The 101,572-nt window shown below is 47.6% G+C and overlaps 2 protein-coding genes across 2 annotated transcripts; one reads left to right on the plus strand and one right to left on the minus strand.

Annotated features, from left to right (window-relative positions):
* The first annotated feature begins 9,922 nt into the window (after positions 1-9,922).
* RPL36 (ribosomal protein L36) lies at positions 9,923-13,153 on the plus strand. Its single transcript, XM_006262130.4, has 4 exons — positions 9,923-10,028; positions 10,146-10,240; positions 12,299-12,433; positions 13,017-13,153. Exons 2-4 carry the CDS (start codon positions 10,148-10,150, stop codon positions 13,104-13,106), a joined length of 318 nt encoding a protein of 105 aa, XP_006262192.1. The 5' UTR covers positions 9,923-10,028; positions 10,146-10,147; the 3' UTR covers positions 13,107-13,153.
* A 5,383-nt stretch (positions 13,154-18,536) lies between these two features.
* Positions 18,537-86,163, minus strand: LONP1 (lon peptidase 1, mitochondrial). The gene is made up of 18 exons (XM_006262131.4): positions 85,754-86,163; positions 64,060-64,148; positions 63,640-63,759; positions 61,750-61,981; positions 60,778-60,839; positions 60,114-60,243; positions 58,931-59,014; positions 50,067-50,287; positions 43,863-44,001; positions 39,770-39,948; positions 37,475-37,562; positions 34,592-34,714; positions 33,590-33,706; positions 33,136-33,276; positions 32,882-33,047; positions 31,355-31,563; positions 24,969-25,133; positions 18,537-18,900 (listed from the first exon to the last, which is right to left on the minus strand). The coding sequence occupies exons 1-18, from the start codon at positions 86,141-86,143 to the stop codon at positions 18,736-18,738; spliced, it is 2,820 nt and encodes a 939-aa protein (XP_006262193.4). The 5' UTR covers positions 86,144-86,163; the 3' UTR covers positions 18,537-18,735.
* Positions 86,164-101,572: the final 15,409 nt, after the last annotated feature.

The following is a 101,572-nucleotide window of genomic DNA, read 5'->3' on the forward strand; positions in this document are numbered from 1 at the left end:
TAGTGGGGCAATCATAAAGGTGATTTGCGGGAAGTTGATCTGCCCCCTTCTCATTGAACACATTAACCAGATCATGGTATTCTACAGAAGAGATGTATTATACAGCAGACTGGCACTCTTCAGGAGTACGGGCTGCATCTACACGAGAAGCTAACTGTGCAGTAGCTCATTATGACTGCACAGTAGCATTGCATGGCATGAAGCATGATGCGATGCTATTGCTCAGTTGTAATGAGCTACTGCACAGTTAGCATTACCAAAAAGCTGTTTGGGGACGCTACTGTTTAGTAGCGCTGGTTACTGTGCAGTCATTTAGTAGTTGTGTATACAAGTACTAAATGACTGTATAGTAACAACTGCACAGTCAGCATCTCACGTAGATGTGGCCACTGAGAATGGCATGGGGGCCAGGACTGCTGAGCACCTGCCTGACCTGAACTGGGCCATACCCTGGAAACATGTCTGCCCACAGTAAGAAGAAGCAAAGCAAAGTTTCCTTTGCCCCCGCAGAATATCAGGGTGGTGGCAGGACAGCCAGAAGGTTCCAAGTGTGATCAAGAAGCTGGGGGAATGGATCAGATCAAAGCAAAGAAACTTCCAATGTCCATTTATCCATACTTTCAACAGAGCCATTTCCGCAGTGACAGGGCCCAAGGACAGGGTGGCTCCATCCATCAACTCCACTATGTCCAAGGTATGTTTTGACCTGACTGAAATCTGGCATTGTGCAGTCTGGCTCCAGGGATGGCTGTGATCATTAGCGATGCGTGGGGGGTGCACATGGTGCACCCCCTGAGATTGGCGGTGCACCCCCTGAGACCAGACGCCGCCGACGGCACTGGCAACGCCTGCAGGTGGTCACTGCTCACCACCCCCTCCCTTGCTGCTGACACGACTGGTGGTGACTGCGGGTGGTCGCCAATTGCCACTAGCTGCTGCCAACGTTGCCAGCAGCATCTGCAGGTGGTCGCTGACCACCGGTCAGTGCTCACCACCCTCCTCCCTCCCCCACTGCCAACATTGCTGTGGCTGGTCCCCGTTCTGGACACCCTCGGCACCAACATCAGTGCAGCCTCCTGCAGGAGCTCCCCACTCCCCGCTGCCATGCCGCCACCGTCACCAGCCTCCGGAGGCACGAGGCATTCGTGACTGCGATGCCCCCTGGTGGCCTTATAACCTGTGCCCTGCTCTGCCTCTAGGGTACCCTCCCCTCCTTCTCACCCACCACACCTGGTTGTAGTTACTGGATTCAAAGGGAGGCTGCCTAAGGGTCCTAGAGAGAGTCTCAGTCTGTCTAATAGCTAACAGGTCCCTCCTGGATACCACTGGTCTCAACCCTGCCCTTGAGCTGAGTGGGCACTCTTAGCCCGTCAGTGCCCCAAGCCTTAAGTGCTAATTACGTGTCTCTGACTTCCCCTTTACACCACACCCATGCCTCATAGATGTTGCCTGTCCAACCAGTCCAATCTGTCCCTTTGTAGGTGTCTTGTCCCAGTTGGCTTCTGCCCCCTTTCTCTTGCTGGGCTGCTTACCTCAGGATCTAATGTATTGGACCTGGCTTCTCTGAGATGCGCCCTATCGGGCTCTGGCTTAGCCCCTCTCTAGCTCTGTGCCCCTGGCCCCATCCCTGCCTTGCTCTGGGTGCTGGGCTTTTGGCCTTTCTTCACCCCTGTCTCCCCGCATCCCCCCCCTTGGGTGCTGCTGCTCCTTTTTGGACTTCAGGCCCTCTGGTCCCAAGCTTTGTCCTTCTGGGCTCTGGGCCATCTGGCCCCAGTCTGTACCTTGGGCCTGACCCCTGGTAGGGCTCAAAGTGGTCATGCGCTCCTCAGGCACTAATGGGACCTGTGAAACACCCCCAGTCCCTTCCACAAACCACCAGTTTAAACTATAATCAAGGAATACGACCCTCTGGCCACCTGTCTGTACAACCAGGCTTCACCTTATCCTGGGTTAAATTCTTCTGCAAGGCAGCAGCATTCTGGTTGCCTTCCCCAAGGTAGTGCCAGTGCCAGTGCCAGCTAGGAGCTCTCTCTCCTGGGCCCTCCTGCTCTGGCACTCCTTCATAGGTGGAGGGATAAAAAAAAAATTTTGAGGGGGGCTGAGCACACGTGCACGGACCTCCCCCACCTCTGGTGGAAAAAGTCTGTGAGGGGAGGGGCGAGGGAAGAGAGGGAATGGGGCTGGGACCGGGCAGGGATTGGGAGGGAGCGGAGCGGAGCTGGGCCCAGAATTGGGGCTGGGGCCTGCTGCGCCGGTGCGGCCGCCCTTTCCCCCGGGCCCAGTATCATTGCCCAGCACCAGTGCCAACAAACCTGACACCCCCTAGCCCATCCCTGGCTACCTCCCCGCCCCACCCCAACACCGTCTAGGGGGGCCTGGAGCAGAGAGCCAGAGTGGGGCCAGCCTCAGCTGCACTGCCGGGCCAGAGGGGATGGAGCCCCCTGGACCCCTGCACCTGCCACACCAGGCCCTGCACAGCCAGGACTGGGTGGGGCAGGGCAGGACGTGGGACAGAGCTGAAGCTCGTCAGGGAGCCATTGGGAGGGGGCGGCAGCTCCTGCCACTGCACTCATCCTGGGAGGCATGCGGGGTGCATGCCCCTGATCTGTGCAGGGCAGGGCAGGCAGCCGCTGTTGGCTGGGGCCAGGGCAGTGCCAGGCTCTTCCTGGCAGGAGCGGCCATGCTACACTGGGGCAGGTGTTGGGGGCACTGGGAGGGCCACAGCAAATCTTGCGATGACTGCAGCTGGCCCCCCACCTGTAGCCTTCCTCCCAGTGCTGCCGCTGCCTGGCCCCAGCATAGCACAGCCCCCCTGTGCCAGGAAGAGCCCAATGCAGCCCTGGCCTGCAGCGGCAGCCCGCCCTGCCCAGCACAGATTGGGGGCACGCACCCCCCATGCTTCCCAGGGTGCGTGTAGCAGCAGGAGCAGCACCTCCCGCGTGAGCTGCTCGCAGCTTGGTCCTGTGTCGCCAGCTGGGCAGTGCTTGCCCCTCCCCTGCCCCACCTCTGCTGCAGATGCTGGAAGCCCTTGGCCAGGCTTTGTCGCAGCCCTACCGCTGCTCCACATTTGGGGGGTGGGGGGAGCTAAGCCCCATTAGCCCCTCCTCCTTTCTCTGCCTATGCCTCTTTCCACTGTAGCCTCCAGAGCCAGACTGCCTGCTCTGGCTCAGGCCCTGAGTTTATATGGCTGGAAGCCATGCTCCATTTGGTCACGTGGCTCCCTGAACTGCCACAGGTGTTTCCTGTGTAGGTTTGCTGACTAGCCTCCAGTGCAGCTTGCTGTTGCTGGTCTCACTGCTGCAGCAGAGCCTGTGCTTTCCAAGCATGGTTCTGCCCTGCTGGATTATTGCAGAGTAACCATCTCTGTGATAGACACTCCTAGCATCTGCCACTTCCCCAGCACGCTATCATCCTTGTAGCCAGCTCCGTCTACTACTCTTTTCTCCTCAAGTAACAGGAGCCTTCTGGCTCTTAGTTACATGCCGCAAATGTTGAGTCCATACAGTTCCAAGGCCCCATATCCAGGAGAGCTGACTGGGAGATGCCAACCATGGCTGGATGACAGATGGAGGGGGACTAACAAGGGTGAATCTGGTTTCCTTGCAGTGATGGAGAGTCTAGCACAAGTCAGAGGGGCTGGGTGAGGAGTAGGCAACTGGTCCAACCTGCCTCCCTCCACCAAGGATGGGCTGGTCAAGTTCCCTGATGACAAGCTTGGAGTACCTTTTTCAGGACAGATCCAGGCAAAGCAGCCTGCCTCTGCAGTAGAGGTAGAGACCTCCTGAATGCCAGCACACGTTTACGTTAGTGTAGAGCCTTGTCCTCGTTGTCTCCATCCACATGAGCTTCACTGACAATAACACAGATTCTTCTGGGTGCTTAGCTGGTCCTAAGGCGCAAGGCGAGGCCCACTTCTCCTGCCAGCATTCAATCAAGCAGACTTGAATCCTAATCCAGAGATTGATGAGCCCAACCAGAGATGCTGGAGGCTCAACCTAGGCCAGCTCATCAGTGATATTTCCCTGGAGACCCAGGCAGAAATTAAAGTGCTGAACAGCCTCATTCCACCCTGTAGCGCTGGCTAGGCACCTAAATTCAGCAGGGTAGCAGGACACAGAGCAGTGGCTCTGTTTCAAGGTCTGAAAGGCCCATTGCACCATGTGCGTGCAATTTGGGTCCCCAAAGATTATGACCATTACCTTGATAAAAGTTTTGAGCTGATCAAGGAGGGGAACTGAAGGCCTCCAAGAGTGGGGAGACCCAGGCCAGGGCATCTTCAGTTAGGAAATAGATTATTAGCCCCATTCTGGCAGCATCCAATGCATACATTTGGGGAGACAGTCAGAAGACCAGATGGCATTGATTTATAAATCCCCCAAATTTATGGGGGTACCCATCAAATTTATTTGGTAGGGGAATCTTGGGCTTGAGGTTTGCCAATGGGCCTAGTTGAGCAGCTGGCCCCAGAAGGGGACCATTTGGGCTTGCAAATCTTGCAGCGTGATCAGCAATTCAACTCCAGAAATCTGACCCAGCAACTGGTTCATCCTACCATGACCCAGTGGGGTTATTAAAGGGTGGCTGTGCAAGCTGTCATAGTCCACAGGGGCAGCAGGCCTAGTGGGCAGAGTTGGGGCTGAACCAGGGGTTGCCAAGGTAAGCCACGGTTTGGAGCAACAGAGGGCAGATCCAAATTACAAGCCAAGGAGGTTCAGAAGCCAAGCACCAACCCAAGAGACTAACCAGGATCATGGTCTAAGAAGCAAGCTAAAGTCAAGCCAGAGTTCAAACACTGAACCAATGCGTTTGAACTAGAGTCTGAACTCCGTAGGGATGGTACATGGTTAGGAGTACCAAGCCAGGAGCCAGGGAAGTCACAGAGGCAGGAGTTACTCAAGGATTGAAGCCAGTACATTGTGCATCAGGGCCTAGGCTGCTGCAGGAATTCCTTAAAAGCAGCACCAGAACCAGTCAAGGGATTCCTAAAAGCAGCTTCCTAAAAGCAGCTGTGCCAGCCCTGCAACTGTAGAAACTGGCACAAAAAGCAAGGGGGAGTTCCCACTTTTATATAAAACATCACATAGGGGTTAGGGCCACAAGCCAACAGGCCAAAGGGAAGGACAGGTAAAAGGTAAAGAAACATCAACACTGTGGTAACATACACTAAGCGCCTTAATTTCCTCTCCACACCTCCGGAAGTGTCCCCAAACAAGCCTTTAGTCCCTAGAGCACTCAAACAGCAGCCTGCAGCTGCCCCCAAGACCAAGTCCAGCTTTTTCAGTCCACAGACCCAGCTCACCAAGCCAGTAAGATCTCCAGCTCCACTGTGAACTCTGTGTAGGGCTGACCAGGTTCCATGTGCATGCTGCTCTCTCTTCTCCCTACTCCAGCCTCAAGCTTCATCTTCCTTTTTCCCTTGCCTCCCAGCCCCTGGGGTTTCTGAAAGCTGCAGTCCAAATGAACAGATCAAAAGCCTAGCTCAGGGGTTTCCAACCATTTTTTAATACGTGTACCCCTGGCAGTCCCCTTTTTAATGTGTATCCTGGGGGGGGGTGGCGGCAAGCGGCTGGACACTAGGTGGGGGGGCAAGCGGGGTTGACAAGCCCTGGCCTAGCTAAAATCAAGGTATACCACATCCACTGGTCTCCCCACATCCACAGAGCTGGTCATCTCATCCTAGAAGGCAGTCACATTGGTCAGGCATGGCTTACCCTTGGTGAATCCATGCTGATTGTTCCTAATCACCTTCTTCTCTTCCAAGTGCTTAGAATTGGATTCCTTAATGATCTGCTCCATGATTTTTCCAGGGACCGAGGTGAAGCTGACTGTAGTTCCCTGGATCCTCTTTTTTCTTAAGTATGGGCACTATGTTTGCAAGTGCTGTGGATGCAGGGAAAGCAGTGGATATGATATAACTTGACTTTAGCAAGGCTTTTGATACAGTCCCCAACAACATTCTTGCAAGCAGTTAAGGAAATATGGGTGGGATGAATGGATTGTAAGGTAGACAGAAAGCTGGCTGGATCACTGGTTTCAACAAGTAGTGTTCAATAACTCGAGGTCTAGCTGGCAGCCAGGATCAAGTGTAGTGGCCCAGGAGTTGGTCCTGGGGCCAGTTTTGTTCAGTATTTTCATTAATAATCTGGAAGATGGGATGGAGCGCACCCTCAGCAGGTTTGTGGGTGACGACACCAGGATGGGGGGGTGGAATAGTAGATACACTGCAGGATAGAGCTAGGATTCAGAGTGGCCTCAACAAATTGGAGGATTCGGTCAAAAGAAATCTCAAGAGGTTTAACAAGGACAAGTGCAAAGTTCTGTACTTAAGGCAGCAGCTCTGGAGAAAAGGACCTGTGGGTTACAGAGGACAATAAGATGGATATGAGTCAGCAGTGTGCCCTTGTTGCCGAGAAGGTTAACAGCATACTGGACTACATTAGTAGGAGCATTGCCAGCAGATCAAGGGAAGTAATTATTCTGCTCTAGTCTGCACTGGTGAGACCACATCTGGAGTACTATGTCCAGGTTTGCCCACCCCAATAAAGAAAGGATGTAGACAAGTTGGAGAGAGTTCAGCTGAGAGCAACAAAAATGGTTTGGGGACTGGGACACATGACTTCTAAGGAGAGTCTGAGGGAACTGGGCCTATTTAGCCTGCAGAAGAGAAGACTGAAGGGGGATTTAATAGCAGCCTTCAACTACCTGAAGGGGGCTTCCCAAGAGGATGGAGCTGGACTGTTCTTAGTGGTGGCAGATGACAGAATGGAATGGTCTCAAGTTGAAGCAAAGGAAAATTAGGTTGGATATTAGGAAAAACTCTCTCACGAGGAATGTGGTAAAGCACTGGAACCCAGAGAGGTGGTGGAATCTCCATCCTTGGAAGTTTTTAAGACCTGACTAGACAAAGCCTTGGCTGGGATGATCTATTTGGGGATGGTCCTGCTTTGAGCAGGGGTTGGACTAGATGTGACTTCCTAAGGTCCCTTCCATAGATTCGTAGATTGTAGTGTCGGAAGGGACCCCAAAGGATCATCGTGTCTGACCCCCTACCCCAGGCAGGAAAAGGACCGAGGTCAGACGACCCCAGCCAGGTGCGTGTCTAGCCTCCTCTTGGAGACCAAGTTAGGTGATAGCACCACCTCTCTTGGCAGTCCGTTCCAGATTCTGGCCACCCTTACTGTGAAAAATTTCTTCCTAATGTCTAACCTGAATCTACTCTCCACTAGTTTGTACCTATTATTCCTAGTTACTCCTAGGGGTGCCCTGGTAAATAGCTCATCTCCAACTCTCTGTTGTCCTCCCTTGATAAAGTTATAGGCTGCTACAAGGTCTACCCTCAGATCTGGAGGAGGACCTGGATTTTCTCCTGGAAAAATTTCTAAGGAGAAATTTCCTAATTTCCTAAACTGAACACAGGATTCCAGGTGAGCCCTCACCAGTGCTGAACAGAGTGGAAGAATCACTTTCCTTGATTTACAAGTGACACTCCTGTTAATAGAACCCAGACTGCTGTTAGCCCTTTTTTTTTTTTTTGCAAGAAAAAGACACAGTAGACTCACATTCAGTTTATGGTCCGCTGTAACTGCCAGGTCCTTTTTCTGCAGTACTGTAGCCTAGCCAGTCACTCCCCAGTCTGTGTTCATGAGTAGTTATTCTATTCTAAGTGCATGATTTTGCAGTTTGCCTTACTGAATTTCAATTAGGACATAAAGAATTGAAAAGATTTCAATTTAAATAAGTATATTTATTTATTTCTTGTTTATTTTAATACATATTTATATGTTTATTTATTCTTGGACCATTTCTCCAGTTAATCCAGGCCATTCTGGATCCTAGTGTGTTGTATTCGTCTAAGTATAGCCAGAAATAAAATGACTCAAGTCACTGGCGGGAACAAGAGTGGTGCCATACTGGCCAACACTGAATATATTTTGAACATAAAGCAAAACTAGGAATTAGTTGCCATCAGCAGATTCAACAAACAAATATTTAAACTTAGATTCTCATATGCACATTCAATTACCACATTAAAATCTCATATTTCCCTGCCCTCTAGCGCAGGGGTTCTCAATCCCTGGGCCGTGGCCTGGTGCCGGGCTGCAGCGGGTCAGCTGCTGGTCAGCTGTACGGTCGGCTGCCAGACTGGAAGTGGCCGTGGACCGGCAAACTACAGCCCCCCCGAGCCGGGCAGAGAGGCTGCGGCTCCTTCCACGGGGCCTGCAGCAGCGCAGGGTTTGGCCCACCACCCCTCTGCCTGGGGGGTGGGGGTATCCTTACCTGTCTTCCAACTGGAAATTCCGGCTGCGGTCAGCTGTGACTGCTGTGCCGCAACATAAAAACTTTGGGAACCCCTGCTCTAGGGTACCTGCAACTCTACCCAACTTGGTGCCATCTGCAAGCTTGCTAACAGTGCATCCCAGTCTCCAAATCAGGGTTGAGAAACTCACCTTGTGACCTGGACTGAATCTGGACCACAGGGCTCCTTATGTGCCTGATCCAGCCCAGGGCAGGAGAGGCAGTGGCAGCGGCTGGTCTGGCTCTGATTTTGAGCATGTGGTGGCAGCAGTTCTGGCTTTGGCTCTGACCCAGGACTCACAACCGTGACTCTAGCCCCTGCCATACGCCTTGTGCTGGAGCCAGAGATACTGCTGCTGTGTGCCCTCTGCAGCGGCAGCAGCTCCAGATCCAGCAAGGGTAGGGTAGGGTAGGGAGGTAGGGTTGCATAAGTGGTGACAGGCAAAGCGGCTGCAGGGTGACCAGAGCTGTGTCAGCCCTCACTTGCCCTCCTGCTGCTGAATGCCAAGCTGGTTCTGGGTTCTGTGGCAGGCCATGCCCCCGGCCTCGTCCAACTTCCAGTGGCCCAATGAGATCCTGGCAGGCCAGATAGAGACTCCTGGGCCAGATCCAGCCCACGGGCCACATACTTGACACTTTCCAAATTATGAATGAAGGTGCTGAAATGACACCCGACCCAGGAGACTCCTGAGGAACCCCACCCAGTACCTTCCCGCAACTAGATGTTGAGCCATTGATGACTACTCAGGGATCATGGCGACTCAACCTACGCATCCACCGTACAGTACTCTCATCTAGTCTTTGTTTCCTTTGCTTATTGAGAATGTCACCAGAGACTGTCAAAAGCCTTGCTACAACTAAATTACATTGCATTCACTGCTCTTCCTCCCATCCAGAGCCCGTCGTCTTATACGCGGGGATCAACCCATTCTGGCTGTTCCCGACCGATCGCCTGGCTCTTCTTCAGAGAAAGCCGGGAGTGACAAAAATGACAAGGGAGGAGAAAAGGCTGTAGGAACCAGGTGTCCGTCTGGTTTGACAGAAGAGAAGATGGTGGCAGGGGGAACACACAGAATAAGCCTCCCAAAGCCTAAAACTTTTTGCCGGGTGGGCTGGCTTGGCCGTGCCTGGTCCATCTGCAGGCCGGATCCAGGCAGTGCTGGGCTGGCCCAGCCAACACCACCCCGCCACGCAGGGGGCCGCGCCAGAGGCCGGGAGCTTGACCCAGGCGTGGCTCGGCTGGGGGCAGGGCCAGGCCCCAAGGTGGCGGGCAGTGGCCTGGCCCCAACCCAGAAGTGGCTCAGCCCCCCGGGAAGGGGGTGTAGCAGGGGCTGGGGTATTTGGCGGAGGAGGGGCGGCCGTATTCATGGCCGCGGCTCCCGCTGCCAAATTTCCGGACCGGCACTTGGCCCGCGGGCTGGAGGCTGAGCTCTAGGGCGGAGGAAGCGGAGCGACCCGGGCCCAGACCCCGCCTCAGCAAAAGCCTCGAGAGTCGGGCCGGGCCGCTCGGGACAAGCGGACCAGGCCCGTGCGGCTGCAGCGTCCCTCGCAGAGCGCGCCTGCGCGGCGGGGCCCGGCTCTCTGACCCTGCGGGAGCTAGAGAGGCTGCCGATTGGCGGTCGCTCTTGGCACGTGACGCGCTTGTCGTCGGCGCTGGCGAACCGGCGGAAGTGCTATCCCAGAGTTCCGCGCGGGTTCCCCCTTTCCGCCGGGGCTGCAATCGGAGGACGCTGGTGAGGCGGGAGCGGCCGCGCGGATCCGTGTCCATCGGGCGCGGGGCGGGGGCCGGCGGGCGGCGGCGGGGCGGGCCGGGGCTCGGGGCGGGCTGACGCACGGCGCTGTCTCCGCAGAGATGGCTATCCGCTACCCCATGGCCGTGGGCCTGCACAAAGGCCACAAGGTGACGAGGAACGTGTCGAAGCCGCGGCAGTGCCGCCGCAGAGGGGTGAGTCTCGCCGGGGGCCGGGCCGGGTCGGGCCGGGCGGCGGGAGTGCGGGGCCGGGTCCCGGCACAACTCTGGCCGAGCCGAGCGCGCGGAGGGGGTGGGAGGCGGCGGCGGCGGCGGCGGCCGGGCACTGCTCAGCGCATCAGCCTGGATAAGTCGCTCCCCTTTCTTGCAAAGACCGGGGATTGGGGCAGGTGGGGGGGACTTGGGTTCGTGTCTGGGTTTTCCCCGCTGTTCTCCAAGGGGGGCACATTAGACGGGCGGTTGCTGACCCTGTCATCAATTAGCAAAATAACTGAAATAGCAGTATAGTGATGAGGGAGAGCAAAAGCCTGGTGTGAAGGGTGAGACCATTGGCAGCGCATGTTGAAGCTGCTGCAGAAGTGAGGAGTCCTCCCTCGCAGAAGAGGCCCAGGGTGCTGGTACAATTGCTGCCTGCTATTAAAATCCCCGGAGTGTGAAGGAGAAAGGTGTAGGTGTTCGTACTGGCATAAGGAACCCGAGCATGCAGAATTTGAGCCTTGGAGCTAGAACGCAGAACAGGTTGTTGTTCCTGATCCACTTGGTTAACAGGATCCCTACAACCACCACGTTACCAGTAACTTCACTGAACCTGCTATGAGGTATTGCATATTGGCATGCTCAGAATATTTGCTGATTAATTTTAAGGGGCTGGATTGCAAACTGACCCACTTGAAGTAAGGCCGGACCCTTGGGTTAGCTGCACCCTTGCGCATCTACCTGTAATAGTCTCTCAGTGCTGCATGCTGAATGGTAGAAGTAAGGGACATCCTAGTAGGTGGTGAAAGCAACTGATCTTTGGGACAGTTGGAAAACCAGAGAAGCCTAACTTCTATGTTGCCCGTTTGTTACTGCTAAGTAGCATTGTGACATCAGCAGTTACTTAGCTAGTTGAAAAAAGTGCAAAACAAACTGCAGGTAACAGTGGAAGTTTACCAAGTGTTGTGGGGGAAAGGGAAGCTCAGAACTGGAAGAACAAATGTTGTTTGAAATCAGGGTTTAATTAGGTTCTCCTTCTACATTATACCTGGCTCAGGCACTCTTGAACTGTGTCCACTTGAATGCAGCAAGCAGATTCTTGCACCTGCAACATGAAACAGTGAATTGTAACTGGCTGAGTTGCTCTGAGCTCAGCTCTTCCCACACTTGCTCCTCATCGCTCGTTTACACACAGCATGCATGAGGCCCAAACCAGTGCCACAGTTGAAGGTTACTGAAAAACCTGTTTTCTTTCCCTTCTTCTCAAAAGCTCCTGACAGTTCTGAGGTTTACCCTCCAAAAGTTGCCATGCAGACATGTGCCATAGTGAATGAAGTTGGCTTTAGGTTTGGGTGCAGCATAGTGTCTCGTATATGGCATCCTTAATGAACTGATGCTTCACTTCGTGGGAATCCGTCTTCTCGTGGGACAGACGAATGCCACAGTATCAGTGGCATCTTTCTCAAACCTTGCTTCTGTTTCTGCCTCTGGATTCTGTCTCTCTAGAGTGTCAGAGGTATCTGGAACATCATCTTGCTGCTGCATAACAAATCTAATATGAGAGGAGGTCTGTTTAAAAACTAGGGTATTATTTTTGGAATTCACAGGTTAATACAATGTAACACGTGGAGAGAGGACTAACCAGCATAGCTGTGCTCGTGGAGACAGTTGCAGATACAAGATGTGGTCACCGACAGTTGTTGGCTAGATAGTGTTTGTGTATTTGTCTCATTTGGCAACAGAGCAGTGTGTCAGTAATAGAAATAATAGTAAATCTGTTGTGCTATACCATGTCTGGCTAAAGAGCTTGATAACAGTCAAATTTTAAATCCTCATTTCAAAACAAGTACTTAGGGTGTGGAGTTAGCAGCTAGTCTTAAATTATTCCTACTATTGTCACTCTTATTTTATAATTGAATTATAGTTGTCTGTAATACAAAGTCTAAATCCTAGGTCTCATTAAATGACTTGTTTCAGTAGCCTATTACATTTTGGTTATTCCAAACCATTTATATACGTGTGTATGTTCTTTTCCTCCTTTCTCCCCCGTACCTTCAGCGCTTGACCAAACACACTAAGTTTGTACGAGACATGATCAGGGAAGTCTGTGGCTTTGCTCCCTATGAGAGGCGTGCTATGGAATTGCTGAAAGTTTCCAAAGACAAACGTGCTCTGAAATTCATAAAGAAAAGGGTAAGTGACTAACATATTACTCCAGGGTATGAAAGAACCTTTGTTGATTCCTCTTGCCCCATTACTCCAGGCAGAGGATGTCACACTGCAAGAGATGTGGTCCTGCCCTTGCTCACCACTTTAAGCAGTCACTAGCCTAGCTTGGGGGGAAGAGAGAGGCAGCTATGGTATATAGCAGCTGCTGTAGTTTTGGAAGTGATGGTCTAAAATCTGTTCCTCCATATTGCAAAACTAGTGCAGGGAAGAGGAAAGTGGACCTGGTGTGGCTTGATCCAGTTATCCAGGGCATGTGGAACAGTGTGAAACCTAAAACTATCCTGAAAAGCTGAAATTAAGAGACTTCTGCCTCTTCCTAAAGGTCCTACATTCAGGGGCAGTGGAGATTTAATTGAAGGGAAGAGTACCTAGGCTGGGCTTATTAGCGAACTGAGACGTAGTCCTTATTCAGGCCTAAGTGTGTTGTGTACACTGCAGCCCAGGCTTTCTGTTGCTGACAGAATAAGACAAGGAAAAGGTGTGGACCTACTTGTGCTTCCTCTGTCATGGGATAATTGCTTACTGTATTGCTTTCTTCTTTACGTAGGTTGGTACTCACATTCGGGCCAAGCGAAAGAGGGAAGAGCTTAGCAACGTCCTGGCAGCCATGAGGAAGGCCGCTGCCAAGAAGGATTAAGCTGTACAAATTTGTGTAATTCAGTAAAGTTTGTTCAAAAAACTCCAGCAGCATGGTGGCTTACTAGCAACTCCCAACTAGAGAGAGCATTTTCTTTAGTGACTGGGGATATTTTTCAAGCTGTACAAGATATTGAAAGACCTTCCAGAGTAACAAGGCATGTTTTTGGTGCTTTGATAGAACATGGAATTGAGGTGTGGGGTACTAAAAACATTGCATTTGTGAACAGGGACACAGCTCATTTTGCTGAACCTAAACTTAAAATGAAAGGAAAGCTAATTTCTTCTAAGATGTCATGCCCTTCCCATCAAAGAGACTTTACTATCCATGGTGTGGGCTAAATTCAGTTTCCCCTTGAATAGTAAAGTTCATGGGCAAAAGGCAAACTTGTATCACCCCAGGAGCAGTTTCTTAGTTGACAGTGTAGTTAACTTCCCCCTCATTAGATCACCTGTTCAGTGTCCCTTTCCCTGCTTTGTTAAAAACTCCTCTATACCTGTTCACAAAAGCAGCCATCTCTTCAAATTTGAGTTTGAACAGTGGCTACTGCAATGTCTTAAATTGGGTGAGTAGGGACAGGTAAGCAGTTGAGCAAAAAAGCTTTTATTTGTGAGGGGAGGGAAAGAGGAGTAGCCTCTGTTCTTGGGGGGAGACCTACTGAATCCTAACTGAGCCAAATGCCTTTAAAAGCAGAAGTACCTTATGAGCCTTGCTGGAGTATGGATTAATACAACTGCTGAGCAATGTACATAATGATTAATAGAAGCTTGTTAACAGCATGAGCAGTAGACCTCAGTAAGCAGACTGTACATGACCTGAGCAGACATGTTGGAAAAGTTAGAACTATTAGTTTTTGGGCACCTCTGAAGGCCAATGGTGAGTAATGGGTACAAAACACCAAAACAAATTAGAGTGACTTGATAACCACCTTCCCCCATCTCAGAAATGTCACATCTGCTGAGAACTGGATGTAAATGTCACAAAGTTTAGTGACTGGTGAGACCTAAGAGACCCCTGATTTTCAGAGGCATAATTGGATCTGATGTGTGATCTATCTACATGATCACACTTTCTGCCCTGCCAGGTGTGTATGGCAGGAGGTGCAATTATGGGATCCAGCATCAGATTGAATTGCACCTTATTGCAGGTGCTGGAAGAACCTGGGATGCATGGGTAAGTAGTAAGTCCTTACAGCTGGGGGCTTGCAGCCTTGTATACAGCTAACAGGCTTCTATCTGAGGGTATGCCCGTTGTCCCCATGGGTGGGGGACTACAGCTTTTATGGGCTCCCAGCTGAAAGGATGCACCCTGTGGCTGGAAGCCTGCCTCAACTGTGGTGTCCGAGTCAGTGGTGAGATCCCAGGCTCTGGGGTGCACATGCTCCCCTGGCTGGAAGCCCCAATCAGCTGATGGTGCCCTTGTCCACAAGTTCAATTAATGTGACTCTAGCACAGCAAAGTTATGTTTTATGGAATAACTTCCATATTTAATCAGTTCATTAATTGATTGGATGCGTGACAACATGAGATGTTGATTAACTGGTCAGATGGGGACTGCAGAGCCAGTAGAGACAAAGCTGACACAAAGCTATGGGGAGAAGTGGACATGCTGGAGGGAGGGAACAGCTGCAAGCAGACCTGGACAGGTTGGACAAGAGGGCAGAAAACAACAGAATGCAGTTCAACAAGGAGAAATGCAAAGTGCTGCACCTAGGGAGGAAAAATGTCCAGCACACCTATAGCCTAGGGAATGACCTGCTGGGTGGCACGGAAGTGGAAAGGGATCTTGGAGTCCTAGTGGACTCCAAGATGAACATGAGTCGGCAGTGTGACGAAGCCATCAGAAAAGCCAATGGCACTTTGTCATGCATCAGCAGATGCATGACGAATAGGTCCAGGGAGGTGATACTTCCCCTCTATCGGGCACTGGTCAGACCGCAGTTGGAGGACTGTGTGCAATTCTGGGCGCCACAATTCAAGAGGGATGCGGATAACCTGGTGAGGGTCCAGAGAAGGGCCACTTGTATGGTTAAGGGCCTGCAGACCAAGCCCTATGAGGAGAGACTAGAGAACCTGGACCTTTTCAGCCTCCGCAAGAGAAGGTTGAGAGGCGACCTTGTGGCTGCCTATAAGTTCATCACGGGGGCACAGAAGGGAATTGGTGAGGATTTATTCACCAAGGCGCCCCCAGGGGTTACAAGAAACAATGACCACAAGCTAGCAGAGCAGATTTAGATTGGACATTAGGAAGAACTTCTTCACAGTTCGAGTGGCCAGGGTCTGGAACGGGCTCCCAAGGGAGGTGGTGCTCTCCCCTACCCTGAGGATCTTCAAGAGGAGGTTAGATGAGTATCTAGCTGGGGTCATCTAGACCCAGCACTCTTTCCTGCCTATGCAGGGGGTCGGACTCGATGACCCCCCCCCCCCGGGAAGCCTGATTACTGACAGCCTGTCCTCTCCCCTGCTGGAGAAGGGGGGTCACCAGGCAAGCTGTCAAGTGATTGTTGGGAAAACCTGCTGCTGCCCCATGGTTCAGAGCAGCAGCAGGCTTTCTGACACCTAGAGAGCCCTTACTGCTGCATGGCTCCCCAAGGCAGCAGTAGGTTCTTCTCACTGCCCATTACAGTGGCAGCAGGCATAGGCAGGACTAGGAATTTGAGAAAGGGGGTACAGGAGATGCCACTGGTGCTGTAGGTGAGGTTGCAGCTTCCTTCCCCCACCCCTGCAAGGTGGACTATGCCATGGCAGCTGCTCCTAGGGATTTAAGTCACAAAAGCAGGTAAGACTCTTCCCCCCAGTCAGTAGCCCCTTCTCCAGTGCAGTCACCTCTCTTTGCCTCCCATCCCCCCCTCACCCACTCCACCAGGGGTTGCCTCTGAGCACCCACTGCCGCTGTCCTCAGGTGACCCAGAGTGGGGGAGCCCCAGGGCTGCTCTCGCCTTGCTCCACCTGGGGGCTTCAATAAGAGGCAGCATGGGGTGCCAGGTTGGCCAGGGATAGTGGCAGCAGAGGTGGGCAGATCCCCTGCTCCTATACTTGCTCCTAGACCACAGCAGACACCTGGGGAGCAGGCAGGAAGCTAGAGCACCTGGAAGTCCACTGCTGCCCCAGCTGACTAAGGAACAGGAGGCTCATGTCCCACTCCAGCCAGAGGCTGCAGGAAGGCTTCTCCCAAACTGGCAGAGGAAACATGGTAGAGGGAGTACAGCTGCTCCCTGTAGCCCTTGGCTGGAGCAGGGCATGAGTGGTCCTGGGGCTTTCCCTGCTTCCAGGTCAACTGGGGACAGCAGCAGTAGAAGGGTCCCCCCTTCCTCACCTGCTCCCCACTTGGTCTCCCATGTGTCCCACTGCAGTCCAGGGCTCTAGCTGTGCCTCAACACCATGGGGGACCCAAGCATCTGGGGCCAGAAGGAAATGGAGCTGCTGGCACATGATCTTCAATGTGGAAGAGGGGTTATGACCAGGCTACTGCACCCCTCCTGGATCTTCTCCTGGCAGGAGATGGCCCCACTGTGACAGCAACAGCAACAGAAACAACCCCTTCCTCCCACCACCCAAAGCCCAGGCAGCACTCAGGGACTTTCAACTCTACTCTCCCTCCCGCCATCTTTGAAGTGGGATGCTGGGGGACGCTTTGATGATACATGCAGGGTGCATCTACATGTGGCCGTATGGCACCTTTGTTACTGTGCCATCATTTAGTACTTCCTTTCGGAAGCACTAAAAGATGGCGCAGTAAAAGCCTGTACTTGCCTTGTCAGCCAAGCAGTTATTTTTGGTTGCTACGTTGCCATAGCAATGCACTATAATGAGGAAGCTTGTTGCTACACTGCTGCAGCATCACCGTTTCTGCCAACAGATGCCATGGGGCTGCCACAGCATCTTGTACAGATGTGCCCACAGTGCTACAAAACATAGCTCTACAGGGAAATTCCTGTTTCAAACAACATTCCTGTAATGTCTCCACTATTTCAGTCCTGCTATGTGGCAGCAGAGCTGGGAGCAGGGCTACGTAGGGCGCTAATTCACTGTAGCCCCTCTCCCAGCAACGCTGTCTCCTGCCCCAAGCGCAGCCCAGCCCAGCCCAACCCCTGCCAGGAAGAGCCCAGTGCTGCCCGCACAGATCCAGGAGCACCCGACCCCCAATGCCCTCCTGGAGTGCATGCAGCAGCAGGAGCCACCAAGCCCTGGACAAGCCACTCGCAGCTCCAAACTGTGTCCTGCCCGGGCTGGGCAGCATCTACCCCTGTCCCAACCCCACTCTCTGCTTCTCTGTGGGGGACTCAATCTGCCCCCACCAGGCCCCTTCCCTCCCCCCACAACAGACTTACTTGTCGGGCTGTGCTCCTGGCTGGCTGCATGCGTGCACAGGGGCATTTATTGGTGACATTATTGGCCACATCAGCCAAAAAAAAAACAATTGCCAATACTGTCAGTTTTCTTTATATTGGTGCCGAACTGATATGGGACAGATGTATCGGTGCACCTCTACTTTTAACCTTGTATTTGGCTTAGGCTGCATCTGCGTCTTTCCCAGAAAACTTGCCTGACGTTTCTCTCAACTATGTAGTTGGTCTAATAAAATATATTACTAAACAAAGCTTGCTTCTCACTTAAATTTCAACAGGATTAATCCCTTCTTCCTCAGTAAATCTAATCTATTTTTTTAGCAATCAACATTTTGGTCAAGTTCATTTTGTATACCTACTTTTCCCATTTCAGAATATTTGCTTTGTGTGTCCTAAACACATTTTCAAACTCTGGCCTGAGTTTGAATGATTTCCATAGGTCTTACCTGAGACTCTGTACTTAGTCTCAAACCATGTTTAACTGTATAGTGATGTACAGTGGCAGGGCCATATTAATGCCTTTTACTCCACCTATAACTCACTAGGACAACAGAAACATGAACATTTCCTAGCGAAATGCAAGCATATGCATAAACCCTTTGCAGTCATTTACGTAGCAACTTTTTCTCTTAGGTCTCATTTCAATGTGCAGTGTTTTCCAATTGATTTCCTCAGTGGACACATTCTGGAACAACAGTGACTTCTTTAGATGAATTAAGATGATCTAAATGATGACACACTTCCCTCTGGGAGCAGTTTTTTGACAAGCCCTAAGCAACCCCACCTCCACCTTTACTCCAGTGTATTTTCTTGCTATATTATAAAGAATTAGTAAATAAAGAATATAGAAAGAGTTCTCTTGAGCAAATCAGAAAAAAACTGTCAGTACTTTCAGAACATTTTACCCATTTGAAGCATGGAAGACATCCTGCTAACTCAACCTAAACACCCCATTACAAGCAGGCTAACAACAGCATTCTCCACTAGGAACAGGAATTATACTACTTGAGGTGGGACTGAGTAGGTTCACTAGTGGTGAACAGCACTGTGCAAATACCTAAGGAATCATTTCAAAGCTCAAGCATAGTGGAAATATTTTACTTAAATCATAATTCACTTTGTATTTATACATGAGAAATACTTCATTCTAACCAAGGTGGTGGTAAATTAAACCGTCATCCATTTGAGTGGCTGCGCAGCAGCAATATTTATGCTCCCTCTTGTTTCTGGACTGGGGTAAAGCAGTCAGGAACAGACCAACTTTCAATACAAATATTTTAGTCAACCTCCAGAAGAATCAGGTTTTGAAAATACTATGTCAAATATTTCTTTATAGTGTTCAACAAAATGAACTTCTAGTCCCTCTGTAATGAAGTCAGCAAGGTCATAGTAGTCCTTCTTGTTCTCTGATGGAAGAATGATGCAGGTAACACCAGCTCTCTTGGCCTAGGGAGGAAAAAAATGTTATCTGGACTGTGGTAGAAAGCGTGTTTAGCAGTCAAATTCTCACTTATGTTTTGATGCTCATCTCAAAAAATTGCATGTCCTCTTGACTGTGGCACAATTTTGGTTTGTAATGAGAAAAGTTAGGATGTGTGAGGACCCCTGCTACAGTGAGAGGCACAGATGGTATTAAGAGGCTGCTGTTGTCAGTGGCTGGGTAGACTATCAATTTTAACCCACTACTAAATGGAAATCAATATTGCCTTCAGGGAAAAAAACTGGCTAATCTCCTTGTAAAACCATAATACCCACACAATCATCTAGATGTCACTCAATGCAGACACTTTTGCCACTAATTCTTGGTTAAAACATTACAGAAAGTAAGGCAGAAGGCGGGATAGGGTGGCACCTTAGAGACCAACTCATTCAGAAAGGCATGAGCTTCTGTAGGCAACAACCCACTACTTTGGATGTTATGAAACTTACACCTTTCTGAACAAATTAGTCTTTAAGGTGCCATGTTATCCTAACTTTTGCCTGACTTCAGACCAACATGGCTTAACTACTACTCTCTCAAACAGAAAGTAACAATTAGTGACATATACTGGAACAGATGATATAGTATAATATAAAACTAGAGATTATAAAAGAGTTCAGAGATGTTGGAAGAGTGGAAAAAAGACTAAATTAGTAATCTACCCAGATACTTTCAGTCTATAAGGAAGATGATGCAAAAAATATTGCAAGTGAACCACTGACTGGTTGTGTGACTGATGTGAAGTTAAAGATCTGGTTTTGCTGAGCACTGGGTCACAGTGGAAAAGGAGACTGTCCTAACAGGATAGCTGTCTTCTCACAGCTAGGGGAGCTAATCTCCTCTGGTGACACAGTGAAGAGAATGATAAGCAGCGATAAAAGATGTGTCAAATATGAAGTTGGAACAAATTCAGTATGTCAGGAACAAAGTGAAGAGTGATAACAAAGAGAAAAAATGAAAATGCAGGAGAAAAAATGATACAACTGGTATAATTAAAATCTGATGTAGGCTTCACAATGGAGTTAACCTGTTCAGGAATGGCAGCATGGGAAAGAAAGGAGTGTGTGGGGTGGCACTTGACATTAGCAGCCCAGTTTAGTTACCCCTTTTTAATAAACAATAACTCATTCAGTTATGTGATAAGAGACTTCTTCAAAACAATCACTTCAAATCTAAAACAACCTTGATTCAAGTGACCATAAGTTTAAAACGTAAAATCCTAAATAAGGTTTTGTGTTTCAAAAGAACAAACTTTATAAACGAAAGGAAGCAAATGGTGATATTGACTGGACTGTGGACCACAGACACTTATAGTTTCATAGTTGGTATGGTCGGAAGGGGCCTAAGCAGATCATCAAGTCTGACCCTCTGCCATGGGCAGGAAAGGATGCTGGGGTCAAACAACCCCAGCTAGGTGGCTGTCTAGCCTCCTTTTGAAGACCTCCAGGGTAGGGGTGAGCACCACTTCCCTTGGAAGTTGGTTCCAGTTCCTAGCTGCCCTGACTGTGAAGTACTGCCTCCTGATATCTAGCCTGAACCTACTCTCAGTCAACTTATGGCCGTTGTTCCTTGTTAGTCCCAGTAGTGCTCAGGGGAACAGGGATTCTTCCCAATGCCTGCTGGTCCCCCTTGGCAAGTTTATAGGTGGCCACCAGATCCCCTCAGCCTCCTTTTGTGGAGGCTGAACAGGTTCAGGTCCTGTAGCCTCTCCTCGTAGGGCCTACCCTGCTGCCCCCTGATCATGTGGGTGGCCCTCCTCTGGACCCTCTCGATGCTGTCCACATCCCTCCTGAACTGCGGCGCCCAGAACTGGATGCAGTACTCTAACTGTGGCCTGACCATTGTCATATAGAGGGGGAGGATCACCTCCTTGGACCTGCTCGTGATGCATCTATGGATGTATGACAAGGTAGTTAGCCTTCCTTACCACATCCCCACATTGGCGGCCCATGTTCATCTTGGAATCAATAATGACACCAAGATCCTTTTCTGCCTCTGTGCTGCTAAGAAGGGAGCTCCCCAGCCTGTAGGTATGCTGCTGGTTCTTCCTCCCCAGGTGCAGCACCTTGCACTTGTTCATATTGAAACCCATCCGATTCTCATCTGCCCACCTCCATAACCTGTCCAGATCTAGTTGTATCCTGTCCCTCTCTTTTAGCATGCTCACTTCTCCTCACATCTTAGTGTCACCTGCGAACTTGAACAAGGTGCTTTTCACCCCTGTGTCCAAGTTGTCGATAAAGACGTTGAACAGTGGGGGCCTGAAGACTGAACCCTGGGGAACCCCACTGCCCACGTCCCTCCAGGTCGAAAATGACCCATCCACCACCACTCTCTGGTTGTGGCCCTCCAGCCAATTTGCGACCCACCTGTCTGTGTAGGCATTGACACCATAGTCACCTAATTTTTTAATGAGAATGGGGTGAGAGACAGTGTCGAAAGTCTTCCTAAAGTCCAGAAGGACTACGTCCACCGCAACACCTGTGTCCAAGGCTTTTGTGACCTGGTTGTAGAAGGCAACCAGGTTGGTCTGACAGGACCTGCCTCTAATGAACCCATGTTGATTGCCACTAAGCATAATGTCCCCTGCTGGTCCCTTGCACTTGAATGGATTTAAGTCCTTGAATTCTTGCCTACAAAAGGAGAAGAAATAGAAACCTAATTGAAGAAAAGGCTTTCAGAGGTGAAGAATTATTGGGATAGAATTGAGAGTTACCAAAAGTCAATCAGTGTTATACTCTATAAAGTGCAGTAAAAACAAGCAACAGTGCTTTTTCAGCTTCGCAGGAAAGAACAAAAAAATAAGTGGGACTGCTGTGTAGCAAGGCTGAGGCTAAGAGTTGGTAGAGATGGCCAAAGAACTTTCCTCTCAGTTTTCAAAAAGGCTGATGATGTTGACTATGGGGTACAGAGGCAAGATGGATGATGAGAATAACGATATAGGTGGGAAAATTACTACAACTGAGCTGGAAGGAAACCCCAAAAGATCTTCATACAATAAAGTCAGGTTGTACAGGATAGTTTTCAACTCAAGATTCAGAAATAGCTGGCACATGAAGTCAGAGGTTTGACAACAAGAATTATTAATTTCTGAAGCAGGGAGTAATACTACATGATTGAGAACATCAAGTGTAGTAGTTATATTTAAGGAATGGGGACATAATTCAGGCAATGACACATCTGACCTCACTGGTCACTGACCAAAGGACTTGAAACAAATTTTAAAGAAAACAAAGACATGGAGGTAAATGAAACATGGGATGAATTGGAATCTAATGAAGTTAGATACCAGGAAAGTCTGGCCTAACTTCTCTCTGAAAAACAATTTCCTAGACAAAGGGAACAAAACAGACTTAAGCAAAACATTTGATATTGACCCCTGGCAGATGTTAGCACATTCACAGGACAAGCTATCCAGAGGGAAAAAAACTGCCCTGGGAATTTGCTCTGCCAGCACTTGCCAGCAAGGGGAGCCAGACAGCTGCTGGCAGGGGCTGTTATTTCCTCTCTTACACCTTCAGTTGGGCTGCTAATGAGAAGTGAGCTCTGCGCTTCCCTTGGAGAAGCGAGCTGCTCCCCAAATCCTTGCGCAGAACGAGGGAGATCTGTGTGAAGGGTGGGAGAAGGAGGTGCAGTGGGGCAGAGGGGGCCCCCCCGCAGGGCAGGAGTGGTGGAATTCAAATTCTCCTGAACCACCTTATGAGTGGTGCTTCTGCACGTGTTTTTCCTTTCTCTCCATCTTGTCCCTGCCAGCAGCTTTCCAAACAAATTCCCTCCCCCTCTCTCAGATGCCCATTGTGTGTAGGTAAAGCATGTCACCTTGACATGTTAAGTGTGTGTTTACACTTTACTTCTCACAGGTAATGCTGCATACAGAGATAATCCCAGGTACTAACAGGCTCTGGAAGCTGAAACTAAATTCAAGAAAGAAATAAGGCACATGCTTTTAACATTGATAGCGATTAACCAGTGGAACAAAACTGTGAAGCAGCAATGGATTTTCCATCTTTTGATATCTTCACATGGTTCTCTGGAAGAGATATTTTAGCTAGACACAATTTATTCACTGATTACAGAGGTAACTGTGAATTTTAAAGAGGACGTAATATACGACGATCTTCCCCCAAGGGTACTAAAGGAATCGGCCGATGACATAGCAGAACCACTGGCATGATTGTCTGAGCACTCATGGCACTTAGGATAGGTCCCAGAGGACTGGAAAGGGGCCAACGTGGTCCCTATCTTCAAGAAGGGGAGGAAGGAGGACCCAGGTAATTATAGGCCAGTTAGCCTCACCTCTATTCTCAGCAAGACCCTAGAAAAAATCATAAGGGATCACCATTTGCAGAGGGCCAGCGGGTAACACAATGTTAAGGGGCAACCAGCATGGGTTTATAGCAGGCAGATCCTGCCTTGACTAACTGGGTCTCTTTTTATGACCAGGTCACAAAGTGCTTAGACGCAGGAGTGGAAGTAGATACTATTTACCTGGATTTTAAAAAAGCTTTGACAGTGTCACACCCAATTCCTAGAGCAAACTGAGTAGCTGCGATGTGGATTTTTTCAAAGTAAGGTGGGTAAAAAACTGGCTTATGGGATGCACCCAGAGAGTGGTGGTGGATAGCTCGGTTTCCCTCTGGAAAGATGTGGGCAGTGGTGTCCCCCAAGGCTCTGTCCTTGGACCAGTATTGTTTAATATCTTCATCAGCGATTTGGATGAAGGTGTTGAAAGCACCTTGTCCAAATTCGCAGATGACACTAAACTATGCAGTATAGTAAACACACTGGAGGGCAGGGAGCAAATCCACGCAGATCTGGACAGCCTAGGGAAGTGGGCAGAACAGAATGCAATTTAACAAGGATAAATGCAAGGTGCTGCACCTGGGGAGAAAGAATCTCCAACACACCTATAGGATGGGGGGTACCATTCTGAGTACCACAACAGTGGAAAAAGATCTCCGAGTCCTGGTTGACGCAAAAATGAACGAGTCGCCAGTGTGACAAGGTAATAAGCAAGGCTAGCCGCACTCTTTCTTGCAACAGCAGGTGCATCATGAGCAGGTCTAGGGAAGTAATAATTCCCCTCTTTGCAGTATTGGTGAGGCTGCAGATGGAGTACTGCGTCCAGTACTGGGCGCTGCACTTCAAAAGGGATGTGGACAACCTTGAGAGGGTTCAGAGGAGGGCTACTCGTATGGTTGAGGGCCTGCAGGTAAGACCCTATGAAGACAGACTGAGGGACCTGAATCTCTTCAGCCTCCACAAGAGGAGGCTGAGAGGTAATCTTGTGGCTGCCTACAAACTCACCAGGGAGGGTCAGCAGGGAATAGGGAACACTTTGTTTACCAGGGCGCCCCCCTCAGGGTTACCAGAAATAATGGCCACAGACTGAAGGAGAACAGATTTAGATTGGACATCAGGAAGAAATTCTTTATGGTGAGGGTTGCCAAAATATGGAATGGGCTTCCAAGGGAGGTGGTGCTTTCCCTTACCTTGGAGGTGTTCAAGAGGAGATTAGACAGGCATCTGGCTGGGGTTACTTAACTCCACAGCTCTTTCCTGCCTGGAACAGGGGATCAGACCTGATGATCTACCAGGTTCCTTCCAACTCTACAAATCTATGAATCTATAAAGGAGATCCCATTGGATAATCCAAGGGTCCTTCTGACCTTAATGTCTGTCTAATAACTGCCAAATTCCAACAGCATGCTGCCCAATATACCTTAAAATTAGGCTTCATTTCATGGCAAAATACAGGGAAAGCCCTTGATATTTATTGAGGTAAACTTTTTATGGTCAGCGACACAGAAAATATCTCCATATTCACAGTGTTGAATCTCTCAGTACCCTTTGACACAGCAGACTGTAGCATACTGCAACCTGCTCCAATGCCCTACAACATACCAGCTAAAGATTTGCCAAGCACTATAGAGTTATTATTACAATAACTTCTAGGGCCCTTACCTTTGCCCTTGTTAACATATTGGCAGAGTGCACAGACTTGCAGACAATTACAACCAGAAACAGCACTTACCGCTATAGTTTTCTCCTTGATTCCACCAACAGGAAGAATTTTTCCAGTTAATGACACCTCTCCAGTCATGGCCACATTTTGCCTCACTGGACGATTCATGGCCAGTGACAGTAAGGCTGTTATTATTGTACACCCTGCACTTGGTCCATCCTTTGGAGTCGCTCCCTGGAGTGAAAGATATTTTGACAGAAATGTTCAAACTAAATGAGAAGGTGGGTATGAAATATTCATTGCCAAGAACACTGTACACAGATCTCCAGCTAAACTCACTCCAACATAATTGTCATTGCTGGGTGATACAGGAGCTGAAGAGAGGGATGCAAGGTCCAGACTAACATATCTGGCTTTGCTTTTTGATACTGCAACATTTGATTTACTATGTCAATGATTAGTTGAGGTGCCACTGGTGAAGTCCAAGGTAACCCTATTAAAAAGGCAGAACTATATATGCAGTTGTAACATTACATTTCAATTTTCTACATATGGGTCATGGGATTAATAGATTTGGGAATGCCAGATTTTGGATTACTTAAAAGATACAGATTAAGCTAGAGCCTCGAAAAGACGTGCACCCACTTTGTGAAAGATCATGTACTGTATATAATCATGGAGAACCATGATCTTTCATCCTTCATGTCATTTAAAGATCCTTTTGTTCTTCATTAACCATGCTCAGGACGGTATGGACAGAGTCAGAGACTTTATGTCCCTCTGACAGTAACAGAGAAGGAATAGGAAAACGTTTAGAAATGAAACAGCAGCACTCAGACAAGAAGTTATTATCAAGCAATTAATAATGACAATTGTTTTACAAAGTGGTGATAGCACTTGTAATGAACATGTGATGGGCCTGGAGTTTATGCTTTGAAACCTGATGTTCCAAAGCCAAAATAGAAATAGAAAGGACCACACCATACTGTATTTACTTGAATATAAGATGACCCTGATTATAAGACAACACCCCCATAATTAGATTCTATATATGGAAAATGTATAAGTTTGATACAATTTTTCAGGTATAGAATCTAATTATTGGAAGTCTGTCTTGAATTTGTCCCTCTCCCACTGCTACAGCAGGGAAAATAAATCTGGGGAAGGGTCAGGCAGCCCCTTTGCCCCGCAACTTCTTACCCCTGCAGCCCCTTCCCCTTCTCCTTACTGTCAGACCCTGCTCTCTCTGAGCACATGTAAGTGAGGGACAAATTATAAAAACCTAACCTTGAAATAAACACAGTTGTAGTAATTTGCACATAGTTCCCATAGATTTAGTTCACCCAGAATTAATGCATTTTACATTTTCTGAATCTGCTGCAAGTTTTAACACAGATACTCCAAAAACACTTTTTAACTAGTGCTTTGGCACCTACTTACAAATAGCACAAACTATTTTTTTTAATTTTATCTTTTTCAAGGCCAAATCAGTTTCAGTTTCAACTGAGCAAATCCCAGTAGTCAAATTCCAAAATTTGACTAAGCAGAACTCCATTGTAAAGTCTGTGTGGCTCTACCACTGGGCAAGTATCCTCCTGCCCAGACTCACTGGTCTGGAGCTTCAGATACTCCCCAAATCCAGGCAGACATCCACTGTGAAAAAACTCCAGGCCTGGAAACCTTGAGGTTCAGATGCCCCCTGTCTCCCTTCATCTTAACCAAAAAGCCGCACAGGATATTAGTCCAAAGCCCAAAGGCTCATGTTTTACTATATAGGTCATTGATCTAGATCCCAGGAAAGTCAACAGTTTTTTAAGCTATGGTAACCTCACAACTCAGCATTGCCCACTATGTGTGTACTCCAGATACCTCTAACAAGCCCCCATTCATGACTGGAACCATGTGTTCTTGTCATAAGTCATGGGATCCTCCAAGAATGTATATGCATATGAAGCAGAGGGCAACCTGGTCTGGCTTCACCTCATGGAGAGCAGGGCCACACTAATTATATGCAACAGGCTGAGACAGAGGTCAACATAGGGATTTGGGATAAACTGTTTGGGGCGTTTGGTGATGTTGCTGGGCATTCAAGGCTGGTGAAGAAACAGAAATCATTAAAAATGGGAAAAAAGGTGCAGCTTAGCTGAAGGGATGAAGAGGAAGTTGAAATGTATGCAATATGGTCACTCACCATGACTTTTAAAAGATTAGGTGCTAAGGGGGACTGAACACTTCCATACATATTTTAATTCAGATGGGCTGCACTGACCTGTCTTTGTAGTGTCAGAGTGTAAGGAGGAAGACCCGAAGCTCAAAACAATGGCAGAGCTAGCATGAGGTGGAAAAAGAATTAAAGAGCAAGAACTGAAGAGCAGAAATGAAGATCTGGAGACAGAAGAAGAGTGGACAGCAGCAATAATGAGTGATGACACCAGAAGGAAAATGGGGCAGAGGAAAACAGGAGACAGGTATGTCAGGTGAGAAGCAGAGGGCAGTGGGAGCACAATGGCAGGCCAGCCCGCTGTCAGTGGCATGGCAGGAAAACATGGAAGAGGTACTGCAAGAAGCTAGAGAGGAGCAGAGGCTGCAGATAAAGGCAACTAGATATGATTTCCTGGAGAAGGTACTGTTTGATATTTTTGGAGGTGCGGGTGGAGAACCTCATCAGCCTGATTACTTTCTCAAACCAAAGGACTTGGTAATGGATTTACTGGGATAGAGAAGGGAATGAGAACTTTTGGAAGAAATATGCAGAGAAATGTGGGAGGGAGAAATTAAGAGGGATAAAGTTCATAACAGGAGAAAAGTCAAGAGGAGGATTTACTTGAGGCAGAAAACAGAAAGAGACGGTTGGAAAAGTACATCCAAGGGGTAATGTTGATAGAGAAAGTAAGGGACGAGTATAGTATCTGGACAGGATCTTGGAGGGCATGAGTAGTGTTACAAGCAGTCAAGTGGAGCCCAGGTAGGGTGCTGCATACCTCCCATCAGTGATTCAAATCAGGGCACACTGGGTTTTATAGTATACCGCAGGCACCCAAAATGGTGCAGCAAAGGCAGAAAGGTGGTGCACCTGTGTGCACACTGTCCATTCACGGTACACTACAGATGTGAAGGGATGGGTGATAGAGCAGCAGTGTGTCAGGAGTCCCTAAAATGCACTGTTTGTAAGGGAGAGGGACGCTTGTATCATAGGTGCCTCAAAGCCTTTGCAAGTGCAGTCAGAGCCCCTGAGGAACAGCAAAACCCAAAAGAGGAGAGCAGAGGAGAGGAAGGGTTGGACACTGAGGTAAAAATGGCAGAAAAATACCCATAGGAGGGTGAAACAGGAGGAAAGTGAAATTTCTGTGACTAAGGCAGTGCAGGAGGACACAGGAGATGGAATGGAAAGGAAAACGGGAACCGCAAACAGCTCAGACATGGAGGTAGGGGTGGGGAAGAAAGAAGACACCCTACAGACAACAGGAATGGAAATGGATCAAGCAAAAGAACCAGAGACAGGCTGGAAAAAGAGAAAAAGCAGGGGCTGAAAGCCAGGAAGAAGAAACCTGATAAAAAAGGAAGTGAGTCAGAGAAAGAGCCAGAAAGCAGATTCCTGCCACTAACACCTCTAGGCTCCAGCCCAGAGTAGAGACCATAAGGCAGGAAGCAGTGAAGAGGCAGGAATATGCAAGCCTTCCTAAATGCAAAAGCAATCTGTAAGCTTGCAAAGCCTACAGGAATGCAAGTGAGAGAGTGGGGGAAGTCAACCACCCCAAGCAGTAGCACAGATAAGCCTTAACAAGACAGACACACTCATTTTAAAACAAGCATAAATGGCATTGACAATAGTTTCACAAAAAAGAAAGGTTGCCTAAAGCTGAACTATACAAAGCAAGAGAGATGAGGGTTTGGGGGCTGCTGGATTTGGGAATGTTTGTCTATGCAAAATATGTAAGAGCAATACGCAAGGCAGTAATGGAAGAAGAGGGGAAAGCAGCGCATATCACCCGATTTCACGCAGCTGCAATTTTGAGAACATGGGGAATATATCAGACCTCTTTGAAGAGTCCATGGGCATGGCAACCACCGATTTATTACATCAGGATGGAAGGATTCATGCAAAGGTATAAAATAGGGAAGGTAAGGATGGAGGTCCTGAAGGATCATAAGAAATTGATGAAAGTGTTAAGGCAGACAGGATGGTGGTTGTGGAAAACTTCGCAGAAGAACAAGTGAAGAAGGTGTGGAGATTGGTGGCAGGTAAACAATTAAAAGGGGACCATGCTGACCTAGCATGGATGATTGCAAATAATATCTTGCCATTGAGAGACGTGCAACACAGATGGGGCTTGATGAGCTCATCTAGGTGCCCAAAGGAGAGGTGTGGGGAAGAAGAAACAGTGGAAAGTGTTTTGGGAGTCTACGCATGCAATGGGGGTGTGGAAAGAAGCCTGCCACTTCCTGTGTGTCACCAAAATAAACCTGTTGTTAAATGCTGGAGATGATGCTATATGGACTCATACCAAAGGGACTGGAGGAAATGTTACAGACTTTATTAGCATATGTTAAAACTAGTTTATAGAAAGTAATTCTGGGTGTATAAGGGATTAGCTTTCACTGAAAGAGAGTGCCTGAAGCTTGGGCTCCATGAACTGAAATACTACATCAACTGGGACAAGGACAAGATTGGAGAGAAAGAGGCAGAGAAGTGGAGGAGAAAAGACTGGACACACTTGTTTCACTAAATCAACAAAAAAGACTGATGGGAGGGGTAGACAGTTTCAGGTAGTTAGCAAGGTAAGTTTTTCGTGGGATTCTATATGAAGAAAAAGATTTCTGTAAGGGTTTATTTTTTGTGGGAAGTTGATGTCTGTTGTTTAAGGGTTTAATATATGTAGCTGTGTGTTTTTTATATGTATTTGTTTCTGTGATATGAAGTTTTGGTAAAACAAGAACACACAATATGTGTAGCTTTGTAAGTGCAGGATAAGTGTATTTTTAATAAAATTTGTAAAAAAAGGCTCCCACTAGCACTGTTGTCCAATATAGGCCACGTGTTTTATAGTCCTGCTCAATGTTGGGCTGCATTAAAACAACATCATAGTCATTTTACATTACTGAGCACATGCTGTTTTAGCAGCAGTTCAAAGATAGTATTTTATGTGGTTTCCTTTTATGCGATTTTAAGACAAGGCACTAAACCCATCTTCTTTTTGAGTAAATATGGTATACAGAACACAAACCACAGAGCTGGGGAGAGGGGGGAAAGAAGACAGACTGGATATAATTTAAGGAGAATAAAAAAAAATGGAGACCCATAAGAAAACCAGTCCTGAGCTAATGTAATGGCAGCTTAGTTTTAAATGTAAGAAATATCACTGGAAAGCAATCAAGGAAGTGAAATACATACTGAAAGGGAAAATAACAGAAAAATCTCAAGTGATGGATGCAGTCTTTCAGGGAATTAGCACTGAGAAATAACAACTAGTATTCAAAGGATAAGTTATAAAATTATGGTGTCAAACTCTAATACAGGAGAAAATACAGGAGGAAAAAGACCTGTTCAACCCTAGATGATTTCTCTAACCAGAAGGCTATTAAGTAAAATGTGAGCAGCATCTCCGTCTCCCATGTTAATGTGAAAGTGACTGTGGCTGCTGCATCTTGTACTGAACTCAATGGTGTAAATGAGTTAAATGTGCCCTGGGCACATCTACTGATCTGGGTTCTCCAGGGACTCAGACACAGTTTAGGTATTGCTCTGCCTCTGATCTAGATTCACAGTGGAGCTTAGGCAGGAGCTAGCACCTCGATGTTCAGAGTGGGATGCTTCTATGTATGTACAGAAGCCTAAAATTTAGACACCTAGATACTTTTGCAGTCCAAAACATAGATGCCTAATGAATTTTGTAGCAGCTGGAGCTGAAGGATTCTGAATTACTTTTTACAACTTCAGTGGAGTTTCTGCAATAGTTTAGTAATCAGATCAGCCTGAATAAGTGACTTGGAAACCTACATTACTTAGTTAGAGGGACTTGTCCAGGTTCAAACTGAGCTAGTGAGGCAGAAAGTTGAACCAAGGTCTCCTAAATCTCAGGCTATAACTTATCCAAAGAACAAGGGAATTCATCTCTGTGCTGGAGCTTCCCCATCTACCCAACAGGGGAAATATAATAAAATGCCTAGAATCTTGGCTGAAGTGCCAAGTGCACAGTATTATCCTCACCATATGGCTCCTGAGGAAAGGAGATGGAAGCAAATCTTATCTGAACATCTTCCCAGGATACCAAGGAATAATGTCATATTTTACATTTGTCTAGGTCTCCTGCTGAAGGCAAACTATCTGCACGATAAGGATGACTGGACTAAGCCCTCTCTAACCCAACAAACCTGGCATGTCTGTTTCTCTCTCAAGCTGTTTGTCTAGGCTCTTATATAACTCCTAAGGAATTGGGACTCTTGGCTCACTTTACCTCTGGCACGTGCAAATGGATATGGGAGGTGACAAGAAAATCATTGCCAGGCTCCTTCTGCATCAGGAAAAATCGTGCAAATGTGTAAGCTATTTTGGCACTCTCTTTCATCACGTCTCCCAGCTGGCCTGTTAGTTCGAGAGATCCATCCTTATTTTCCGTGTCTTTGGGTCGCCGTAAGGATGTTTCAATAAACAGAGTGGAACCTCCTATGAAACATGATCAGAAGCAAAAGAGGATTAAGCGTGCTAGCAATTTAAAGCGGTTTACAGTGAACCAGGGCCCATTCAAACCCCAAGCTCTAGTTAATAGGTCTTTGGCAAGACATCAGTAACACTGGCACAAAGATTATTTAAAGTCTGAGCTCTAAATTCTCTTGGGTAGGTTAGTTTGAAATCACACTGGCAAATTACTGACATTCTCCAGTTAGTAGCTCATTTAGACCAATAAACTACCACCACTTGCAACTCCTACCCAATGCAAATATCTATAGCTGTGCCATCAAAGCATTTGAAACCAACAAGAATAAGATTAGATGACTACACACAGTTACTCTTACAGTCTCCAAATGCTTTGAACTAACACTAGCCCTAGTTGAGCCTATCTGAAAGTTGTTACTGCATCTTCCTAAAGTTTTTGGGCAACTTTTGCAACCCTGTTTTGTAATGTAATTGAAACGAGCACACTTTCTTATTTTAATAGTTCTGTTTTTAAGGTTTTTTTGTCTTTTTATTGCAAGTTGCCCTGAGCCTTTTCTGGGAAAGACAGTGTATAATAAAATAAATACATTTAGCCACCATCCTGAAGACATTACTACTTGTATTCTGCAAAGCCACCTGGGCCCTTCGAGGAAATTTAACTAATGGACAAATGTAGGTCAGCTACTAAAAATACCCCAGTTTACATCTGTAGCTCTGTGTCCACCAAATATCTAAACCAATTTATGTTGAAGTCACAACTGACGTGGCACTAAAAATCTGCATCACACCCTTTATAGAACACCTGAGCTCAGAGGGTCAGTAAAAATATATTTTCATTCTAAACGGAAAGCCAAGTCTCTGGTGAAAGACCCGCTGCACTGCTTACCACATCAGTACTGTACACCAAGGCAGAAGACAAGCTAGAGGCTGCTACAGGTTTATGCTTACAAATGCCTTTATGCTCACAATAACACACAGTTCACACACAATACAGAGCCTCAGAGAGAATGCACCCTAATCTGAATCCTTACCAGAGGAAAGGAGTGACCATCAATTTTTGATCAAAAGCAAGTCAGAATACAGGAGCAAAGTTTTACTAATGTTAAATAAGTTCCCACCTTGGACTTGGTGGAGGTGTTCCATTTCCTCACCTACGTGGCTATGTCCCAAATTCAGAGAACTATTCCAGCTCCACAGTTACTACTCAACTTTCAGATCTAGTAACTTTGCCTTACCAGGACAAAATGCAGTCAGCTTCTCCTGGATGCACAACAATCCATTATACATGAGAACCTTGTTAGTAACTACTGTATTTGCTACATCTTACCCATAGCTGTCCAGGCCAAACCCATCACTACTCCAGGAGGAGTGGTATCATACATTCGATCCACGGTGAAGACAGGCTTTCCAACAAAGTCCTGCAAGTTTTCAGGTGTTACTTCAACTGTGTCTGCTTCTCCACTGACAATTTTATAAGCAGATTTCCTTAATACCTGTGCAAGACAAGAGTTAGCTACTCTAGCAAGAGATGCCAAAGCTGACAGCACAAAACAGTGGTCTTTATACACAATCTCCCCTCACCTTTTCCACCTGCTTCTGCAGATTTCTCACTCCACTTTCTCTACAGTACTGCTTGATAAGAACTGTCAACACATCTGATGTTATCTTGGCCTTGCTTTCATCTAAACCACATAGGACACGTGCTTGAGGGACCAAGTATCTCTGGAAAAAAAAAAGCCATTACATATTCCTATTGTTGTTCACAGCTTAAAACTTGATCGATTCAATTAATTAAGCTTCATTCTGCCATTAGCCCCATACTCATTTTCTAAAGCCAAAATATATCCAGGACCTGCCCATAATGGAGTTGGGAAAGCAGATAATATATGGGGTCTGTTTTGCATGGTAGCGTTTCTTTGAGCATGCTTGCTGAGCGTAAGCATACAGCTTTACTCTCCAAAATATTTTCCTTCATCTGATGCAGTTCAAGGACAGGGAGCTGCAAAAGGCTCATTTGCAACGTAGCTTCTCTCACCTCTGCAATGGCAATTTTCTCTTCTGCAACATATCCCGATACGTTGATTATTTCCATTCTGTCCCTCAGTGGCTCTGGAATGGTTTCAGTTACATTGGCGGTACAAATAAAAAGCACCTGAAGATTACAAACCAAGTTAGGTGTTTCTCACTAACATGCCACTTCACTTCATTCTATGAGTGTTTATTATGTCAGTTCTGTGGTTCTCCGATTATAATGTGACTTCTCCCTCTGTGTTCTAGCTTCTAACTATAGAGAAAAGGCTTTAGATTCCAGAGCTGTAGAATAAGGTTACCTTTTCTCCTTAAATTAATGTTTTGCCAGGTACACAGCACACACTAGGAATTCAGAATAGTTGAACAGGTGTACGGGGAAAACTGTCTGCTTCTAGAACTTGAGAATAGGAACCCCCTGTAACAGGGCATGGAAAACTTCCTGATATCTCCTTCTAGATACCCCCAGATGCCAAGACCTGAGAGCAGCAGTCAGATAATTCAAATATGGATCCTTTGAGCAAGTATACTGGCCCCACATGCAGTAATACTTAAGCCGGGGGTAGGATACAGCATCATAGAGCTATCCAAGGCCAGAAGTCTGAAAGGTACTTGCAATGCCCTGCATTAGGTCACTTTACTTGCATTAGATAACATAAGCATGAGAATACTGCTTTCTTGATGAAAAGAAGTACCTCTGTGCTCCATTAGGTCCATAACTGACAGAGGCTGAATAGGCTCCTAGGACATCTTACATGTGTGAATACTATGGATGAGATGTACCTAGCTAGATGGAATGCTTTCTGTAAAATGCATACTGGTTTAGGCTTGCAATTGACCCCTGTTAGAGGCTGATATGGAACACTATGTGTCCTGATCACATCTTCCTAAGAAACAGGATGATATACATTCCCTTATTTTGTTCTCTGAAGTACCAGTTTGAATAGCTAGGGTATTTCTGAATAAGACCTGTAAGCTTCCATCTTCACAATACAAAGTGGAAAAATACCTTTGACAAATCCACTGGAACATCAAGGTAATGATCCAAGAAATTGGAGTTCTGTTCTGGGTCCAGCAGTTCTAGAAGGGCTGAAGATGGATCTCCTTGATAACCTCTCCCTATTTTATCTACCTATAGGGAAGAAGAACATTTAAGATTTAGTAACCTGAAAGACTTTTTACCATAATGGATTTTACTGAAAAGGTTCGAGAGGCACCTTTTCAGTGTTTGGAAAGCCACTGTCCTCTGCAATGGATCAGGTGTTTGAATAGCTGTTCATCACAAGATCAGATCACATGGTTCAAGTGCACACAGTCAATAGTACACCAATAAATCAGCACACTTGGCAAGGTAATGGGATCTTCTTAAAAAACAGAAAAACAAGTTGTACAGATGTGAAACGAAGGGGCTTCTCGGACAGAACACAACTGTGTAGCAACAGAACACCACTTTCCACTGCCCAATTTGATTTCTTTTAAAAACAAACAAACACCAAAGAAAAAGTGTGGTTTGGTAACTGGTTATGAAACCTGCTAGTCTTTTCAAGACCATTAGAGGCTATCACAATCAAAGGCAATTGCATCTTAAAGTGTAACACAGTCACATATTAAAGCAATTTATGGTGCAATAAAACATGACACCAGTCAGAAAATTATTACACAAAAAATGTGTAACTAATTTTGTGGCTGGTTCCCATCACACCTTAAAATGAATGTGTGACAGGGAGGACTGCATCAGGGTCTCCAACTGGCCCCAAATACAGCCCCTGCCAGATGATAATCAGCTGATCACTGGCAGCATCAAGACCACACTGGGGTTCAATCTAGCCATGGCAGTCCCTGCCAGCTGACAATCAGCTGATCATTGTACAGGGGAAGCCCAGGATCATGATACCAGGCTCCCTGGCAAGCAGGGCACAATTAGGGTCTGGTCCCAATCTCAAAAACCCATATCCTGCCATGCATGTGTCATGGCACGAGGCATGAATGTTGGGATCGGAGATCAGATCCCATCACGCCTTTAAATCATAGAAGTAGGGTCAGAAAGGACCTTGTAGATCTTCAAATCTGACCCCCTGCCTGGGGAGGAGGAAAACTGGGCTCAAGTGACCCCAGCCAGGTAGGCATCGAGCCACTTCTTAAAGACCCCCAGGGTAGAAGCCAGCACCACTTCCCTAGGAAGCTGGTTCCAGATCCTAGCTGCCCTAACTATGAAGTGGTTCTTACGGATGTCTAATCTAAACCTACTCTCCAACAACTTGTGGCCGTTATTCCTTGTTATCCCAGGGGGCGCTAGGGGTAACAAGGTCTCCCCCAAACCCTTCTGGTCCCCCCTAGTGAGTTTATAGACGGTCACAAGGTCCCCCCTCAGCCTTCTCTTGTGAAGGCTGAACAGGTTCAGGTCCTGTAGCCTCTGATTGTAGGGTCTGCCCTGCTGTCCCCAAATCATGCGGGTGGCCCTCCTCTGGACCCTCTCAATGTTGTCCACATCCCTCTTGAAGTGGGGTGCCCAGAACTGGACACAGTACTCCAGCTGTGGCCTGACCAGTGTCGCGTAGAGGGGGAGGATCACCTCCTTGGCCCTACTTGAGATGCACCTGTGGATGCACGATAGGGTCCGGTTAGCCCTGCCGACCGTGACCTCGCATTGTCGGCCCATGTTCATCTTGGAGTCAATGATGACTCCAAGATCCCTTTCTGCCTCTGTGCTCTCAAGAAGGGAGCTTCCCATCTTATAAGTGTGCTGCCGGTTACTACTGCCCAAGTGCAGCACCCTGCACTTGTCTGTATTGAAAGGCATCCTGTTTTTGTTAGCCCACCCTTGCAACCTATCCAGGTCTTTCTGCAGTCTTTCCCTCCCTACTAGTGTGCCCACCTCACCCCAAATTTTGGTATCATCAGCAAATTTGAACAGGTTGCTTTTCACCCTGTCGTTCAAATCGCTGATAAAGAAATTGAACAGTGTGGGCCCAAAGACCGAGCCCTGGGGGACTCCGCTGCCCACTTCCCCGCAGGTGGAACATGACCCGTCCACCACCACCCTCTGAGTACGACCCTTCAGCCAATTAGCAATCCATCTGACTGTGTAGGCATCGATGCCAGTTGCCTAGTTTTTTAATGAGGATGGGGTGGTTGACAGTGTCAAAGGCCATGCTGAAGTCCAGAAAGACTACATCCACGGCGACACCTGCATCCAATGCTTTTGTGACCTGATCGTAAAAGGCAATCAGGTTGGTCTGACATGACCTGCCCTTAATGAAACCGTGCTGGTTGCCCTTGAGCATCATCCCCGATGCCGGCCCATCACAGATGTGCTCCTCGATGATCTTCTCAAATGAACACCTGTCAGTGGCCTAATACACTACAACTTACTACACCTTGTTTGTTTTCCTGAAGTTACTTTTTTGCAGGAGTTTAAAGTGTTGGATTAGGGGCCCACAGCTTTACATTTAACCCCAAATTAAGTTAGGCATGTATGTGACTGGGTTAATTTCTTACTCCTCACATGACTCCTTTACATGCAACCAAAGGGAGGAATCCCTCTATGAATCATAAAAAGACAGTTAGTATTGATGCCCACTCATCCTTCTCATGAAGATGCATGTAAACTAGGCACTCAATCTAAGGGCTACACTGTAATAGAAAACTGGAATTTTACCTTAATACACACCTTTCTACATTGACACAGGCAAAAAAAGGAGAACGTAAAAGCTTTATAGTAACATTTTCAATAGCATCTAAGTGACTAGGGAATAAGTCCTATTCAACATCATTTTTGGACCTGGGCATTTGTGTAAATGTAAACCTGTGTTTCTCCAGCAGGCTGAGACTGAATACCCAATGTTTAAAAATACAAGTCAGAAGACAGATCAGATCTGACTTCATACATCACCTCATCAATCAGGATAAGGGGATTTTCTGTCTTGGTCTTCTTTAGGCACTGGATTATTTTTCCTGGCATTGCTCCAACGTATGTCCTCCTGTTTTATAAGAGACAATATTCAGGGAAGAGGAGCAGGGTACTACACACATTGGACAATATAGCATGCAGCTGATGGAACAGAAATAGATCTTGATTTCTTGCGTCTAAGGAGAATGCTCTCAGCAACCCTTCACAACCACCACACTAGGGCTCAAAGACCCATCAAGTCTCATTCTAGTATTCAGATCTAGATGCATGGTTTGGGAAGCTGCGTGGGCTGCACATTTATGTCTTGTTTTAGTTGCTTTATAGTTTAGGGTGACTGGGTTTTATTTCCTCATATATTGTAGTGAAAAAGCTAAGTATATTTGTTACACCTTGGAGAAGAGGAAAGATGGGGCAGGGGTTCCATCATGTCCTTATTTGATGGGGATGGTGCTTAGCCTACATTCAAAACCAGGAAAGAGGGCTAAATTGTAAAATAACTTATATTATAAAGTAACCTAGTGCTCTAAGCAAGAAGGAACTGGTACCCAAGATAATGGCAAAGCTTTTGAGTGAGGGGTAACAGAAGTACAAAACATCAAACTATGAAAGCCCTGACCTTATGCTAGGGTGAAAGTCACATGGGATATAATAAATGAGATACCAGCCTTCTTTAAAGCTGAAAAGCTGATCACTTCCAGCTCTGCACATTGCTAATGTATAAGGAAAGCAAGCTGGTGAAGTAATCAAATCTCAGACCAGCAAGGAAAAAGGTACTTCAGAGGTCAGGAAAATTCACCGTGCATAAAAGACCTATGTATCAGTGAATTTAACAGAGCAAAGAAAAAGGGTTGGGAAGGCTGATATGCTTCAAGTATATTGCAAAAGTCAGCAGAGACACCCCCACATGGGACAGACTCAGATATAGAAGTGGCCCAAGGAGTCCTGAGTGTTGAGTCAAGAGTAGCCCTGGGTCTCCCATGCCCTATCCTATGCCTGAATTCCAGGAGAAAGTGGCCTGCTCATGAGATGCATGACAAGAGTCTTCGCTACAGCAGACAATGCAGAATCAACTCTGACACTGCTGGAGAGTCAGAGTGGTAATGAACTATCATTATATCGTAATGAACCACTAAGATCATAAGACTATATATGGCAGACCAAGAGTTTATGGCAGGTTAACAACTTACTGAAAAGCCTGAGAGTTTTAAGGTAGCCCAGCTGTTTTTGGAGAGATTCTGAGATAGGAAGCTATGAATATTAATCCAAGAGGTGTGAAACAGTTGGATGAGGAGCAGGGAAGATACTATGCAACTCCCTTTAAAAGGGGCTGAGAATTATGATGCACTGCAATGTTACATGAGCTAACTGGAGAGTCCTCAAAAAAAATACCACACACCTCATATATCAAGACATAGCAGGCAAGACTCAGACAGGAGATACTTGCTTCCTGTCACATCTACGCCCACACCAGCCAGATTGAAAACATCTGATATATCCCACCCCTACATTTTATTTCCATATCATGGGCCAAGGAGCTTCAACACAGAAGAGCACTGTCTTTTACTAGTTTAAAAGTGTTCTCAGTTCCATCCATCTTAAACAAAAATCAAATAAAACTTTTGCTGGGTCTCATTTGCCTATTTTGTATACTTTTACTCTTATCCTTCCCAAGAAGGGTAGTCTCTGCTTGTGAAGCTTTTTTCAGAAAGAAGGTCCTAATCCTCCAAAAAATCAGGCAACCAGCAGACATCAGAACAGTATTACTTGCATCATCTCCATTCTGTGGTGCCTGCATTTCTGTGAAGAAGTTTATTAACTCCACTCCAGTAAGCAGAAGTTTCTAGGCACCTATATGAAAGTTTTTGAGGGAGAGGTATTATCTAAATCAGAGGTGGCAAACATACAGCCAGCCTATGGACTGGATCCAGCGTGTGGAGGTGGACACCATGGCTACTAAGGCTACTGTGCTGATGCAGCCAGCACTCACTGGGTTAACACAGATCCCACTGGAAATAGATACCCTCTCATCCCCTCTTTTCCTGTCTCTGAATTTACTATTTTGATAACCTCTGGTGACAGAAAAAAAAATCATGGCAGTTGGGAGGCAGGAGGGTGTGAATGAATGGCAGTAGTGTTAAGCCCCTGGGTCCTGGCAGGGAATATGGCCCACCAGCTGATTTGAGTTTGACACCCTGATTTAAAAATTGATATTGTGTTCAAGTAACTTATTTTGCAAGACTGGTAAAATCTGTTGGGGTCATATCAAAGTAAACCAACCTGTGTCCTTTGATTTCTGCCACATCAGTCATTCCTCCAACGCTGAAGCGGAAATACTCTCTGTTTAATGCTCTAGCAATGGAGCGAGCAATGCTAGTCTTTCCAACTCCAGGAGGGCCATAAAAACAAAGAATCTTCCCTTGAGTTGACCCTCGCAACTGGCTGACTGCTATGAATTCCTGAAGAAAAGAAGAGATCTAGCATGTTAGTAGGCAGTACCTCCACATTTCACCAAAGCATCTTGGTTACGTATTGTCTTGCATAACCCACATCTTCTTCCCCGAAACCAGCGGGCAAAAGCTGGAATGTGCATGAGGACACATGGGGAGCCCCCTGGCTGGATGACATGGCCCCATGCACCAGATCAGGCTGGTATGCAGACCTGGACCTGTCATGCCAATTGGTTTGTGAGTGCCATCTGGTGTGCAGGACAAGCAGCAGGCTTAAGAGCAGGCTTGGCTCCCTAGCTGCTGCTACTTAGTTTCCACTAGGAAGATTTTTTTCCCTTTAAGCTTCCTTTCAAAAACAAGGTGTTTATTATCCTTACACAGACTGGGTAAACACCTCATCAGGGTAAGATACGGATTTAAAATATATGGATGTAATACAGAACTGCTTTCTAGAGCAACTTGTCTTGAAACCCACAAGAGGAGAATGCTAGACCTAATCCTGAATAACGCACAGGATTTGGTTCAAGAAGTATCTATAGGTGAGACATTATGTAATAGCAACTGTAACAATCACATGAAACATCCTAGTGGGAAGGAGCAAACAGAAAAAGTCCACTAGGCGAATATACAGCTTTGGGAAGGGAAATTACACAAAAATGAATAAGTTAGTTAGAAAGGAGTTTAAAGGAGTAGTCAACAACATAAAAAATCCACAGGTAGCCTAAAAATTGTTTTAAAATACCATATTAGACACTCAGAAAAAGTGTATACCACAAATCAAAAGGAGTACCAAGTAGTTCAATAAAACCCCTGCATGACTGAATAGCAGTTAAGGAGGCCAGCCAAAGGGAAAAGGCATACTTCAAAAAAAAAAAAGGCATGCTCAAATGAAGAAAACACGAAAGCTCACAAACTCTAGTTGGTCAAGTGTAAAAGTGAAATAAGGCAGGTCAAAAAAGAATGTGGACTGTCTGGCAAAAGATGCTGAACTTAATAATAAAAACTTTTAAAACATGCATCAAAAACAGAAAGCTAGTAAGATCATTCATGGAACCATTAGGTGCCCAAGATGTAAAAGGTACACTCCAGGATGATAGCAGAGGACAATAGCAGAGAAGCTAAATTAATTTTTTGTATCAGTTTTTACTGCAGAAGATACTGGCAAAATTCCCATGAAAGATCAATCCTTCCTAGTAGATAAGTCTGAAGAGTTGGATCACACTGATTTGACAGCAGAAAAGGTTTTGGAACAAATCGATAAATACTAATAAGTTGCTAGCACTGGATGGCATTCATCTGAGAGTTCTGAAGGAACTCAAAGGTGAAATTGCTGAACTTTTGGCAATAGCATGCATGAACGCCACATGCCCCCAGAGGCTGGGGGGACACAGCAACTGCCCGTAGGCGGTGGCAGCAGCACTTGGTGGTGGTGAGTGGGGAGCTCCCACAGGCAGCCGCAGTGGTGTTGGCAGTGAACGGGGAGCTCCTGCAGGCGGGGGTGTGGAGGGAAAGGGCACATCGAGGCCCCCATGGTGAGGGAGGAAGTGGGGCTGGGGCAGGGGCAGGTGCTGCACGGTTGGGGTGGAGTGCAGGATTGAGCTGTGAGCAGCTCGTCCAGAGGGCACATGGGAGGGGGTGGCAGCTTCTGACGTTGCATGCACCCCAGGAGGGTATGGGGGGCATGTGCCCCCAAATCTGTGTGCAGGGCAAGGGCAGGCTGCTGCTGTGGGCTGGGGCCAGCGCCAGGCTCCTCCCAGCTGGGGAGGGGGGGCTTGGACTGGGCTATGCTGGTGGCAACACTGCCCCCCTACCAGACTTATTCAGCTCTGGCAGTGGCAAAGGATGATAAAAGCAGTAGCACCAGGAGTGGCTTGTGGGATGGGGGTTGAGAGGACTGGCTGGGCAGGGGGAGGGGGAGCAAGGGGCCGGACAGGGTTGCAAAAAATAGACCAGTATAGAGGAAATGAAAAGAGCAGCCCCGGGGCTGGGTCCAGTGGCTGGGTTTTTCCAGCCCTGGGGCTGTACAGGGGAAGTGGACAGAAGTTCCATGCACTGGTTTGACCTAAATCAAGTAAGTCTGATACTACATAGATCTAGGTTCACTTAAATTGGGTTCTCCAATTTTTAAACCAGTTTGTGTACATGGAACTTCTGTAAAATTACAGGTTTAAACAGATTGCTGGTCACTGAGACTGCATCTGCAAGTGTAAGGTCGGCACCAGGATGAGCTAAGTTTAAATCGGGTGGACATTCAGAACCTGATTTAACTGCCCCAAATGTCTGTACTTAGCTCTTGCGGTGCACTTCTGGTGCCTGCCACTTTAAGGGCCAGAGAAGGCAGCCAACAGGTACCTGATTAAGGCAGCCATTTTCAAACAAAGGCCAGCCAGGCAGAGACAGCAGTTAGCTGCTTGTAGCCGAGGGAGCTGCACCATCCAGTTCCCTTGCAGCATGGAACATCCTGGAGGTAAGGGCAAGAGCTAGGAGGATGGTTTGGAGGCTCCCGGTCCTCGGCATGACCTAAACTGCACCCTGCCGGGATACGGAGGCTCAGTGGGACTGCCAGTAGCATGGCAGCCCCACTCAAATACCAGGACCGCTCACCTCGCTGACGAAAGGCAGTTCGGGGCACCTTAATAACCCCAGCCCCCAAAACACTGTGGGTAAGGGGGCCAGGTACATGGCTATGGCCACCTGAGCCCCAGGGGGTGTAAGACCCCAGGAAAAGAGGGGGGCCAGGCACAGATGCAGCCACCTGAACCTGCAGGGGTGAAAGATCTTGGAGACCCCAGGGAGAGGATAGTTGTGTAGCCCCAGGGAAGGGGCAGTAGTGAAGGCCCTAATAGGGATTATGTAGGGCTGAGGGTCTGCCTGAAGGGCAGCCCAAGGGGGTGTGCTGAGTAGGGCTGTGGGATGGCCAGAAGGGCAGCATGTGGGCCAAACCCCATGAATTCAAGTTGTTGGGTGTGAGAAGCCTGGTGAGGAGCTAGGGCAGAGTTAGCCCTCTGTTCGGTGAATCGGCTGGCCACTACCCAGGAGAGGGTCGCAGGAGAGGCCCAAGAGACTAAATGTCGCCACCTGAGGTGTGACTCGGATAAGCCTGACGGCCTACCAGGCTGCTCAAGGGAGCAGGGCAGAGTGAAGGGGGCACAGTATCGTGCAGCGAGCAAGAGACCCTGTGAGAGGGTGGAGTGAGACAGGCCCCAGTGAGACGGGGGTGGTATGAGTGCGTGCGTGAATGAGGCCTGACAAAGGACTACATTGGCCCGGCTTTAGGCCAACAGCATCGTGACATACTGGACGCCATCTGCAAGGCAAGGGCAATGGTGTAGGGGCGGTACAGAGCCACGGATAGCACCCCCTAGCATCAGGGCATGTAACGGGCAGCTTCCTGCATTTTCCACCAGTTCATTGTTACAGCAAAGTTGTGGCATGTGAGCCTAGGCAGACTGCCCCATAGACAGGTCGGCAGGCTGACTTGAATCTCAGCCCCAAGCTTGCCCCCGTCACATTAGCCTTTATGATCTAGGAATGGCATTCAACCCGTCCTCTACATTTAACATTTATTCGTTGCCTATCAGGTGGCAAAACTTCACAAAGCAGCAGCAATAACTAGCAATTAAAATAAATTAAATAGAGACAAATTTGGGTCTCTGATTGACATCAGAGAATGGTAATAATTTCACTCTGAACGGTAATAATTTCACTCTTTGCGGGGGGAGGAGGGTGTCCCACACTGCTCCTCCTTATCTTCCCACAAAGATCCACTAAAACTGTGGCCCCCGCTTAAACAATATTCATGTATCACCTCATTAGATATATAAAGAAATACAAGTTCAATGGCGAGTCACAAGTAAGACATATAATTAGGCTGCGCGATGCTAACTAGAATAGATAGCCTGAATGTTTTGAGTGTGCTTTACCAGAATTCGTTTCTTGACATCATCCATTCCGTAGTGATCCTCCTCCAGCACTGCCTGGGCTCGGGTGAGTTCCAGGTTCTCTTCGCTGCATTTACCCCATGGGATAGATGTGAGCCAATCCAAGTAATTCCGTGTAACACTAGCAGATACAAGCAAAAACCAAAGATCAGCTTTCCTAAAATAACTACAGATGGGGTGGCAAGGAAAGAGAGAAAACAAGCAAGAGACAGTAAAGTGCACGCAAGTGAGTGAGTATGCATTCAGTAGGATGAGTGGGACTAAAACTATATTTGTGGAGAGGGTGGAGTGGAATGCTGTGTCAGCTTTGTTATGGGACCAATGGAAGCTGTTGCTAAATTATGGTTCATTCTTACAGACCTTTTTCCAAAGAGCTGAACACCCTCAATAATTGCCACGGGCTTTTTATATTCGGTAGCGTGAAGATCATTGGGCAGGGGAAATACTTTTTCTTATAGTTACGAGATTCCTTTAAAGTGCTATTTACCCTCTTTTTGAATTGTTTGGAAGTCAATCAAAATAACTAAATATATAGTTTGTGGCTAGAGCCACTTTCTTAGAGTAGTAGTAGTAGCAGGCACTGCCCTGGGAAGCTGTAACAGAATTGCCACAGAAGCTTTAGGAGTATGACAGAGCTATTGGGCTTGGCCTCCACAGGAACTGGCATATGGGACAGATACCAGGGCAGGGTGCAGAGGCGGGGAGCAGGGGCCCAAACCAGGGGCTTTACTCCACCTGCTCACAGCAGGGCTGGAGTCCCATAGCCACACCCCTCCTCAGCCTTTGAGACAGCTGGAGGGGCAGGGGGGCAAAGCTCACACCCATTCCAGGCTCCCAGCCCGAGAGGCCAAAACCAAGTCCCCAGTGCCGTCTTCTCCCCCCTCTCCCTGGAGGTTGAGACGAGGGCATGCCTAGGGGTCTCCAGCCCTGGCGGGTGAAGCCAAGCCCCAGTACAGGCTCCTCTCCACCCCCCAGCTGGCCCAGAGGCCAAGGAGAGGGTGTGCTAGGGGCTGAGGAGGGGGACCCTAGTCACGCCTACTTCTTAGCCTCTGGGTTAGCCAAGGAGGGGGCATAGCTGGGGGACTCCAGCCCTGCTCCTGGCAGCAGAGCCAAGCCCCTGCTGCAGGCTCTGGCCCCCCCCTCAATTGGCCTGGAGGCTGAGGAGGGGGTGTGGATGCCAGGCTGCTGGCTCCCAGGGATGGAGCCAAACCCCAGTGTGGGCTACCTGCTGAGGCTGAGGAGGGTGTGTGGCTGGGGAACTCCAGGCCTGCTCCTGGGGGAGAAGCCAAACCCCCGCCCCTCCCAGCAGTGCCAGGCTGGGGGTCCAGTGCCCAGTCAGAGGGGTGGGTTTTTCCCCCCCAACGCCTCCTCAGTTAGCCAGGCCAGGGGAACGATAGCGCTCTAGCTAGACAGCAGAGGGGCAGGGCAGACCCTGCTATGTTGAAGCAGGTAGCACAGCCCACGGCTGCAAGGTTAAATTGAACTGGGAGGGGATCTGAGACACAAGTTCCATAAACCGGCTTGACCTAAATCAGTTAAGTTTGATACTACATCCAACCAAGTTTATCTTAAACTAGTTTCAGCCATTTTGAAAGTGGTTTAAATGCAATGAACTTCTGTTCTGTTACAGGTTTAAACCTGTTTCTGATAAACTGGTTTATGCATAACTTCTGTCCCTAGCTAAAAAGTTCAAATCCAGATGATGACATGGAAGGGAACGCTGTACGTTTTAAAATTTGTTTTTGACTTCATACACAAGTTACAAAAAGTTAAGTTAGATTGACAAGTGAAGCTTACAGAAGTTAGGAGTGGCCAAATTTCCAATGGACTTTTTATCCAACTCTAAAGAAGGACGTGCATACTGATGAGGTTCGGATCACACAACCATCTTTCCCCTCTGACAGAACACCCTTTAAGGTCTGTCACTTTAAGGGCTGAAGCAGGGAGCTGCCACATGGCTAATGACAGTGGCCATTTTGGGAGAGCTCTGTTATAAAAGCAGAGCATTTTGAGATCAGCCAGCAGGGAGTAACATCATCTGGCAGAGCTCTTGCTCCAGGAGTTATCTCGGAGGTAAGGGTGAGGCTATGGGGAAGGAGGAGGCCTCACTGGTCCTGGGCATGACCACAAACTACACACTGCTGGGATAGGGAGGCCTAGTGGTCCTGCCTGTGGTGGGGCCGGGCCACATAAACCAGGACTGAGAACCTCCCCAGTGTAAGGTGGGTCGAGGCAACTAAGCCCTTGCCCCCATCTTTGGATGGGTTACCAGGAAAGTTGGGGGGGGGGGGGAGGCATGGGGTGTTGAACCCTGGAAGTGGCCCAGGCACAGTGAATGAGCAGCACCTGAGCCAAAGGGGGGTGTAAGACTCCGGGGCCTGAGAGTTGCAGGGTGGAGTTGTGGGGCCAGTTAAGCTCATGGAGGAGTGGCTGAGTCCCAAGGGGTGGAAGATCCTAGGCCCTAGTGTAAAGGGGCAGAGTTGTGGCCCAAGGGGCGTAGTGGTTTGGTGAGGAGCTAGGTGTGAAGTAGGCCTGTAGTTGAGCAATCGCTCGGTCCCGTTTGGGTAAGGGTCATAGGAGAGGCCCAAAAAAACCACGCCAGGGCTGACCAAGGGGTGGAGAGAAAAGCCTGCAGATCTCTCTGAAGCAGGGCAGAGTGAGTGTGGCCTGAACAGGCAGTATGTAAGAGACCACGTGAGAGCTGATGGAATGCAAGAGGCCCCAGTGAGAGGGGGGTGGTATGTGTGCGGTCTGAGAAGGCAGCATGGAAAAGACACAACTGTGTCCAGTTTGACCCGGCTTTGAACCGGAGGTGGAACACACTGTGAGACATCAGCAAGGCATGGGACACGTGTAGGGATGGTAGGAGCATGTACTGATCAACCACGGTCATTTGGGCGCACAAAGGGCAGCCTTCCGCTTATTTGATATCATAAGCATTATCAACAAGGCGTGGCAGGGGAGCATGGTAGGGAGTTTGCCTAGAGACAAGGGAGGGGCCAAAATAGGACCAGGCCTGGAAGATGCCTTTGTCACACCCCCTCCCCAACAGTCTAGTCTCATTCAGTGCATAATATTGACCTATAACCCCTGACCACATAGCAATCACCATATAGAAGTAGGGCTCGAAGGTACCTCCATTGGTCATCTTGTCCAACCCCCTGCCTGAGATAGGATCATTCCAATACAAATCATCCTCTACCTCCCCAAAGAGGGAGTGGAAAAAAAACAAAGAACCAAAAGACAAAATTAAATTTGAAGAAATCTATTTCCTAATCTTTTAAATGCTTGATTTTTTGTAACCTCTGAAACATTCACTTGGCATTTCCCTCTCAGCATTCTAGATATTTGACTGTAAGCAGGAATAGTAAAACTGCTTATTAAGGTTGCCCAACATATCCAGTTATAAGCAACTGAAAACAGTTTTATCACTGCAGCACTGTTTGCTGAAATTATCCAAAAAAACACCAGTCACCCCAAAATACCTGATATGTACTCCCTGCACATTTGGGTATTTGGATGTTTAGCAGCTAAATTTCATCTGCACTGTGCCTGCTCCAGCTACAGGTGAAACAGATCTTACCTTGCAAATGCAGAACTATACCTAAGTGCCTTTACTGAGAGCAGAGGAAAAATCTCTGTCCTTTGCTCTTAATAAGCCCCCTGTTGGGCCCAGAAAGCATGGAGGAGAAAGCCACCATCAGGTTTGTAAGGGGAAAATAACCCAGATATGCAATAAGGTGAAGTATCATTAGGATCATAAACCACCCTGTTAAGGGTAGAAAAAGGCTGCAAGCCAGTAGAGGAAAAACTAGTTTTAGATAGGGATGAAGTGAGAACTGGAGGGATGTCAGCTATAAAAAAATCAGAGAAGGAACTGGTATGGGATAGATCATTAGGATCAGCTGGGAAAATAATATGGGACAAAGAAATGGAGGGCACAGATTGGAGGACACAGCCATGAACAGGGAGAAAGTATATTTAGAGAGACTAGAGTAGAAACTAGAGTTGGAGAACTGAAGGACAGGATGAGAAACTAGGAATGGGAGAGAACAGTACCTGCTGGACAGAGGAAGCAGAGGATGGATGTGAACTGAAGGTTAGAATCCAGGGCCATGTATAGACTAAACAAGGGGCATGTGTGCCTGACACTTTAAAGCCGGTTAAATGCTTTTGCACCGCTTTAATGGTGTTGGTATTTGCATGTGTTGGCAGCGTATTGCACACTAATTCCAGCCGCTGTAGCAAATTCAGCAATGTAACGTGCCTTAAATGACTTGGGGAAGTTTCAGTTTGCTGTCCTACAGCCATGAAGCAAAGTACATGCAGCTCAGGGGCTCTGCAGGCAGCAGCCCTGAAAAGCAGGCTCTGCCCAAGAAAAAAAAAGCAGCGATTTCCTCCCCGCCTCCCCCAGCCAACCTGCCTGCCTGAGCTGCACAGGGACCCAGAGTTTCCCTCAGCATCTGTGGTGTCCCCTGGGATCACCCAAGCCAGGTGCCTGTGGGTGGGTGTCACCTGGGGGGGTGGCACTGCTGCTGCCGTAGAGGGAAGCAACAGACCCCCCCCCCCCCCCCCCCGGGGGCCACTCCACCCGCTAGCAGCTCCCCCTCCCCGCCACCAGAGAGGCAGGTAAGTAGGTGTGTGCACAACATGGGGATTTAAAGGGCCCTAAAATGAAGCAGTGTTTTTTAAAAACCCACTGCTTCAATTTAGGGCCCCTGTTTTGTCTACACATGCCCCTAAGACTAGAAACCAGGGTGAGGAAGACAGTCAGAATTTGAACAGATGGGAGAAGGTGGAGTAGAAGGGGTCAAATCAGGGAAAGGCAGTAGAATATTCTACCCACTAGACTTTAGACTGGAGGCCAATATGTTATTTTCAGTCTCACTATACTACTGGTGAAGTGTGTGCCATTCATTTCTACTTTTGATGCATACAGCTTACAAATTCTAATCAACTACTTCATTTGGGCAAATGACAGAGGTCTGCATGGTGGAGCTAAAGGTTCCGACTCTGCTAATGAATCATGCAGGCATTGATATGATGGGACATTATGGAACTAAACCACTCCCCCCACACATGGCAAAGTGAAGGAAAGAACCACAATCATTACTAGTCTTAGGGGAGTCTCCTCAGGATGCTGCATACTAACATTTCTAGTCTAGAGCGTATCAAGAAACATGCTGGAAATTTAAGGCAAGTTTCTAGCATTGCTTGGCAGAGAATCCGTTCTATAAACAAAAATATTTAGTGTATTTTTAGAAACAAAAATGCCATAGCATTCACTTGTTCATAAGTATACAGTTACACGATAAAATAAATAGTACTTTACCTTCAAAAAAGCTTTCAAATTCCAAAAACTTGGAACAGATTAATCCATGCTCTTGAAAGCCCATACCAAAGAGTAACTGATTTTGTTGGGAAAAATCACTTAGTCCTTTGCAATGTCCATCTTGTCCAAAATGTGTCAATGAACTAGCAAGTACAGTAAAATCTCTGGTATCCAGTACTTAACCATCCAGAATACTCCATTAACTGGAGATTCCAGCCAGCTAGACGCGAACGGGGTGGGGGTGGAAATGGAAGCTCACGTGGCAGCTCCTGCTGCCACCCACTACCCTGTACTGCCGCTGCTCCATGTGCGGCTGCCACCACAACCCACCTCACCCCACCCTGCTCTGCAGGCTGGACGGGTAAAGCTTGCACGTGGCGGTCACCGCCACCACCCACCACCCTGAGCTGGCGCCACTCCATGTGCAGCCACTCTGGATAACAGAGATTTTACTGTATTATGATGCTCAGCCTGAAAGCTGACTTTACATGAAAGCTAGAACCCACTTTTAAGAAATGAAAAGACATGAGAGGTCGGGGTTGAGCATAGCAATACATCTTGAGAGTTACAACTGGTGGCACTACACAAGGGTGAGGAAGGAAACTGTACTCCTTGCTCAAACAGACTAAAACCACATTTCTAGAACACCAAAGAAAGCTGGAAAGATTCAACCGTTACGTTGGGAAAAGTCAGCAGGACCATAATTATCTTGGCAAACTACATTAGATCAATAGGAGGAGATACTATGTTATGCAAAAAAGAGAACAATACTCTGAGGCAAAGTGAGCATAGCAACCTCCACTTCTGAGGTGCCTTAGTAATCCCTATTACAATTTGTATTAGAGTACACTCACTTGAATTCTGAGGAGTGATTGTCCAGCAAACTAAGTTTGTTCAGTTCCTCATCGATCACATCCATAACAAGTTTTGGTACTACTAGATCTTTTAGCCGTTCTCGAAATTTCTCTTCTATAGCATCCTTGTCCTCCTTCTCTAGACCCAGTTCTTTCTTAATAATCTTCAGCTGCTCTTGGAGAAGGTACTTGCGATGAGTCTGTTTGATTTTCTCCTCAACCTAAGCAAAAAAATTATCAGAGTAACTTTAATTTGTTCCAGCAGTCAAACATCTCATACTTTCATCTCGTCCTAAAGGGATCTCTATGATCTTCACAGCATTTGAAATACACCTTGGAATCTCTCACTTACAGTATGATTCCACTAGGGGTGCACCAATAGAGATTTTGGGGGCCGATACCAATAGTCGATTTTTAAGGAGGCATATCGGCCGATATGATACAATTTCCAACACAGCTGCGTCCAGCTAGTAAGTCTGTTGTGGTGGAAGGGGAGGGGAGGGGAGGCAGGAAGGGGGCAGATCAACGCCTCCTGCGGTGAGGGAGGGAGTGGGGCTGGGGTAGGTGCTGCCCAGCTGGGGTGGGGCAGGGAAGGGCAGGCGGCTCTCGCTGCTGCATGCACCCCGCGAGGGCATGGGCCCCTGGATCTGTGTTGGGTGGGGCAGGGCTGGCTGCAGCCATGGGCTGGGGCCAGGGCTGCGCTGGGCTCTTTGCAGGGGCGGCCTGGGTAGGGCTGCACTCGGGGTGTGGAGAGGCAGGGTTGGGGGAGCTACAGTGTAATTTGTCGTGGCTGCAGCCCCTCCCCATTGCAGTAGACCCCCTCCCAGCACCGCCACCACCTGCCCCAAGGACAGCCCAGACCCAGCCCCAGCCCACAGCTGCAGCCTGCCCTGCCCTGCCCCATGCAGATTCAGGGGCATGTACACCCCCATGCCCTCCGGGGGTGCATGCAGTGGCAGGAGCCATGCCCCCTGGACGAGCTGTGGCTCCGTCCCATGCCCTGCTCCATCCAGGCTGGGCAGAGTGTGCCCCAGCCTCAACTCCCTCCCTCACCGTGGGGGGGATTGAGCTGTCCCCCCTCAGGCCCCTTCCTTCCCCCTCCCCTTCCGTCACAGCAGACTTACTAGCTGCACGCAGCTCTCCAAGCTGCCAGGCTTTGCTCCTCACTGCCTGCAGCTGCAGCACAGAATACACGCATGCACGGGCATTTATCAGCCACATCAGGCCAATTTCCAATACAGTCAATTTTCTTTATATTGGTGGCAATCCAATATCGGACCAATGTACTGGTGCACCTCTAGATTCTATTCTAAGAAACAATTTCGATAAAAGCACTGTGGGATCTTATTATTTTGTTTCAATCATTGCTTTATGATATAGGTTCAGTTTATAAGAAACAAAATATAATTATTAAAGCTGCAGACCTACTTGAAAGATGGACTTTGAGGTGCAGCAAGATTTATGCACCATCTGGAGCTACACATTAGGGACAAAACCTATCATCTTCAGAAGCAGGCACAAGAGTGACTGGGCAGTACTTAGGCCCCAATCCTGCAAACATGTAAATCTCTGAATCATTTCATAGACCAAACACAGAACTGCACGCATTTAAAATTATATTTAGTGCTTGGTCCTAAGTGTGTCATCCCTGGTACAGGGGTGTAGGTTGTAGCCGTGTTGGTCTAAGGACATAGGCAGACAAGGTTCCTTGGGTGAATTTGATATCTTTTATTAGACCAACCCAAATAGTTGGAGAATAGTTATTAAGCAAGCTTTCGAGTTCAAAAACCCTTCGTCAATCCTTCGCCTGTGTTAGATATCAAAGGAAGCAACTTGGATTAATCCACTGACATTTGTCAAACAGTGTATTATGGCTGTAGCAGCTGGGCATTATGCCAGGCCTAATGAAGGGAGTCTTACAGACCCAGTTCAGCTGATGCAGCTGAAACTTCTTATCCCATCATCCTGAGACAGTACTGCAGAAACTGCAGCGGCAGCCTGCTGAAACCTAGTGTGAAGATCCAGGGGCCTGTGCCCTCCAGGAAGAGCTGGGGAAGTGATCACAGAGCTGGAGGAAGCCATCAGAGAGCTGGGGAATCAAACAGAGGGCTGGGGGAACGTTCAGTTGCTTGCCAGTTGTACAGTGGTGTGTGTACACACACACACACACACACACACGTGCGCTAAGAAGAAAGAGCAATATTGTACTGTGAAGATCTAACCCATTATCTATCCTCTTTATAATACTTTCATCGAGTCTGTATGGCCATGACTTATTAATGAACATAACACATGAGGACTCCAAAGAGACAGGAGAAGGAAAGAATAGAGTATGAACTGAAACCATGTTCTCAAAGAACCACAGTTACTGAAGAGTAAGTAATTGCTCTTTCTTCTTCTGAGAGAGCTAGAGAGAGTATACCACTATGTACAACTGGCAAGCAGTACTGTTTCAGGATGATGGGATAAGAGCTACTGAGTTAGCCTTTTCAAACACTGGTAACTTGGTGGTAGCTGTTGGCTTTACAGTCAAAAGCTGCTGCCTATTTGGCAATGATTATAAGAGGGTTAAAACCAACTTTTGCTGATGCTCCAGAGTTGTACTCTGTCTCTCTGATCAGGTCTCAGCCTTAACTGTGGAATTTTTATTTTTTATGATGCCTTCCCAAAACAATGTGTGTATGCTATTTGTGGCATGGGGTATGCAGGAAAATACTCCTGAGACAGGTAAAGCTTAGGTAGGTACTACCAGTTCCAGACACATCCAAATAATTAGAGTCAGGCTTGATTCTACCCTGAACACTAATGATTACGTCAACAGGAATCCATTTGGGGGAGGCAGACTCCAACCTAAAGCTGGAAGAGTTCATAAAAGCCTTTATTATCCATACAGAGTAAGAGATGACTTAATATAGCTCACTACAAAACCTAGCTGAGGGAAATGAGTGCGAGACTAAATTCCAGTTTGCTGCTGAAATCTGTCCTTGATCAGTCAAATCTGGGTAATGATAGATGCAAATGCCCTTCCTTCTGAGGCAAGCAAATAGCTAACAGTGGTGTTTTTTAGGGAACTTTTGCTTAAGAAAAAGTGCTGACCTTGTGCTTTGGAGGCAATTTTGTCTCAAAGATAAGCAAAATGTCATTAGTTATTATGAACTACATCAAACTTTTTTCATCCTTCTTGCCTAAAGATTTCTAACGCTTGCAGACAAAGGCATAACAAAAGCTACTGGACAGAAATTGAAGTTAAGGAATTCGCTTGAATTAAGATGGGGTTTTTATAGAGGCCAGGGTAGTTCAATATTAGAATAACTTACTATTTAGAATTCTTTAAAAAGTTTCTAGAACTATGCTTTAATTTAGTTTCTGAGAGACTCTATGGGGGGCAGTAGGGTCTTAGCCCTATCCCTCCAGAGTATCCCCTTCTCCTCCCCACTATTTCAATCATTCATGGGCAAAACTGCCTGCTTTCCTCTCAGAATACATACAACACATGTACCATGCAATAAGACAATGACTTAAGTCAAACCTCATGGTTCAAAGCTTCAGCTTTATCCCAAAGAAGGCCCTTCAGGTTGAGATACCACAGAGGAACGTTTTCCCTTGATACATAGTTCACGTATGTCTTTCTTCTGAAGCATAAGAGATTGGCCATAGCTGGAGACAGGATGTCAATGAGATAGACCAAGTTGTAAAACAGTACAGAGAACATTCTCTTTGATGTTTGGCTAGCAATCTCCTCTCAAATGCTCAGGGTCCAACTGATCACTAGATCTGGATTTAGCAAAATGTTTCCCCCACATTAGGCTGGCAAGGATCTTAGCAGAATTTGCATTCTCCTCTGCAGCATGACATATAGTTTGCCAGTTAGGATTATCAGGGCATCTATAATCTAATTAATCCCCAGCTATTGCAAGGACCAGCACTCAGTCAGTGTCCAGCATCAGGGACCTCAGTCTCTTCTAGTCCCCATGGGACAAAAGTTTATTTTCTGAAAGCTTTACAGGCTTCAGTCTAACACAGTGATCACTAATCCATGGCTCATGGACAACATGTTGTCTACGAGGCCCTTTAACATGGATCATGGCCACAGGAAATTACAGAGATAAAACAGGTTGACAAGGATAATAAAGTATAAGATATATTCCAGGAACAGTGAAGGCTGGGGAAATCACTGGTCTAACTCAAGTTCCAGAGTTTGATACAGGGGCAACAGTGAAATTTTCTGGCCTGGTTCACTAGGGGCACATAACTCCACTGCTCCAGAGTTTGCACTGGCTCCCAACAGTTTTCCAGGTGAAATCTGGTGCTGGTTTGGACTATAAAGCCTTAAACCATGGGCATGTTATACCCTATGTGAGTCTGATCAGGCCCAGGACCAGCACCAGGCCAGATCTGGCCCACAGGCTATATGTTTGACACTCCTGCCCTAAACAGTCTTAGCCCTACATACCCAAGGACAGCTTTCTCCCTTACACCTCATCACAATCCCTAAGGTCAGCAAAGAGCAACCTTCTGCAAGAAGTACCAGCAGTATGTCAAGTCCACCTGGTGGAAATGCAACAGAGGCCATTCTTGGCAGTTGCTCCCCAGCTCTGAAACCAGAGTTTAAACTTGGACATCTTCTGGAAGTGCTGTAATACCTTTCTATTTAAGTAAGCATATAGCAAACAAAGCTATCCTGAGACATTGCTTAGTGGGTCTCTGTTTTATTCCCCTTTTATGTTTTGTTCTGTAGTTGATAACTTTTCTCTTGTTGCTCTCCTATTTTATAAATTGTTCTGTTCCCTTATTGTAAGCTGCTCTGAGCCTTTGCTGGGAAGGGCAGCATATAAATCATAAACAAATAAATAGAGCAGGGCAGACAGAAGTTGTAGAGTTGTAGCAGAATTTAACACTTGTGTCAAATCTTTTGCCTCTGAGATATTGGATTGGTTAAGGAAGCAGAAGAAAAGCAATCTGAAGAAAAAAAAATCAAGTTTTTGTTGGTACTCTGTTAGTGTCTGTAGTAAAATGGTACCTTCTACATGTTTTGAGGCTAGTAACTATAGGGCCTCCTGGCAGAAGCTATTCATCAAATTCCCAGGGAACATAACAATGGAGCAGTTCATCTGACCTCTGACTGAACAGTTCCATTCCCTCAAAGTATAGGTCCTCTGTTATAAGAGGCCATTTGCAGTAATGTTCTCACAACCTATCCTTAAAGCTCGCTCATTTCATCCCTGTACTTGTGCAAGATGTCTGAAAAGAAAAGTAACTCTCCTTTTACCTAAAGTAATTTTAAGTGCTGAATAACTTCTGGCATTTTGTCACTACAAGAAAGCATAGGCTTCAAAGTTAAACCTGGTGCCCAAAGAGGACTGACTTCTATGCCCCTTGCAAGAGTTAAAGCAGAGCCATTGCAATAGGCATCAGGTATCCTGCTATGAGGCATGGTAACAGGCATGAAGTGCCTTGCTCTGTTATATTGGTGTCCTTTTAGGAACATCCTTGAATCAGAAAAACAGATTAGAGTTCTTCATCAAGTTGGGGAAAAAAAGAATCATTTAAGGGTTGCTGAAGAGAATAGCAGGTTTGGATTTTCCCTGGGTAGCAGTATAGTGAGAACTGAAGGAGGCTCACAGATGTTTCTTGTCCAGCCTCCCTGACACTCACTCTTGCTCTTGGGTGGGGGAACTTAACTGGAACATTTTTTTCCTATTGGATCCTGATCACCTTGGCTGGGATGCCCTTCTGCCCTTGCCTGGGTCTAGCAGATTTATCTCTGACTCAGACCCTAGGGCAGAAACCTGCAATTTCCGGAGCTGCTGTGAAATCCCCTGACCCACAACTTGGCCTTGCAGCAGGGGACACTGAGTTTCAGCTCTGAAAGCCTCATTGTCTCCTTGGTCTGTTCACACACCATCAAGCTAACCCACCCTTTTGACTCGGCTTGGTGTGCCTCAGCTTGTTGTGCCTGGCAAACACTGACTGGCTGGGTCTGCACTCTGTCTATTTTGCTTTGTGCCTCTTGGCTGAAATTAAAGCTGTCCTCCCCAGGGATGCACTTGCCACTGTAGGAGGCCACCTCCGTATATAACAAGACCTCCACGATGGCAGCTTGCTAGAAAGACCCCCTCTACTGCTGCCTATTTCTGCAGCTGTGGACAGACAGCAATGAGAATGGCAGGAACCATTCCCCGTACACGGCAAGAACCGTGGTGGGCTCTGCCTTCAGATGCTGTCTGGGAAGGCACTTTACACATGGACAATCAGAGTGCCTCATGCCCATGTCCTTGTTGCCTGCCCTAACATGACTGGAAGGCACTGCCTGGTGGCAGCAACACCAAAGGAAGCCTGCCTAGCCTGGTGCACCCTGTACAAGCTACCCAGCACTAAGAGAACTGGTGATCACCAGCGGTAACTATTGCATGGGGCTCTGGCCATAGACATGTCTGTCTGTCACTTCGACCCAGCATCACTGGCAGCCTGCCCTTTTGGCAAGAAGGAAGTGGAGGAGACTCTCTTCCATACCTTCTTCAACTGCCCACAATTGCAGCTGCTCTTTGCTGCTCCCTCAGCACCCTCTTTGGCACACTGGACTTGGATTTCTCTGAGACTGTGCACATCTTCTCTATCCCATATCGAGAGACCAAGGGGAACATGATCTGCCTGGCCGATTCCCTACTGGGCCAGACCAAGTTGGCAACCCTGAAAAACCCACTCACGGGAGGTCAGCTCTGATGATGCCCTCCAACTCTTCCACTTCGTAGTCCATGCATATTTCACGTTTGACTGTGAACACCTCACCTTGCAACAAAACGTGGACCCATTTGTGCTGCACTGGACCATCAAGGGGCCACTCTACGAGATGGAAAAAGACAGCTGTTCCTACATGCGTCATCCCTTGAGGGGCATGTGGGAAGATAGTTTCAATCTCTGGTGACCCAGCATTCTTTGTTGATAACAAGTGTTTCACGCTTGGCCCTGGGGAGGGCTACATACCCTTATACTTAAGGTTTAAAAAGTAAAAAAAAGTCTCTCCTCCTCCATCCCCACCCTGCCGCAAGGAGGAGTAGCAAAAAGTTACCTGGTCTATCAGTATATGCAACTTATATTAGTAGATGCATATTACACAGTTTGAGTCAGATCTTTTGATGTCTATTATTGTTATGTTTTTTCTGTAGGACCTTATGGGTAAGGTCTACCTAAAGAACAGGGGAACTTACCAATTTTTGTGAGTTTATCGTGGTGTAAAGTTCTAATTCCAGTCATATTGTTGCAGCCCTGCCTCTCAGTCCTGATTGGCAGATAAACCCTGCCCCGATGTTGACTGGCGAAGAGGCCCCATGGGAAGGAGGGACGAGGGGGTGGCGGCCATCTAGATTTCTGGCTGCCCTTTGTGTGGTCCCACCCCTCGGCGTGAATTGGCAGAGAGGCCTCGGCAGGGAGCAAGGACAAGGGGGCAGCTGCCATCTTGTCTGCTGCTCTTTGTGCTGCCCCCGTCAGCTTGCGCCTTCTCCTCCTGGTGGTGAGGAGGAGCCAGTATTTTATTTATATTACGTTTTGGGTGGTTTTGCTGATTTCAGTTTTTGCAAAATTTGTGAAACTAGGAATTAAGTAGGTCCCTATTCACAGAACTCTGAAAATGATTTGTTAAGTTTTTTCATGGGCAGGGGGGGCGCACGCGCATGGCGGCTGTGTTGTGCTTTCCACATTTTCCTTATAAGAAAAATAGAAGGTTGCTCAAACCACAGAAACTGGTGACAAAGCAATAGAATTCAGGGATCCTGGCTAAAAGATTTCTGCTCCAGCTTTTAGATAATGCATAACACCTCTTCTTACCTACACAGGCTCTTGGATTTGTCTAGCACACATAAGAATTTGGTATGCATGCTGTGCCTTTGAAGTTAGTTGGCTCATCCCATTTTGAAAATGTTTATCATACTCCAATTTAAACCTACCACAATCAAAAAGACAGCTGCAATTTACAATGGCTATCAGTAAAATAAGTTTGCATGTATTACTACTGCTAGCTCATTTGCAAACAATAATTTTGCAAATAAAATACTTGTTAAGATTTCAACCCTCTTCTTTTCACATACACCATGTCTACTTCCAATTCCCAGCCAATATTATGTGACCAGGTTTTATATTATTACTCTTCAACCTGAAGAAGAGAAGGCTGAGAGGGGACTTGGTAGCAGCTTACTGCTACATCAGGAGAGTACATCAAGGGCTTGGTGAACTGTTCACCAGGACACCCTTGGGGATAACCAGGAGCAATGGCCACAAACTCCTGGAAGAGAAAAATTTCTTTACAGTCAGGGTGTCCAGACTGTGGAATAAGCTCCCTCCAGGGGTGGTACAATAGCCTAACCTGGAAATCTTCAAGAGGAGACTGGACAGTCACCTTGCTGGGGGGGTCACTTGACCCCAGTTGTCTTTCCTGCTTGGTGCACGGGGGTTAGACCTGATGATCTTCTGAGGTCCCTTCCAGCCTACATTCTATGATTATTAGGATTTTACTACTTTCCAAAACACACACACACACACACACACACACAAGAAATTAAGCACATGCACACACACGCACACGAGAAATTAAGCTGCAAGCAAATTATTACTAGGAAATAATATGTGTAACCTACACATTTGATAAAGTGCTATTTATAATTGGCAGTGTTGATTTGATTCTTAAAAACAAAATGGAGAAATCTACTAAAGATTCAGAATTTGAGCCTGTATTACTGTAATAAACATTTTTTTCTTTTGAGAGTGTATGCCCACGTTACATAATTGTATGCTATTGATCCTCAGATATGAGTGATAAGCATGGTATCAACTTGAAAGAGGATATATGTGCCATCCTTTTAAAGTCTCACCTCTCGTCCAAGGCGTTGTTGAAGTTTGCTCAGCTCAAATTCTTTTTTCAGGAGAGAGAGGGCTTTATACAACCGTTTAGGAATCTGGAAAGAAGCAACATAAGTTTTCACACTGCACACACTACAGCTGCCACTTGGCAAAACAGCCTATGGCCCAAAATCAAAAGTAGTAAGGATTGTTGGATGGTGGTAGGTTCATAGAAGAAACTTGTGGAAACTTTTCAGCATCCAGTTCTGGGAAGATTGAGAAAATCTTCCTACTCACAGACTAGCAATATGTAGACTACTTTCCCATCAAATCATATGAAATAGAAGCCTCCTACATATTAGAATGCAAGTTACCTCTTTCTGGTTCCAATGTCATTCATCTAGAAATAACAAGATAAAGGTTTTAACTCTCAAGAGATTTATTAGGTAGGTAGCTTGTGTTGGTCTGAGACTAAAAGAAATGCAAAACTCTAGAACTCTTGGTTCAGAGATGATACCTTTTATTAGACCAACTAAGAAATCAGCCAATTTTGGATTTAAACTTCTTTGCTGAACAACAAGAAAGATTTCTATACCTCCCTGTCTTTTTGCTATCTGACACCACCAGAGAAGGAATCCTGCCTTATCTGCACATCAAAGAACAACTCTCATAGACCCAGAGGAACAGACTTCCACCTTCAGCTTCCTCTGTGCAAAAATGAAGTTTATTTTCTACCTATGGGGACTTTTTACCATCTTTAATTTTCTCTGAGCCTGAGGAAGGACGCGTGTGCCCAAAAGCTTGGTCTAATAAAAGGTATAATCTCTGAACCAAGAGTTCTACAGTTTTGCAACTCTCAAGAGATAATTTAGTGTTTGCCAAAAAGGGACAAGTTGTCAGTGATAAAGCCCTCCTGCACTGATCCTCCTCTCCCAATAGATACAAAAAGTAATTAAAATGAATCTTTTAGTGCCCTAATACCTAGCTTGGCTTTGTGTTGGATCACTAAATATTCTATGAAACATTCATATGTCATAAAATGCGTAGACTTGTTATTCAAATTTAATCCTTAGTAGACATACACACACACACACTCCATCGTCTCTTGAAGTCAACTCCTCTCCTTACATAATGCTCACATCCTCTGCACAGAGGACAATGTATCTGTTTGAAATAAAAATCTAAATTATATAAATGATTTAAGTTTCATCTTACATTAGTTTCCTCCAGGATGTCCTGCAATTCATGAGACTCTGCCCCTGTTAGCGCAGCTCCCATGTCACTCAGATAGATTGGGTTATCTACCACTCTTTGCCCTGCCTGCATCATCTGAAGCACAGACTCCCTGAAAAGATCAATCAGAATAAAAAATTAAAACGTTTTACACTAAGAGAATACTTACTTTAATTACTGGATGCCTTATAGGAAATAGAAGTTAGGAATCAATACTGATTAAGCTGAATTAGAAAAAAGGAGCCATCTGACTCTGAAATTCTGAGCTGAGATTCTTTTCTCCTGTCTAGTTGTAATATATTGAGGAACCAAATCTCCTTAGTTTACTAAATAAAGTGAGAAATTACTGGTGGCTAAAACCAGAGTTAATGCAGGGAGGATCTATGTAAGTGATTCACACCCAGTCCTACAGCTTAGTAAGGCTAACACTTTCATCCACTGGTCAAGTTACATTCTGGCCTAAATCCAATCAAACTTATGTACTTGGACCATTTGCCATGTTTTCAAAGTTGCTTTTCATCATCATCATTTTCAACAAATCAACCTGCAATTCTGAAGCAAATTTTATGATATGAAGGCCCAAAATGCCTGATCATGACTAAGAACTGCCGGAAGACAGACCTAGAATTGGGTAGGACATACATACCTATAGAGAGGGTTCAAGGCAATGATGTCCCGAATTGTTTTGACAATTTCTGCAGTAAGCGCCTATTAAACAACATAACAAGGTTTAAAAAATAAGAAGCTTTTGGAAAGAGCATAACTACTACACTAATAAAGCAGAGCTTGGATCATTCATATCTGGGTGATTTACAACCCACTTAATTCACAGTGGGTTGCTATATTATGAGAGCTGCATGGCTGGAGATTCTAAATTACCTCATGCAGCTGATTGACCCTTATTTCAGAGGTATTTTTTTTCCACAGCAAACAACTGAAGCATGTCAGTGGTCCTGCACAGTGGTTTGCTATGATTATGTACATGTCTGGCTAGTTCACAAGTCCTCATCTTTGTCAGATAGGATAATGATCTTAACCCTGCAAAGCATCAGGGTTAGTAGAACATTCCTCCCACACTGGAGCTCAGAATATCACGTGCTCTCACCCCCTTCCCTTGATAATGGATGCTCAGACTGAAGACTAGCCTGGAGTCCCATCTAATTTTAGCTACTGTTACTATGGATATTCTCTCTGCCCCACTGACTGTACTTGGATGAAAGGAGAGAGAGGCTATAAACTGGACTACACAGAACTCCAGACAGGTCCTTTAAAAAGAACCCTTGAAGAAAACTATGGTCAATTTTTTAGTCAGCCACCTTAGAACAACACTCCACAGGACACAGAATATTAATGAACACAGCACAATCCAAGTCAGTTACATAGGGACCTAAGACACTCTGAACTGACCTGTTGTTATCAGAAGAATTATTACAATGGGGTTATATGAAGATTATGACTAAGAAACATGCACTTTCCAACAGTCTCCAGTTGGAAGTTCTATAATTATATTATCCTTTCATTTTAACAAGACAGTCTGGATGTTTTCCTACTGGGAAACCTCAGGTTTGGATATACATTCTCACATCATTCACCTTCCTTACACAATTCTGTCACTCACTTTGACTTCTTCTGTGACCTGGAAATCTTCGTGAAGAACATTATCCACTTCTACCATAAGCACTTCTGGTGATGAGTGTGCTACAGGCTCGAGGACCAGCTCTGTAGTTTGGCCCTTCATATCAGACTCTTCAGTCTCTTTCTTAGAGCGCTTCGTCTTCTTTCTTGCTTTGTGCTTATTCTCAGTCTCATGTTCCTCAGGCTCAATCTCTAGTTGCTTATTTATACAAATTCTGAAGGCAAAGAAGAGATAGCTGTTAACAACTTTGCAAGCCAAGCACTGGTACACATGGCTGTAGCTCTAAAATGGGTAAAGGGAGAGTTGTTTTAAGTTGTTTGTTCACTATAACTAATGTGACAAAAAAGCCCGGGTTATATTTTGGTGAGATTCAGGTTTTACTCTTTTGAAAATACACTGAGACTAGCTGCTAGATAAAAATGGGATTTGCCAAACAAGCTCTAGAAAAATAAACTGAAGCATGAAAGAGTACGTTGGCTACTGATTTAGCTTCTGTAAATTCCTGCTCTACAAGAAAGTGGAATTAGTTTTTAAAACTTTTATTTTGAAGAACCTAACCCATTAAAGAAAGCAGATGCTTTATTTCTATGAGTACCTGTAAGAGATTCCATTATGCCCATGTTCACTCCATCATCACATAAGAGGAAAGAACAAATGAATGAACTTTCAGGAACGAACAATATATGAGTTACAATATAAGCTGTCTATTTCCTAAATTCCTCCAGACTACGGATGTAAATATTTTAAAAATTACCTGTTTAACCTCCTCTTATTATATTGCTTAAATGGTCCCACAGCAGAGGGGCAGGACAGTGTGGGGAGCCAGGGCCAAGGGTGATATGTGGGACTGCAATGAGTTCTGCTACCAGTTGGGACTGAAGACCGTGGCCACAGCAGGCGAGTGTGCAGGAGCAGGCAGTAGTATGGCAGGGTCTGGCAGGGTCCCTGGCTCGGTGTTTCCCACTGCCACGCCACTCCTTTCCCTGTCTGGATGCAGCCAGCAGCTGAGCCAGTGCCACACTCCTCCCACTTGGTTAAAGACTTGCCCTGGTACTGAGGCTCCTAGCAAAGGGGGCACTCAGCCCACAGATGGATGCCTTGTTCGCAATCCTGAGTGACACATCTGCCCGCCACACGACCCTGGCCTGGGAGAACAGACTCCAGGTGGGTCCTTGCCAAGTAGCAGCTGCTGGCATCTGGGGCTGGGCAAGAGAGAAGCACCTCCTGGGGCTCCAGGCACCTGTGGGCACCTGGGTACAGTGTGGCTGTCCTGGCAGGTAGAAGCCCCTCTGGGTGCTATGGGAGGGAGGGAGGGAGGGGGCCGGGGGCACCTGGCTTTGTGCATCCTGCCTCTGTGGTACCTGATGGCAGACCCACCACTGCGCTTGCTCCTATTTAAGCCCTGCTAGCTCCGCCATTCAACGTTGCCCAGCTCTGCTCCCCCAGGTTACCACTAGTTACATCCCTACTACAGCAGCCGCACGATGCTGCAGCCCAGATCCACACTGCCTCCTGGGCAGCCCCTTCCAAAGCTTCTCCCCCAACAGTGGACAGCACCAAAGCGAGGAGATAAATGGCAAACATTAAATGGTATACATATAATTACTGTTCAACCTTTTACATCCCTACTCCAGATTGAAACTTATCTGGCATTCATCTGAAGTACCACACATTTCTATGACCCTACAAATATATCTTCCTCATGAACTGCCTCCACCCCAACCAAGAAAAACCCAAGAGATCGCAACCCACAGCCTCTTTCTCTGAACACTGTACATATATTAGTGTATATAGAGTGACAACAGCTTAATGAATGTGCCTGTTCATGAAGAGTCTGGTAAAATATCTAAGTTGTGTAGAAGATGCTTTTACCTTCGATGCCCCATGACAATCATTCGCAGCTTGTCTCCAAGGTCCTGCATTTCATGGATCTGAACGAAAGTTCCTGTTTGGTAGATCTCATTCAGGTTTTCTACAACATCAGATTCATTGCTGATAAAAATATTTAAAAGTAAACATTCAGAATCTTGCTCAGACATATTTATTCTGGGACTCCTCACATTTCTTGTCTTTGAGGTCTGTTTGAAAGAAACTTAAATAATTCTGTGAACAAAGCAACTAGCACACAGACCTGATATTCATTTACATTTTGCAATTATGGCTTTTTCAAACCTTTCTGTTCTGTTTGTACCAATGTCACTTCTGGTTAACAATTTTGGGCCTCATCTTTTCTGATGCAGACAAGCCTAAGTAGTAGTGAGACTGTATACTTATAGAGAGACGGATACTTACTTGTCATCTTTCTTTAGAAAGACACCAGCATAAGGCTGAGCAAGGCGAACCTTCCTCCTCAGTAGTTCAACCAGCTTCTTATTTTTTACCTAAGATGGAAATGAGATTTTACGTCAATATTCAGAGACAGAGCTCTGAAAAGCTTTCAGCTCCCACCACATAAGTAGGATAGGCTTTTGTTTAAAGTCTAGGAAATTTATTCCAGGCTCCATTCTCAACTTTGTCAAAGATGTATGCCCTTTAGGAAGTTACCCCCCTCTTTTCCTCACCACAGGAACAAACATTTAAGCAGTTTGTGAACTTCTCTTTGTCCTGTCTACACAATTGTCACTTTGAACAACTGTTGAACAAATCTCTTATTGTAATGCTCATGCATAGCAAAAGCTGTGAATCTACTACAGGCAAGAAGCTTTGGGTTGATTTGATAAGTCCTTGGTTTTGCTTTCCCACTACTATTGTATTCGTCACTTCTCACTACGTTGTGTTGCTATTGATACTGCTGTACAAAATTTGTGAACTTTTATGCAGGACTACACAGCCAGCAAAAAATAAGGATGTTCTTCAGAGATATCATTTCAGACAAGTCAAGGCCAAAATTCCATCCCTGCTTGTAAATGGCACTGAACTGTTAAAGGCAAATAAATATTTGTTATGGAAGCATAAAGAGATTTCAACCACCCTCCATGCTATTCAACTTTCAAGTCCTTTGGAATGGCAAAGGAAAAAACAAGTTAATTAAGCTGCCAGAAAGGGATTCCCATAAGGAATTGTGCTAACAATATTACTTGATATAAATGTGACCATTGGACACAAATCCATGAGATAAATATAAATTGTCATATATTTTTCTAACAACATTACTGTACATAATCTAAATTGTGCATCCTGCAAGAAGACACATAAGAAGCTTCAAGTGTAGACCACTTGACATTTTATACCACATATGATTCTTGTGGCCTTTTCTCTAAGCCAATATAATGTCTCCACTGTTTGCAACAGGCCTTTGAAATTAGACATGAAAAAAGCCCTGGAGCCATAGAATTGCTTTTCTTTAGTCCCTTGAAATTCTGTGCAGATTTGCCCAAGTTTTATAAAGTTATTATTTTCCTTTGGTTGCTTGAGCAATCAGCAAAAATGTTGGCAGCTCGCCAAAACAACTACAATGCTGACTGCACATCACCACAGCAGCAGAAGCAAACGCTGCACTGGGGAATCACAGGAACAGGCAGACTCTTGGGTTGCATGTGGAAGAATATTTGCCTGGCATTTACTGAGAGCCTACTCACTGACCATAGCACCCCAACAGTCAGTCAAGTTCTCCCTTTCCCCCTACATTTATCTGAGGAATAAGTATTTTCCTACTGCCAACTAAAGCAGTCTTATAATTCACCTAGTCCTGCAGTTCACCTAGTATCAATCTGCTTTAGTGCTAAAAATTCAAACGCTGTTTATACTACATAATGGGGGTTCACTTACAGCTGAATCATTAGACAATATGTTTTACTCTTTTTTCTTTAAATAGGGAACATTTCAGAAGTTAAGTTCCTTCTAACATACTTGCATTATAAAGCCAAACAACAGAAACTTAAAAAGACACCATTGTTTATACTACTTTCATTCTGCTCCCTTGCCCACATGTAGTACAGTAAAATCATTATTTCTGACCAGACTCCTAACCTACCTCACCCAGCATGCAGGACAGACTGTAACTTAAGTGCTGTCTAGTGAATTATACAGTTCACAGAAGCCCTGTATTATCTGATCTCGACATTTAGATCAAAGAACAAAGATAAGGGACACAAGCAGAGAAGCTAGGTGAAGGTTAAGGCCAAAAAACATGTCTTATATGGCATTCACCTTTCCTGGCTCTATCACAGAGTACTTATGTGAGGTTGGGCAAGTCACTCACAAAAACTTTTTGTTAAGTGTTTACTAACAGATGCTTCTCATTGTTGGGTGCCCAATTTTAGACCTAGGGATCTTATTTATGGAAGAAATGAGGGTTCCCAGGTGCGACTGGAACTATCTGAATTATGACTAAGATATGAGGGTACACCATTAATGCTCATGATTAAGAGACTATTGAACAGCTGCCTTGTTCCCAAAGCACTATTCATTTTGTGTACTAAAGAGCAGTTTACATGAACCCCCCCCCCAGTATTATCTGATTATGTCTAGATACTATAAGAGGCTGAAGGAGTGTTGTTAGAACATAGACTTCTCATGCTTTTGAAATTTCCAAATGCTTGACTTTGAAATTATTTATCAGAATTATTCTTAAAAGTGGTTGTTTTGCATATGGGCTTTATGTTTGGAAAAGAATGAGAGGTTACATTGTTCTGATCCTTGCTATCTGTATTTAACAAAAATCTATTCAAAGGATCATATGAAAGTGGCCTGGAAGGGACCTCATAAGGTCATCTAATCCAACTGAAGGGAAGACCATCTCCAACTAAATCATCCCAGCCAAGTGTCTGTCCAACCTGTTCTTGAAAATTTCCAGAAATGGATATTCCATAGCTTCTCAAGGCAGCCTGTTCTAATGCTTGACCACCCTCATAGTCAGAAAGATCTTCCTAATCTTCAACCTAAATTTCCTCTCCAGAAGCTTGCAGTCATTGCTCCTAGTCCTGTTCCCTATGGCCACAGAAAAAAGCTCACCTCCAACATCTATGTAATCATCCTTCAAGTATTTGAAGACAGTTATCAAATCCACTCCCCAAAGTCCTCTCTTTCTATCTCTGGCTTCCTACAGATCAATGCATGGCTGCACAGATGGTGTTGCCAGCAGGGCTTTGGCTTCTTCTACTATGGGATGTTTTTCCAAGAAGAAGGATTGCTAGGAAGAAATGAGATCCCCCTGACAGAGGGAAGAGCATGTTCTCAGACAGGCTCGCTTACCTAGTGAGGAGGGCTTCAAACTAGGTTCACTGGGGGATGGATACTAATGCCTTGAGGTAAGTGGGGAAGTGAGTGACTTGGAGGAAGCACAAGCAGGAGGGGGCAACACAAGAGGCCTCATTCTTCTTGAGAAAGTAGGGCAATTGGCTAGTTTCCTTAGGTACACAAATACAACAGCCTGAGAAATAAGCACAAACTTTTCGGGTAAGATAGGCAAGGAAGAAGAGGAGAAGGAGTTGCACTTTATATAAAAGAGCAGTATAATCGCTCAGAGCTCCAATATGAACCTGGAGACAGGCCTGTTGAAAATCTCTGGGTTAGGGTCAGAGGGAAGAGCACCAAGGGTTATAGTGGTGGGGGTCTGCTATAGACCACTAAACCAGGAGGATGAGGTAAATGAGGTTTTCTTCAGACAACTAGTGGAAGTTTCCTGATCACAGGCCCTGGCTCTCATGAGGGACTTCAATCACCCTGACAACTGCTGGGAGGGCAATACAGCAGTGCACAGACAATCCAGGAAATGTTTGGAAAGTGCTGGGGACAACTTCCTGGTGCAGGTGTTGGAGAGGTCAACTAGGGGCCATGCTCTTCTAGACCTGTTGCTCACAAACAAGGAAGCAAGGCTCACGAACAAGGTGGGGGGTGTAGTAGTGGATGGCAACTTTGGCAGCAACTACCAAGAGATGATTGAGTTTAGGATCTTGGGGAAAGGAAGGAAGGAAGGACAGCAGCAGAGTAAGGACCCTGGACTTCAGAAAATCAGTTTTTTTACTCACACAGGGAACTGATGGGCAGGATCCCCTCCCTGCAAGACCAGTCTAAGGGGGAAAGGAGTCCAGGACAGATGGTCATATTTTAAAGAAACCTTACTGAGGGTGCAGAAACAAACTGTCCTGATGTGCAGGAAAACTAGAAACTATGCCAGAACACCAGTTTTGCTTACCAGGGAACTCTTCAGTGAGATAGAATACAAAAAGGAAGCTGACTAGAAGTGGAAATTAGGGCAAACAAGGGAGGAGTACAAGAGTATTGCTCATGCATGTAGGAATGAAATCAGGAAGACCAAAGCGCACTTGGAGTTGGAACTAGCAAGAGACAGTAAACGTAACAAGAAGGGTTTCTATAAGTATGTTAGCAAAAGAAGATCAGGGAAAGTGTATGTCCCTTATTGAATGTGGGAAGCAACCTAGTGATAGATGATGAAAAAATGGCAGAAGTACTCAGTGCCCTTTTCACCTCACTCTTCACAGGCAAGATCAGCTCCCAGACTACTGCACCTGGCAGCACTGTTTGGGGAGCAGATGAGCAGCCAACAATTGTGAAAGAACAGGTTAGGGATTATTTAGAAAAACTGAAGTGTACAAGTCCATGGGGCTAAATGGGATACATCCAAGGTTGCTGAGGGAGTTGGCCCATGTGACTGCAGAGCCGCTGGTCATTATCTTGGAAAACTTGTAGTGGTTGAGAGAAGTCCCAGATGATTGGAAAAGGGTAAATACAGCATCCATCTTTAAGAAAGATTCATAGATGTAGGGTCGGAAGGGACCTTGCAGATCTTCTAGTCTGACCCCCTGCCCTGGGGAGGAGAGAAAACTGGGCTCAAATGACCCCAGCCAGGTAATTGTCAAGCCTCCTCTTGAACACCCCCACGGTAGAAGCCAGCACCACTTCCCTTGGAAGTTGGTTCCAGATCCTAGCTGCCCTGACTGTGAAGTAGTGCCTTTTAATGTCTAGCCTAAACCTACTCTCTAACAATTTATGACCGTTATTCCTTGTTACTCCGTGTGGCACTTGGGGAAACAAGGTCTCTCCCATTCCCTGCTGGTCCCCCCTAGTAAGTTTATAGGCAGCCACCAGGTCCCCTCTCAGCCTTCTCTTGTGAAGGCTGAACAGGTTCAGGTCCCGTAGCCTCCGCTTGTAGGGCCTGCCTTGCTGCCCCCTGATCATGCAGGTGGCCCTCCTTTGGACCCTCTCAAAGCTGTCCACATCTCTCCTGAACTGCGCCACCCAGAACTGGACCCAGTACTCTCAACTGCAGCTTGACCAGTGTTGCATAGAGGGGGAAGATCACCTCCTTGTGATGCATCTGTGGATGCACGATATGTGGTTAGCCCTACTGACCGTGTCCTTGCATTGGCGGCCCATGCTCATCTTGGAATCGATAATGACTCCAAGATCTCTTTCTGTCACTGTGCATTCGAGAAGAGAGTTCCCCAGCCTATAGGCATGCTGCTGGTTCTTACTGCCCAAGTGCAGCACCCTGCACTTGTCAATATTGAATCCCATTCTAGTCTCATTTGCCCACCCCTGTAACCTGTCCAGGTCCAGTTGTATCTTGTCCCTCCCTTTCAGCATGCCCATCTCACCCCAAATCTTGGTGTCATCCGCAAATTTAAACAGGGGTTTATAGACAAGGGGGTGGGATATAGCCTGAACTTATCCACAAGGGCATTTGTTGTCATTGCAAAGGCCTCATTGGTATAGTTTTGAGGCACAGTGACCCTGTCCAGTTAAAAAATGGTTGAGAAGTGCCCAATAATAGTGTGGCCAGTTAAATCCTGGTTGACTGACTGTAGAGTCAGAGATGATGTGGCGATCGATTGGTGCTTGTATTGACCATTTTTCATGCTGCTAAGTAAGGAAAAGTCAAAGGGTTTCAAAAGGGTGGACCTGGACATCTTGAGGGAGGCTGAGCTATTGGTGGGTGGAGTATGTCCCAATGCACTGAGAACAAAGGATTATCATAGAGTCTAGCTAGTGAGCTTACCTCAGCATTTATGCAGGGGAGATGAGGGGGAGCAATGTTACTGAGGACTGCTGACCATAGGAGTGGAATGGGGAGCAATGTGCCTGACAAAAACACATGGTAACATGCAGTTGGGTGTCCATTAGTTTACTGTGCGATGAACCAACCTATACAGGGGCACAATATTCTGCAACTGAATAACATGATGCAAGAGAGATGAATGTAGCATTGAGGCATTGGCACCCCACGTGGAGCCTGCAAGTTTGGCAAGTAGGTCGTTCCTCGTTTGATTTTTAAAGCAGTTTTCTGGAGATGCGATTTATAAGTTAAAGCCGGGTCAAGGATGACTCCAAGATAAACTGAGTGACTTTCAAATTTGACAGACTGACCATTTAAGGTAATAGTGAGTTCACGATTAGCTCTGGCATTATCTAGATGGAAAACACTTGAGAGAGTCTTTAAGATAGTTGGTTTGAGGTGCCATTTTAGGCAGTACTCGAACATCAGTCTTATGTCTACATTAGGTGTGAGTTCCACATTTAAAAAGTCATGAGCTTGGGCAGCAAATAGAGGTATACTGACATAAGGTACATAATGGATTGGCACTGATAAAAGGGAAATTTACATAATCGGCTATTGGCTTTTTTTGGCCATTGTAGTCAATAATGTTCTCTGATAAATGTAATTAATTTTGCCTTCTGGCCGGGACCCCTGCATGCCTGTGTTCCCTCTTGCCCATGGGGCCGGGACCCCATGACACTTAGGTTCCCCCAGGAAATGGTGGGTTTCCCTTTTCAGGTGGGCAGCATTCTAGCCTGTAAGGGGTCCTATTTAGGGCTGCCAGGAGCAAGACGCAGGGGGGGCACTTTGCGCATGTACATGGCTGCACGCATGCATGCGGCCAGGAAAACAGCCAAGCAGCATGGAGAGCAACTTCCTGCAAGTAAGTTTATGGAGGGGACGGGGAATGGGGGGGGCGGGGGGGGGTAAGGCAGATCGAGGTCCCCATAGTGAGGGAGGGACTGGGTCCGGGGGCACCACCCAGCCAGAGTGGTGCATGGGACCTGGGGCCAGGGTGGGGAGCAGGACAGAGGCACTAAAGAAGGGTGGCTCCCCACCACTGCACGCACCCCCCAGATTTGTGCACAGGGTAGATGCAGGCTACCTAGTGTGGACTCGGGTCTCTCTGTTGCACTGCCTTTCCCTCAGGAGCCTCGCGCTGGCTGCATGTCCCCTGCCTGCCCAGCGGTAGTGGGGGCTGCAAGTTGTGACCCCCGCTGCTGGACAGGCAGGGGGTGCATGGCTGGTGCAGGGAACCTGAAGCAAAGACAGCAGAGCAGAGAGCCCCGAGCCCACAGAGTACAGCCTTCATCCGCCCTCACCCCACTCTGCTCTGCCCTGCTTAAAAGCATCCCTGAACTTAAAAATGTTGGCAACAGAACTTGAACTTAAGTTCATTCAATAAGCTTTAGTTCATGAGTCCCTGCTGCCATTTTGAAGTGCCAGGGTGCTGATACATGGGATGCCAGAGGCTCCTGGAATACACAAAAAAAAGCTTCATTTATGTCAGAACATTTTAAAGTACTGGCATAAATAAACTTTTTTGTTTGGTAGATACCAGCATCCTCCAGTGTCACATGTAATCAAATCGGTATCAGATCAGTATCAGCCGGTATGACTGGTTAATAATCAGCTATGGGTATCGGCCAAGAAAATCTTTAATCGGTGCACCTGTAATAGCAAAGGCACTGACTGTTATCAGTGTAAACAAATTTTCATGAGACGGTTGCAGGCAGGTCATTAATATACAGACTGAAAAGAAGAAGGACCAATACTGATCCCTGAGGGAGGTCATTGGCTTGATGTCTCCAAGAGCTAGTCTGGGTAGCCAGTTGGACTCTAAAGCATAAAACATATAGTAACATAACAGTTCAACTAGACAAGTGGCCTGAAATGGCAGAATTCCTGACATTTTCACCAGATGACTAAATGCCAGACAGTGTCATATGCTGTTGTTAAATCAAGGAAGACAACACCAGTCTTCAAGTTTTTCTGAAAGCCATTTTCAATGAAGGTGGTTAAAGCTAAAACTTGATCATAAGTGCTCCGGCCACAGTGGAATCTGTCTTGATCTGGCCTTAGGGAAGAATCAATTTCTGGAGACATACATTGTAGAATTAGTCACTCAAGTGTCTTGTAGCAGCCACTCAGGAGGGAGATTGGTCAGTGGCTTGCTGCTGATTGTGGGTCTTTGCCAAGTTTGGGTAGCTCAATGATTTTTGCTCAGCTTCATGCTGATGGAATTCATCCTTTATGCACAATACATTTGAAAAAGTGTAGAAGTCAATTGTGAGCTTGAGGACCAAGATGTTTCAGAAACTCTAGGTGCATGTTGTCATGGCTAACTGCAGTACTAGATTTTAAATTTGCACAGCACAGAGTTGGTAAAAAGACTTGTGGAGGATCTTGGTTCTGAATATTTTGATGGAAATTATGCCATTCTTCACATATTTCCTCAAAATCTTTGTTATTATAGGCGGGTTCTTGCCACTTGTAAAAGGTGGGTGGCAGTAGCATTGGCTGACACAGACGGTCAAGTTTGGGCTGAGGGATGTTGAGATGCTCCCAGGCAGCAAATGAGGCCCCAGCTCCTCTGACTGGAGCAACAGAAATTAAGTTGTGAAGTTGAGTCCTCCCAGCATTTCCAATGAGTGATTCAAGCAAGTGGTCTGGGATATCTGGACTGCCAGATTTTTCATACTCATCTAATAGAGCAGCACACTCTCCATCCAAGCAAGGAGTGGACAGGGAGAGAAATCCTCTGGGAACAGAGGATTGTGCCACTTTATAGAGGGCACCACAGAAACCTTTAACAGGCTACATCAACCGAGCTATTCTGCCACGGAATGGTAACAATGGATCATTCATTTTCCATGAAGAGAGACCAACTGGCTTTCCTGAAGTTCCATGTAGGTTTTCTTATACATTTAATGACCAGGAGTTGCAGGTCAATGTGGATGAGTGATGGACAGTGTCAGCTTTGCAGAAAGTCATTGAGAACAATGCAAGATGCTGGTTGTGGGTGGCTGTTGACTGATGTAACCCAACATATGTAGAGTGGCTCACCACAATTTGAAGAAGAGTCAGTGCTGAGGGGGGGCTGAGCACAAAAGACACTAGCACATATCTTATTCAGAAGGGCTGTACTAATCTATCCTTGTGGTAGGTTCCTATCAGCACTTTGGCCTTTGGCTAAGATCAAGAGATCAGCTGAGAGCCTGATCAATGCCTTAAGGACAAAGAAAGGCTGAAGAAGTGCTGGGATGGCAGGAGTGGAGGAGGCAAACCCAAAGCCCAAAAAATGACATAACCAGAAGATGGAAAGATTAATGAAGAGTGGAAACAAAGGTCCAAAGACAGAGGGAGTGTAAATAAAGGTAGAAAAGTGGAGAGAAAAGACGACAGCAAAGATGCAGGGAGGAACAAGAGCAGGGACAGCAACAGAGACAGCAGCAAAGAAGGTGGCAGTGAGATAGACTAGGTCAAAAAGGATGAAAGGAGCAGAAGACAAGAGAGTGGAAGCAGCTAGAGAAGGAACATCAAGAGTGGGATGAAAGGTCATCCCCACCAGGAGTGGCACTGCAGCAAAATATAGGACAGACACTGCAAGATGTCAGTCCAGACTGGAAACTGTGGATAAGGGCAACATTAATAGGTGATGCGGTACAGAAGAGATCAACAATGAACAGATATGATTTTGTGGAGGGTACTGTTCAAGATAATGGGGGGTATGCAGAACATCTCACCAGCATGAGTCCTTTCCCCAACCAAAAGAAATGGCAACTGACTTAGTATAACAAAGAAAGGTATGACACATTTTGTGAGAAATACGCAGAAGAATGGTGGAGGGAAGAATTAAAAGGGTTAAAGTTTGTAGAAGCAGAACAGTCAAGGAAAAGAGTGATTATTGTTCAAATATATATGTATATATTAGAGGCAGAAGACATAGAAAGATATCAGGAAAAATATTCACAATGAATTCTGTGGGTAGAGAAAGCTAGGGACAAATATGGCATTTGGACAGGGTCTTGGAGGGCTCAAGCAGTGTTAAAACCAAATGAGTGGAGCCCAAGTGGGGTATAGCACCTCCCATCAGTGGTCAGAATAGGGCCAGATTGGGGTTTTATAAAACGAAGCAATTTAGCAGATATGTGAAGGAAGTAGAGGTGCACTGATACATTGGTCCATCTCGTATTAGCACCAAGAAAAAGAAAATTGACATTATCAGCAGTTGGCTTTTTTTGGCTGATAATGGTGCTGATAAATGCTGCGTCCATGGGTGTAGCTGCAGCATGCACACGGCCATGACTGTAGTCCGGCAGCATAGAGAGCAGCATCCAGCTGGTAAGTCTGTTAGAGGGCAAGGGGCGTTTGCGGGGGGAGGGGGGCCCACAGAGATGGAGGGAGTGGAGCAGGGGCTTCACAGCCGGGGTGGGGCATGAGACAGAGCCGCAGCTTGTCCAGGGGGCGGTGTCACAGGCGGAGTCCTACAGGAGGGCTGTGATCTCCTTAAGGTCCCTTCCCGTGCCAAGCTGGCCCAAGGGCATCCTCGGTTTCTTGCCCGCCACATCTTTGATGTTAAAATATGTTAGGGAGGCTGCCTTTTATGCCCTCTTGGTCACTTCTCGTTGTAGTCTCTGCCTGTGGACTCCCAGACCCCTTGTAGGTCCTGCTCTACAAAGGGGAGCTTTTGGGGCACCCTAGCCTTCGGGGCTATGTGTGGCTCCTACCACCCCAATACCACGCCCCAAGCCTCGCTGATGTACTGGACATTATTCTGTCGCTTTCTCTGGTGTTCACGCCCTCTCTGGCACTCAGGCTCTCCTCAGCCCTGTCTCTCTCTCTCTCCGTGCCCCCACTGGCACTTGGGCTCTCCTCTCTGTAACGCGGCCCTCTCACAGGGCCTCCTCTGTGCAGCCACCCCCCTCCCGGGGCTCCTCTGTGCAGCCACCCCCCTCCCGGGGCTCACCGCAACGCTGCCCCCTTCTCCGGGGCTCACCACGCCCGCACTGGGGCTTCTCCGCAACGCCCCCTTCTCTAGGGCCTGTCAACCGCCCCTCTCTGGGGCTGGAGTCTATGTATCCCAAATACCGCGCCCTTGCTGGCACTGGGGTCCTCACACTTCACTGCGAGTCCCCTATGAGGCCTCCTCCAACCCCTAATAGCATTAACCAAACCACCGGTGATAAACCAACAGCAACACAAAATGCTAGCCCTCCAGCTATAACTCAGACTGAAGCTGTTAGGCCATAACAACATTCACTCCTACCAGAGACCCTTTATCTCTCAGCAAAGTTAGATACTGCTCCTGGGTCAGGCTTCTCTTCTCTCCTATGGCAGAGAGCTCCTTCTTCTTTGGCTGCTGGCCAGGAACTGCCAGCCTGGCCTCAGCTCCTGGGCTTCATAAGGGCCAGGCCCTGCCCCTTCCAGTCAGCTGACCTTCCCTGGTTGCCCTGGCAACCCACAGCTGGGCTCCTTATTCCCTCACTGCTAGGGTCCCTTCCCTAGCAGTTTCTCTTCTTTAGGAGAAGGGCACCTCAGTGCTCTGTGACAGGCGGCTTCCACTGTTGCACGCACTCCTGGGGGAGGCATGTGCTTTCCTGAATCTGCGCACATGGCAATTGTGGACTGCCGCTGTGGGCTGAGGCAGCAACAGGCTTTTCCCAGCGGGGGGTGGGAGTGGGGGGGGGTGAGTGTGTGTGTGTGAGAGAGTGTGTGAGAGAGTGTGTGTGGCGGGGCAGGGCTACAGCCAACCCAAAATCGGCTGTAGCCCCCCTCCCAGCACCACTGCCACCTGGCCCAAGCTCAGCCCTGGCCCAGTCCCGTACTGCCCCTGGTCCCAGCTGACAGTGGCAGCCCGCCCTTACCCCACACACAGATCCAGGGGGTACACAGCCCCCCTTCCTGCTCCTGGGGTGCGCGGAGCAGTGGGAGTCGCCCCCCTCCCCACCCCGAAAATGAACTCCTCGTGGCTCAGTCCCATGCCCTCACCTGGCTGTGCAGCGCCTGCCCTGGCCCCAGTCCCACTCCCTTCCTCACTGCAGGGGCCTCGATCTGCGTCCCCCCCATGCCCCTTCCCCCAAACAGACTTACCAGCCAGATGCTGCTCTGCAAGCTGCCAGGCTTACGTATCAGCAATGGGATCAGTATCAGCCTATATAGCTCATTAATAATTAGTCCTCAGTGTCAGCCCAAAAAATCTTTATTGGTGCATCCCTAGAAGTAAGGACACCTGGCTGTATAACTGTCCCCTCATAGCATGTTACAGTAGTGAAGGGATGGGGCACAGAGCAGCAAGTGCCAGGAGTTCATAAAATGCATTGTTTTGAGGCAGGGGAGGGAGGGACACTTGTATCATAGGTGCCCAATCGCTTTTGCAACCAGGGTCAGATCCCCCCAAGGAATCGCAGGAATAGGAAAGGGGCAGTGAGGAAGAGCAGGGGGGAGAGACCAAGACAGAAATGACAGAGGAGACTCCACTGGTGGGGGAGGAATGGAGATGGAGAGAAGTGGAATCTCTGTAAGAGAAGCTGCACAAGACAACTGGAGACAAAATGGAAGGGGAGGAGGGCACAGCAAACAAAAGATCAAAAGACACGCAGGGGAAGAAACCCAGCAGACAACAGAAGTGGAGATGAAGCAAGGTGAAGAACCAAAGAAACAGGCAGGGAAAAGGAAGAAAGGGCAAGGAAAGAAAGCCAGGGGAAAAAAAACAACAAACCTGATAAAGAGGAAGGCAAGTCAGAGCTGGAAAGAAGCTTCCTGCCATTAAATCCCCTGGGCTCTAGCCCCAAACAGAGAGCAGGGGATAGGAAGCAGTGGGGAGATGGGAAAACAGAAGCTTACTGAATACAAAAGCAATCACGCAGCTTGCAAGAGCAATAGGCATGCAAAGGGACTGGGGGAAGGTGGGGGGGAAGCAGAGTTGACCACAACAAGCAGCACCACAGATGACCCTTAAAGAGACCGGGGCACTCAGTTTAACATAAGCACAACTACACTGATAATTGCTTCAATTAATGGCAGGCATGTCTTAATGTGGCAAAGCACTTTTGGGGTCTGTCACTTTAAGGCTGACAGCAGGTAGCTGCAAGCCAGCCCTGATGAAGCGGCCATTTTAGACCCAGGCCCACAGGGCTAAGGCAGCAGTCTGCTGCAAGCAGCTGGGGAGCATCAACACCAGGCTGAGCTGCTGCTCACAACACCTTGGAGGTAAGGGAGGAACTACAGCATGGTAGGAGGTTCCTAGGGACCCAGTGGGATCCCAAGCCCCAGGGAAAAGGTGGTAAGCCTAAAGAGAACAAGACCCAGCCTGGGAAGGGGCTTTCTGTTTGTGGGCCTACACAGGGGCTAGGGCCCCTGATTTAGAACAGGCAGGCGTGAGGCCTGGGGCTCAGATGAGCCCAGTTGAGATTAGCAGGCGACACTGGGCGGACCGCCCTACTGTGACAGGGAGCATACTTGGGGCTGGGTCTCACGTCGGCCCACCTGCCAGTCTAAGTAGGGCAACCTGTCCAGTCTCGCCTGAAACAAGTTGTTATTCCCAAAACTGGTATAAATTGTGGGAGGCTGCTCATTTTAATGGCCCGATGCCAGGGGTACTGGCCGCGGCTCCATACAGTCCCTACACCATGGCCCATGCCTCACAGATGGCATCCTTGAGTTGCTCTTTGCTCGTGGCCAGGCCAAACTCAGCCAAACATTTATTCCCCTTCCTCCCCTACCCCCTCAGCCTTTCACCCACTGACTCTTCAATTTACATTTTCACTGACTGCCTGTCTTGCATGCATACCAGCCTCTGGCTTCTTTACTATTCATTCCATCCAGGAAAAGCACACACCAACTGCAGATGCTTCCTCAGCCTGACAAAGGGTATTTATATCTGAAAGCTTGCAAAGAAGAATTTTTCCAGATATCCAAGTTGGTCTAATAAACGATATCAGATTTACCCCAAGAACCTTGTCTGCCTGAGGGAAATGTGTGTGTTCTTCTGGAATGCCAAGAGAGAGAGGTTGGCTAGAGCTGAATTGTACAAAGCAAAAGAAATGGGGGTTGGAGGGCTGCCAGACTTGGTATTGTTCATCTATGCAAACTACGTAAGCTCAATATGCAAGGTGCTAATGGAGGGAGAGGGGAAAGCAACGTGTATCACCCAATTTCACATAGCTGCAATTTTGAGGAAACGGAGTAAATCAGACAGCTCTGAAGAGTCTACGAGCATAGCAAACACCAGATTTATTACATTATGTCCAGGACAGGTTTCATGAAGAGGTGGGGCTGGAGGCTGTGAAAGATGATAAGAAAAGGATGAAAGTGGTAAGGATGGCACTGGTGAGAAGTTTCACAGAAGGACAAGTGAGAAAAGGGTGAGGAGCAGTTGTGGGTAAACAACTAAAAAGGTGGATCAGTGATTTGGATAAAGGTGTTGAAAGCACTCTGTCCAAATTCGCAGATGCCACCAAACCATGAGGTATAGTAAATCTGATATCAGTCAGCCAGGTCTGACTGCTTACGTAGGCTCCTAGCTGAGATATAAGACCTCCACCTAACCCAGGAGGTGCACAGCCCCACCAGGGGAGATGCCCTGTTGGATCTGGTCCTGGCCACAGACAACCTGGTGAGGGGTCTGTGGGTGCTCAACCACCTGGAAGACGGTGATCATCGCCTGCTGGAATTCACCATCCAGCGCAAGGTGGCGAAGGCCTGCAGCAAGGCAGCAGCCCTGGACTTCAGGAGGGCAGATTTCAATGAGGTAAGGAGATCAGTTGGGGGAGACACTGAGGTCCCGGAGGGGAGGGGAGGGGAGTTGGGTGTCCAAGAAGAGTGGTCGTTCCTTAAGGAGACAATCCTCCAAGCCCAAAGGGAAGTAATCCCAACACGGATCAAAGGGGCAAGAGGGCGCAAAAGCCCCCATGGCTCGCCAAAAGCATCCGGGAACGTCTTCTAGCTAAAAAGGAGGTGTACACCCAATGGAAGGGAGGGGCCATCACCAGGGAGGACTATACCTCTGTTGCTCGGGGCTGTAGGAGGGCGGTCAGGAAGGCCAAGGCGGAGATGGAACTGAGACTAGCTACCCGGATTAAGGACAAGAAGAAATCCTTTTTTAAATACATAGGAAGTAAAAAGAAGGTACCAGGTAACGTGGGGCCTCTGCAGGACACGCTAGGAAATCTGGTTGTCACACCAGACAGCAAAGCTAACCTATTTAACAATTTATTTGCCTCATTTTTCTGAGCAGGAACCAGGTCATCCCCCGCACCGGGACCCCTGTAGGCCCCAGGGGAGGCGCACCCAGGCCTAGCGTCAGAGAGGACCTAGTCACAGAACTTCTGGAAGGACTGGACGTATTTAAATCAGCAGGTCCTGATGATCTCCACCCCACAGTGCTGAGGGGATTAGCAGAGGTCATTGCGGGACCCCTGGCACAGCTTTATGAGCACTCATGGTGCTCTGGCATTGTGCCAGAGGACTGGAATAGGGCCAATGTGGTTCCCATTTTCAAAAAAATGAGGAAGGAGGACCCAGGAAACTATAGGCTAGTTAGTCTTACCTCGGTCCTGGGTAAGCTTTTTGAGAGAATTATCCTGGCACATGTCCGCAAGGGGCCAGCACGGGAGATTATGCTTAGGGGCAACCAACACAGGTTCATCAGAGGCAGGTCCAGTCAGACCAACCTGGTGGCCTTCTATGACCAGGTCACAAAATCCTTAGACGCAGGTGTTGCGGTAGATATAGGCTTTCTGGACTTTAGGAAGGCCTTCAACACTGTCTCCCACCTCATTCTCATTAAAAAACTAGGAGACCGTGGCGTCGATACCGACACAGTCAGATGGGTCACTAATTGGCTGGAGGGCCACACCCAGAGAGCAGTCGGGGATGGGTCACTTTCGACCTAGAGGGATGTGGGCAGTGGGGTTCCGCAGGGCTCAGTCCTCGGGCCCACACTTTTTAACATTTTCATCAGCGACTTGGACGAGGGGGTAAAAAGCACCCTGTTCAAATTCGCAGATGACACTTAGATGTGGGGAGAAGTGGGTACGCTAGAAGAGAGGAATAGGCTGCAATTGGATCTGGACAGATTACAGGGGTGGGCAGATAAGAACAAGATGGGTTTCAACACTGACAAGTGCAAGGTACTACACCTGGGGAGGAAGAACCAGCAGCATACCTACAGGCTGGGGAACTCCCTTCTCGTCAGTGCAGAGGCAAAAAAGGATCTTGGAGTCATTATTGATGCCAAAATGAACATGGGCAGACAGGAAGGCCAACCGTATCTTGTCATGCATCCACAGATGCATCTCAAGCAGGTCCAAGGAGGTGATCTTCCCCCTCTATGCGACACTGGTCAGGCCGCAGTTGGAGTACTGTGTCCAGTTCTGGGTGCTGCACTTCAGAAGGAGTGTGGACAACATGGAGAGGGTCCAGAGGAGGGCCACCCGCATGATCAAGGGCAGCAGAGCAGGCCCTATGAGGAGAGGCTAAGGGGACCTGAACCTGTTCAGCCTCCACAAGAGAAGGCTGAGGGGGGGTCTGGTGGCTGTTTACAAACTAGTTAGAGGGGACCAGCAGGCATTGGGGGAGTCCCTGTTCCCCCGAGCGCTAGCAGGAGTGACAAGAAGTAATGGTCACAAGCTGACAGAGGGTAAATTCAGGCTAGATATCAGGAGGTGCTACTTCACTGTGAGGGCGGCTAGGATCTGGAACCAACTTCCAAGCGAATTCGTGCTGGCTCCTACCCTAGGGGTCTTTAAAAAAGGAGGCTGGATGAACACCTTGCTGGGGTCATTTGACCCCAGTACTCTTTCCTTCCATGGCAGGGGGTTGGACTCGATGATCTGCTCAGGTCCCTTCCGACCATAACAACTATGAAACGCACTGGAGGGCAGTGAGCGAATTCAGGCAGATCTGGATAGACTGAGGAAGTGGGCGTATCAGAATAGGATGCAATTTAACAAGGATAAGTGCAAGGTACTGCACCTGGGGAGAAAGCATGGTACTTCCCAGTCTGAGTACCGTGGCAGTGGAAAGGGATCCTCAGAGTCATAGTCAAAGCAAAAATGAACATGAGTTGCCAACGTGAAGAGGTAATAAGTAAGGCTAACCACACTCTTTCTTGCATTAGGAGGTGCATCACGAGCAGGTCTATGGAGGTGATACACTTCCCCTCTCTGTGGCATTGGTGAGCCTGCAGCTGGAATACTGCGCCCAGTTTTGGGCACCACACTTCAAGAGGGATGTGGATAACACTGAGAGGGTTCAGAGGAGGGCTCCTCATATAGTTGAGGGCATGCTGGTAAGATCCTATGAAGACAGACTGAGGAACCTGAATCTCTTCAGCCTCCGCAAGAGAAGGGTGACAGGTGATCTTGTGGCTGTCTACAAACTCATTGAGGGGCAGGGGAGGTCAGCAGGGAATAGGGGATACTTTGTTTACCAGGGTGCCCCTTGGGGTTACTGGAAATAAGGTGCACAAACTGAAGGAGAGTGGATTTAAGATTGGACATCAGGAAGAAATTCTTTACAGTGAGGGTTGCCAAAATATGGAATGGGCTTCCAAGAGAGGTGATGCTTTCCCCTACCTTGGGGGTGTTCAAGGAGAGATTAGACAAGCACCTAGCTGGGGTTCCTTAGCCCCAGCGCTCTTTCCTGCCTAGAGCAGGGGTTCAGACTTGACAATCTACAAGGACTCTTTTGACCCTAGAAATCTATGAAGCATGCTTACCTAACATGGATGGTTGTAAGAAATATCTTGCTGGTGAGAGAAGTGCAACACAGATGGAGCTTGATGAGATCATCTAGGTGCCCATGCAAGAGGTGCAGGGAAGAAGAAATGCTGATATGCGTTTTGGGAGTGTACATCTGCAAAGGGGATGTGAGAAAGGGTCCACTGCTTTCTGAGGCGTCACCAAAATAAACCTGGTGTTAGCATGGGAGATGGTACTATATGGACTTGCTAAATGGGTATTTTGCGTCAGTTTTTCACCAGTCCCATGGGATGCACCTGCCCATTACGGGACAGGGAGGCCCGGGTGAGGGAGATTCCTTGCACTCCATCAATGCTGACCTCATGAAGGAACACCTTGAGAGGCTGGATATCTTCAAGTCAGCCGGCCCTGACAGTTTACACCCCAGGGTACTCAAGGAGCTGGCTAGCATCGTAGCTCAGCCACTGGCACAGATCTTCGAGAACTCCTGGAGCTCTGGTGAAGTGCCCAAAGATTGGAAGAAGGCCAACGTGGTGCCTATCTTCAAGAAAGGGAGGAAAGTGGATCCGGCAAACTACAGGCCCATCAGCCTGACCTCTATCCCAGAGAAGGTCTTGGAAAAGATTATCAAAGAGGCCATTCTTAACAGACTGGCCGATGGCAACATCTTGAGGGATAGCCAGCATGGGTTTGTTGAGGGTAGGTCTTGTTTGACCAATCTTATTTCCTTTTACGACCAGGTGACCTATCACCTGGACAAGGGGGAAGAGATTGATGTCATATATCTTGACTTTAAAAAAGCCTTGGATCTGGTATCCCATGATCACCTCTTGGCAAAACTGGCTAACTGTGGCCTTGGCCTCACCATGATCCGTTGGCTGGGGAATTAGCTCCATGGTAGAACTCAGAGGGTGGTAGCTGACAGAAGTCAATCGTCGTGATGCCCTGTGACCAGTGGGGTCCCTCAAGGGTCTGTCCTAGGGCATATATTATTTAACATCGTCATTAATGATGTGGACATTGGTGCCAGAAGCGGACTGGCCAAGTTTGCCAACGACACCAAACTCAGGTAAAGCGGGCGCAGGACTTCATTCTCCCACTGTACTGAGCCTTGGTGAGGCCACAGCTGGAGTACTGTGTCCAGTTTTGGGCTCCACAATTCAAAAAGGATGTGGAGAAGCTTGAGAGAGTGCAGAGGAGAGCCATGTGCACGATCAGATGTCAGGAAAACAGACCTTACAACAACAGGCTGAGAGCTTTGGGGCTCTTCAGCCTGGAAAAGCACAGGCTCGGGGGTAATCTGGTGGCCACCTATAAGTTTATCAGGGGTGCTCACCAGGATTTGGGGGAATGTCTGTTCACTAGAGCGCCCCAAGGAATGACAAGGTCCAATGGTCACAAACTCCTCCAGGACCGTTTCAGGCTGGACACAGGAAGAACTTCTTTCCTGTCTGAGCCCCCAAGGTTTGGAATAGACTGCTGCTGGATATGGTTCAAGCATCTACTTTGAATGCCTTCAAGAGACATTTGGATGTTTATCTTGCTAGGATCCTATGACCCCTGCTGACTTCCTGCCCCCAGGACAGGGGGCTGCACTTGATGATCTTCCGAGGTGCCTTCCAGCTCTAGTGTCTATGAATCTATGACTCATAACAAAGGGACCAGACAAAATGTTATTAAAGACTTTATTAACATGTTTTAAAACCAGTTTATGGAAAGTAATAAGTCTTTGTTTTCTTCAGGGGTTGGCTTTCATTGAAAGAGTAGCTGAAGCTGGGGCTGCATGACTTGAAATACTACATTGGTCAGGACAAGGAAGAGATCAGAGAAGAACAGGCAGAGAAGCGGAAGAAAAGGAATGGATACACTTGTTTCACTAAACTGACAGAGGGAACCGACAGGACAGATGGAGAGTTTCAGATGGTTGCTGAGGTAGTAGTTTCATGGGGTTCTGCATGAAGAAAGAGTTCTGTAAGGGACTTTTTTGTGAGAAGTCGATATATGTTTCATAGTAGCTAGGGTCAGGAGGAACCTGAACAGGTCATCTAGCCTGACCCCCTGCCACAGGCAGGAATGAATGCTGGGTTCACAAGACCCCAGACAGGTGATCGTCCAACATCCTCTTGAATTTGCCCAAGGTAGGGGCGAGGACCACTTCCCTGGGAAGTTGGTTCCAGGTTTTGGCCACCCTAACTGTAAAATATTGCCTTCTGATCTCTAACCTAAACCTGTTCTCCATCAGCTTATTACCATTGTTCCTTGTCACCCCAGGTGGTGCTGGGGAGCAAAGGGCTCTAACCTTTTTGCTGTTGATCTCCCCTGATGAGTTTGTAGGCAGCCACCAGGTCTCCCCTCAGCCTCCTCTTGCTGAGGCTGAACAGGTTCAGGTCCCTCAGTCTCTCCTCATCCGGCCTGTCCTGCTGCCCTCTCACCAAGCCACTGGGTGGCCCTCCTCTGAACCCTCACCAGGCTGGCCACATCCCTTTTGAAGTGCGGCGCCCAGTACTAGATGCAGTACTCCAACTGCGGCCTGACCAAAGTCGCATAGAGGGGGAGTATCACCTCTCTGGACCAGCTTGAGACGCACCTTTGGATGCATGACAAGGTATGGCTAGCTTTGCTGGCTGTGGTCTGGCACTGGTGGCTCATGTTCATCTTGGAGTCAATAATGATAAGGGTGTTTCTAATTTTTATTTTTTTTATTCTTTAACAAAAATATTCCGTGTGTGTTTGCCCACTATAGGCCACATGTTTTATAGCCAAGCCATGCTCAGTGTTGGCTGCATTTAATCATTGTCCCCCATGCTCATTGAGGAAAAAGCCTAGCCCTGCATTAGAGTAAACCTTTATCTTGTATTTGAATAAATAAGGATTTTTGTTTTCTTTTAAAATCTCAGAGCACTGTATACTGTTTACCTCATTTCTCCACCCAATAACAAAGATAATGATCATTTCCATTTACAAATGGGGAAAAAAAAGCATAAACAAGTGAAGTGATTTACTCAAGGTCCCTTGGAAAGTTAGCGACAGAGCTAAGAGTGAACCCAAGAATCCCAGGTCTTAGTCCTCTGCTCTAATAATTAAATCAAATGGTGTTATTAAGTAAAGTCAAGGGCTTGCGGGGGCAGGGGCACAGCTTGAGGCTCCCGCAGTGAGGGAGGGAGGGAGGGAGGGCTGGGGCAGGTGCTGCACAGTCAGGGCAGTGTGGGGTGCAGGATGGATCTGTGGCTCATCCGGGGGGCTACAGAGGGGTGCGACTCCTGCTGCAGCTTGCACCCCGGGGGAGGCATGGGGGGCATGTGTCCCCTGAATCTGTGCATGGGGTGAGGGTGGGCTGGGGCCAGAGGCTGAGCCAGGGTCTTCCCAGTGGGAGGGGCTGGACCGGCTGCCAACCGGACATTGTGATGAGATATAAACAAGTAACAAAGCCACAGGATCATAGCTTTTTTGACCCCTATATCCCTATAGGTTTATTAGTTAGTGCTGAGACAGGCAAATGTCTCCCAATTTCCCTCCCTTCACTCTTGAAGATGAAAATTACACATCCTTGAGTTAGTCGATAAGGTGCATCTCTACTCTGCCTTCTGTACTACGGTTGTACTGTTTAAGTGTTTTTCCAAGGGGGTCACCTGGGGAACATAACTGATGGCTATACCTGTACATAATCTGTGTACAGGTCCAGGCTTAACATATACTGCAATAGGTGGAAGGAAGCACACTAATGCAACAGCATAATGGGATGGGGGAGCGGCGCACAAATGTATTTAATACTAACTAAGCCAGCTTTCTGCAAGCCCTCCGGCTTCCCCTGCTTAACACACTCCTTCCGACCCGGCCAGCAGAGAGTTTCATGCTCTGCATGAAACAGGAGACTAACTCAGATCCAGGAGACAAACAGATCTACATTAAGTGATCTCCATGCCCACAGGAGCAATCACCTAAAGCAGCAGCAGAAGCGCTTCTGTTCCCACCTTCGTATGAGAGCCTTGTTGCTCCCATATCTCAGCTGAAGATGGCAGTGGAGCTGAGCCCATGGGAAGAGGAGCACCAGGCTCTCCTGCGAGCAAATGCAGAAGGCGCTGGTGAGGGTGGGGGTTACCCCGATGAAGCAGGAACCGAGGCGGCTGCAGGAAGAAGCTCCCATGACAAGGGCTCACAAGGAGTTTCAGCGCCGCGGTACAGGGTGCAGCCCAGCAACTGAGGGCACAGGCCGGCCCTGGCGGAGCGGGGAGAAGAGCCCGGCCGGGAGGCGCAGAGGGAAGGGGCTACGTGCAGCCGTTACCTCAATGATCTTGATGAAGCGCGGGAAGACCGGGTTCCGGGTCACGGCGATGAGCGGCACGTTGGGGAAGTGCTCGGGGATGAGCAGCGGGGTGAGCGCGGTCATGACCGGCCCCGCCCCGCCGCCGTTGCCCCCCGCGGCCCCATCCTCGGCCCCGCCGCCCTCCAGCCCGTCGCCGCCGCCGCCCAGGCTGCTGAGGCCCCGCATGTACCGCCGGGGGCCGAGGCTCGAGGCGACGAGGGGAGAGGAACACGGAGGACTCGGCGCCCACGGCGATGCGGAGGAACACGCCGCGTAGACCCGCCGCCGCGCCGCCCCGAGCGAGGGAAGGACCCCGCGCAGCCCCGGCCGCCAGCACCGCCACACGGACAAGCAGCGCGCCGCCGCCATCTTGCCCGCGCGCCGGGAACACGTACTTCCGCCCACGAGGCGGCGCACGCGAATGACGCCCCCTCCCCCTCGCGTGGGGGCGCCGGTTCCGTCCGAGCGCGGCCGAACGTGTGCGCGCAGGCGCGCGAGGGCCGGGACTGCCGGGGGCGGGGCCAAGCCGCGGGCTGCGGTTCGTCGTTTCCGGCTGCTCCGTCCCGGGGGCTGCCCGCGGCGTGGGCCTGCGTGCTCGGCGCCGCGTCACGTGTCCCGCGGGGCCCCGCCCGTCCGTGGCGCGCGCGGGACACCCGTCGCCTCGCTGTGGTGCGGGCGGTGCCTCCGCGGCCTTCCCGCTGCGCTGGGCTCGGGCTCGGACTCCGGGGCCCCGGGCACGGGTCGCCAGCTGCGCGTCAGCCCTTCGGTGATCCCGAGCCTGGTCCTGCCCCGCAGCCTCTCCCCACCCTGCACCACAGGCCTGACTCGTGACCCCTAATGATTTGTTTTCTATCTACTGGTAAAACACGTGGTTAACCCAGAGTTCAGGTTAACTTGGTCATGAGTTGTACCCTTTCCAAGCGCTGTATGTGCGCTTCGATCTCTTAAAAGGGGAAACGGAGCTGAAGTAGGATAAGGTTACAATAACACGTTGTTAGGTCATTGCGGCAGTTGTCCCTGTGCTTTACCTGCAGCAGGTTAGGGCACTTTGCAGTTGTGCAAGAAGCTGTGAGGCATTTGGGGAGGATGGGAGGCTAATTTGTGGCACAGCTGCCAAAAAGGTGGGCCCTGCTGCCCCACAGCATGGACATGGCATCTTCAAGCTGAAGCCAGAGCTGCCGGCAGCAGCTGTAATCCCTGCTCCAAGTGCTCCTACTTCCATGGACCTCAGGTTGCACTACCTCAGTGTTTGGTAGCGAGCCAAAAAGACTGGGTGTTGGTGAATCAGTGCTGCCTGTGCTCCCAAACGCACTCCACCAACACCATGGTGGGGCTGATTAGTTTACTAACAGGAGGTGTCCTGGCCCCGGCCTCCGCTCTCCTGCAACACTCCAGCCCCCTCCCGAGCCTTCTGGAGGGCTTCTGTCAGGCCGTGTTGGTGTCGTATGCCAAGTCCCTACAGTTCACAAATGGCAGAAATGGCCCTTCAGATGCTGGGGCCAACATATCTATAAGCTGTCTATAAGCCAACGTACAGCTGATTTCCAATAACTAGCTGTTGACACCAATGGAATGGAGCTGCTTCGTTCTTCCACTTCCACCAGGGACCGAGCGAGGAGGTGAACCTGCGTTCAGAGGGACCATTGCCTATCTATGGAGACTGGAGTGGGCAAGGACCCTAAGAGGGTGACACTAACCCGTGAACGCTACTTCCTTGCTCTCCTTGAATTAACTTCCCCAGAAGCAAATGCAAGTTGACCAGGCAGTCCCTCTTGAACAAGGCAGAAAAGGGCAGAAGGTGATCAGCGGATCTCTGTACTGCAGCAACCCAGGCCACTTCACAATTGCTTATCTTTTCCTGGGAAAGACCCACCATTAGGAAACAGTAGCCTAGTTGGGCCCAGGCTGGGTGGTGTACACACCCCTCAACATCTCTACCATCTTGATGCCTTTCCCTCAAAAAGCTGGGGCCAGTGTAGGCCGCTGCTGCATCTGAAAACTGAAAGCTTGGATGGGTGTACAAGACAATGGCTGGGGCAAGACGGGATTGCGGTAACAAGACTGCCACAAGAAAAAAAAAAGAAAAAAATATCAAACTCCGCTAATGGCTTGCAACCCATTAGGCGTCAAGACAGTGGAGTGCTTGTGGTACCCAATACCAGACCCATGCCATAAAGTAATAAAAATAAAGGTAAAATTGTTTGCAGAGTCCTAACACACTCATCACGTGTATTTCCAAGCTAAGAGAGCCAAAGGAAAAGCTGGGCCAGTGAGCCAGTAAAGGCAAAGAAACTACATATGCATTTCAATTGACCTAGAAGCTAAAGAAGACAAAAGGCTAAATACACATCTCAAAAGAAACCTGTAAAAGGTGCATTGAATATAGTGATGTAGGTTGTAGCCCTGTTGGTCTAAGGACATAGGCAGACAAGGTTCTTTGAGTGAATCTGATATCTTTTGTTAGACCAACTTAAATAGTTGGAAAACAATTATTAAGCAAGCTTTCAAGTTCAAAAACCCTTCATTGGGCTAAGGAAGTTTCTGCAGTTGGTGTGTGCTCTTCCTGGATGGAATGAAAAAGTAAAGAAGCCAGAGCCTGGGCTGGTATGCATACAAGACAGGTAGTCAGTGAAAATGTAGATTGAGGAGTCAATGGGTGAGAGGTTGGAGGGGCGGCGGGGGGGGGGTAACGTCCATGATTATGTCTATATTTAGTCCATGATTTCTCACAAGAAAGCCACTCTCTCTCCAATCTCTCAGTCCTGATCCTCAAAGGAAACTTACACAACACTTCCCAGAGACGAGCCTATGAACTCCACTTCATCAACCTGCTGGATACTAAAAATCATGGACTAATTATAGACATTGGATTTATGACACATTATAACCTGCCTGACATCTGACTCCCCAGGTATCTTTCCACTATTCATCCCCCTTTTCTCTTCTCCCCCCCTCCCCCCCTCCAGCTTGTCTCTCACCCATTGACTCCTCAATTTACATTTTCACTGACTACCTGTCTTGCATGCATACCAGCCCAGCCTCTGGCTTCTTTACTTTTTCATTCCATCCAGGAAGCGCACACACCAACTGCTGAAATTTCCTTAGCCTGACGAAGGGTTTTTGAACCCAAAGCTTGCTTAATAATTGTTTTCCAACTAATTAAGTTGGTCTAATAAAAGATACCACATTCACCCAAAGAACCTTGTCTGCTTGAATATAGAGAGGATGTTCTGTACTGACATCCTCAGATTTCTCAAAACAGGCATCAAATGTCACTCTAAGGTGTTACAATGTCTCGATCATTATAGAACTCCAGACATACCATGAAACAGAACATCAGCGATATAAGCTACTGCACATTTGCCCCATTGATGTACAAATACCCAAAGACAGGTTTGTTGACGCCTCTAAGGATCCTGTTGGAGTAGTCAAACCCATCACCTGTAAATTGACCTTTAATTGCAGGGGCTGCAGAAAAACACAGTTTTCACACCTAGACAAATCAAGAACAAGTGCCAGGAAATTAGCAGTCGTGTTATGATGATCAACCTGTTGCTCCCTGTTTGTTTGGACTCTAAATCAGCCAACCATCAAGAAAAAATGCTTTGAAGCTATACAATGAAACAGTATGAAAAACTAAACAGATTTGCCAGCAAGGTGTGTGCAGTCCAGACCAAGCTATCCTGCCACCCAGCTGACAAGTGAAGGATCCAAGCTTTGAGGCTATACAAGATCTGCTTCCTGCCTGCATTGGGTAAATATCTTTGTGCAGATAAGATAATACTAAGGAATAATAGCTTGTTTTATATTGAGAAAGTGTCTTTTCTGTTATTTAGTTGTGTAGCTTGTTGGTAGTTATTAAAACAAGCCTTTCTGCTATTTATCAACCTAGTGTTGTGTCAATTCATAAAACACTAAGTTAGGAATTTGGTTTCTAAGTCCAACAGCCACTAGGGCTGTGCGAGGCTTCGGACCGTGCTTTGGATCCGGAGAAGTTTCGGATGCTTCGGCGTCTGAAGTAACATGTCCGGATTGAAGCGCTGGCTTCTTTAGGCTTTCCGAAGTGGTTCGGAGCTTCTGAACTGCTTCGGAAAATCTTCAGAGCCGCCTTGAAGATCTAGCCATAGGGTATAATGGGGAATCAATGGAATATCTATAACCTTGTTGCTTTTTGTCTGATTTGGATGAAACTGGCAGGGGTGGTAGCCTCTGCTGAGAACATGATACCTGCCAAATTTCAAGAAGATCGGTTTAGGAGTTCTGGGGGAACTGCACCCCAAATTCTTGAAAGCAAAACTCATGTCACATGTATGTGTTACACCATGGGGGTGGGGGAGGTGGGGGTGAAAACTGCAGGAGTGGTGGCCCCTACAGAGGCCACAAAGCCCGCCAAGTTTCAAGGAGATAGGTGCAGGGGTTTGGAGGAAACTGCACCTCAAGCTGCGGACAAGCAAAACCCATGACAATAATCCTTGCTAATTAACTCGTTAACACCTAATTAACACCTACAAAACCACAGACTAAAGAGAGAAAATAATCAATACAGACAACCAATTGCCCCAAGACAGAGACAGTCAGTTGCACCAGCACCCATGTCACATGTTTTGCCTGTCAGCAGCTAGAGGTGCCGGGCCCCATGGGCCCATCACATTGCCATGGATGGGGATGCCCAGGCCACCACAGGCCCATCATGCTCCCATGGATGGGCGGGGGGGGCAGAACCCAGAAGCCCTGCACCCATCTCCTTGACAGCTGGCAGGTTTTGTGGCCTGAGCAGGGACTACCATCCCTGCAGCTTTCACCCCGCTGCGCCTTAACACACACAGTGTCACCCATGTCACAAGTTTTGCTTGTCCACAGCTTGAGGTGCAGTTCTCCCTGAAGGCCTGCACTTATCTCTTTGAAACTTGGCAGGCTTTGTGGCCTCACCAGGGGCTAGCACCCCTGCACTTTTTACCCCCCGTAGAGTAATACATACATGTGACATGAGTTTTGCTTTCAAGAATTTGGGGTGCAGTTCCCCCAGAACCCCTACACAGATCTTTTTGAAGCTTGGCAGGCTTCATGCTCTCAGCAGAGGCCACCCCTGCCAGTTTCATCCAAACTGGACAAAAAACAACAAAGTTATAGATATTTCATTGATTCCCCATTTTACCCTATGGCCAGATCTCAGGCAGCTCTGAAGCTTCGGAGCCGCTTTGGCTGGGTCAAAGCAGGAACCCAGTCTGGAGCTCTGGATCAGATCTCTGTCATCTGAAGCGGCTGGATCCGAAGCCGGATCAAATAGCTGCCTACTCTCACAGGCCTAACAGCAACTACCCTTCACCATTCCTGATAATGCTGCATCTCTCCCATCTGGCCGTGTGTCAGGTACAGCAAGGTACCCTAGAGGACTCTGGCACCTCAGACAATTTTATAGACCAGGGGTTCACCAGGGCATGTCATATCCCCATACAATGCTAACATAACCCAGTGGTGATAGAATTAGTTGACTATTTGCTGCTTACTTCAGGGCCCAATTATCCTCAAAATTTCTTCCCTCCAAGTTTCCTTGCAGAGTGACCATGATGTATCTGCACATACCCCTATGGTGTTGGGAATCTCCATCTTACGTTCCACTATCCAAGATCCACTGACAGTCCATCTCAGCTTGAACTACACACTCATTTAAAATTTGATACCCAATTTCACTTAGCACTCAGTGAGTTTCGTTATAACGCTTGCGGTCGCCAAAAACAATTGGGTCATTAAAAACAACTGTGGTCTCCACGTTGGGTCATCAAATACTTTCGGTTTTGCTTAATACTCGTTGCACTTAACACTCAGTTTTTCAGGAACCAATTAAGAACGCTAAGTGGGGGTTACCTGTATTGCTGGAGACACTGTCTAGTACTAGCAAAGCCATTACATGGAAGCCCTGTATGCCCAGGAACTCAGGGGCATCTGAAGCCCAGCCCCTGACCTCTTAAGTGGTAAGCCCTGAACATACCAGGACAAAATGACCCCAGAATTGCCACACTCCCCAGTAAATACTGGGACCTTGCTGAAGCCTTCAATAAGAAAAATGCAGATATTCTACTAACCCACAGGCCATATGACTGCTCCACTGAGCTACAGCAGTGATTCACAGATTCACAGAAGTTTAGGGCCAGAAGGGACCTTGTGAGATCATCGGGTCCAGCCCCCCTGCTCTGGGCAGGAAAGACTGCTGGAGTCAAATAACCCCAGCACTGTGTGCGTCCAGTCTCCTTTGGAAGATCTCCAGGGTAGGTGCCTGCACCACCCCGGCTGGTTCTGTTTTTTCACCTGTACTTCTTGTGTGAACTAGAGCCAAGAATCTTAAGAAATCACCTTATAGAACCCTTGACTAAGGGGTTTATCCTACCATCTACTTTCCCAGCTGGTCCTGCTGTCCTCTTAGTGACAATGAAGCATGGTTCCTTATGCCTGTGTGTAGAACTACTGAGCCCTGAATAGGGTCACTATTTGGAACCACTATCCATTTCCCCTTATTAATGAACTGTTGGAAAGGCTGGGGCAAATTTGCATGTTCACAAAGTTGCTTGAGGGGGTCATGCAACTTGATTCATATCCATGTGGGGGAAGAGTGAAAGATGCCCCTCAGTACTTGATACGGTTTCATAGAGAAGTAAGGCTGGCAGGGACTCAAGAGATTATCTAGTCTAACTGGGGATCAAACCTGCAACCTTGGTGCTTTTAGCACCATGCTGAAACCAATGGTCTCTTCGAATATGCCCTTTGACTTTTCCAACGCTTGCCATTTTCCAGCACTTCAATCACATCTTTTGGGATACAGTACCATGAATAAGTCTAGGGTATGTGCACAATATCCTTATTTTAATGAGTCCCAGGAACAGCATAACCAGTACATCTGCCCTGTTGTATAATGGCTCCACCTTTTTGCAAAATTAGAGAAGTGCAAGTTTGATGGTCCCACTATGGAATTCTTGGGCTATATCGTCAGTCTGGAGGCCCCACAAGATAGCAGCTGTGCTGAACTGAACCCCTCCAAGAGATGTAGGGGAAGTCCAACAGTTCCTGGGCTTTGAGAACTTCTACCACAGATTCATCCAGAATTTCTTCATCATTATGGGTGCTGCTACCTTCTATCTTAAGATTGGGGTCTTATTCCAATGGTCCCTAGCATCTCAACCCATATGAATTGCCTGAAGCTCCATGCCAGTTTTGGCACATGTAGACAGGGCCCTTTTTCATAGTGGAGGCAGATGCTTCCAATTTTGTGATTGGAACAGTTCTTTCCCCAGTGGTGGGGGCCTCAGGAAAACACTGCACCTGTGTGCCTTCTACTCCTGGAAGATGACCCCTGCTGAGGTTAACTATGACACTTTGGAAAAGGAACTGTTAGTCATCTAGGAGGCGGTTGCAGAATGGTGCCCTCATTTGGAGGGAGCCTGACTAACCAAAAAAACCTGGAGTTTCTCTGCTTGACAAGGGGTCTCAACCAGTGACAGGCCTGCTGGTCTTTGTTCTTTTCCAGGTTCAAATGTCTAATTACCTGTAGACCGAGGACTTGGAATTACAAGGCTTACTCCCTGTCCAGGAAAGGAGAATACATAAAGGACACCCCACAGAAACTATCCATGATCATGGACCCACTGAACTTTGCATGCAATATGAGTTACTGGAGTTCTTCCAGTCCACTCTCAGAGATCCCACTTTGGTTAGAGTTGCATCCACTTTGCTGAATTTAGGGCCTCACCCCAACCAGGATTTTAGACTTGAACAGGGTATTCTTTATCACCAGGGCTGCGTGTCTGTGTTCCAGAAAGGCACCCTGTTTCAAGAGGCTCAGACTTGGAAACAACACACTGATCACTGGTCACTTTGGCCATGTCACCTGTTAAAGACTTGCTGCCTGCAGTTTTGGGTGGCCCAGCGTAAAAGGCCCAGCTCAGAAGGGACTTGAGTACACCCCCTTGTGGCAAGCCGACTCTGCATCCTCCACAAACCTAGGGATTTCTCTTTGCCACTCGTCTGCCATGTCTTCATGGAACCTGAATGTTGCTGGAAGTTGCCTGGAAGGTCCTTGGGTAAGAGACATGGATTTGGTGCTACGGACCTCTAGCACAGTTCCAAGTGCAGTTCATCCTTCCTTTTTATCGCTAGCTAGCTCAGCTGCCTAGGGTCCCATGCCTCAGTGGCCTATACAGCGGTCTATATAGCATGGCCTCCAGCCTCCTCCGCAGCCACGCCTATGCCTTACAGGTGTCATTCAGTCATAATTCCATGGGGCCTCTTGGCCCAGCCAATCAACTCAGCTCCTCAGGCCTTAATCCCTTGTTCAGGCTTCAGCCTTTCCAGCTCTGGCCCTTTTTCTCTAGCTGAGACCCTCAGCCCTGGACCACTGTCTTGGACCTCAGCTCCTGTTTCAGCCCCTTGCATCCCTGCCCAGAGCAGATCTTAAACACAGAATGTCCCTGTGATAGGACCAGCTCACAGGTGGCCATGGGGTGGCCAAACAAATCCTGCCCCTCAATCTGGCTCTTCTACATACTCCCTTTTACTGTCTTGCCTACCATGCCTTTTCATGGCATTTAAGGAGGCTTCCCCAGAGCCTTGGAGTGATCCTAGTGGTGCTGCCTGTAGTCTCTCAGCCAGACCCTAGATCCTCCTTGCCACTGGCCCTCCATCCACTGACAAAGTTTCTCTGCTTATTTCCTTGCACTAGTTATGCCCTGCTGGCACCAAGCTTGCCCTCTTGGCAGTGATCCTGGCTGTACAGGACTTATCACCTTAGGGTGCCAATTCTGGCTCTCTTTGCCCTAATTGTGCCTTAAAGGCTCTAATTGTAGCCTCCAGCCACCCCCACACCAATGCCCATGCTCCCTGGGTCTTAGTCCAAGTCTATCCAGGTGCTCAGGCATTAGCCCTAAACCTCCACCTCTTTCGCTCTCTGCCCTTTGGGCCCCTGGCCTTTGCAAGGCTCAAACACAAAGTTCTTCTTTTCTGTGACCTCCACACCAACCCCAAAGCCTCAACCTTGTTCTCCAACAACTTAAACACCAAAATGCAAATATAAACCCTCCAATCCCTAACGTTAGCTTGTTCACTCACCTCAGGCCTCTACACACATCAAATCCCTTTTCTGGCTTCCAGCTTCCCTGCAGCCTCTCTTGCAAGCAGGATCTCTTCTCCATCAGGGGACCATGGCCTAACCACCTCTGTTAGCCCAGGGCTTAGCTTTTATCCTCCTGAACTCCCATTTCTGGTTAAATGGTCCCCTTAGCTCCCTAGCTGAGCCCAGGTGTCCCCTTGGATAGGATCAATTGGCAGGCTGGCTATGTGGGCTGTATTTTGCCTGCCCCTTACTTAGAAAGACTGTGACGAGTCTGAAAAAACCCCTGAAATCTGGACTGAATCAGTGTTTCAACTTGTAACTAAATTTTTAGGCAATTTTATCAGACACAAAAAGGCATGTCCAGGTCACCTAACCAAAGTATAGATGTAAGAGCATTTGTCTTAATATTGTAAAAGAAATAATAAATTCTTCGGTCTTTTTTCTTGCAAAAAATCTTGAAAAGATGAAGCAATACACACTAGTCTTTACAGCTGAAAGCTTAGGGCTTTTGAAACTTTAAGGTTCACATATCAAGCTCTTGTTTGCAATCAGTGAGGCCAGAAGATTACATTTTCTTTTATTTTTCAAATACACAGACTCTCCATCATTATGCTTCTTCAGAGCACGAGGAAAAAGCCTTCAAGCACTAATACAGCTAACCTGCCAGAACACGACAAAGCAGTGATTTCCAATTTTCAATTTCTTCCATCTCTGGCTGCAGCTATAGTGGGACAGACCATTATTCAAGAAGCAGGTTCACTGGGCATATTTCTGGCACTGAGAACAAACTGTACATTTGTTCCTGTGCAAAAATGTGCATTATTACTTCAAAACATTGCCTTGGGCCTAGAAAGTCCACAATTCTTCATTTTAATGATCTGTGTATTGGCCAAGCAGTTCTTTACATATTTATAACTTTGAACAAACAAGCTCATTTATTAATCTTGCACGTTGCACACTTAATCAGTAAGAACAGTACTAAACCGTAAATGCACATTTTGGCATGGTTTAAATACAAAACTGAACGGGGAGGTTCCTATAGAAAGAAAAAGCATTTGCAGCTACAGAGACAAAATAGCTGGTATAAGCTCTCAAGTACTTTCAAAACATAGTTGACTAAAAGGCAGCCAATCCTGCAACTCCTGTAGGACCTACAGTAGGCACCTTAAAAATAGGCTTCAGGGAGTTGTGCTGGTCATGGAGAGTAAAGATCAGGAAAGCCTAGTCCTGACTGGTGGAACTGGGACCCACTACATGACCATGAGGTATTCCTTTGCATCTTTGAATATGTAGCCAGTACTGTCAGCTAATAGGAATTAGCCTTGGTGGCCAGGGTGATTTTATTTTTAAAGGGAGGGGTCTGGGCAATGGGCAACATACTGGTGATAAGCAGGCTGCCTTGCATCCTAAGTCAAAAAAAAAAGCCATTTTAGATAGACTAGGGCTTGTTCTGGATGGATGTCATCACTGATTTGGGGTTGAGCCATTTCCACTAGGGAGTGTACATGTTTGCACTTCACAATGACTGCAGGAACCTGCTACTTGTTGATTGTGTCTTAGAGATTAACTCCCTGAAGAGGATCAAGGACCTGGTGATTATAGACAAGTCTTCCAGGTCCTTGTTGCAGAAACTGGCTATTGGGTAAGGTGGCATCTGTGGGGGAGGTAGTGGAGAGAGTAAGGACACCTACAATGCACTTGAGAGTGCTGAGCAATATGCTATACTGGGGATTTCTCAATGGGAAGGCAAGAAGAGGTGAAGTCTGTAAAAGTAGGGTCACAGTCCCAGAAGGAAAGAAGAGGTGTCCCAGGCTGAAGGAAACTCTCAAGAGGAGAGTTCTGGAGAGCAGTAGATAGAGGGCTTCAGCAAGGTTATCAGCTGCCTGTCCTTTTTACAACTAAGAGGAAATTTGGTAGTATGTTACCATGGAAACTTTGGGCACATCAAGAAGAATACCCATTAAAAGATTGCAATTATGGGGGGTGCCTTTTCCTCCAAAGGAGGATAGTAGAATTCTTTCTTAAGTGTTCATTCCCTATATGCCATCTACGGTATGTCATATCTGTGGCAGAAATGCCACCGTCGGTGCCCCTCTCCAGAGATCTGTCTCCACCAGCCTGGGAGGCTGCTGTTGAATCCCTCAGGGCGGGAATCTCCCACCTTGTCTGCATGACAAAAGCCTGGTGCCTGGGAGGCGAGGCTCTGGTCACCTGGGCAGGGGGGTGAAAGCCCAGCCCTGAGCGTGGGCCCAGGTAGCCAGGGATGCTTTGGGAGATTGGTCGGCTTCTGGCCAGTATTGGCAGCTTCGATTGGACCGGGCTGCTGAGGTCAGAGAGGTTATTTAAGGGCTCGGGCTAGGAAGAAGCCAGCCATTAGCCATGCAGTCATCCAGGTGAATCTGAACCTGGCTTTCTCCTCATCACCGCATGCTCCAAGAGTGCCTGCCTCCAGAGGAAACACCAACCCCCTCTGGACGATGCGAGCGAGTAAGCTACTAGAGATCTGATTCGATATTTAGCTTCAGTAACTCAGATGCATGTTTAAACGGCTACCTCAGCCACCCTGGTTTGCTCTATGGGATTCCTTTGATATTCCTGTAAGATTTCTATGATACTGCTCTACCTTTTACCCTGTTTCCGCCCTACCCCCTGTAATCAATACAGTTCTCCTTTGTGACCGGTGTGGGAGACTTATTGAGGGGTGGGTCCAAATTATGCCAAGGAGGCCCCTTAGGTCTGAGGACTAAGGGAGGCTTCCTAATAAGCCCCTGACTTGGGGAAGTGCCCCAAGTGCCTGTATTGGGTCTAGGACCCATTGGACGATCAGGCCTGTGTTCTCCAAGGTGCGCAGAGCCAGAAGTGAGTCCAGAGCCTTGGATGGTGGCAGCGGGACCCCAGGCTAGCAGGTGTGCTCCAGGGAAGGGGTCGGCCGGACGGGAGGCACCCCAGGGAGGCACTCGGAGACTGGAAGGTGGGCGGTGCAGGAAGGTGGGCGGCTCAACACAGGAGCGCCCCCTACTGGCCCGCCACAATATCATCCCAGGGAAAAGACTACTCTGAGATACACTTCAGATATGAGAAGGTAGATAAAGATGTACCTTCTTGACTTAGTAAGTGTGTGATGGCCCTAACAACTGTGAAACTCTGTGAATAAGGGAAGTAACTTCCAGGATACAGAACCAAAATGGGGGAAACATATAACTTGGTAATGTATCTGAAGCTCACATATTAACTAAAGTTAGCCAGATGAGAAGAGAATGGTCTGTTCTGGCCTGAGTATACGAAAGTGGGATTGGATCCAAAGACCACAGAGGAGCCAGAAGGATGTACCCTTTGAAGATAAGATTATTCACACTAAATACATAAAAGGAACAAATGGTTCATATCAGGGTGAAAAGCAACCTGGGAGCCCTTCTTGCTAAGGAGGAAGGCTTGCAATATCTGCACTTAAATTTCTTATAGAATAGTAGAAAAGAATGAGATGTTGGAGGCTGAGGTATCAGCCGTATAATGAAAAGAAACTATGCTATGGTGGCGATACCAATTTTAGAACATGCCCTGGAGTAGCCTGCTCCTTTAAGAGTCAAGAACCTTGGGCTATCCTTATACAGTTGTCCAGCCTGGTTAGTAAGTAGGCCTGTGTGAAGTGGCTAGTATTTACTTTGGATTTGGCCGACTCGGGGGACAGCAATTTGATTTGGTCCCCTCCCCCCTCCCCCCAGTACTTACCAGCTCGGAGTGGCTGCAGCTCCCTGCTGCAGCCGCTGTGGACTGCCCAATCATCAAAGCACTCCAAATCTATTCATAGATTTCATAGACATTAGGGCTGGAAGGGACCTCAGAACATCATCGAGTCCAGCCCCCTGCCCCATGGGCAGGAAGTCAGCAGGAATCATAGGATCCCAGCAAGATAAATATCCAAATGGCTCTTGAAGGCGTTCAACATAGGTGCTTGAACCGCCTCTGGTGGCAGTCTATTCCAAACCTTGGGGGCTCAGACAGTAAACAAGTTCTTCCTTATGTCCAGCCTGAAACGGTCCTGGAGGAGTTTGTGACAGTTCAATCTTGTCATCCCTTGGGGCGCTGTGATGAACAGACATTCCCCCAGATCCTGGTGAGCACCCTTGATAAACTTATAGGTGACCACCAGATCACCCCGAGCCTGCACTTTTCCAAGCTGAAGAGTCCCATGGCTCTCAGCCTCTCATAAGGTCTGTTTTCCTGACCCTTGATCACGTGCGTGGCTCTCCTCTGCACTCTCTCAAGCCTTTCCACATCCTTTCCGAATTGTGGAGCCCAAAACTGGATGCAGTACTCCAGCTGCAGCCTCACCAAGGCTGAGTGCAATGGGAGAATGACATCCTGGGATTTGCTTGAGAAGCATCTATGGATGCCAGCCAGTGTTTTGCTTGCTTTACTAGCCGCAGCATCACATTGAAGCCTTTTGTTCATCTTGTGGTCAATCATGACCCCCAAGTCCCTTTTGCCTGTAGTGCTAGCCACTGTACCACTGCCAAGCCTTTAAGGATGCTGCAGGTTTTTCCTCCCAAGGTGAAGAACCTTGCATTTTTTGGTGTTAAACACCATCAGGTTCTTGTCTGCCCATTTTCTGAGGCTGTCACAGTCAGCCTGGATCACCCTCCTGTCCTCAGGTGTGGACACTTTAGCCCAGAGTTTGGTGTCATCAGTGAACTTGGCCAGTCCGCTTCTGACACCAATGTCCACATCATTAATGAAGATGTTGAATAGTGTAGGCCCAAGGACAGAGCCTTGAGGGACCCCACTGGTCACAGGGCACTACGACGATTGACTTCCATCAACCACCACCCTCTAGGTCCTACCGCGGAGCCAATTCCTCAGCCAGCAGATCATGGTGAGGCCGAGGCTGCAGCTAGCCAGTGTTGCTAAGAGGTGATTGTGGGATACCAGATCAAAGGCTTTTTTAAAGTCAAGATATATGACATCAATCTCTTCCCCCTTGTACAGGTGATAGGCCACCTGGTCGTAAAAGGAAATAAGACTGGTAAAGCAAGACCTACCCACAACAAACCCATGCTGGCTATCCTTCAGGATGTTGCCATTGGCCAGTCTGTTAAGAATGGCCTCTTTGATAATCTTTTCTAAGACCTTCCCCAGGACAGAGGTCAGGCTGATGGGCCTGTAGTTTGCTGGATCCACTTTCCTCCCTTTCTTGAAGATAGGCACCACATTGGCCTTCTTCCAGTCTTCGGGCACTTCACCAGAGTGCCAGGAGGTCTCAAAGATCCGCGCCAGGGGCTGAGCTATGATGCTAGGCAGCTCCTTGAGTACCCTGGAGTGTAAACTGTCAGGATCGGCTGACTTGAAGGTATCCAGCCTCTCAAGGTGTTCCTTCACAAGGTCAGCATTGATGGAGGGTAAGGAATCTCCCTCACCCGGGCCTCCCCGTCCCGTAATAGGTAGGGGTGTCCCGTGGGACTGGTGAAAGACCGATGCAAAGTACCCACTTAGCAAGTTGACTTTTTCCTGCGGGTTGGTTGTCAGTTGTCCCATCTGGTTCAGCAGGGGTCCAATGTTGCCCTTGCTTTTTCTCCGGTTGCCAACATATCTAAAAAGGACGTTTTATTGTCCTAGATACTTGTAGCTAGCTGGAGTTCTGTCGCAGCCTTGCTGGTTCGCTCCCTGCAGGACCGGACCAGCGCAGAATATTGCTCCTTGGAGGTGGATTCAGTCCTCCATCCTTTGTAGGTCTGTCTTTTTAGGCACAGGAGGTCCACTAGTTCCCTGGAGAGCCAAGGAAACTGCTGTGCCCTTTTGCTGCCTTTCCTCCGAGATGGAATAGACTTTGCTTGTGCACCCAGGATTGCTCCTTTGAGGAGCAACCACTCGTCCTGAACTCCCCTCCCCTTTGGGCTGTGGCCTTTTAGGGCCTCACTGACAAGCTTCCTGAGCTTTTCAGAAAATTCAGAGAGCTTTGAATCAATTTGGATCTTTAAATAGAGTCCCCAATTTGATTCGGATTCGGTGATTCGGCCACCGAATCAGGCTGAATCTCCTCCAAATCGAATCACCACCCGAAGCTTCGCACAGCCCTATTAGTAAGTGGTTAGGTGTTTCCTACAAAAGACTGAGAGCTAAGCTTCTGCAGTAAATCCAGCAGCTGGGTGACTGAGAGGAGGGAGTCTTTGGAATGGTAAAGGGTAGATTGGTAGACAGACTACATTGTTTGATAGCTTGCTTACATTTTAAGTTTTAGAATAAAACTTTCCTGGAAGAGACTTGGACTTAGCAATGAGTCTTCCTGGGCTGGGAAAACAGGCCAGCTGCCTTATGAAAGCAAGCAGCTGCCTACGCTCTGGTTTTCCACTTATGGGTTTTGGTAAGGGAAGAACTGTATTAAAAAGTAAAACTCTTAGTCAATATTTGACAACATAAATGAAAATAAAGGAGAGTTGAGTCTTGGGTGAAAGTTATCCATTCTATTGGGGAAATCGTTTTGCCCACCTGTAGGCTACTGCTTAGACAGAACAGTAATCAGTCAACCCTCTCCTCTTCTGCCAGCTTACCCCATGTTCTTAGATTACTTTATACAGTAATATTTTGTCCTGGGTCAAACAAATAAGAAGTCCACATCTGTTATTCAGTATTCATCCCTTGGGAAGCATGTGGCATTGATACCTGCCTGGGACAGTACTGCCTGAGAGGTTCTCTGGAGCCAT

Source organism: Alligator mississippiensis, chromosome 16, assembly GCF_030867095.1.
Source record: "Alligator mississippiensis isolate rAllMis1 chromosome 16, rAllMis1, whole genome shotgun sequence".
NCBI lineage: Eukaryota > Metazoa > Chordata > Crocodylia > Alligatoridae > Alligator > Alligator mississippiensis.

What these genes read in the sequence shown, in the direction of transcription:
- LONP1 (XM_006262131.4), bottom strand. Translation starts at nt 86,143, where the DNA reads ATGGCGGCGGCGCGCTGCTTGTCCGTGTGGCGGTGCTGGCGGCCGGGG. An exon ending in ATGTCAAGAAACGAATTCTG is followed by an intron (nt 39,949 to 43,862) that starts GTAAAGCACACT and finishes TCTTTTCTTCAG; the next exon opens with GAATTCATAGCAGTCAGCCA. An exon ending in GCAGAAATCAAAGGACACAG is followed by an intron (nt 37,563 to 39,769) that starts GTTGGTTTACTT and finishes CTTATAAAACAG; the next exon opens with GAGGACATACGTTGGAGCAA.
- RPL36 (XM_006262130.4), top strand. Translation starts at nt 10,148, where the DNA reads ATGGCTATCCGCTACCCCATGGCCGTGGGCCTGCACAAAGGCCACAAG. An exon ending in GGCAGTGCCGCCGCAGAGGG is followed by an intron (nt 10,241 to 12,298) that starts GTGAGTCTCGCC and finishes CCGTACCTTCAG; the next exon opens with CGCTTGACCAAACACACTAA. An exon ending in TGAAATTCATAAAGAAAAGG is followed by an intron (nt 12,434 to 13,016) that starts GTAAGTGACTAA and finishes TTCTTTACGTAG; the next exon opens with GTTGGTACTCACATTCGGGC.